General features: G+C 41.5%; 1 long non-coding RNA gene and 1 pseudogene across 1 annotated transcript; one reads left to right on the top strand and one right to left on the bottom strand.

The window, feature by feature from the left end:
- Positions 1 to 53,509: 53,509 nt before the first annotated feature.
- Positions 53,510 to 128,890, bottom strand: LOC149748479 (uncharacterized). The gene is made up of 3 exons (XR_016394447.1): positions 128,808 to 128,890; positions 122,173 to 122,263; positions 53,510 to 72,449 (listed from the first exon to the last, which is right to left on the bottom strand). It is a non-coding gene; the product is annotated as an uncharacterized LOC149748479 (long non-coding RNA).
- LOC149748480 (centrosomal protein of 78 kDa pseudogene) lies at positions 82,811 to 89,702 on the top strand (annotated as a pseudogene).
- Positions 128,891 to 144,179: the final 15,289 nt, after the last annotated feature.

The following is a 144,179-nucleotide window of genomic DNA, read 5'->3' as shown; positions in this document are numbered from 1 at the left end:
TAGAGACTACTAGTTCCTTTTTTATCCCCAGTGGGGGTGCATTTTGACAGCAGACTTATCCGTCAATAGTACAACCTGTTAGTATAACTATAAGATAACAAAATAATCTGGTATTCTTTCCTGTAAAAGAGAAGCTTTACATTGTGTCTGTGAATCGTACCAGAATCACCTGTAGGTTTATAAATATAGAGGAAATCCTGAACCCATTGAATGAGAATCTTCAGAGACAGGACTCGGGCATCTGGAATTTGGGGCTCCCATCATTTGTATATTTTATTTCATTTTATTTTTGCCTATGTACAATATTTGTCACATCCTTTTGAATCTTTAAAAGGTTCTTTCTGTTTTAAATTTTAGAATATCCCATAATCTTCACCTACTTTTCATAAGGTGTTATCTGTTATGTTTATTCGATCTTGTGCTTCTCCTGGTTAAGGCTTCTTTCTTTCCTTTTTTTTTTTTCGTGGCCCTGCCTCATGTCTTGCAGGATCTTAGTTCCCTGACCTGGGATTGGACCCCAGGGCCCCAGCAGTGAAAGCGCCATGTTCTAAACACTGGACCACCAGGGAAGTCCCAAGATTTCAGTTTTAAATGACTTTCTTCCCACTCTAATTCATTCCTGGGATCAGTTTCATGTTTGGACATTAAAGCAACCTTGCATTGCCAGAATAAAGCTACTTTGATTCTGATATATGATTGTTTTACATACCATGGATATAGGTTGTGCTTCTCTTTACACATTGTGCATGCATGTTCAAAGGAGAAACTGGCCTGTGATTCTATTCTTGTAATATTCTTTATAGATTTGTTTTAAGAGTCTATACTTTATATTTTATTTATTTATTTTTGGCTGCATTGGGTCTTCATTGCTGCATGCGAGCTTTCTCCAGTTTCGGCGAGCGGGGGTCTATTCTTCGTTGCGGCGAGTAGGCTTCTCATTGCAGCCTTCTGACCCCATGGGCTTCTGACCCCATTCGTCGGTGCTACTTCAGTTCCTTACCCCTTCCCTTCTGACCCTGGGCGGTGAAATCCTCTTTCTGCGGCTGGCCTGCGGCAGAAAGTCAATGAGGCAAGAGTAGGCTTGGAGTATCCAAGGAGCAGAAAGGATGTCAGCGTGTGGAAAACAGAGCGAGCAAATTGGAGAGGAGAAGGAAACAGTCAGAGAGGAAACAGAGGCCCAGATTTCTAGGTCTGTGGAGGCACTCTGAGGACTTTGCATTTTCTGTGAAGAAGCCACCGAAGAAATTTGAGTGACATGATCTGACTTATGTTTTAACAAGATCTCTCTGGATGCCACGTTGATTAGAGACTGTAGGAGAGCAAGGACAAGCCCCAGAAGACCAACAGCTGATTCAGAGAAGTGATTACTCAAACACGGTCCCCCTCCTCAGTGAAGACGCAGAGCAGGAATTGGCAAATAATGGCCACAAATCAAATCAGGCTCTCAGCCTGGATCTGTGGGACTGTGAGCTAATAATGGTTCTCACGTTCAGAAAGCTTGTTGAAGAAGAAAGAGGAGGAGAAGCTACAGAAACTGTATATGGCCCACAAAGCCTAAGATATTTAAAATCCAGAAGATGCTTTCCAACACCTGATGTAAAGCATGTGGCTGGTAGGAGGTCCTCAACAAAATTTGGAAGAGGAATACATGAGTCAGTTCGTTCCTGAAAACACTGTAAAGTGATAGGGGTCAAGAAACATTTACCCCTTCACCCTTAACCTTCACAAATGATGCCAGTTCCATTGAGCTATGGAAAAATACTTTCTGGCTTTCAAAAGAATAACCCAGAGGGCATTTTCTCACATAGGCAAGGTCATAAACAACTGTCAAGTGAAGTTGAAATAGCAACAAATCAAATAATAACAGAAAACATTTTTACAGATTTTTAAATCTTACAAAGCATTTTCATGTTCATTATCTAATTTAATCCTCAAATCAACGTCATGAGATAGTTAGTATTTCCCCATTAGAAATGACCACATATTAAATCCTTAGTGATTGCTCAAGAAAAGCTGAAATCTTGAGTATTACATCTATTAATGCCATGGTTGGGTGTTTTCCCATGGGAACACTGGATGCTAAAATCCACAGGGATTTTCAGCTCAAGATGGCAGACTAGGAAATATATTTACTTTCTGTTCCTCCTGAAACCATATCTAAATAAAACTGCAGAAATACCAAAATTAATCAACCAATAAAAGCCAAGATATTTTGCAAGTCATCAACCACAGAAAGATTTCAACACATTTCGAGAAGGCAAACAATGAAATGGAGGAGCCGTGAATAAAAGAATGAAGAAAAAAAGGCTGACCCTAAGTAAGGTCTGCACAAAGCCACTCAGCTTTTGCTGAGCTCTGGTTACAGTAAAGGCCACAGGAAAGAAGAGGGGCTGAAAACAAGGAGGCAAACGTCATTTAAGGAAAAACAGTTCATTTAATGAGCTCCACGGAACACTCAGCCTGCTGCCATACTAACTCATGAATTACAATGGATAGTTGGTAAGCAAGACAAGAAAACAGGGAAGAAACAAAAGAAACAAAAATCAAGACACTGTTTCTAACTGAACTCTTCTCAAATGAGATCGAGGAATTCTGGTTCAATGCCACAGCTGTAAATCATTTCTGCTCTTGGAGAGGTTACGAAGGGCTTATAATATTTCCCTTATTTTCAGACAGAATTTAGGTCTGAGCAAAAGCTTTTGTGTCCTCCAACCCCAAAATTTATTGGGGATGGAAGCCCAGATTTGCTGGGACATACCATAAAAAGAATCTCATGAGCAGAGGGTCAAACTGATTTTGGAATATATGAATTATGCCCAGTGTGAGTTTCAATCGGTATATATATATATATATATATATATATATATATACACATTTGTACTGATCTATATGATTTTGGGTTCTGAAACTTCTACATGTCACATGCGTGATACATAACAGACAATGTCAGCCCCAGGAGGGAGAAAACACTCCAATGAAGCAAGCCAAAGAAACAAGTTTTGAGCAAGGTCAAGTGATGAGTAGACCAGGATTGTTCAATTCCTACCTGTCATGCTGAAGCTTCCAGCTCCTGAATAACAACACATGCTTCCCTTGTCCTACACACCCAAGAGTACGTCTCCTCTCTTGGCCATAAGAATCTCTAGAGTTACATATGAGTAGTAAAGAGTGGACCCGGCTGGCATACTCACAATGACCAAATTGTGTTGATCCTACTTTATACCAATACATCGCTCCACGCTGAAGTTGCAATAAATGATATATTTGCTTTCTAGACATGAATGAGACGCCTTACTGGATATAATCCAGGAAGGCCAGAGAAGCTGGCTTCTAATCCATACGGAACAATTCACTGCTGAATTTCTTTCAGGATAGCCCATGATTTATCTAGAATATCATCTTTACATATCTGGATCCTTCAAACTAGGCAAAGGGAAAATACGGGCTTAAGCCTCGATTAGAAATATGGAATGGTGCCATGCTGACAACTGGTGGTCCCTGACCAGTATCTTCTGAGATTAGAACACAGTGTGGTGGATGACCAATTCATGCGTTGAACAAAAGAAGACCTCCTACAGGGCAGTGTAGCTGTTCGTTACAGGTATGGCACTTAGGGCTAAGTACCATAAGGACTACAAGGAAAAACGAAAAACAAGTAACACATGAAGCATATACGATAAGGAGGCGCCACAGTCCAGAGCACGAGCTCTGGAATCACACAGGCTTGGATCGAATCCCGGCTAAGCCACTACCGTCTATATACCCTGAAGGACAGGCCAAGGTTTGAATGTTGTTTTACCACATTTCAAAAAAGAAGTGAAGAAAGAACCTATCTGCCAGGAAGGGACATCGTGGGGTGCAGCATCCAGTCGGAACAGGGCCCTGCATCTCCTGCTCAGAAACCTTGGCCACCTGGCTCGTGGTGATGCTGGCAGCTGAGCAGCCCTGGAGAAGGCGATCCTCTCTCCAGGTCTCGCAGAGAAGCTGGGGAGGTCTCCGGACGAGGTGGCCCACACCCTGGTAAGCTCTGGCTGCCTCCTGCCCTCAGGTCTCAGCAGGCTCTGGCCTCTGGGCCCCGTGGTGGGGAAGGCCTGGCCGATACATACGCAGGGCTGAGGGGCCTGCAGAGCCAGTCCCCAGGCAGGGTGAGCTCTGGAGGAGGCTTCCACAGTCCCCAACAGTCTCCGCATGGTGGCCCATCTGGTGCCAAACACCTGCCACCCACAGCGAGAAGTCCCAGCCACTAGAAAGTCCAGAAGGGGCCCCGCCCTTTGCCTTTGGGCCGGGGTTAAGCCACCAGCTGGGCTTGCATGTGACCCCTGCCACGCCCCCTGCCCCGCCCGCCCTTTCTCTGTGACACGTACAATGGATATGTCATAAAGCCAGGCTGAGCCAGTGCTATAAATTCGGAGGAGTTAGAATCTAGGAAGAAGCTCTCCCACTTTCACTCTCTGCTCTCAGATCAGGCAGGCAGTACCTCTAATATGGAAGCTATGGACACCACACCTCCCTCCCAGGCTGTCCTCTTCCATTCTGCTCATGTTTTCCCCAGCACCCCACTGACGGCTTTGGCGGGTATCGGTGCTTCAGCAGGCAGCACGTCTCACCCCGAACCTATGGACACCACACCTCCTTCTCACGCTGCCATCTTCCATTCTGCTCCTGTTTTCCCCAGCACCCAATCTATGGCTTTGGCGGGCATTGGTGCTTCAGCAGGCAGCACCTCAGACCCCGAACCTATGGACACCACACCTCCTTCACACGCTGTCATCTTCCATTCTGCTCCTGTTTTCCCCAGCACCCCACTGACGGCTTTGGCGGGCATCGGTGCTTCAGCAGGAAGCACGTCAGACCCCGAACCTATGGACACCACACCTCCTTCACATGCTGTTATCTTCCATTCTGCTCCTGTTTTCCCCAGCACCCCATTGACGGCTTTGGCGGGCATCGGTGCTTCAGCAGGAAGCACGTCAGACCCCGAACCTATGGACACCACACCTCCTTCACACGCTGTCATCTTCCATTCTGCTCCTGTTTTCCCCAGCACCCCATTGACGGCTTTGGCGGGCATCGGTGCTTCAGCAGGAAGCACGTCAGACCCCGAACCTATGGACACCACACCTCCTTCACACGCTGTCATCTTCCATTCTGCTCCTGTTTTCCCCAGCACCCCATTGACGGCTTTGGCGGGCATCGGTGCTTCAGCAGGAAGCACGTCAGGCCCCGAACCTATGGACACCACACCTCCTTCACACGCTGTCATCTTCCATTCTGCTCCCGTTTTCCCCAACTCCAGCCTCAGAATGCGCTGAGGCCTGTAGCCTAGTTACGCCAGCTCAGAACAATGATGAGCACACCTTTTTCCAATCACCTTTCCTCATGCTCCCCATGCCTCATACTGCCCTGCTTCTTTATTCTTTATGCCACAGATACCCAAGGCCCCTTGCATTTGGGGAGGCGGATTTGAGACCTATTGTCAGGTCACGTCCTCGCTTGGCTGCCCTGTGAATAAACCTCCTCTTTGCTGCAAACCTCAGCATTTCAGTGTTTTGGCTTGCTGCGCCTCAGACAGAATGGTTGGGAGCAGTGGTACAGGTCCCTTGCCTGTGAGGGAAGCTGCTTCCTAGTGGTCACGTTGTGGATGTTTTCTCCTCTCGGGGTGGGGGCGGGGCAGACATCCTGCTCTTCAGGAAAGGGAGAAACGCAGGTGCCAAACCCTTGCCCTCAGCGTCACCGTCACCTAGGAACTTGTTAGAAGCACAGAATCCAGGCCCCACCCAGAACTACTGAATACCAGCCTGCATTTAACAAGATCCACAAGAGAGGCATACCCATATTAAAGTTGGAGAGGCACCAAGGTCTCATCGTCTTCTCCATGGCTAATGAAAACGAAGCAAAGATTCATCCCGAGCCGACTCTGCCTCAGTCACCTGGATATCACATGAGCTCATTTCATCCTCTCCAGAACCTGCAAATGAGACTGAGGGTCAGAGTGCTCTAGCACCCAAGGTTCCATAAAAGAACATGACCAAGGCTCACTGGAGCCCAGACTTCCAAAAAAGAAGGCCCCTGAGCACAGCATGGCACCACCGCAGCCCAAACCGTGGGCCTGGAGGGTAGGCCAGGCTCCCCACGCAGAGTTCACACCATTCGACAGATGCCCACAGCAGACCGCAAGGCGATATGAGAAGTAAGTTCTGATTGTGGAATCTCTGAATTTTGAGATTTAAAGAAAAGAATCTGTTTTCGGGGGATGGTTAAAACAGTTCTACCAAGGAGCAAAGAGAGGGCATCTCAAGGCCCCTTCTGGACTTAGAATTTAATGCCTACTTATTGAGAAATGCTCCGTGCATTTGCTCAGCCCTACGTCGAGATGAAGTTCTCTCTCTGTGCCGTAGAAGCTTAGGTTCTAAAAAGGCCACAGAAATGGGTGAGACCTAAAAAATGCCAGAACAATGCAACGGCCTTAATCAGACTGTCTTTGCTTTGCCTTGCTTACAAGTCACTGACTTTAAACTGAATATGGTGTCATGTCTTTATGTTTCTTGAAGCTTTTTTTACAAAAGATCATATAAAGATTTTCTTCCATGGTAAGACTTTTATATTGTATTTTTCTTAAACTGGAGTGTGGTACATTTACCCTCCATCAGATGATTGCTTATAGCTCACCTTGCTTTATTAAGGATACCGCTAGAGGCTTCTATGTCCCTACTAACAAGAATACATTTTCAGGCCCATGCAAACCAATGAAAATCCAAGATTTCAGAGCACAAGATAATGAAAATTCTCTCTATCCGCATCTTTTACTACTTTTAATCTGGTAACAGTCCCTAAGTGTGTCAGATGAAAGGTACTGTCGTGGGAATTGACGTCGTTAACAGCATTGCATACAGGTAAGTCTTGATTGTTCCAATTTCTCAAAAAGTTGGACACATTTACTGCCTCTATGACATCTCTAGGGTGTGTGGAAGAAATAAAAAAGAGGCCTGTACAATGTATTTCTCAAAATATACACACATAGAGTTTGCACATACAAACAGGGAAACCTTATAAATAATGTATGGGGAGCAAAGCATTGTCGGTAAGGGAACTAATCATTTCGAAAGCCAACACTGTCACCAAGTGTCCACGCACCAAAACTGACTGGGAATTTTCACGGGCCACCAAACCAGAGGTGGAGATTTTTAGGCACATTCTTGCCAGAAAAGAGAGCCTAGGGCATAAACCACTCAACTGGTTGGCACGAATGCCAGGGCAACCCAAGCAAGTGGATATACAAGCCTACGTAACGCTTGGAAGTAGGAAGCTTTGGGGAACTACACCTGGGCTGGTACTGGCCTCCCTCCCCAAAGGGACAAGGAGAGCAGATACCTGGATGGAGTCAAGAGAGAGAAAAAAGAAAGGCAAGGCTGGGTGTGGAGCAACGTGTGGATCCAGGAGCATGTGTCTCAGAACTGCCGGGGCTCTGCAGACCAGCTGCATCCCCATTCTCCTTGACCCTCATTGGTATAATGAACTCAGGGTGGGCGCATCCCGGCTGCCAAGTCACTTCCACCTGTCCATAGAGTTGACAGTTACTTGCTCACAGTGAACCAGCCTCTCTGGACCTAACAGCTACTGCAGGAGGCGGTAGTGGAGATCAAGCTGAAGACAACGACCAGATGCGAAGGAGGAAGGGACGTTCAGCGGACCGACTGGGTGGACTGATGGTGTGGGGTTAAGTCTGCAGAGCTAAAGGGGCCAGATGTAGAAAAGGGAAGGGGAACCATGAGGATATGGTCAAGCCCCATCGTATGGATATTTCATCCATATGTTGTATACAAATTCCATTCAATTTGCTCTGAGTGAAAAAGAGAGAACAAAATTATCCTTTCAACCATGTCAGTGACTTTATTTACCATCTCATTTGATGAGCTCATAGCCCAGGGTCAGAGGGAAATGGGAGCTGTGAGCCTGCCATCTCTCAGGAAGTCTCAGGCCTCAGAGGCCCCTCATAGCCAAACTACCTCACCTTTTGCACTTTTCAAGCAACGTTATTCCTAAGTGCGAGTCACCCTCTTCATCAGGTTCGCCAAGAAACAGCAATCTCTCCCAATGAGAGAGGAAAGATGGGCTACTTTGGCTTTCTGAGGCACAATATGTAGTTCTCCAAAATGGTACCTGCCTGGGGGATTTTTCAAGAAAATTAAGCATCAGTGGTGATCTGTTTGTCTTCACATAACCTATGACCCAGATGTGCTGAGAAATAAGAAAAGGACGAACGAATCAAGGGCAGCTGATCCAAGGAGGCAAGGGGCAACTTCCACAGCCTACGTGGAAAGCTAGAGGAAGGGAACATCTAGCTGGTGGGAGCTAAAGACAGGGGCCAGTCCTCCTTGGGCTCGGGATGCCACCCCCTCTTCCTACATCTTCACGCTCCCCTTCTCTGTTGGCCCCTCCCAGCCATATTAAAGAGTCACAAGGAAATGCTCTCCTCCACTCCATTCTCCTGTCCTCCTATCCATCCCTCCCTTCTTTCCCTTTGCCATCAATTTCTTCACTTGCGCCCCAGTTCTCCCCTCCCATCTCCACTGCGATCTGGTTTCTGCCCCACTACTCTCGGAAACTGATCTCCTCGAAGCCCCCAATGATTTCTCCGTTGACAAGTCCAGGGGACTACTTCTCAATCCTTCTCTTTGTGACCGCCAAGCCGAGTTAGATCTTAAACAACGTCTCCGTCTTGAAAATCTCTTCCCTTGACTTCTGCGCCACCTTTCCTTTTCTTTTCATGAGACTGATCACAACCAGTGCTGCAGATTCCATCGAATCAAGGAATGCTGTTGCCTACACGTGTGAATGAGCTGTGAGTAAAGTACTGAAGTAGAGGACACCAGAAGTGAAACGTCTTCATGAATGTCCACGTGGCTGAGCAGCAAGTTAACCTTTCATACGTGTGCTAGAGAAGAAGAGTTGGGTTTTATTTTATTTACTTTTCCCTGGACGGTGTTGAATGACTACCATGTACAAGTTCAGGCTACCTTTTGCTGAGGAGAGCTGAGAGAAAACTGAACAATAGAGCTGTCTTTTTCTTGACCAGTTCACCTTAGTTTCCCAAACTCTAAGTCTTTCCCTAATTCTTTCTCCTTTTTATGCTAGTAAAATGAACATAACACAAAATTCACCATTTGGATCACCTTACAATTCACTGTACCATTCAGTGGAATTTACTGCTGTCAAAATGTTGCGCAACTATCGCCACTGCCTAGCTGCAAAACATTTTCATCAACCAAGAGGAAACCTACACCCATTTTAAGGAATCATTCCCTATCTCCCTCTCTTCCAAACCCCTGGCAACCACTAATGTAGAATCTTTTCTGTGTGTATGGATTTGCCACTGCTGGACATTTCATATAAATGGAACCATACAATATGTAGCCTTTCATGCCTGACTTCTTTCACTTAGTTGCACCCATCATGTAGCATGTATCAGAAATCCACTCACTCTTATGGCTGAATCCTTCATACTGTTTGAATACAAAATTAAAAATACGTTGAGAGTGAAGCTCTGTTTTAATGGCACATCTATTAGGCCAATTCATTGAAAGAAGCTGAAGATGGAGATATTGTGAAATGATAATCGTTGAGAAGCCTCAGCCAATTGGATAATGAAAAGTTTGGGAAATGTTGCAAAAAATTATGTGCTTTATATTAAAAGCCTATTAAACAAGGATTCAGGAGATTGTCTTTTTCTTGCAGGTAACTTAAATGAGGCAGAAAGACATAACTGCCCTTTAAAACACATTTTGAAGGGATTCTATTTATCCTTAATAGACGAATGGGAGTACAGGAAGTTCACATCCAATATGGACTCCCTGTCCAAACACTGTTTATCGTTCTAGCCACCACTATCGAATTATATTTCTTGAGAGTAAGGCAGCTCAATTCCTGCATATTACTTTCTAAACTTCATCCATCAAATCCATTAATACAGTATAAACAAGAGTTGTTCATGTTTAAGTGCAGTTCAAATATCAGGTATAAAGAACCCCCAGTAAGAAAAAGAATCCTATATCTCTTGCCAGAATGTGGTCAGCTCTGGGGTGCTCTGCTAGCTGAAAGACACATTCATTATTAAGAGGATAGAGGCTGTTTAAGAGGGAGGAGAGCCAAAAAATTTTAACTACATATATGTGTTAAGAACAGTGCTAGGTTATCTCATGTTCTATATCAGTCAAGGCTCACCATTTTACATACGTGGAAAGCAAAGTTAAAAGTGTATTCGTAGGGCTTCCCTGTTGGCGCAGCGGTTAAGGATCCACCTGCCAGTGCAGGGGACACGCGTTTGAGCCCTGGTCCGGGAAGATCCCACATGCCACGGAGCAACTAAGACCATGTGCCACAACTACTGAGCCTGCGTGCTAGAGCCCGTGAACCACAACTACTGAAGCCCACGCACCTAGACCCCGTGCTCAGCAACAACGAGAAGCCACCACAATGAGAAGCCCGCGTACTGCAACAAAGAGTAGCCCCCGCTCACCGCAACTAGAGAAAGCCCGCGCACAGCAACGAAGAGCCTAGGCAGCCAAAGATAAATAAATAAATACGTCTATTTAAAAAAAAAAGTGTTTTAGTAACTTACTAAAAGGCACGCAATCAGTAAACGTGAGCAAGGATTCAATCCCAAATCTGTCACACTGAAGTTTAAGCTAATACTTGAAATTAATAAAAAGAGCACTAAATTAAAAGTTCAGAGATATTTTTTATTTCATACTTTCACTAATGCTCTTTGGAGATAAATCATTTCATTTATATGGGCCTTAGTTTTCACAACTATAAGAGTTGGAAGCTTGACTAGATGATCTGTATGTAGTCTTCCAATTCTAAAATGTTCCACTAATTTGGATTCCTACAATAATTGCCCTTGCAATACACGCATGCTGCCACCAAGTAGCAGTAGAGACTACTAGTTCCTTTTTTATCCCCAGTGGGGGTGCATTTTGACAGCAGACTTATCCGTCAATAGTACAACCTGTTAGTATAACTATAAGATAACAAAATAATCTGGTATTCTTTCCTGTAAAAGAGAAGCTTTACATTGTGTCTGTGAATCGTACCAGAATCACCTGTAGGTTTATAAATATAGAGGAAATCCTGAACCCATTGAATGAGAATCTTCAGAGACAGGACTCGGGCATCTGGAATTTGGGGCTCCCATCATTTGTATATTTTATTTCATTTTATTTTTGCCTATGTACAATATTTGTCACATCCTTTTGAATCTTTAAAAGGTTCTTTCTGTTTTAAATTTTAGAATATCCCATAATCTTCACCTACTTTTCATAAGGTGTTATCTGTTATGTTTATTCGATCTTGTGCTTCTCCTGGTTAAGGCTTCTTTCTTTCCTTTTTTTTTTTTTCGTGGCCCTGCCTCATGTCTTGCAGGATCTTAGTTCCCTGACCTGGGATTGGACCCCAGGGCCCCAGCAGTGAAAGCGCCATGTTCTAAACACTGGACCACCAGGGAAGTCCCAAGATTTCAGTTTTAAATGACTTTCTTCCCACTCTAATTCATTCCTGGGATCAGTTTCATGTTTGGACATTAAAGCAACCTTGCATTGCCAGAATAAAGCTACTTTGATTCTGATATATGATTGTTTTACATACCATGGATATAGGTTGTGCTTCTCTTTACACATTGTGCATGCATGTTCAAAGGAGAAACTGGCCTGTGATTCTATTCTTGTAATATTCTTTATAGATTTGTTTTAACAGTCTATACTTTATATTTTATTTATTTATTTTTGGCTGCATTGGGTCTTCATTGCTGCATGCGAGCTTTCTCCAGTTTCGGCGAGCGGGGGTCTATTCTTCGTTGCGGCGAGTAGGCTTCTCATTGCAGCCTTCTGACCCCATGGGCTTCTGACCCCATTCGTCGGTGCTACTTCAGTTCCTTACCCCTTCCCTTCTGACCCTGGGCGGTGAAATCCTCTTTCTGCGGCTGGCCTGCGGCAGAAAGTCAATGAGGCAAGAGTAGGCTTGGAGTATCCAAGGAGCAGAAAGGATGTCAGCGTGTGGAAAACAGAGCGAGCAAATTGGAGAGGAGAAGGAAACAGTCAGAGAGGAAACAGAGGCCCAGATTTCTAGGTCTGTGGAGGCACTCTGAGGACTTTGCATTTTCTGTGAAGAAGCCACCGAAGAAATTTGAGTGACATGATCTGACTTATGTTTTAACAAGATCTCTCTGGATGCCACGTTGATTAGAGACTGTAGGAGAGCAAGGACAAGCCCCAGAAGACCAACAGCTGATTCAGAGAAGTGATTACTCAAACACGGTCCCCCTCCTCAGTGAAGACGCAGAGCAGGAATTGGCAAATAATGGCCACAAATCAAATCAGGCTCTCAGCCTGGATCTGTGGGACTGTGAGCTAATAATGGTTCTCACGTTCAGAAAGCTTGTTGAAGAAGAAAGAGGAGGAGAAGCTACAGAAACTGTATATGGCCCACAAAGCCTAAGATATTTAAAATCCAGAAGATGCTTTCCAACACCTGATGTAAAGCATGTGGCTGGTAGGAGGTCCTCAACAAAATTTGGAAGAGGAATACATGAGTCAGTTCGTTCCTGAAAACACTGTAAAGTGATAGGGGTCAAGAAACATTTACCCCTTCACCCTTAACCTTCACAAATGATGCCAGTTCCATTGAGCTATGGAAAAATACTTTCTGGCTTTCAAAAGAATAACCCAGAGGGCATTTTCTCACATAGGCAAGGTCATAAACAACTGTCAAGTGAAGTTGAAATAGCAACAAATCAAATAATAACAGAAAACATTTTTACAGATTTTTAAATCTTACAAAGCATTTTCATGTTCATTATCTAATTTAATCCTCAAATCAACGTCATGAGATAGTTAGTATTTCCCCATTAGAAATGACCACATATTAAATCCTTAGTGATTGCTCAAGAAAAGCTGAAATCTTGAGTATTACATCTATTAATGCCATGGTTGGGTGTTTTCCCATGGGAACACTGGATGCTAAAATCCACAGGGATTTTCAGCTCAAGATGGCAGACTAGGAAATATATTTACTTTCTGTTCCTCCTGAAACCATATCTAAATAAAACTGCAGAAATACCAAAATTAATCAACCAATAAAAGCCAAGATATTTTGCAAGTCATCAACCACAGAAAGATTTCAACACATTTCGAGAAGGCAAACAATGAAATGGAGGAGCCGTGAATAAAAGAATGAAGAAAAAAAGGCTGACCCTAAGTAAGGTCTGCACAAAGCCACTCAGCTTTTGCTGAGCTCTGGTTACAGTAAAGGCCACAGGAAAGAAGAGGGGCTGAAAACAAGGAGGCAAACGTCATTTAAGGAAAAACAGTTCATTTAATGAGCTCCACGGAACACTCAGCCTGCTGCCATACTAACTCATGAATTACAATGGATAGTTGGTAAGCAAGACAAGAAAACAGGGAAGAAACAAAAGAAACAAAAATCAAGACACTGTTTCTAACTGAACTCTTCTCAAATGAGATCGAGGAATTCTGGTTCAATGCCACAGCTGTAAATCATTTCTGCTCTTGGAGAGGTTACGAAGGGCTTATAATATTTCCCTTATTTTCAGACAGAATTTAGGTCTGAGCAAAAGCTTTTGTGTCCTCCAACCCCAAAATTTATTGGGGATGGAAGCCCAGATTTGCTGGGACATACCATAAAAAGAATCTCATGAGCAGAGGGTCAAACTGATTTTGGAATATATGAATTATGCCCAGTGTGAGTTTCAATCGGTATATATATATATATATATATATATATATATATACACATTTGTACTGATCTATATGATTTTGGGTTCTGAAACTTCTACATGTCACATGCGTGATACATAACAGACAATGTCAGCCCCAGGAGGGAGAAAACACTCCAATGAAGCAAGCCAAAGAAACAAGTTTTGAGCAAGGTCAAGTGATGAGTAGACCAGGATTGTTCAATTCCTACCTGTCATGCTGAAGCTTCCAGCTCCTGAATAACAACACATGCTTCCCTTGTCCTACACACCCAAGAGTACGTCTCCTCTCTTGGCCATAAGAATCTCTAGAGTTACATATGAGTAGTAAAGAGTGGACCCGGCTGGCATACTCACAATGACCAAATTGTGTTGATCCTACTTTATACCAATACATCGCTCCACGCTGAAGTTGCAATAAATGATATATTTGCTTTCTAGACATGAATGAGACGCCTTACTGGATATAATCCAGGAAGGCCAGAGAAGCTGGCTTCTAATCCATACGGAACAATTCACTGCTGAATTTCTTTCAGGATAGCCCATGATTTATCTAGAATATCATCTTTACATATCTGGATCCTTCAAACTAGGCAAAGGGAAAATACGGGCTTAAGCCTCGATTAGAAATATGGAATGGTGCCATGCTGACAACTGGTGGTCCCTGACCAGTATCTTCTGAGATTAGAACACAGTGTGGTGGATGACCAATTCATGCGTTGAACAAAAGAAGACCTCCTACAGGGCAGTGTAGCTGTTCGTTACAGGTATGGCACTTAGGGCTAAGTACCATAAGGACTACAAGGAAAAACGAAAAACAAGTAACACATGAAGCATATACGATAAGGAGGCGCCACAGTCCAGAGCACGAGCTCTGGAATCACACAGGCTTGGATCGAATCCCGGCTAAGCCACTACCGTCTATATACCCTGAAGGACAGGCCAAGGTTTGAATGTTGTTTTACCACATTTCAAAAAAGAAGTGAAGAAAGAACCTATCTGCCAGGAAGGGACATCGTGGGGTGCAGCATCCAGTCGGAACAGGGCCCTGCATCTCCTGCTCAGAAACCTTGGCCACCTGGCTCGTGGTGATGCTGGCAGCTGAGCAGCCCTGGAGAAGGCGATCCTCTCTCCAGGTCTCGCAGAGAAGCTGGGGAGGTCTCCGGACGAGGTGGCCCACACCCTGGTAAGCTCTGGCTGCCTCCTGCCCTCAGGTCTCAGCAGGCTCTGGCCTCTGGGCCCCGTGGTGGGGAAGGCCTGGCCGATACATACGCAGGGCTGAGGGGCCTGCAGAGCCAGTCCCCAGGCAGGGTGAGCTCTGGAGGAGGCTTCCACAGTCCCCAACAGTCTCCGCATGGTGGCCCATCTGGTGCCAAACACCTGCCACCCACAGCGAGAAGTCCCAGCCACTAGAAAGTCCAGAAGGGGCCCCGCCCTTTGCCTTTGGGCCGGGGTTAAGCCACCAGCTGGGCTTGCATGTGACCCCTGCCACGCCCCCTGCCCCGCCCGCCCTTTCTCTGTGACACGTACAATGGATATGTCATAAAGCCAGGCTGAGCCAGTGCTATAAATTCGGAGGAGTTAGAATCTAGGAAGAAGCTCTCCCACTTTCACTCTCTGCTCTCAGATCAGGCAGGCAGTACCTCTAATATGGAAGCTATGGACACCACACCTCCCTCCCAGGCTGTCCTCTTCCATTCTGCTCATGTTTTCCCCAGCACCCCACTGACGGCTTTGGCGGGTATCGGTGCTTCAGCAGGCAGCACGTCTCACCCCGAACCTATGGACACCACACCTCCTTCTCACGCTGCCATCTTCCATTCTGCTCCTGTTTTCCCCAGCACCCAATCTATGGCTTTGGCGGGCATTGGTGCTTCAGCAGGCAGCACCTCAGACCCCGAACCTATGGACACCACACCTCCTTCACACGCTGTCATCTTCCATTCTGCTCCTGTTTTCCCCAGCACCCCACTGACGGCTTTGGCGGGCATCGGTGCTTCAGCAGGAAGCACGTCAGACCCCGAACCTATGGACACCACACCTCCTTCACATGCTGTTATCTTCCATTCTGCTCCTGTTTTCCCCAGCACCCCATTGACGGCTTTGGCGGGCATCGGTGCTTCAGCAGGAAGCACGTCAGACCCCGAACCTATGGACACCACACCTCCTTCACACGCTGTCATCTTCCATTCTGCTCCTGTTTTCCCCAGCACCCCATTGACGGCTTTGGCGGGCATCGGTGCTTCAGCAGGAAGCACGTCAGACCCCGAACCTATGGACACCACACCTCCTTCACACGCTGTCATCTTCCATTCTGCTCCTGTTTTCCCCAGCACCCCATTGACGGCTTTGGCGGGCATCGGTGCTTCAGCAGGAAGCACGTCAGGCCCCGAACCTATGGACACCACACCTCCTTCACACGCTGTCATCTTCCATTCTGCTCCCGTTTTCCCCAACTCCAGCCTCAGAATGCGCTGAGGCCTGTAGCCTAGTTACGCCAGCTCAGAACAATGATGAGCACACCTTTTTCCAATCACCTTTCCTCATGCTCCCCATGCCTCATACTGCCCTGCTTCTTTATTCTTTATGCCACAGATACCCAAGGCCCCTTGCATTTGGGGAGGCGGATTTGAGACCTATTGTCAGGTCACGTCCTCGCTTGGCTGCCCTGTGAATAAACCTCCTCTTTGCTGCAAACCTCAGCATTTCAGTGTTTTGGCTTGCTGCGCCTCAGACAGAATGGTTGGGAGCAGTGGTACAGGTCCCTTGCCTGTGAGGGAAGCTGCTTCCTAGTGGTCACGTTGTGGATGTTTTCTCCTCTCGGGGTGGGGGCGGGGCAGACATCCTGCTCTTCAGGAAAGGGAGAAACGCAGGTGCCAAACCCTTGCCCTCAGCGTCACCGTCACCTAGGAACTTGTTAGAAGCACAGAATCCAGGCCCCACCCAGAACTACTGAATACCAGCCTGCATTTAACAAGATCCACAAGAGAGGCATACCCATATTAAAGTTGGAGAGGCACCAAGGTCTCATCGTCTTCTCCATGGCTAATGAAAACGAAGCAAAGATTCATCCCGAGCCGACTCTGCCTCAGTCACCTGGATATCACATGAGCTCATTTCATCCTCTCCAGAACCTGCAAATGAGACTGAGGGTCAGAGTGCTCTAGCACCCAAGGTTCCATAAAAGAACATGACCAAGGCTCACTGGAGCCCAGACTTCCAAAAAAGAAGGCCCCTGAGCACAGCATGGCACCACCGCAGCCCAAACCGTGGGCCTGGAGGGTAGGCCAGGCTCCCCACGCAGAGTTCACACCATTCGACAGATGCCCACAGCAGACCGCAAGGCGATATGAGAAGTAAGTTCTGATTGTGGAATCTCTGAATTTTGAGATTTAAAGAAAAGAATCTGTTTTCGGGGGATGGTTAAAACAGTTCTACCAAGGAGCAAAGAGAGGGCATCTCAAGGCCCCTTCTGGACTTAGAATTTAATGCCTACTTATTGAGAAATGCTCCGTGCATTTGCTCAGCCCTACGTCGAGATGAAGTTCTCTCTCTGTGCCGTAGAAGCTTAGGTTCTAAAAAGGCCACAGAAATGGGTGAGACCTAAAAAATGCCAGAACAATGCAACGGCCTTAATCAGACTGTCTTTGCTTTGCCTTGCTTACAAGTCACTGACTTTAAACTGAATATGGTGTCATGTCTTTATGTTTCTTGAAGCTTTTTTTACAAAAGATCATATAAAGATTTTCTTCCATGGTAAGACTTTTATATTGTATTTTTCTTAAACTGGAGTGTGGTACATTTACCCTCCATCAGATGATTGCTTATAGCTCACCTTGCTTTATTAAGGATACCGCTAGAGGCTTCTATGTCCCTACTAACAAGAATACATTTTCAGGCCCATGCAAACCAATGAAAATCCAAGATTTCAGAGCACAAGATAATGAAAATTCTCTCTATCCGCATCTTTTACTACTTTTAATCTGGTAACAGTCCCTAAGTGTGTCAGATGAAAGGTACTGTCGTGGGAATTGACGTCGTTAACAGCATTGCATACAGGTAAGTCTTGATTGTTCCAATTTCTCAAAAAGTTGGACACATTTACTGCCTCTATGACATCTCTAGGGTGTGTGGAAGAAATAAAAAAGAGGCCTGTACAATGTATTTCTCAAAATATACACACATAGAGTTTGCACATACAAACAGGGAAACCTTATAAATAATGTATGGGGAGCAAAGCATTGTCGGTAAGGGAACTAATCATTTCGAAAGCCAACACTGTCACCAAGTGTCCACGCACCAAAACTGACTGGGAATTTTCACGGGCCACCAAACCAGAGGTGGAGATTTTTAGGCACATTCTTGCCAGAAAAGAGAGCCTAGGGCATAAACCACTCAACTGGTTGGCACGAATGCCAGGGCAACCCAAGCAAGTGGATATACAAGCCTACGTAACGCTTGGAAGTAGGAAGCTTTGGGGAACTACACCTGGGCTGGTACTGGCCTCCCTCCCCAAAGGGACAAGGAGAGCAGATACCTGGATGGAGTCAAGAGAGAGAAAAAAGAAAGGCAAGGCTGGGTGTGGAGCAACGTGTGGATCCAGGAGCATGTGTCTCAGAACTGCCGGGGCTCTGCAGACCAGCTGCATCCCCATTCTCCTTGACCCTCATTGGTATAATGAACTCAGGGTGGGCGCATCCCGGCTGCCAAGTCACTTCCACCTGTCCATAGAGTTGACAGTTACTTGCTCACAGTGAACCAGCCTCTCTGGACCTAACAGCTACTGCAGGAGGCGGTAGTGGAGATCAAGCTGAAGACAACGACCAGATGCGAAGGAGGAAGGGACGTTCAGCGGACCGACTGGGTGGACTGATGGTGTGGGGTTAAGTCTGCAGAGCTAAAGGGGCCAGATGTAGAAAAGGGAAGGGGAACCATGAGGATATGGTCAAGCCCCATCGTATGGATATTTCATCCATATGTTGTATACAAATTCCATTCAATTTGCTCTGAGTGAAAAAGAGAGAACAAAATTATCCTTTCAACCATGTCAGTGACTTTATTTACCATCTCATTTGATGAGCTCATAGCCCAGGGTCAGAGGGAAATGGGAGCTGTGAGCCTGCCATCTCTCAGGAAGTCTCAGGCCTCAGAGGCCCCTCATAGCCAAACTACCTCACCTTTTGCACTTTTCAAGCAACGTTATTCCTAAGTGCGAGTCACCCTCTTCATCAGGTTCGCCAAGAAACAGCAATCTCTCCCAATGAGAGAGGAAAGATGGGCTACTTTGGCTTTCTGAGGCACAATATGTAGTTCTCCAAAATGGTACCTGCCTGGGGGATTTTTCAAGAAAATTAAGCATCAGTGGTGATCTGTTTGTCTTCACATAACCTATGACCCAGATGTGCTGAGAAATAAGAAAAGGACAAACGAATCAAGGGCAGCTGATCCAAGGAGGCAAGGGGCAACTTCCACAGCCTACGTGGAAAGCTAGAGGAAGGGAACATCTAGCTGGTGGGAGCTAAAGACAGGGGCCAGTCCTCCTTGGGCTCGGGATGCCACCCCCTCTTCCTACATCTTCACGCTCCCCTTCTCTGTTGGCCCCTCCCAGCCATATTAAAGAGTCACAAGGAAATGCTCTCCTCCACTCCATTCTCCTGTCCTCCTATCCATCCCTCCCTTCTTTCCCTTTGCCATCAATTTCTTCACTTGCGCCCCAGTTCTCCCCTCCCATCTCCACTGCGATCTGGTTTCTGCCCCACTACTCTCGGAAACTGATCTCCTCGAAGCCCCCAATGATTTCTCCGTTGACAAGTCCAGGGGACTACTTCTCAATCCTTCTCTTTGTGACCGCCAAGCCGAGTTAGATCTTAAACAACGTCTCCGTCTTGAAAATCTCTTCCCTTGACTTCTGCGCCACCTTTCCTTTTCTTTTCATGAGACTGATCACAACCAGTGCTGCAGATTCCATCGAATCAAGGAATGCTGTTGCCTACACGTGTGAATGAGCTGTGAGTAAAGTACTGAAGTAGAGGACACCAGAAGTGAAACGTCTTCATGAATGTCCACGTGGCTGAGCAGCAAGTTAACCTTTCATACGTGTGCTAGAGAAGAAGAGTTGGGTTTTATTTTATTTACTTTTCCCTGGACGGTGTTGAATGACTACCATGTACAAGTTCAGGCTACCTTTTGCTGAGGAGAGCTGAGAGAAAACTGAACAATAGAGCTGTCTTTTTCTTGACCAGTTCACCTTAGTTTCCCAAACTCTAAGTCTTTCCCTAATTCTTTCTCCTTTTTATGCTAGTAAAATGAACATAACACAAAATTCACCATTTGGATCACCTTACAATTCACTGTACCATTCAGTGGAATTTACTGCTGTCAAAATGTTGCGCAACTATCGCCACTGCCTAGCTGCAAAACATTTTCATCAACCAAGAGGAAACCTACACCCATTTTAAGGAATCATTCCCTATCTCCCTCTCTTCCAAACCCCTGGCAACCACTAATGTAGAATCTTTTCTGTGTGTATGGATTTGCCACTGCTGGACATTTCATATAAATGGAACCATACAATATGTAGCCTTTCATGCCTGACTTCTTTCACTTAGTTGCACCCATCATGTAGCATGTATCAGAAATCCACTCACTCTTATGGCTGAATCCTTCATACTGTTTGAATACAAAATTAAAAATACGTTGAGAGTGAAGCTCTGTTTTAATGGCACATCTATTAGGCCAATTCATTGAAAGAAGCTGAAGATGGAGATATTGTGAAATGATAATCGTTGAGAAGCCTCAGCCAATTGGATAATGAAAAGTTTGGGAAATGTTGCAAAAAATTATGTGCTTTATATTAAAAGCCTATTAAACAAGGATTCAGGAGATTGTCTTTTTCTTGCAGGTAACTTAAATGAGGCAGAAAGACATAACTGCCCTTTAAAACACATTTTGAAGGGATTCTATTTATCCTTAATAGACGAATGGGAGTACAGGAAGTTCACATCCAATATGGACTCCCTGTCCAAACACTGTTTATCGTTCTAGCCACCACTATCGAATTATATTTCTTGAGAGTAAGGCAGCTCAATTCCTGCATATTACTTTCTAAACTTCATCCATCAAATCCATTAATACAGTATAAACAAGAGTTGTTCATGTTTAAGTGCAGTTCAAATATCAGGTATAAAGAACCCCCAGTAAGAAAAAGAATCCTATATCTCTTGCCAGAATGTGGTCAGCTCTGGGGTGCTCTGCTAGCTGAAAGACACATTCATTATTAAGAGGATAGAGGCTGTTTAAGAGGGAGGAGAGCCAAAAAATTTTAACTACATATATGTGTTAAGAACAGTGCTAGGTTATCTCATGTTCTATATCAGTCAAGGCTCACCATTTTACATACGTGGAAAGCAAAGTTAAAAGTGTATTCGTAGGGCTTCCCTGTTGGCGCAGCGGTTAAGGATCCACCTGCCAGTGCAGGGGACACGCGTTTGAGCCCTGGTCCGGGAAGATCCCACATGCCACGGAGCAACTAAGACCATGTGCCACAACTACTGAGCCTGCGTGCTAGAGCCCGTGAACCACAACTACTGAAGCCCACGCACCTAGACCCCGTGCTCAGCAACAACGAGAAGCCACCACAATGAGAAGCCCGCGTACTGCAACAAAGAGTAGCCCCCGCTCACCGCAACTAGAGAAAGCCCGCGCACAGCAACGAAGAGCCTAGGCAGCCAAAGATAAATAAATAAATACGTCTATTTAAAAAAAAAAGTGTTTTAGTAACTTACTAAAAGGCACGCAATCAGTAAACGTGAGCAAGGATTCAATCCCAAATCTGTCACACTGAAGTTTAAGCTAATACTTGAAATTAATAAAAAGAGCACTAAATTAAAAGTTCAGAGATATTTTTTATTTCATACTTTCACTAATGCTCTTTGGAGATAAATCATTTCATTTATATGGGCCTTAGTTTTCACAACTATAAGAGTTGGAAGCTTGACTAGATGATCTGTATGTAGTCTTCCAATTCTAAAATGTTCCACTAATTTGGATTCCTACAATAATTGCCCTTGCAATACACGCATGCTGCCACCAAGTAGCAGTAGAGACTACTAGTTCCTTTTTTATCCCCAGTGGGGGTGCATTTTGACAGCAGACTTATCCGTCAATAGTACAACCTGTTAGTATAACTATAAGATAACAAAATAATCTGGTATTCTTTCCTGTAAAAGAGAAGCTTTACATTGTGTCTGTGAATCGTACCAGAATCACCTGTAGGTTTATAAATATAGAGGAAATCCTGAACCCATTGAATGAGAATCTTCAGAGACAGGACTCGGGCATCTGGAATTTGGGGCTCCCATCATTTGTATATTTTATTTCATTTTATTTTTGCCTATGTACAATATTTGTCACATCCTTTTGAATCTTTAAAAGGTTCTTTCTGTTTTAAATTTTAGAATATCCCATAATCTTCACCTACTTTTCATAAGGTGTTATCTGTTATGTTTATTCGATCTTGTGCTTCTCCTGGTTAAGGCTTCTTTCTTTCCTTTTTTTTTTTTCGTGGCCCTGCCTCATGTCTTGCAGGATCTTAGTTCCCTGACCTGGGATTGGACCCCAGGGCCCCAGCAGTGAAAGCGCCATGTTCTAAACACTGGACCACCAGGGAAGTCCCAAGATTTCAGTTTTAAATGACTTTCTTCCCACTCTAATTCATTCCTGGGATCAGTTTCATGTTTGGACATTAAAGCAACCTTGCATTGCCAGAATAAAGCTACTTTGATTCTGATATATGATTGTTTTACATACCATGGATATAGGTTGTGCTTCTCTTTACACATTGTGCATGCATGTTCAAAGGAGAAACTGGCCTGTGATTCTATTCTTGTAATATTCTTTATAGATTTGTTTTAACAGTCTATACTTTATATTTTATTTATTTATTTTTGGCTGCATTGGGTCTTCATTGCTGCATGCGAGCTTTCTCCAGTTTCGGCGAGCGGGGGTCTATTCTTCGTTGCGGCGAGTAGGCTTCTCATTGCAGCCTTCTGACCCCATGGGCTTCTGACCCCATTCGTCGGTGCTACTTCAGTTCCTTACCCCTTCCCTTCTGACCCTGGGCGGTGAAATCCTCTTTCTGCGGCTGGCCTGCGGCAGAAAGTCAATGAGGCAAGAGTAGGCTTGGAGTATCCAAGGAGCAGAAAGGATGTCAGCGTGTGGAAAACAGAGCGAGCAAATTGGAGAGGAGAAGGAAACAGTCAGAGAGGAAACAGAGGCCCAGATTTCTAGGTCTGTGGAGGCACTCTGAGGACTTTGCATTTTCTGTGAAGAAGCCACCGAAGAAATTTGAGTGACATGATCTGACTTATGTTTTAACAAGATCTCTCTGGATGCCACGTTGATTAGAGACTGTAGGAGAGCAAGGACAAGCCCCAGAAGACCAACAGCTGATTCAGAGAAGTGATTACTCAAACACGGTCCCCCTCCTCAGTGAAGACGCAGAGCAGGAATTGGCAAATAATGGCCACAAATCAAATCAGGCTCTCAGCCTGGATCTGTGGGACTGTGAGCTAATAATGGTTCTCACGTTCAGAAAGCTTGTTGAAGAAGAAAGAGGAGGAGAAGCTACAGAAACTGTATATGGCCCACAAAGCCTAAGATATTTAAAATCCAGAAGATGCTTTCCAACACCTGATGTAAAGCATGTGGCTGGTAGGAGGTCCTCAACAAAATTTGGAAGAGGAATACATGAGTCAGTTCGTTCCTGAAAACACTGTAAAGTGATAGGGGTCAAGAAACATTTACCCCTTCACCCTTAACCTTCACAAATGATGCCAGTTCCATTGAGCTATGGAAAAATACTTTCTGGCTTTCAAAAGAATAACCCAGAGGGCATTTTCTCACATAGGCAAGGTCATAAACAACTGTCAAGTGAAGTTGAAATAGCAACAAATCAAATAATAACAGAAAACATTTTTACAGATTTTTAAATCTTACAAAGCATTTTCATGTTCATTATCTAATTTAATCCTCAAATCAACGTCATGAGATAGTTAGTATTTCCCCATTAGAAATGACCACATATTAAATCCTTAGTGATTGCTCAAGAAAAGCTGAAATCTTGAGTATTACATCTATTAATGCCATGGTTGGGTGTTTTCCCATGGGAACACTGGATGCTAAAATCCACAGGGATTTTCAGCTCAAGATGGCAGACTAGGAAATATATTTACTTTCTGTTCCTCCTGAAACCATATCTAAATAAAACTGCAGAAATACCAAAATTAATCAACCAATAAAAGCCAAGATATTTTGCAAGTCATCAACCACAGAAAGATTTCAACACATTTCGAGAAGGCAAACAATGAAATGGAGGAGCCGTGAATAAAAGAATGAAGAAAAAAAGGCTGACCCTAAGTAAGGTCTGCACAAAGCCACTCAGCTTTTGCTGAGCTCTGGTTACAGTAAAGGCCACAGGAAAGAAGAGGGGCTGAAAACAAGGAGGCAAACGTCATTTAAGGAAAAACAGTTCATTTAATGAGCTCCACGGAACACTCAGCCTGCTGCCATACTAACTCATGAATTACAATGGATAGTTGGTAAGCAAGACAAGAAAACAGGGAAGAAACAAAAGAAACAAAAATCAAGACACTGTTTCTAACTGAACTCTTCTCAAATGAGATCGAGGAATTCTGGTTCAATGCCACAGCTGTAAATCATTTCTGCTCTTGGAGAGGTTACGAAGGGCTTATAATATTTCCCTTATTTTCAGACAGAATTTAGGTCTGAGCAAAAGCTTTTGTGTCCTCCAACCCCAAAATTTATTGGGGATGGAAGCCCAGATTTGCTGGGACATACCATAAAAAGAATCTCATGAGCAGAGGGTCAAACTGATTTTGGAATATATGAATTATGCCCAGTGTGAGTTTCAATCGGTATATATATATATATATATATATATATATATATACACATTTGTACTGATCTATATGATTTTGGGTTCTGAAACTTCTACATGTCACATGCGTGATACATAACAGACAATGTCAGCCCCAGGAGGGAGAAAACACTCCAATGAAGCAAGCCAAAGAAACAAGTTTTGAGCAAGGTCAAGTGATGAGTAGACCAGGATTGTTCAATTCCTACCTGTCATGCTGAAGCTTCCAGCTCCTGAATAACAACACATGCTTCCCTTGTCCTACACACCCAAGAGTACGTCTCCTCTCTTGGCCATAAGAATCTCTAGAGTTACATATGAGTAGTAAAGAGTGGACCCGGCTGGCATACTCACAATGACCAAATTGTGTTGATCCTACTTTATACCAATACATCGCTCCACGCTGAAGTTGCAATAAATGATATATTTGCTTTCTAGACATGAATGAGACGCCTTACTGGATATAATCCAGGAAGGCCAGAGAAGCTGGCTTCTAATCCATACGGAACAATTCACTGCTGAATTTCTTTCAGGATAGCCCATGATTTATCTAGAATATCATCTTTACATATCTGGATCCTTCAAACTAGGCAAAGGGAAAATACGGGCTTAAGCCTCGATTAGAAATATGGAATGGTGCCATGCTGACAACTGGTGGTCCCTGACCAGTATCTTCTGAGATTAGAACACAGTGTGGTGGATGACCAATTCATGCGTTGAACAAAAGAAGACCTCCTACAGGGCAGTGTAGCTGTTCGTTACAGGTATGGCACTTAGGGCTAAGTACCATAAGGACTACAAGGAAAAACGAAAAACAAGTAACACATGAAGCATATACGATAAGGAGGCGCCACAGTCCAGAGCACGAGCTCTGGAATCACACAGGCTTGGATCGAATCCCGGCTAAGCCACTACCGTCTATATACCCTGAAGGACAGGCCAAGGTTTGAATGTTGTTTTACCACATTTCAAAAAAGAAGTGAAGAAAGAACCTATCTGCCAGGAAGGGACATCGTGGGGTGCAGCATCCAGTCGGAACAGGGCCCTGCATCTCCTGCTCAGAAACCTTGGCCACCTGGCTCGTGGTGATGCTGGCAGCTGAGCAGCCCTGGAGAAGGCGATCCTCTCTCCAGGTCTCGCAGAGAAGCTGGGGAGGTCTCCGGACGAGGTGGCCCACACCCTGGTAAGCTCTGGCTGCCTCCTGCCCTCAGGTCTCAGCAGGCTCTGGCCTCTGGGCCCCGTGGTGGGGAAGGCCTGGCCGATACATACGCAGGGCTGAGGGGCCTGCAGAGCCAGTCCCCAGGCAGGGTGAGCTCTGGAGGAGGCTTCCACAGTCCCCAACAGTCTCCGCATGGTGGCCCATCTGGTGCCAAACACCTGCCACCCACAGCGAGAAGTCCCAGCCACTAGAAAGTCCAGAAGGGGCCCCGCCCTTTGCCTTTGGGCCGGGGTTAAGCCACCAGCTGGGCTTGCATGTGACCCCTGCCACGCCCCCTGCCCCGCCCGCCCTTTCTCTGTGACACGTACAATGGATATGTCATAAAGCCAGGCTGAGCCAGTGCTATAAATTCGGAGGAGTTAGAATCTAGGAAGAAGCTCTCCCACTTTCACTCTCTGCTCTCAGATCAGGCAGGCAGTACCTCTAATATGGAAGCTATGGACACCACACCTCCCTCCCAGGCTGTCCTCTTCCATTCTGCTCATGTTTTCCCCAGCACCCCACTGACGGCTTTGGCGGGTATCGGTGCTTCAGCAGGCAGCACGTCTCACCCCGAACCTATGGACACCACACCTCCTTCTCACGCTGCCATCTTCCATTCTGCTCCTGTTTTCCCCAGCACCCAATCTATGGCTTTGGCGGGCATTGGTGCTTCAGCAGGCAGCACCTCAGACCCCGAACCTATGGACACCACACCTCCTTCACACGCTGTCATCTTCCATTCTGCTCCTGTTTTCCCCAGCACCCCACTGACGGCTTTGGCGGGCATCGGTGCTTCAGCAGGAAGCACGTCAGACCCCGAACCTATGGACACCACACCTCCTTCACATGCTGTTATCTTCCATTCTGCTCCTGTTTTCCCCAGCACCCCATTGACGGCTTTGGCGGGCATCGGTGCTTCAGCAGGAAGCACGTCAGACCCCGAACCTATGGACACCACACCTCCTTCACACGCTGTCATCTTCCATTCTGCTCCTGTTTTCCCCAGCACCCCATTGACGGCTTTGGCGGGCATCGGTGCTTCAGCAGGAAGCACGTCAGACCCCGAACCTATGGACACCACACCTCCTTCACACGCTGTCATCTTCCATTCTGCTCCTGTTTTCCCCAGCACCCCATTGACGGCTTTGGCGGGCATCGGTGCTTCAGCAGGAAGCACGTCAGGCCCCGAACCTATGGACACCACACCTCCTTCACACGCTGTCATCTTCCATTCTGCTCCCGTTTTCCCCAACTCCAGCCTCAGAATGCGCTGAGGCCTGTAGCCTAGTTACGCCAGCTCAGAACAATGATGAGCACACCTTTTTCCAATCACCTTTCCTCATGCTCCCCATGCCTCATACTGCCCTGCTTCTTTATTCTTTATGCCACAGATACCCAAGGCCCCTTGCATTTGGGGAGGCGGATTTGAGACCTATTGTCAGGTCACGTCCTCGCTTGGCTGCCCTGTGAATAAACCTCCTCTTTGCTGCAAACCTCAGCATTTCAGTGTTTTGGCTTGCTGCGCCTCAGACAGAATGGTTGGGAGCAGTGGTACAGGTCCCTTGCCTGTGAGGGAAGCTGCTTCCTAGTGGTCACGTTGTGGATGTTTTCTCCTCTCGGGGTGGGGGCGGGGCAGACATCCTGCTCTTCAGGAAAGGGAGAAACGCAGGTGCCAAACCCTTGCCCTCAGCGTCACCGTCACCTAGGAACTTGTTAGAAGCACAGAATCCAGGCCCCACCCAGAACTACTGAATACCAGCCTGCATTTAACAAGATCCACAAGAGAGGCATACCCATATTAAAGTTGGAGAGGCACCAAGGTCTCATCGTCTTCTCCATGGCTAATGAAAACGAAGCAAAGATTCATCCCGAGCCGACTCTGCCTCAGTCACCTGGATATCACATGAGCTCATTTCATCCTCTCCAGAACCTGCAAATGAGACTGAGGGTCAGAGTGCTCTAGCACCCAAGGTTCCATAAAAGAACATGACCAAGGCTCACTGGAGCCCAGACTTCCAAAAAAGAAGGCCCCTGAGCACAGCATGGCACCACCGCAGCCCAAACCGTGGGCCTGGAGGGTAGGCCAGGCTCCCCACGCAGAGTTCACACCATTCGACAGATGCCCACAGCAGACCGCAAGGCGATATGAGAAGTAAGTTCTGATTGTGGAATCTCTGAATTTTGAGATTTAAAGAAAAGAATCTGTTTTCGGGGGATGGTTAAAACAGTTCTACCAAGGAGCAAAGAGAGGGCATCTCAAGGCCCCTTCTGGACTTAGAATTTAATGCCTACTTATTGAGAAATGCTCCGTGCATTTGCTCAGCCCTACGTCGAGATGAAGTTCTCTCTCTGTGCCGTAGAAGCTTAGGTTCTAAAAAGGCCACAGAAATGGGTGAGACCTAAAAAATGCCAGAACAATGCAACGGCCTTAATCAGACTGTCTTTGCTTTGCCTTGCTTACAAGTCACTGACTTTAAACTGAATATGGTGTCATGTCTTTATGTTTCTTGAAGCTTTTTTTACAAAAGATCATATAAAGATTTTCTTCCATGGTAAGACTTTTATATTGTATTTTTCTTAAACTGGAGTGTGGTACATTTACCCTCCATCAGATGATTGCTTATAGCTCACCTTGCTTTATTAAGGATACCGCTAGAGGCTTCTATGTCCCTACTAACAAGAATACATTTTCAGGCCCATGCAAACCAATGAAAATCCAAGATTTCAGAGCACAAGATAATGAAAATTCTCTCTATCCGCATCTTTTACTACTTTTAATCTGGTAACAGTCCCTAAGTGTGTCAGATGAAAGGTACTGTCGTGGGAATTGACGTCGTTAACAGCATTGCATACAGGTAAGTCTTGATTGTTCCAATTTCTCAAAAAGTTGGACACATTTACTGCCTCTATGACATCTCTAGGGTGTGTGGAAGAAATAAAAAAGAGGCCTGTACAATGTATTTCTCAAAATATACACACATAGAGTTTGCACATACAAACAGGGAAACCTTATAAATAATGTATGGGGAGCAAAGCATTGTCGGTAAGGGAACTAATCATTTCGAAAGCCAACACTGTCACCAAGTGTCCACGCACCAAAACTGACTGGGAATTTTCACGGGCCACCAAACCAGAGGTGGAGATTTTTAGGCACATTCTTGCCAGAAAAGAGAGCCTAGGGCATAAACCACTCAACTGGTTGGCACGAATGCCAGGGCAACCCAAGCAAGTGGATATACAAGCCTACGTAACGCTTGGAAGTAGGAAGCTTTGGGGAACTACACCTGGGCTGGTACTGGCCTCCCTCCCCAAAGGGACAAGGAGAGCAGATACCTGGATGGAGTCAAGAGAGAGAAAAAAGAAAGGCAAGGCTGGGTGTGGAGCAACGTGTGGATCCAGGAGCATGTGTCTCAGAACTGCCGGGGCTCTGCAGACCAGCTGCATCCCCATTCTCCTTGACCCTCATTGGTATAATGAACTCAGGGTGGGCGCATCCCGGCTGCCAAGTCACTTCCACCTGTCCATAGAGTTGACAGTTACTTGCTCACAGTGAACCAGCCTCTCTGGACCTAACAGCTACTGCAGGAGGCGGTAGTGGAGATCAAGCTGAAGACAACGACCAGATGCGAAGGAGGAAGGGACGTTCAGCGGACCGACTGGGTGGACTGATGGTGTGGGGTTAAGTCTGCAGAGCTAAAGGGGCCAGATGTAGAAAAGGGAAGGGGAACCATGAGGATATGGTCAAGCCCCATCGTATGGATATTTCATCCATATGTTGTATACAAATTCCATTCAATTTGCTCTGAGTGAAAAAGAGAGAACAAAATTATCCTTTCAACCATGTCAGTGACTTTATTTACCATCTCATTTGATGAGCTCATAGCCCAGGGTCAGAGGGAAATGGGAGCTGTGAGCCTGCCATCTCTCAGGAAGTCTCAGGCCTCAGAGGCCCCTCATAGCCAAACTACCTCACCTTTTGCACTTTTCAAGCAACGTTATTCCTAAGTGCGAGTCACCCTCTTCATCAGGTTCGCCAAGAAACAGCAATCTCTCCCAATGAGAGAGGAAAGATGGGCTACTTTGGCTTTCTGAGGCACAATATGTAGTTCTCCAAAATGGTACCTGCCTGGGGGATTTTTCAAGAAAATTAAGCATCAGTGGTGATCTGTTTGTCTTCACATAACCTATGACCCAGATGTGCTGAGAAATAAGAAAAGGACAAACGAATCAAGGGCAGCTGATCCAAGGAGGCAAGGGGCAACTTCCACAGCCTACGTGGAAAGCTAGAGGAAGGGAACATCTAGCTGGTGGGAGCTAAAGACAGGGGCCAGTCCTCCTTGGGCTCGGGATGCCACCCCCTCTTCCTACATCTTCACGCTCCCCTTCTCTGTTGGCCCCTCCCAGCCATATTAAAGAGTCACAAGGAAATGCTCTCCTCCACTCCATTCTCCTGTCCTCCTATCCATCCCTCCCTTCTTTCCCTTTGCCATCAATTTCTTCACTTGCGCCCCAGTTCTCCCCTCCCATCTCCACTGCGATCTGGTTTCTGCCCCACTACTCTCGGAAACTGATCTCCTCGAAGCCCCCAATGATTTCTCCGTTGACAAGTCCAGGGGACTACTTCTCAATCCTTCTCTTTGTGACCGCCAAGCCGAGTTAGATCTTAAACAACGTCTCCGTCTTGAAAATCTCTTCCCTTGACTTCTGCGCCACCTTTCCTTTTCTTTTCATGAGACTGATCACAACCAGTGCTGCAGATTCCATCGAATCAAGGAATGCTGTTGCCTACACGTGTGAATGAGCTGTGAGTAAAGTACTGAAGTAGAGGACACCAGAAGTGAAACGTCTTCATGAATGTCCACGTGGCTGAGCAGCAAGTTAACCTTTCATACGTGTGCTAGAGAAGAAGAGTTGGGTTTTATTTTATTTACTTTTCCCTGGACGGTGTTGAATGACTACCATGTACAAGTTCAGGCTACCTTTTGCTGAGGAGAGCTGAGAGAAAACTGAACAATAGAGCTGTCTTTTTCTTGACCAGTTCACCTTAGTTTCCCAAACTCTAAGTCTTTCCCTAATTCTTTCTCCTTTTTATGCTAGTAAAATGAACATAACACAAAATTCACCATTTGGATCACCTTACAATTCACTGTACCATTCAGTGGAATTTACTGCTGTCAAAATGTTGCGCAACTATCGCCACTGCCTAGCTGCAAAACATTTTCATCAACCAAGAGGAAACCTACACCCATTTTAAGGAATCATTCCCTATCTCCCTCTCTTCCAAACCCCTGGCAACCACTAATGTAGAATCTTTTCTGTGTGTATGGATTTGCCACTGCTGGACATTTCATATAAATGGAACCATACAATATGTAGCCTTTCATGCCTGACTTCTTTCACTTAGTTGCACCCATCATGTAGCATGTATCAGAAATCCACTCACTCTTATGGCTGAATCCTTCATACTGTTTGAATACAAAATTAAAAATACGTTGAGAGTGAAGCTCTGTTTTAATGGCACATCTATTAGGCCAATTCATTGAAAGAAGCTGAAGATGGAGATATTGTGAAATGATAATCGTTGAGAAGCCTCAGCCAATTGGATAATGAAAAGTTTGGGAAATGTTGCAAAAAATTATGTGCTTTATATTAAAAGCCTATTAAACAAGGATTCAGGAGATTGTCTTTTTCTTGCAGGTAACTTAAATGAGGCAGAAAGACATAACTGCCCTTTAAAACACATTTTGAAGGGATTCTATTTATCCTTAATAGACGAATGGGAGTACAGGAAGTTCACATCCAATATGGACTCCCTGTCCAAACACTGTTTATCGTTCTAGCCACCACTATCGAATTATATTTCTTGAGAGTAAGGCAGCTCAATTCCTGCATATTACTTTCTAAACTTCATCCATCAAATCCATTAATACAGTATAAACAAGAGTTGTTCATGTTTAAGTGCAGTTCAAATATCAGGTATAAAGAACCCCCAGTAAGAAAAAGAATCCTATATCTCTTGCCAGAATGTGGTCAGCTCTGGGGTGCTCTGCTAGCTGAAAGACACATTCATTATTAAGAGGATAGAGGCTGTTTAAGAGGGAGGAGAGCCAAAAAATTTTAACTACATATATGTGTTAAGAACAGTGCTAGGTTATCTCATGTTCTATATCAGTCAAGGCTCACCATTTTACATACGTGGAAAGCAAAGTTAAAAGTGTATTCGTAGGGCTTCCCTGTTGGCGCAGCGGTTAAGGATCCACCTGCCAGTGCAGGGGACACGCGTTTGAGCCCTGGTCCGGGAAGATCCCACATGCCACGGAGCAACTAAGACCATGTGCCACAACTACTGAGCCTGCGTGCTAGAGCCCGTGAACCACAACTACTGAAGCCCACGCACCTAGACCCCGTGCTCAGCAACAACGAGAAGCCACCACAATGAGAAGCCCGCGTACTGCAACAAAGAGTAGCCCCCGCTCACCGCAACTAGAGAAAGCCCGCGCACAGCAACGAAGAGCCTAGGCAGCCAAAGATAAATAAATAAATACGTCTATTTAAAAAAAAAAGTGTTTTAGTAACTTACTAAAAGGCACGCAATCAGTAAACGTGAGCAAGGATTCAATCCCAAATCTGTCACACTGAAGTTTAAGCTAATACTTGAAATTAATAAAAAGAGCACTAAATTAAAAGTTCAGAGATATTTTTTATTTCATACTTTCACTAATGCTCTTTGGAGATAAATCATTTCATTTATATGGGCCTTAGTTTTCACAACTATAAGAGTTGGAAGCTTGACTAGATGATCTGTATGTAGTCTTCCAATTCTAAAATGTTCCACTAATTTGGATTCCTACAATAATTGCCCTTGCAATACACGCATGCTGCCACCAAGTAGCAGTAGAGACTACTAGTTCCTTTTTTATCCCCAGTGGGGGTGCATTTTGACAGCAGACTTATCCGTCAATAGTACAACCTGTTAGTATAACTATAAGATAACAAAATAATCTGGTATTCTTTCCTGTAAAAGAGAAGCTTTACATTGTGTCTGTGAATCGTACCAGAATCACCTGTAGGTTTATAAATATAGAGGAAATCCTGAACCCATTGAATGAGAATCTTCAGAGACAGGACTCGGGCATCTGGAATTTGGGGCTCCCATCATTTGTATATTTTATTTCATTTTATTTTTGCCTATGTACAATATTTGTCACATCCTTTTGAATCTTTAAAAGGTTCTTTCTGTTTTAAATTTTAGAATATCCCATAATCTTCACCTACTTTTCATAAGGTGTTATCTGTTATGTTTATTCGATCTTGTGCTTCTCCTGGTTAAGGCTTCTTTCTTTCCTTTTTTTTTTTTCGTGGCCCTGCCTCATGTCTTGCAGGATCTTAGTTCCCTGACCTGGGATTGGACCCCAGGGCCCCAGCAGTGAAAGCGCCATGTTCTAAACACTGGACCACCAGGGAAGTCCCAAGATTTCAGTTTTAAATGACTTTCTTCCCACTCTAATTCATTCCTGGGATCAGTTTCATGTTTGGACATTAAAGCAACCTTGCATTGCCAGAATAAAGCTACTTTGATTCTGATATATGATTGTTTTACATACCATGGATATAGGTTGTGCTTCTCTTTACACATTGTGCATGCATGTTCAAAGGAGAAACTGGCCTGTGATTCTATTCTTGTAATATTCTTTATAGATTTGTTTTAACAGTCTATACTTTATATTTTATTTATTTATTTTTGGCTGCATTGGGTCTTCATTGCTGCATGCGAGCTTTCTCCAGTTTCGGCGAGCGGGGGTCTATTCTTCGTTGCGGCGAGTAGGCTTCTCATTGCAGCCTTCTGACCCCATGGGCTTCTGACCCCATTCGTCGGTGCTACTTCAGTTCCTTACCCCTTCCCTTCTGACCCTGGGCGGTGAAATCCTCTTTCTGCGGCTGGCCTGCGGCAGAAAGTCAATGAGGCAAGAGTAGGCTTGGAGTATCCAAGGAGCAGAAAGGATGTCAGCGTGTGGAAAACAGAGCGAGCAAATTGGAGAGGAGAAGGAAACAGTCAGAGAGGAAACAGAGGCCCAGATTTCTAGGTCTGTGGAGGCACTCTGAGGACTTTGCATTTTCTGTGAAGAAGCCACCGAAGAAATTTGAGTGACATGATCTGACTTATGTTTTAACAAGATCTCTCTGGATGCCACGTTGATTAGAGACTGTAGGAGAGCAAGGACAAGCCCCAGAAGACCAACAGCTGATTCAGAGAAGTGATTACTCAAACACGGTCCCCCTCCTCAGTGAAGACGCAGAGCAGGAATTGGCAAATAATGGCCACAAATCAAATCAGGCTCTCAGCCTGGATCTGTGGGACTGTGAGCTAATAATGGTTCTCACGTTCAGAAAGCTTGTTGAAGAAGAAAGAGGAGGAGAAGCTACAGAAACTGTATATGGCCCACAAAGCCTAAGATATTTAAAATCCAGAAGATGCTTTCCAACACCTGATGTAAAGCATGTGGCTGGTAGGAGGTCCTCAACAAAATTTGGAAGAGGAATACATGAGTCAGTTCGTTCCTGAAAACACTGTAAAGTGATAGGGGTCAAGAAACATTTACCCCTTCACCCTTAACCTTCACAAATGATGCCAGTTCCATTGAGCTATGGAAAAATACTTTCTGGCTTTCAAAAGAATAACCCAGAGGGCATTTTCTCACATAGGCAAGGTCATAAACAACTGTCAAGTGAAGTTGAAATAGCAACAAATCAAATAATAACAGAAAACATTTTTACAGATTTTTAAATCTTACAAAGCATTTTCATGTTCATTATCTAATTTAATCCTCAAATCAACGTCATGAGATAGTTAGTATTTCCCCATTAGAAATGACCACATATTAAATCCTTAGTGATTGCTCAAGAAAAGCTGAAATCTTGAGTATTACATCTATTAATGCCATGGTTGGGTGTTTTCCCATGGGAACACTGGATGCTAAAATCCACAGGGATTTTCAGCTCAAGATGGCAGACTAGGAAATATATTTACTTTCTGTTCCTCCTGAAACCATATCTAAATAAAACTGCAGAAATACCAAAATTAATCAACCAATAAAAGCCAAGATATTTTGCAAGTCATCAACCACAGAAAGATTTCAACACATTTCGAGAAGGCAAACAATGAAATGGAGGAGCCGTGAATAAAAGAATGAAGAAAAAAAGGCTGACCCTAAGTAAGGTCTGCACAAAGCCACTCAGCTTTTGCTGAGCTCTGGTTACAGTAAAGGCCACAGGAAAGAAGAGGGGCTGAAAACAAGGAGGCAAACGTCATTTAAGGAAAAACAGTTCATTTAATGAGCTCCACGGAACACTCAGCCTGCTGCCATACTAACTCATGAATTACAATGGATAGTTGGTAAGCAAGACAAGAAAACAGGGAAGAAACAAAAGAAACAAAAATCAAGACACTGTTTCTAACTGAACTCTTCTCAAATGAGATCGAGGAATTCTGGTTCAATGCCACAGCTGTAAATCATTTCTGCTCTTGGAGAGGTTACGAAGGGCTTATAATATTTCCCTTATTTTCAGACAGAATTTAGGTCTGAGCAAAAGCTTTTGTGTCCTCCAACCCCAAAATTTATTGGGGATGGAAGCCCAGATTTGCTGGGACATACCATAAAAAGAATCTCATGAGCAGAGGGTCAAACTGATTTTGGAATATATGAATTATGCCCAGTGTGAGTTTCAATCGGTATATATATATATATATATATATATATATATACACATTTGTACTGATCTATATGATTTTGGGTTCTGAAACTTCTACATGTCACATGCGTGATACATAACAGACAATGTCAGCCCCAGGAGGGAGAAAACACTCCAATGAAGCAAGCCAAAGAAACAAGTTTTGAGCAAGGTCAAGTGATGAGTAGACCAGGATTGTTCAATTCCTACCTGTCATGCTGAAGCTTCCAGCTCCTGAATAACAACACATGCTTCCCTTGTCCTACACACCCAAGAGTACGTCTCCTCTCTTGGCCATAAGAATCTCTAGAGTTACATATGAGTAGTAAAGAGTGGACCCGGCTGGCATACTCACAATGACCAAATTGTGTTGATCCTACTTTATACCAATACATCGCTCCACGCTGAAGTTGCAATAAATGATATATTTGCTTTCTAGACATGAATGAGACGCCTTACTGGATATAATCCAGGAAGGCCAGAGAAGCTGGCTTCTAATCCATACGGAACAATTCACTGCTGAATTTCTTTCAGGATAGCCCATGATTTATCTAGAATATCATCTTTACATATCTGGATCCTTCAAACTAGGCAAAGGGAAAATACGGGCTTAAGCCTCGATTAGAAATATGGAATGGTGCCATGCTGACAACTGGTGGTCCCTGACCAGTATCTTCTGAGATTAGAACACAGTGTGGTGGATGACCAATTCATGCGTTGAACAAAAGAAGACCTCCTACAGGGCAGTGTAGCTGTTCGTTACAGGTATGGCACTTAGGGCTAAGTACCATAAGGACTACAAGGAAAAACGAAAAACAAGTAACACATGAAGCATATACGATAAGGAGGCGCCACAGTCCAGAGCACGAGCTCTGGAATCACACAGGCTTGGATCGAATCCCGGCTAAGCCACTACCGTCTATATACCCTGAAGGACAGGCCAAGGTTTGAATGTTGTTTTACCACATTTCAAAAAAGAAGTGAAGAAAGAACCTATCTGCCAGGAAGGGACATCGTGGGGTGCAGCATCCAGTCGGAACAGGGCCCTGCATCTCCTGCTCAGAAACCTTGGCCACCTGGCTCGTGGTGATGCTGGCAGCTGAGCAGCCCTGGAGAAGGCGATCCTCTCTCCAGGTCTCGCAGAGAAGCTGGGGAGGTCTCCGGACGAGGTGGCCCACACCCTGGTAAGCTCTGGCTGCCTCCTGCCCTCAGGTCTCAGCAGGCTCTGGCCTCTGGGCCCCGTGGTGGGGAAGGCCTGGCCGATACATACGCAGGGCTGAGGGGCCTGCAGAGCCAGTCCCCAGGCAGGGTGAGCTCTGGAGGAGGCTTCCACAGTCCCCAACAGTCTCCGCATGGTGGCCCATCTGGTGCCAAACACCTGCCACCCACAGCGAGAAGTCCCAGCCACTAGAAAGTCCAGAAGGGGCCCCGCCCTTTGCCTTTGGGCCGGGGTTAAGCCACCAGCTGGGCTTGCATGTGACCCCTGCCACGCCCCCTGCCCCGCCCGCCCTTTCTCTGTGACACGTACAATGGATATGTCATAAAGCCAGGCTGAGCCAGTGCTATAAATTCGGAGGAGTTAGAATCTAGGAAGAAGCTCTCCCACTTTCACTCTCTGCTCTCAGATCAGGCAGGCAGTACCTCTAATATGGAAGCTATGGACACCACACCTCCCTCCCAGGCTGTCCTCTTCCATTCTGCTCATGTTTTCCCCAGCACCCCACTGACGGCTTTGGCGGGTATCGGTGCTTCAGCAGGCAGCACGTCTCACCCCGAACCTATGGACACCACACCTCCTTCTCACGCTGCCATCTTCCATTCTGCTCCTGTTTTCCCCAGCACCCAATCTATGGCTTTGGCGGGCATTGGTGCTTCAGCAGGCAGCACCTCAGACCCCGAACCTATGGACACCACACCTCCTTCACACGCTGTCATCTTCCATTCTGCTCCTGTTTTCCCCAGCACCCCACTGACGGCTTTGGCGGGCATCGGTGCTTCAGCAGGAAGCACGTCAGACCCCGAACCTATGGACACCACACCTCCTTCACATGCTGTTATCTTCCATTCTGCTCCTGTTTTCCCCAGCACCCCATTGACGGCTTTGGCGGGCATCGGTGCTTCAGCAGGAAGCACGTCAGACCCCGAACCTATGGACACCACACCTCCTTCACACGCTGTCATCTTCCATTCTGCTCCTGTTTTCCCCAGCACCCCATTGACGGCTTTGGCGGGCATCGGTGCTTCAGCAGGAAGCACGTCAGACCCCGAACCTATGGACACCACACCTCCTTCACACGCTGTCATCTTCCATTCTGCTCCTGTTTTCCCCAGCACCCCATTGACGGCTTTGGCGGGCATCGGTGCTTCAGCAGGAAGCACGTCAGGCCCCGAACCTATGGACACCACACCTCCTTCACACGCTGTCATCTTCCATTCTGCTCCCGTTTTCCCCAACTCCAGCCTCAGAATGCGCTGAGGCCTGTAGCCTAGTTACGCCAGCTCAGAACAATGATGAGCACACCTTTTTCCAATCACCTTTCCTCATGCTCCCCATGCCTCATACTGCCCTGCTTCTTTATTCTTTATGCCACAGATACCCAAGGCCCCTTGCATTTGGGGAGGCGGATTTGAGACCTATTGTCAGGTCACGTCCTCGCTTGGCTGCCCTGTGAATAAACCTCCTCTTTGCTGCAAACCTCAGCATTTCAGTGTTTTGGCTTGCTGCGCCTCAGACAGAATGGTTGGGAGCAGTGGTACAGGTCCCTTGCCTGTGAGGGAAGCTGCTTCCTAGTGGTCACGTTGTGGATGTTTTCTCCTCTCGGGGTGGGGGCGGGGCAGACATCCTGCTCTTCAGGAAAGGGAGAAACGCAGGTGCCAAACCCTTGCCCTCAGCGTCACCGTCACCTAGGAACTTGTTAGAAGCACAGAATCCAGGCCCCACCCAGAACTACTGAATACCAGCCTGCATTTAACAAGATCCACAAGAGAGGCATACCCATATTAAAGTTGGAGAGGCACCAAGGTCTCATCGTCTTCTCCATGGCTAATGAAAACGAAGCAAAGATTCATCCCGAGCCGACTCTGCCTCAGTCACCTGGATATCACATGAGCTCATTTCATCCTCTCCAGAACCTGCAAATGAGACTGAGGGTCAGAGTGCTCTAGCACCCAAGGTTCCATAAAAGAACATGACCAAGGCTCACTGGAGCCCAGACTTCCAAAAAAGAAGGCCCCTGAGCACAGCATGGCACCACCGCAGCCCAAACCGTGGGCCTGGAGGGTAGGCCAGGCTCCCCACGCAGAGTTCACACCATTCGACAGATGCCCACAGCAGACCGCAAGGCGATATGAGAAGTAAGTTCTGATTGTGGAATCTCTGAATTTTGAGATTTAAAGAAAAGAATCTGTTTTCGGGGGATGGTTAAAACAGTTCTACCAAGGAGCAAAGAGAGGGCATCTCAAGGCCCCTTCTGGACTTAGAATTTAATGCCTACTTATTGAGAAATGCTCCGTGCATTTGCTCAGCCCTACGTCGAGATGAAGTTCTCTCTCTGTGCCGTAGAAGCTTAGGTTCTAAAAAGGCCACAGAAATGGGTGAGACCTAAAAAATGCCAGAACAATGCAACGGCCTTAATCAGACTGTCTTTGCTTTGCCTTGCTTACAAGTCACTGACTTTAAACTGAATATGGTGTCATGTCTTTATGTTTCTTGAAGCTTTTTTTACAAAAGATCATATAAAGATTTTCTTCCATGGTAAGACTTTTATATTGTATTTTTCTTAAACTGGAGTGTGGTACATTTACCCTCCATCAGATGATTGCTTATAGCTCACCTTGCTTTATTAAGGATACCGCTAGAGGCTTCTATGTCCCTACTAACAAGAATACATTTTCAGGCCCATGCAAACCAATGAAAATCCAAGATTTCAGAGCACAAGATAATGAAAATTCTCTCTATCCGCATCTTTTACTACTTTTAATCTGGTAACAGTCCCTAAGTGTGTCAGATGAAAGGTACTGTCGTGGGAATTGACGTCGTTAACAGCATTGCATACAGGTAAGTCTTGATTGTTCCAATTTCTCAAAAAGTTGGACACATTTACTGCCTCTATGACATCTCTAGGGTGTGTGGAAGAAATAAAAAAGAGGCCTGTACAATGTATTTCTCAAAATATACACACATAGAGTTTGCACATACAAACAGGGAAACCTTATAAATAATGTATGGGGAGCAAAGCATTGTCGGTAAGGGAACTAATCATTTCGAAAGCCAACACTGTCACCAAGTGTCCACGCACCAAAACTGACTGGGAATTTTCACGGGCCACCAAACCAGAGGTGGAGATTTTTAGGCACATTCTTGCCAGAAAAGAGAGCCTAGGGCATAAACCACTCAACTGGTTGGCACGAATGCCAGGGCAACCCAAGCAAGTGGATATACAAGCCTACGTAACGCTTGGAAGTAGGAAGCTTTGGGGAACTACACCTGGGCTGGTACTGGCCTCCCTCCCCAAAGGGACAAGGAGAGCAGATACCTGGATGGAGTCAAGAGAGAGAAAAAAGAAAGGCAAGGCTGGGTGTGGAGCAACGTGTGGATCCAGGAGCATGTGTCTCAGAACTGCCGGGGCTCTGCAGACCAGCTGCATCCCCATTCTCCTTGACCCTCATTGGTATAATGAACTCAGGGTGGGCGCATCCCGGCTGCCAAGTCACTTCCACCTGTCCATAGAGTTGACAGTTACTTGCTCACAGTGAACCAGCCTCTCTGGACCTAACAGCTACTGCAGGAGGCGGTAGTGGAGATCAAGCTGAAGACAACGACCAGATGCGAAGGAGGAAGGGACGTTCAGCGGACCGACTGGGTGGACTGATGGTGTGGGGTTAAGTCTGCAGAGCTAAAGGGGCCAGATGTAGAAAAGGGAAGGGGAACCATGAGGATATGGTCAAGCCCCATCGTATGGATATTTCATCCATATGTTGTATACAAATTCCATTCAATTTGCTCTGAGTGAAAAAGAGAGAACAAAATTATCCTTTCAACCATGTCAGTGACTTTATTTACCATCTCATTTGATGAGCTCATAGCCCAGGGTCAGAGGGAAATGGGAGCTGTGAGCCTGCCATCTCTCAGGAAGTCTCAGGCCTCAGAGGCCCCTCATAGCCAAACTACCTCACCTTTTGCACTTTTCAAGCAACGTTATTCCTAAGTGCGAGTCACCCTCTTCATCAGGTTCGCCAAGAAACAGCAATCTCTCCCAATGAGAGAGGAAAGATGGGCTACTTTGGCTTTCTGAGGCACAATATGTAGTTCTCCAAAATGGTACCTGCCTGGGGGATTTTTCAAGAAAATTAAGCATCAGTGGTGATCTGTTTGTCTTCACATAACCTATGACCCAGATGTGCTGAGAAATAAGAAAAGGACAAACGAATCAAGGGCAGCTGATCCAAGGAGGCAAGGGGCAACTTCCACAGCCTACGTGGAAAGCTAGAGGAAGGGAACATCTAGCTGGTGGGAGCTAAAGACAGGGGCCAGTCCTCCTTGGGCTCGGGATGCCACCCCCTCTTCCTACATCTTCACGCTCCCCTTCTCTGTTGGCCCCTCCCAGCCATATTAAAGAGTCACAAGGAAATGCTCTCCTCCACTCCATTCTCCTGTCCTCCTATCCATCCCTCCCTTCTTTCCCTTTGCCATCAATTTCTTCACTTGCGCCCCAGTTCTCCCCTCCCATCTCCACTGCGATCTGGTTTCTGCCCCACTACTCTCGGAAACTGATCTCCTCGAAGCCCCCAATGATTTCTCCGTTGACAAGTCCAGGGGACTACTTCTCAATCCTTCTCTTTGTGACCGCCAAGCCGAGTTAGATCTTAAACAACGTCTCCGTCTTGAAAATCTCTTCCCTTGACTTCTGCGCCACCTTTCCTTTTCTTTTCATGAGACTGATCACAACCAGTGCTGCAGATTCCATCGAATCAAGGAATGCTGTTGCCTACACGTGTGAATGAGCTGTGAGTAAAGTACTGAAGTAGAGGACACCAGAAGTGAAACGTCTTCATGAATGTCCACGTGGCTGAGCAGCAAGTTAACCTTTCATACGTGTGCTAGAGAAGAAGAGTTGGGTTTTATTTTATTTACTTTTCCCTGGACGGTGTTGAATGACTACCATGTACAAGTTCAGGCTACCTTTTGCTGAGGAGAGCTGAGAGAAAACTGAACAATAGAGCTGTCTTTTTCTTGACCAGTTCACCTTAGTTTCCCAAACTCTAAGTCTTTCCCTAATTCTTTCTCCTTTTTATGCTAGTAAAATGAACATAACACAAAATTCACCATTTGGATCACCTTACAATTCACTGTACCATTCAGTGGAATTTACTGCTGTCAAAATGTTGCGCAACTATCGCCACTGCCTAGCTGCAAAACATTTTCATCAACCAAGAGGAAACCTACACCCATTTTAAGGAATCATTCCCTATCTCCCTCTCTTCCAAACCCCTGGCAACCACTAATGTAGAATCTTTTCTGTGTGTATGGATTTGCCACTGCTGGACATTTCATATAAATGGAACCATACAATATGTAGCCTTTCATGCCTGACTTCTTTCACTTAGTTGCACCCATCATGTAGCATGTATCAGAAATCCACTCACTCTTATGGCTGAATCCTTCATACTGTTTGAATACAAAATTAAAAATACGTTGAGAGTGAAGCTCTGTTTTAATGGCACATCTATTAGGCCAATTCATTGAAAGAAGCTGAAGATGGAGATATTGTGAAATGATAATCGTTGAGAAGCCTCAGCCAATTGGATAATGAAAAGTTTGGGAAATGTTGCAAAAAATTATGTGCTTTATATTAAAAGCCTATTAAACAAGGATTCAGGAGATTGTCTTTTTCTTGCAGGTAACTTAAATGAGGCAGAAAGACATAACTGCCCTTTAAAACACATTTTGAAGGGATTCTATTTATCCTTAATAGACGAATGGGAGTACAGGAAGTTCACATCCAATATGGACTCCCTGTCCAAACACTGTTTATCGTTCTAGCCACCACTATCGAATTATATTTCTTGAGAGTAAGGCAGCTCAATTCCTGCATATTACTTTCTAAACTTCATCCATCAAATCCATTAATACAGTATAAACAAGAGTTGTTCATGTTTAAGTGCAGTTCAAATATCAGGTATAAAGAACCCCCAGTAAGAAAAAGAATCCTATATCTCTTGCCAGAATGTGGTCAGCTCTGGGGTGCTCTGCTAGCTGAAAGACACATTCATTATTAAGAGGATAGAGGCTGTTTAAGAGGGAGGAGAGCCAAAAAATTTTAACTACATATATGTGTTAAGAACAGTGCTAGGTTATCTCATGTTCTATATCAGTCAAGGCTCACCATTTTACATACGTGGAAAGCAAAGTTAAAAGTGTATTCGTAGGGCTTCCCTGTTGGCGCAGCGGTTAAGGATCCACCTGCCAGTGCAGGGGACACGCGTTTGAGCCCTGGTCCGGGAAGATCCCACATGCCACGGAGCAACTAAGACCATGTGCCACAACTACTGAGCCTGCGTGCTAGAGCCCGTGAACCACAACTACTGAAGCCCACGCACCTAGACCCCGTGCTCAGCAACAACGAGAAGCCACCACAATGAGAAGCCCGCGTACTGCAACAAAGAGTAGCCCCCGCTCACCGCAACTAGAGAAAGCCCGCGCACAGCAACGAAGAGCCTAGGCAGCCAAAGATAAATAAATAAATACGTCTATTTAAAAAAAAAAGTGTTTTAGTAACTTACTAAAAGGCACGCAATCAGTAAACGTGAGCAAGGATTCAATCCCAAATCTGTCACACTGAAGTTTAAGCTAATACTTGAAATTAATAAAAAGAGCACTAAATTAAAAGTTCAGAGATATTTTTTATTTCATACTTTCACTAATGCTCTTTGGAGATAAATCATTTCATTTATATGGGCCTTAGTTTTCACAACTATAAGAGTTGGAAGCTTGACTAGATGATCTGTATGTAGTCTTCCAATTCTAAAATGTTCCACTAATTTGGATTCCTACAATAATTGCCCTTGCAATACACGCATGCTGCCACCAAGTAGCAGTAGAGACTACTAGTTCCTTTTTTATCCCCAGTGGGGGTGCATTTTGACAGCAGACTTATCCGTCAATAGTACAACCTGTTAGTATAACTATAAGATAACAAAATAATCTGGTATTCTTTCCTGTAAAAGAGAAGCTTTACATTGTGTCTGTGAATCGTACCAGAATCACCTGTAGGTTTATAAATATAGAGGAAATCCTGAACCCATTGAATGAGAATCTTCAGAGACAGGACTCGGGCATCTGGAATTTGGGGCTCCCATCATTTGTATATTTTATTTCATTTTATTTTTGCCTATGTACAATATTTGTCACATCCTTTTGAATCTTTAAAAGGTTCTTTCTGTTTTAAATTTTAGAATATCCCATAATCTTCACCTACTTTTCATAAGGTGTTATCTGTTATGTTTATTCGATCTTGTGCTTCTCCTGGTTAAGGCTTCTTTCTTTCCTTTTTTTTTTTCGTGGCCCTGCCTCATGTCTTGCAGGATCTTAGTTCCCTGACCTGGGATTGGACCCCAGGGCCCCAGCAGTGAAAGCGCCATGTTCTAAACACTGGACCACCAGGGAAGTCCCAAGATTTCAGTTTTAAATGACTTTCTTCCCACTCTAATTCATTCCTGGGATCAGTTTCATGTTTGGACATTAAAGCAACCTTGCATTGCCAGAATAAAGCTACTTTGATTCTGATATATGATTGTTTTACATACCATGGATATAGGTTGTGCTTCTCTTTACACATTGTGCATGCATGTTCAAAGGAGAAACTGGCCTGTGATTCTATTCTTGTAATATTCTTTATAGATTTGTTTTAACAGTCTATACTTTATATTTTATTTATTTATTTTTGGCTGCATTGGGTCTTCATTGCTGCATGCGAGCTTTCTCCAGTTTCGGCGAGCGGGGGTCTATTCTTCGTTGCGGCGAGTAGGCTTCTCATTGCAGCCTTCTGACCCCATGGGCTTCTGACCCCATTCGTCGGTGCTACTTCAGTTCCTTACCCCTTCCCTTCTGACCCTGGGCGGTGAAATCCTCTTTCTGCGGCTGGCCTGCGGCAGAAAGTCAATGAGGCAAGAGTAGGCTTGGAGTATCCAAGGAGCAGAAAGGATGTCAGCGTGTGGAAAACAGAGCGAGCAAATTGGAGAGGAGAAGGAAACAGTCAGAGAGGAAACAGAGGCCCAGATTTCTAGGTCTGTGGAGGCACTCTGAGGACTTTGCATTTTCTGTGAAGAAGCCACCGAAGAAATTTGAGTGACATGATCTGACTTATGTTTTAACAAGATCTCTCTGGATGCCACGTTGATTAGAGACTGTAGGAGAGCAAGGACAAGCCCCAGAAGACCAACAGTTGATTCAAAGAAGTGATTACTCAAACACGGTCCCCCTCCTCAGTGAAGACGCAGAGCAGGAATTGGCAAATAATGGCCACAAATCAAATCAGGCTCTCAGCCTGGATCTGTGGGACTGTGAGCTAATAATGGTTCTCACGTTCAGAAAGCTTGTTGAAGAAGAAAGAGGAGGAGAAGCTACAGAAACTGTATATGGCCCACAAAGCCTAAGATATTTAAAATCCAGAAGATGCTTTCCAACACCTGATGTAAAGCATGTGGCTGGTAGGAGGTCCTCAACAAAATTTGGAAGAGGAATACATGAGTCAGTTCGTTCCTGAAAACACTGTAAAGTGATAGGGGTCAAGAAACATTTACCCCTTCACCCTTAACCTTCACAAATGATGCCAGTTCCATTGAGCTATGGAAAAATACTTTCTGGCTTTCAAAAGAATAACCCAGAGGGCATTTTCTCACATAGGCAAGGTCATAAACAACTGTCAAGTGAAGTTGAAATAGCAACAAATCAAATAATAACAGAAAACATTTTTACAGATTTTTAAATCTTACAAAGCATTTTCATGTTCATTATCTAATTTAATCCTCAAATCAACGTCATGAGATAGTTAGTATTTCCCCATTAGAAATGACCACATATTAAATCCTTAGTGATTGCTCAAGAAAAGCTGAAATCTTGAGTATTACATCTATTAATGCCATGGTTGGGTGTTTTCCCATGGGAACACTGGATGCTAAAATCCACAGGGATTTTCAGCTCAAGATGGCAGACTAGGAAATATATTTACTTTCTGTTCCTCCTGAAACCATATCTAAATAAAACTGCAGAAATACCAAAATTAATCAACCAATAAAAGCCAAGATATTTTGCAAGTCATCAACCACAGAAAGATTTCAACACATTTCGAGAAGGCAAACAATGAAATGGAGGAGCCGTGAATAAAAGAATGAAGAAAAAAAGGCTGACCCTAAGTAAGGTCTGCACAAAGCCACTCAGCTTTTGCTGAGCTCTGGTTACAGTAAAGGCCACAGGAAAGAAGAGGGGCTGAAAACAAGGAGGCAAACGTCATTTAAGGAAAAACAGTTCATTTAATGAGCTCCACGGAACACTCAGCCTGCTGCCATACTAACTCATGAATTACAATGGATAGTTGGTAAGCAAGACAAGAAAACAGGGAAGAAACAAAAGAAACAAAAATCAAGACACTGTTTCTAACTGAACTCTTCTCAAATGAGATCGAGGAATTCTGGTTCAATGCCACAGCTGTAAATCATTTCTGCTCTTGGAGAGGTTACGAAGGGCTTATAATATTTCCCTTATTTTCAGACAGAATTTAGGTCTGAGCAAAAGCTTTTGTGTCCTCCAACCCCAAAATTTATTGGGGATGGAAGCCCAGATTTGCTGGGACATACCATAAAAAGAATCTCATGAGCAGAGGGTCAAACTGATTTTGGAATATATGAATTATGCCCAGTGTGAGTTTCAATCGGTATATATATATATATAATATATATATATATATATACACATTTGTACTGATCTATATGATTTTGGGTTCTGAAACTCCTACATGTCACATGCGTGATACATAACAGACAATGTCAGCCCCAGGAGGGAGAAAACACTCCAATGAAGCAAGCCAAAGAAACAAGTTTTGAGCAAGGTCAAGTGATGAGTAGACCAGGATTGTTCAATTCCTACCTGTCATGCTGAAGCTTCCAGCTCCTGAATAACAACACATGCTTCCCTTGTCCTACACACCCAAGAGTACGTCTCCTCTCTTGGCCATAAGAATCTCTAGAGTTACATATGTGTAGTAAAGAGTGGACCCGGCTGGCATACTCACAATGACCAAATTGTGTTGATCCTACTTTATACCAATACATCGCTCCACGCTGAAGTTGCAATAAATGATATATTTGCTTTCTAGACATGAATGAGACGCCTTACTGGATATAATCCAGGAAGGCCAGAGAAGCTGGCTTCTAATCCATACGGAACAATTCACTGCTGAATTTCTTTCAGGATAGCCCATGATTTATCTAGAATATCATCTTTACATATCTGGATCCTTCAAACTAGACAAAGGGAAAATACGGGCTTAAGCCTCGATTAGAAATATGGAATGGTGCCATGCTGACAACTGGTGGCCCCTGACCAGTATCTTCTGAGATTAGAACACAGTGTGGTGGATGACCAATTCATGCGTTGAACAAAAGAAGACCTCCTACAGGGCAGTGTAGCTGTTCGTTACAGGTATGGCACTTAGGGCTAAGTACCATAAGGACTACAAGGAAAAACGAAAAACAAGTAACACATGAAGCATATACGATAAGGAGGCGCCACAGTCCAGAGCACGAGCTCTGGAATCACACAGGCTTGGATCGAATCCCGGCTAAGCCACTACCGTCTATATACCCTGAAGGACAGGCCAAGGTTTAAATGTTGTTTTACCACATTTCAAAAAAGAAGTGAAGAAAGAACCTATATGCCAGGAAGGGACATCGTGGGGTGCAGCATCCAGTCGGATCAGGGCCCTGCATCTCCTGCTCAGAAACCTTGGCCACCTGGCTCGTGGTGATGCTGGCAGCTGAGCAGCCCTGGAGAAGGCGATCCTGTCTCCAGGTCTCGCAGAGAAGCTGGGGAGGTCTCCGGACGAGGTGGCCCACACCCTGGTAAGCTCTGGCTGCCTCCTGCCCTCAGGTCTCAGCAGGCTCTGGCCTCTGGGCCCCGTGGTGGGGAAGGCCTGGCCGATACATACGCAGGGCTGAGGGGCCTGCAGAGCCAGTCCCCAGGCAGGGTGAGCTCTGGAGGAGGCTTCCACAGTCCCCAACAGTCTCCGCATGGTGGCCCATCTGGTGCCAAACACCTGCCACCCACAGCGAGAAGTCCCAGCCACTAGAAAGTCCAGAAGGGGCCCCGCCCTTTGCCTTTGGGCCGGGGTTAAGCCACCAGCTGGGCTTGCATGTGACCCCTGCCACGCCCCCTGCCCCGCCCGCCCTTTCTCTGTGACACGTACAATGGATATGTCATAAAGCCAGGCTGAGCCAGTGCTATAAATTCGGAGGAGTTAGAATCTAGGAAGAAGCTCTCCCACTTTCACTCTCTGCTCTCAGATCAGGCAGGCAGTACCTCTAATATGGAAGCTATGGACACCACACCTCCCTCCCAGGCTGTCCTCTTCCATTCTGCTCATGTTTTCCCCAGCACCCCACTGACGGCTTTGGCGGGTATCGGTGCTTCAGCAGGCAGCACGTCTCACCCCGAACCTATGGACACCACACCTCCTTCTCACGCTGCCATCTTCCATTCTGCTCCTGTTTTCCCCAGCACCCAATCTATGGCTTTGGCGGGCATTGGTGCTTCAGCAGGCAGCACCTCAGACCCCGAACCTATGGACACCACACCTCCTTCACACGCTGTCATCTTCCATTCTGCTCCTGTTTTCCCCAGCACCCCACTGACGGCTTTGGCGGGCATCGGTGCTTCAGCAGGAAGCACGTCAGACCCCGAACCTATGGACACCACACCTCCTTCACACGCTGTTATCTTCCATTCTGCTCCTGTTTTCCCCAGCACCCCATTGACGGCTTTGGCGGGCATCGGTGCTTCAGCAGGAAGCACGTCAGACCCCGAACCTATGGACACCACACCTCCTTCACACGCTGTCATCTTCCATTCTGCTCCTGTTTTCCCCAGCACCCCATTGACGGCTTTGGCGGGCATCGGTGCTTCAGCAGGAAGCACGTCAGACCCCGAACCTATGGACACCACACCTCCTTCACACGCTGTCATCTTCCATTCTGCTCCTGTTTTCCCCAGCACCCCATTGACGGCTTTGGCGGGCATCGGTGCTTCAGCAGGAAGCACGTCAGGCCCCGAACCTATGGACACCACACCTCCTTCACACGCTGTCATCTTCCATTCTGCTCCTGTTTTCCCCAGCACCCCACTGACGGCTTTGGCGGGCATCGGTGCTTCAGCAGGAAGCACGTCAGACCCCGAACCTATGGACACCACACCTCCTTCACACGCTGTTATCTTCCATTCTGCTCCTGTTTTCCCCAGCACCCCATTGACGGCTTTGGCGGGCATCGGTGCTTCAGCAGGAAGCACGTCAGACCCCGAACCTATGGACACCACACCTCCTTCACACGCTGTCATCTTCCATTCTGCTCCTGTTTTCCCCAGCACCCCATTGACGGCTTTGGCGGGCATCGGTGCTTCAGCAGGAAGCACGTCAGACCCCGAACCTATGGACACCACACCTCCTTCACACGCTGTCATCTTCCATTCTGCTCCTGTTTTCCCCAGCACCCCATTGACGGCTTTGGCGGGCATCGGTGCTTCAGCAGGAAGCACGTCAGGCCCCGAACCTATGGACACCACACCTCCTTCACACGCTGTCATCTTCCATTCTGCTCCCGTTTTCCCCAACTCCAGCCTCAGAATGCGCTGAGGCCTGTAGCCTAGTTACGCCAGCTCAGAACAATGATGAGCACACCTTTTTCCAATCACCTTTCCTCATGCTCCCCATGCCTCATACTGCCCTGCTTCTTTATTCTTTATGCCACAGATACCCAAAGCCCCTTGCATTTGGGGAGGCGGATTTGAGACCTATTGTCAGGTCACGTCCTCGCTTGGCTGCCCTGTGAATAAACCTCCTCTTTGCTGCAAACCTCAGCATTTCAGTGTTTTGGCTTGCTGCGCCTCAGACAGAATGGTTGGGAGCAGTGGTACAGGTCCCTTGCCTGTGAGGGAAGCTGCTTCCTAGTGGTCACGTTGTGGATGTTTTCTCCTCTCGGGGTGGGGGCCGGGCAGACATCCTGCTCTTCAGGAAAGGGAGAAACGCAGGTGCCAAACCCTTGCCCTCAGCATCACCGTCACCTAGGAACTTGTTAGAAGCACAGAATCCAGGCCCCACCCAGAACTACTGAATACCAGCCTGCATTTAACAAGATCCACAAGAGAGGCATACCCATATTAAAGTTGGAGAGGCACCAAGCTGTCATCGTCTTCTCCACGGCTAATGAAAACGAAGCAAAGGTTCATCCCGAGCCGACTCTGCCTCAGTCACCTGGATATCACATGAGCTCATTTCATCCTCTCCAGAACCTGCAAATGACACTGAGGGTCAGAGTGGTCTAGCACCCAAGGATCCATAAAAGAACATGACCAATGCTCACTGGAGCCCAGACTTCCAAAAAAGAAGGCCCCTGAGCACAGCATGGCACCACTGCAGCCCAAACCGTGGGCCTGGAGGGTAGGCCAGGCTCCCCACGCAGAGTTCACACCATCCAACAGATGCCCACAGCAGACCGCAAGGCGATATGAGAAGTAAGTTCTGATTGTGGAATCTCTGAATTTTGAGATTTGAAGAAAAAAATCTGTTTTCGGGGGATGGTTAAAACAGTTCTACCAAGGAGTAAAGAGAGGGCATCTCAAGGCCCCTTCTGGACTTAGAATTTAATGCCTACTTATTGAGAAATGCTCCGTGCATTTGCTCAGCCCTACGTCGAGATGAAGTTCTCTCTCTGTGCCGTAGAAGCTTAGGTTCTAAAAAGGCCACAGAAATGGGTGAGACCTAAAAAATGCCAGAACAATGCAACGGCCTTAATCAGACTGTCTTTGCTTTGCCTTGCTTACAAGTCACTGACTTTAAACTGAATATGGTGTCATGTCTTTATGTTTCTTGAAGCTTTTTTTACAAAAGATCATATAAAGATATTCTTCCATGGTAAGACTTTTATAATGTATTTTTTTCTTAAACTGGAGTGTGGTACATTTACCCTCCATCGGATGATTGATTATAGCTCACCTTGCTTTATTAAGGATACCACTAGAGGCTTCTATGTCCCTACTAAAAAAAATACATTTTCAGGCCCATTCAAACCAATGAAAATCCAAGATTTCAGAGCACAAGATAATGAAAATTCTCTCTATCCGCGTCTTTTACTACTTTTAACCTGTTAACAGTCCCTACGTGTGTCAGATGAAAGGTACTGTCGCAGGAATTGACATCGTTAACAGCATTCCATACAGGTAAGTCTTGCTTGCTCCAATTTCTCAAAAAGTTGGACACATTTACTGCCTCTATGACATCTCTAGGGTGTGTGGAAGAAATAAAAAAGAGGCCTGTGCAATGTATTTCTCAAAATATACACACAAAGAATTTGCACATACAAACAGGGAAACCTTATAAATAATGTATGGGGAGCAACGTAATGTCAGTAACGGAACTACTCATTTCGAAAGACAACACGGTCACCAAGTGTCCCCTCACCAAAACTGACTGGGAATTTTTAGGGGTCGCCAAACCAGAGGTGGAGATTTATAGGAACCTGAGATGTTTGAAAAATGGTTTTGGACGTCCTCCTCGAGGAAGGCAACAAGCGCCATCCCAAATTGCAAAAATGGCTCCAGGTTGACTCCTTGTGTCCTCACTCTTTGTAGTGTAACATTCCAACTTCTCCCATCAAGAGGCAGAGTTGATTTCCCCACTCTTGAAGTTAGGTGACTTGCCACGGCCAATAGAAGGCAGCAGAAACGATGGTGTGCCAGCTCAGAGCTAGGTCCCACAATGCTTCTACTCTCCCTCTCGGAGCCCTGCCACCCCCATGAGCACAAGCCCCAGTTACTAGCTGGGGCATAAGAGGCATGTGGCCCAGTCAGTCCCCCGGCCCGGCTACAGCCAGCCCACAGCTGACCCCACAGGGGTAGCAGCAATTCCAGCCATGATAAGCAGGGTTGTGAGGAAGAATTAAGAGCATAAGCGTATGCTATTATTTATAAACCACTTGGTCAACCTATGACATTATTTTTCAAAAGCATTTTTGTTATTTTGAATCCCTGCGTGGACATATTGAAAACAGCACTCCAATGATTGCTGGAGAGCAAAGGATGCAACCTGAAATTGAGAGTAAAATATATTAGTTTATCCAGATTCACATATTTGTATAAATTACTAGAAAATCATCTGAAGAAAAACAGACCCGAATGAAAAAAATGTCCAGGGTCAGCTGGGGAGTGGCTGTGTTTGGGAAAGTGGTCACACCAGGGACTCTTCAACAGGAATGGTAATGTTTCACTTCACACAGTAGCTGGAAGACACAGGAGTGTCTGCGATGTTATAATGTGAGCACGTTGCATGTAAAAGCCATTGCTGACCTCATCTAGGGGATCTGATGCGCGGGAGCTGGTAGTGGGTGGAGGCATCCAGAAGGTGGTGGTAGAAGAGGAACGTTGTACACGTAACGCCTAAGGCCTGACCAGAGGACGACCACTGTTCTAGAAACTGGACACAAATCCAACTTCTACGGCCAATCTTAGAAGACAAACTGAGGCATATTTAAAGTTTTAACACTTTATGTGAGCAAAAATAGATTCAATTCAGGCACCACAAAGCAGAAGAGGTGAGGAGCACTCCAGCCACAGGAGCTGCAGAGATGTTTATTTTAAAAGGGCAGAAGCAAAGCAAGGAAATGACTGATTTACTATGGCTTTAACGCCTAGTTGGTCGTTTGTGACTGGTTGTCCTCAGCGGTTTTCGTCACCCTGAGGCGTTGACAGGCTTAGATTTTGGTTGGTTTACGTAGGCAGCCGCATCACTAGAGCCACTGCAGTCTAACGGCCTCCTTGCAGGGTTAATTTACTGACACCAATCGTCTGAGTCCTTCCTCTCACTCAGTCACTTCACTTCCTACGCCTCAGTTTCTCCTCTGTAAAGTGGATATTCAGTAGTAAATTCTCGGAGTTGTCAGTACAAATAAATAAAGAAAGTGATTATTAGTAACCACAATCATGTCCTGAATGCACGGAACACGTCACCGTTTGCCAACCACCGTGTCAAGTCAGCAGAAACTACAGAAATTCTCTCCGCAGAAATGAAGGGCTCTCCGCAGAAATTCACACACCCGCGCACCAGGTAACGGACCACAGGCAAACGTTCGCTCAGCCTCTCCTGTGTCCCTCGCGAAGTGCACACTCCTGGGCGGCGCGAGCACAGACACTTAGCGGGAGTTTACTTTTAAAATGCGCTGATACCATCATGTCTCACTTTTGTTTGGATCAGTCAGCAAACGCATTTTCGAAACCCCAAATTCTCCACATCTCCTACCTTTCGCGCCGTCCTAGTCTCGAAGCTTCCACCACTGCTCCTCAAGCCGGGTCCCCGTGGGAGGCGGGGCTGCGTGCTGGCGCACAGGGCGTGCACTGACGTCCTCGAGCCCCGCCCCCACGGCCCCGCCCGGAAGTTTAAACCGCCGCCCCGCGTCTCGCGGGGCTTTCAGGCCGGCGCCAACAGCCGGCGATGCGGGGGCGCGGGGTCGTGGCATGGAGGGGGCCGGCGTAGCTGGGGCCCGTGGCCCTGCGTCTTCCGCCTGCTACGCGGGTCCTGCCCATGCTGCGGCGCCGCAGCCGCCGGGCGGTGGGCGCCCGAGGGGCCGGGAGGCGAGCAGGGACCGCCAGGCGGCTGTGGGCATCGTGTCCGCAGCCAGCGTCCCCGAGGCCACGCTCTGGTCATGATCACTCGGTGAAGCTGCGCCGCGACAGCGTGGCCGACTTCTGGCGCTGTGAGGACCTGTGTGCGCTGCAGGACTCACTGCCTCTGCCCGCCGTTCGCGCTTCCCTGCGGGAGGGCTGCTGACTTCAACACCGACCGCCTCGTGGGATAGACTGGACGCCGCTCTTGAGCACCCTCTGCCCGTGATCTGTATCCAGAGTTTCTTCCAGCCACGGCTTGGCGAGACAGGTTTGTAGTTCCCGCTTCCAGGGGCCCTCATGTGGGCGCTGAGAAGCGAGGTTTTAGATGGTGCAAGGTGGAGGGTGGGCACTAGAACCGGTGCCCAGTGCCCGGGTGTGCGTGCACTAGACGGGGCGTGCGGCTTAGGACCCCTGCCAGCTCGGTGACCCCGGCCGAGTGCTTTAAGGCTTCAAGGTCTCAGTGTTCTCATCTGAAGCATGGGCTTAACAGGACCCACTCTCTGTGGGGGTTACAAGGGTGCACTCTGTTAATGCTTGTAGACTCTACAATGTAGAACACTTAGCACAGTTTGGAGCGTCGTTAATAGTTGCACAGATGTTACCTGGTGTGTTGAATGACTTTGCCTGGTACAGACCAAAGCGATTAGGAAATTGATATATCCCAGCTTCATTTCCTTTCCATTCAAACAGGGCTCAGGAAAAAGAAATTTTTTTTCAATAGTATCCTATAGTGGAAAGAGCACCAGTGTGAAGGCAGCTTAGGGTTCGAATTCCAGGCCTTATGCTCACTGTGGCCTGGGCAGGTTTCTTTTCGCTACAATCCCCACACTTGTAAAATGACATTAAAAACCACTCTTTCTGTGGGTTCTTAGAATTAATTAAGCAGGTTATGTGTGTAAAGTATCCTGGCACTTGAATGAGTTGTCAGAACCAAGGGCTGCTGGAGATGACGCTTCTGCCCTAGGTAAGCTCCCCTTCTACTGGGTGGCAAGTAAACACAAGCACAGTAGTCAGTGTTCTGGAAGAAGTGAGTTCTGGTGCTACAGAACATAGAATCTCTTTTTTCTTTAATTTAATTTTTATTTTATATTGGAGTATAGTTGATTTACAATATTGTGTTAGTTTCAGGTGTACAGCAAAGTGATTCAGTTATACATATATCCATTCCTTTTCAGATTCTTTTCCCGTACAGTTTGTTACAGGATACGGAGTAGAATTCCCTGTGCTATGCAGTAGGTCCCTGTTGACTATATATTTTATATATAGTCGTGTGTACATGTTAATCCCAAACTCCTAATGTATCCCTCCCCACCATCTTTCCCCTTTGCAGAGCACAGAATCTTGGAAGGGAAAGTTCAGGGTAGGCTCCTTGGAGGAGGTGCCATCCTTTCTAAGGATATGTAGAAGCTCCTGGGGTGGCAGGAGGGAGCAGTGTGTGTCAAAGTTTGAGAAATATAAAAAAATATGGCAAAACTCAGGCACAGGACTGGAACTCAGGGTTTGGGAAAGCAATGAGAGTTGATACTGGAAACCTAGTGGGGCCCCACAGAAAGGGGCCTTGTTTGTCATGTCAGAAGTTTGGATGTTTATCCTGAAGGCTGTGGGAAACACCAAAGAACAGTGAAATGGAATTCTGGTTTAGAGGCTCCCTGGGACTTCCATGTGGAAGGCAGTTGATTGGGTGCAGCGTGAATTGTAATCAAAGGGTCCCACTTAAGTTATAAAAGGTGGGACTGGATTTTGCAGATCTGAGAGAGAATGGGTGAGGCCTGGTGACCAGTTAGAAAAGGGAGGGCAGCAAGTGTGGGTGACAGTTTACAGCTGCATCTTTTTGTGAGATACAGAGCACAGTAGAGGGGGATTGGGGGTGGCGAGAGGACCTTACTTGATCTTCAGTGCTTTAGAGGGACCTGGTAGAGGGGCCAGGTCTGGGCCCAAGATACAGATCTGGGCTTTCTGGAAGAACAGGTGTTTGAAGGCATGGGAGAGACTTAGGTTATCCACAAGAATATCCAAAGAATTATAGGTCTGAGAGTTTTTTAAGTGGGTATATTTGAGGATGTTTATAAGCTGAGAGAAAGTAGCCAGCAGAGGAAGGGTGTGAAGATCTAGGAAAGGAAATGATTGTTCGTTTGTTTTCGAAAAGCTGAATACTTATCGTGTGCCTGGCCCTTTACTAGGATCTGGGGTTCACACCATCTGTTATCTCTCCTGCAAGGACAGTTCAATTCATCCCCTGGTGAACAGAAGTCAGATTATTCTTTGCATCCCATTCAGGTGTAAGAACTGTTCTGTACCTCTGAAGGGACTTTACTTAAGCAGAGTAATAAGTTAGAAATCAAAAGAAATTAGAGCTGGAAGGGACCTTAAAGGCCACTGTACTTAATTTTGCCACATATTTTACATTGAATGTAACAAAAATTTATTGTTGAGCCCATTCTCTTCAGAGTTCCTTCACTGAACTTCCTTTATGTCTTGCATCCAGTGGGGCTAGCTTGTAGATTTTGGCCTCCTCTTAAATTTGCTTCTTCATCCATATTACATTTTGCCCAGACTATGGCAGAAACTCCTGGGTGGTTTTGCAGCTCCTGGGCTCAGCTCCTCTAAGTTCATCTGCCTACTCGGGTTGAGTGATCTTGTAACATAAAAAGCTATGCTTAAAATAATGCTGCTAATGGCTTGCCCACACAGAGTTAGTGCATACTAGCCACCCAGCATTTGCCCTGCCTAGAGGCGTGTAGTCTGAACTGTGCTGGGCCAAGCCTCATGGGGCTCTTTTTTTTTTTTTTTTTTTTTGCGGTACACGGGCCTCTCACTGTTGTGGCCTCTCCCGTTGCAGAGCATAGGCTCCGCACGCGCAGGCTCAGCAGCCATGGCTCACGGACCTAGCCGCTCCGTGGCATGTGGGATCTTCCCGGACCGGGGCATGAACCCGTGTCCCCTGCATCGGCAGGCGGACTCTCAACCACTGCGCCACCAGGGAAGCCCCGTCATGGGGCTCTTTGGCCCTGAGGAAGGGGAACTTTTGGGGATCACTCCCTTTATCTAATTGGTCCTTCAGCAGCGGGGCACCCTTTTCTAATCAGCGGAGGCACCCTTACTCAGCCAGTGGTAGTCCCAGGCCTCATCACCTGTGGGATAAAAGCCATGCTCGCTCCCAGGCTTGCTTCTGCCAGCATCTCTATTTTCCTTTGTGTCTCTTCTCACACTTGGACCCCTGGCCTTTAGTCGTCCCCACCTGAAGTATTTACAGTGCCCAGCAGGAGTCAGGCTTGAGTGTCTTTTCACAGATGTTCCCTCTGCAGTTAATGCACCTCCTACTCCAACTCTGCATAGCCTCATCTTTCTAGATTCTACTTCAGGGTTCTCATGAAGCTGTCACTTAGATATAACTTTTTGCCTCCATAGGCACCTCTATGCATAAAGGTTATGTTTATTTATCTCATGTGATTGAAATTTTGAGTTTATACATCTTCCTCCTTAACGAAGGCTTTAAGGGCAGGAGTCGTTTCTAATCCTTAGCACAGAGCAGATGCTTTTTTTCTTTTTATTTAGGTGCTTTTTAATGATGATAAAATGTATGGTTTAAACCACTCATTTTACAATATTTTTGCTTTAGGTTGTGACAGAAATGAAGTTTACATAAGTCGTGTTCCTGAGATAAGAAATAAAGATGTGACCTTCCAGTTGTGTAAAGCTCATGAAGGCTGTAAGTGCATCGGGTGCGCTAAGGAACCTGGAGCTAAGTGGGCTAGTTCTGAGAGAGAGAAACTTAACTATGTTAACAAAGGTAAGCCTTCATTGTGTCCTGCCAACCTTTGATAGTTGCTTTTGGGGCAAACTAAAGCAATAAAATTTTAAACTGTTCCTCCCTATTAAAGGGATTGAATATTTGGCCACTTTGTTGCACCTGTGTCTTGCGAATTGTCCAGTTGGAGACGGAGGTTTCGAAAGTGAGTTTCAGTCTTGTTTAAGTCTCTTCCCATCGGACTGGTCTCGTGATTTCCTACACACCATGTCTGTCTACCTTTTCCTGTCTACCTTTTCTTGGTGTTGTGCATGCGTGGATTGTCTCCTGTACCTGCTCAAACCTTGGTCCATTTTCATTTGTATCATGGAAGTTTGTCATGCTGGATACTGTCAGAATTAATCTTACTTAAGTTTGTGTTAAGCCACAAACCACACGTTTTGTATATTTCCTGTTTTTTGTGTTTGTCTATATTTTTATGGTTTCTCTTCAAGAAATATTATGGGAAGGGAAATAGCAAGATGTAAAGAGCAAAAAAGTCATCATTCTCTTTAAATTGTTAGAACATCTATCTGCAATCATAATTGTAATGCACTGTGGTATGTGTTCAAATAGGAAATATATGTAACGTCCCGTAGGAGCAGCAAACTCAGTGGTGTTGGTGAGGGTGTATGATGGACCTAATCACAAAGCAGGTGATTCTTGATTGGGGTCCTGAAACATTAGTGTACATTCCCTGTGTCCATTAGTGGTCTGAAGGGGTAAGGAAGCCTGCCTTTCAATTTGAGGGAACAGAGGGTTTGAGGTCCTCCCTCTTCTATTGCTCTAGCAGCTAATAAAATACTGGGTTTATAGTTGACATTTAAATCGCTGATTGATCATCAAGATTGGCATGTATCATTGGAACTGAAAATCGGAAGAGTCTTAGGCTCTTTAGGTTTTTCTTTTTTTTTCCTTTGTCTCAAAAGTATGTAGTACTTTACTGAGTGGTTGGGAAGAAAGTTTGCAGTATCCAGTGTATTCAGTTTTAGTACTAAATAGAATTAAACTGTTGCTGTAAACTGGAATAACTTTGTTACTGACAAGCTTTAGAATGCATCAGTTCATCAGTTACCTGTTTGGGAAGATTGTAGTTAATGATTTTAAGAATGTGGCTGTAAACCTCCAATTGACTCAAGAAAAGCAAATAAGTCAAGATTGACAAATGTATAGGCTCTTCATCTTACTGTGTGTGTGGGTTTTTTTTTTTTTCCTTTTAGTTATTTGGCAAGGTGTAAAGAACTCTATCACTCTTAAGACAGTAAACTTCACGGGGTATAATCTGACATGGCAGGGAGCAGATTACATGGCCAAGATCTTAAAGGTGATTTTATGTTTAAACTTTCATGAAAACATATGTGATTGAAGCACATTAATACATTGACACAGATGGCAGTTAATTTTTGTCTTTTGATACCTGTGAGTGCATCTTTCATTTTGTTGAAAGAATAAGACCAGTTTTCAGTTTGGGATTCTACCATTTAGTAAAGATAGTCCACTTAATTTTAGAAATAGGAGATTTAATATATAATACATAATAATACTTCTATGTATTTTTAGTTACTGAAAACATTGATTTTGATGCTGTGAAGAAACTATGCCATTATAGTCTTCAAGATTTTAATGAATCAAGTGTCTATTAGCTGCTGTAGTTTATAAACTAATAAACATCACTACATCGGCAACTTGTAAATACAGTTTTTAAACTAATGCCTTAACAACTTTACAGTGGTTATAATTACTGTATTTAGACCTAAATTATTTAATAATTTGACATGAAGTCTTTTTAATAGTTTGATGGTGCAGATCAGGGATAGGTAAACTATGGCTGGTGGGCCAGATCCAGCCCGTCGCCTGATTTTGTAAAGAAAGTTTTTTGGAACATAGTGGAACCCATTGTTTACATGGTAGCTATGGCTACTTTCAGCCTACGCCAGGGGGGTTGAGTAGTTGCAACAGAAACTGTATAGCCCACAAAGCTGGAAATGTTTAAATTTAGATTTTAGAAATTGAAAAATTCTTTGAGCCTATACAGGGCAAGTCCATTGACCCCTCGGGTAGAGAACAGTCAAGAACCTGGGTGCCGAAGCCAAATGGCCTAGGTTCAAATTCCCTTTCTCCCTTTTCATAGCTAGTGACCATGGACAAATCACTTAACGTCTATGCCTCATTGTGAGGTTTAAATGAACTCATTTGTATAAATAGTGCTTGGCACATACTAAGCACTGTGTAAGTGATTGCTGTTATTTCTGCTTGGAGCTTTTATAAGCCATTGTTAATAGGAAAATGACACTAATGATTTTGCTTTTAGAGTGTCAAAGGCACTTTGAGTCTTTTATGTTTTCAAGAATGTAACAAGACTTTTTTGATTTAAAGTCAGTGTTCCCTGTTACCAAAATTGATTTTATGAATATAAAGAATTGAATGTCTTTAAGACAAGACTTGTGGTTAAATGTCAAACCATTATCTTCCCAAGGCACATCAAACTGCTGTGCATAGTCCAGGCCTCTGAAGTTTGTGTCCACATGCTAGGTAGCATGTAAGATCCATTTTGTAAATATAGTTTTAAAAATAATGCCTGGGACTTCCCTAGCGGTCCAGCAGTTAACACTCTGCGCTCCCAATGCAGGGGGCCTGTGTTCGATCCCTGCTCAAGGAACTAGATCCCACATGCAATAAGTAAAAGATCTGGCAGGCTGCAACTAAAGACCCGGCACAGCCAAACAAAGAAACAAATAAATAAATAAATACTTTTTAAAAATAAATAAAATTCAATAATGCCTTAGGAGTTAGGAAAAGAAAATATTAGAACCTATTTAGCTTTGTATCATTTAAAAAATATCTGTGTAGTTTATAATGTACCTAAATTATATGTATAGAACTTTGTGTATATAATTTGTTAAAAAATAAGATGCATATTAAAAAGTTTTCTTATGGGTTGCCCAGTCAGGTGTTTGGAGACCATTGGAGGACAGAATGATGAAATTTAGAGCCTCAGCAATGATAGAATTTAGAATCAATTCCCTGACTTAGATGATAAGGAAAATAATTCTTAGACTGTAATTGAGTTATACAACTTTACATAACTGTTCAAAAACAGGTCATCCAGTGGCTGGAATCTAATCACTGACCGACTAGAATGTGGGTCACTGGACTCGTAAAGCAGAACTGTTTAATTTCTCAGCTTGATTCTTCTGGCATATATGCGTGATATGTGTGTGTGTAAATCTCTGACATAATAAGCCATACTCAGTAGGCACATCCTGTTTCCTTATTGAAACATCTTAATTTTGTCCCATTAAATCTTTGAAGTGTCAGACTATCAGAAGGCATGAAGAAACCTGGGCTGAGAGTCTTCGTTACAGGAGACCTGATCTTGACTGTATGCCTGGTTTGAGGCGCATCGCTCTGAACTGCAACAAGCTCATTGGTGACCTGGGTGCTCGTGCTTTTGCAGAATCTCTTAGTGAGGATTTATGGCTTGGAGGTAAATTCTTAAATTGAAAATACTGAATTTTTAATATAATATATGCTTAGCTTTTGGCATGATACTGTTGTGATAGGACTTTTTTTAAGGCCTCATTTTTCTGATAGCTTTTATGTTGCTTTTAAACTTTCTCTAAGAGTTACATATATTCTTTACAGAAAATACAGAGTAACAAGAGAACAATTACCTATAAATTTAATACCCAGACATAATCACTGTTCATTTTGGTGTATATATTCTCAGTCTTTTTATTGTTTTCTATAAATATATTTGTACACTTAGGGATTACAAAAATAGAATTGTAGTATACTTGCTATTTCATATTCCTGCTTTTTTCACTTAATGAGGTATCATGTAGTGTTCCATCATATTGATGTCCCATAGTTTAATCAATTCTTTGCAATTAGATTGAGACAGTTTGCTTTTCCCTGTCAGAAACAACGTGAATACGTTGTATATACATCTCTGTGTCCATCGGGCTTACTTCTGTAGAATAAGGTACTACAAGTGGAATGACTAAGTGTGACATATTTTTAAGACTTTTCATACACATTGCCAAATTACCACCCAGAAAGGCTATGCCAATTTGTAGTCCACCCCAAGAGTGGATGTGAATGAAGCCTGCCTCTCACAAACACTGGCTGGTAGCACTTTTAAAAAACCGTAAGACTACAAAAATGAGTACCTCTCCCTTTTTTATGCAAGTGGGATTACTCCAAATTTTATAACTTTTTTCAGTTAATTCAGTATGACCATCTTAGCAAGTCAGTAAATTTGCATCTTTTTTTTTTTTTTTTTTTTTTGCGGTACGCGAGCCTCTCACTGTTGTGGCCTCTCCCGTTGCGGAGCACAGGCTCAGCGGGAATGGCTCACGGGCCCAGCCGCTCCGCAGCATGTGGGATCTTCCTGGACCAGGGCATGAACCCGTGTCCCCTGCATCGGCAGGCGGACTCTCAACCAGTGCGCCACCAGGGAAGCCTTACTGCATCATTTTTTTTGTGACCCTTCAGTGTTCCATTATATGAATATGCCACAGTGCACATAGCTTATCCGATCTTGTATAAAAGGTATGTCCAGTTTTTCAGTTACAGATAGTACTCTGATATATATCCTTACCTATATCTCTGACTATTTCTTTTGGATCAAAAGGGTATAGACATTTTAAAGACTTCTCTTACAGAATCTTGGCTTAATCTGATAGAATAACCACATTTTGTTTTATTTTGTATTCATTTGATTTACTGGTGAGGTTTACTGGCTGTTTGTATTCATTTGGCTAGTTGGTTAGTTACACCAGGTGTCCATTCTTCTGTAGTGAGAGTTTGTAAGGGTTGTATCATATGCTGTTAGTTCCATATGTCTGACTTGCTATTTCTGTATGTCATGGAGTGTTGAAAGACTCCAGTTATTTTAATGTGATGGTCCACTCAACACTTAAATGACTCATGATAGTTTCCTTTCATGTAATATTTTTTAATACCTGTGCTTTTGCGATGATCCCTTTTGATTAAATGAGTAGGTTGTTCAGCCCCAGAACTACTAGAATTCATGATCATTTGTTCTGGTTTTTGTCTGACCTTTTACCGTGACAGTTCTTGACCATCATACTTTCATGATAGGTTTTTAGTGTGTATTCTCTATACACACATTGTTTGAATTTGTTAATTGTTTGTATCCTAGAAAACAGTACTTTTCTAATGTTTTACTTCCCTTATGGTTTGAGCAGATAATTTACTGATTAAAGTGATTTATACTTGTAAATTGTTCTTATCTCTACTCTGAATAGAGGTGAACCTAGATACTAAGCCTGCTTCCACCAAGAGCATTATTTGCTTCTTGTGCAACCTCTGAATTCTTGCAAGGAGTACTTTATTCATTTGTCAGTTTCACAAGTAATTTTTTTAATACCTTCTGTGTGCCAGATACGGGTTTAGGCACTACGGATAAAGCAGTGAACCAGACAGACAAAAGTCTTGCCCTCATGGAGCTTACATTCTAGTGAAGGAGTTCAGATAGAAATTAGTAAAGCGATAAGTAATATCATTTTAGAGAGTAGGAAGTGCAAAAATATGTTAATGTAAGAAGAGTGAGGGGGGGGCAGGTAGGACTCCATTGGACAGGTTTGTTAGGGGCCAGCTTCACTGGAGAAGTGGCATTTGAACGGAGACCTGAATGAAGAGAGGAGCAAGCCATGGAAGATCTGGGGTAAGCACATTCCAGGACAAGGGGGCAATGAATATGCAGGCATGTAGGTGGGTGGCGTATTTAAGGAAAAGCAAGAAGGCCAATCTGGGCAGAGTACTGAGTGAAGAAGAATGTGGTATGACATGAGGTCAAGGAGCTAGCCAGGGGTCTGCTCTTGTAAAGTCTTGAAGGCCAGAGTAAAGATGTGGATTATTCTAAATGAGTAGAGGGTTTCAAACTGGAAGAAGGCATGATCCAAATAGTATCTGAATAAGGTGACCTGGTATAGAGAATGGACTTGGGAGGATAAAGAAGAGAAACAGGGAGACCAGTTAGGAGACTATCACAGTGGTCCAAATAAGAGATGTTTATGGCCTAGGTTAGGTTGGAAGTTTGCAGCAAGTGAAAAGTGGTTGAATTCAGGTTGTGTTTTCAGGGTGTAGCTAACAAGACCTGCAGATAGATTAGTTGTGAGGTATGAAGGGAATAGTAACAAGGAGACAAGTCGTTGATGATTATGTGTGCAACTGGGTGGTATTACTTAGAAAAAGGGGGCTGATGGGAGGAGCAGCTTTTGAGGGAATATCAGGACTTTGATTTGTTATCTTAGATGCCCTTTAGGTATCTAAGTGTCTGGACAGTGCTCAGACTGTACTTTCTATCCAAAGGTATCCAAAGCCACTTTAGATGCAAAATGTTTGAAGTTGACCTTTGCTGCTGCCAAAATAGTAGCCACTGGGGGCAGTCTGCAAGATGGCATCTTAGGTTTCTGAGGAAGAAATTAGAATACACAAAGGGGTATTAAGTATATAATTACATAATGTAGATTTCATATTTAAATTTATGGGAAAAGCAATAATTAGTTGGCTTTTGGTTTTAAATGGAAATAGACACTCATTGGGAAATAATTACTCTAACTTCAGTTCATTTTACTTTAGATCATTCTGTGATGAAAGCAATTATCAAAAAAGTTCTCCAGATGGAAGGAGTGCCAAGTCAGACATACATAACATGTTTCAGTTCGCTCAGAAGAATTTCTCTTTAATGGCTTGTTTTTCTTTCTTTCTTAAAAGAATATTATCAAGGTACTTTCTGCCATCTTAAAACTAAGTTTTTAGTCAAATCAAATGGCTTTTCTGTTTTTGAAAATGTTGTGTGATGCTTTAATTTAGGTTCCCAGAAATGCAGATTGAAAACCTTTTAACTTTTTATTTTCTGGAACATATTATCGTTAGTCACAAATAGTCTTTTCTTTTTTTGGTGATAAGAATGAACAGCAGGAGCAGCATTTGTGAAACCAAATCTAATATGAAACTGACTCTTTCTTGTGAGTAAATTTGAATTTTGAAACAGCAAAACAATAAGGTTTGATATAAAGCAAAATAAATATTTTATGTTTATGATCTGCCAATTTCCCAGAAAGAGTTTTGTGGTGACTTTAGTTATATACCAGATACATTAAAATCACCAATGGACAACACATCTTTTATTCAGGTTCCCTCTGAAAGTTTTAAAAATGTGTTGACTTAATATCACTGAACGGTTCGCTTTAAAATGGTTAAAATGATAAACTTTCTGTTTTGTGTAGTTTACCACAATTTTTTTAAAATGTGTTGTTTGAAGATTTTTGGGTTTTATAAAGGTATTGTATTAGCATAAAAATGAAAAATTTAAAAGACCACCTCTAATTGCGTTATCCTATCTAGCAATATTTACTTTTTTATTTTGTCTTCCTGCTGTCTATAAACATAATTCCACATAACTTCAATATAATTTGCCATCCTTATCTTTTCATACTAAATTTAAATTCTGTGATTCATAGTTATACTTTTTAACATTGTATTCACAAGGTTTCATTGAGTTGGTCAGTTTTTTAAATTGGTGAACAATTGGAAATAACCTAAAATAAACTATTGGAAACATCTTCATAAATACAGCTTTTTTTTTTTTCTACTTAAAGATGTATGTTTTTGATTCTCTGTTAATCAACTTGCTTGGACAATAGTGTATTAAATAAGTTGTTAAGAGTGTTTATGAAGTCAAAAAAAAGCTTATGATTGTCTGCCAATTGTTATTTCAAGAGAGTGATATTTTAATAATCAAATAGTACATACAAAGAAGTTAAGATTTGTGGTATCACACTAATTAGATATTATTATTAAAAATTTATATCATGTGTACAGTATTCTTAAAATAGCTAAGTTGACTTTCGCTATGATATTAGAAATGGAAATATATATATTAATAAAGCATGTATATTAGGAATTCTGTAAAATTAGTACCTGGTGGTATATAATAGGGCATCATGGAATGAGAAGAAAACAGTTAAACGTTTTTTTTTTATTTAGCATGATGAAACAAAGTGGAAATATAACTGAAATATACAAACTCTTTGAGCTATTTTAAGAGTAATTTTATTTCTTGGGCTTTTTTTTTCTATTTGCCTCAGTTATTTGGAGACATAGAGGTAAGCCAGTCAGTATCTGGGTATATACCTAGATCCTGGTGAGTATAGGGTGAAATAATGGTGTGAATTGTGTCACATTTATATTGTCATTTTGTATGCCTAAAAAAAGATGGGAACTTTTATTAGAAATTTTTTTATCTCCTAACAAGAAAAGTATAATTTAAAAAACTTTTAATACAAATGTATTTGCATTCGTTTCTGAAAGTAAAGGAAGGGTATACACATACAAACCACATGCATACAAACATTTTTTTGACTGTAATTAAGTTAAAAAACACAATAAAATAGCACAAAATGAACTGAGCTCCTATATATTTTTAAGAGGCATGTAAATCACACAGGATCGTGTGGTGATTATCAATAAGCTACACTCTATGAAATATTTGTCCTATATTACCACATACACTCCATTTTACCCTGCATCCTAATGTTGCTAAACTATAGTAGAAAGCAACAGCATAGCACAGGGAGATCAGCTCGGTGCTTTGCGATGACCTAGAGGGGTGGGATAGGGAGGGTGGGAGGGAGGCTCAAGAGGGAGGGGATATGGGGACATGTGTATGCATATGGCTGATTCGCTTTGTTGTGTAACAGAAACTAACACAGAATTGTGAAGCAATTATACTCCAATAAAGATCTATTAAAATAAATAAATAAAATAACACAAAATATAGTAGCTTTGAAGGATAAATATAACCATTTTAACCTATGATGTTTGTTTTCAGTAAATTCAAATTAAATATTTAAATGTGAATTTTAATATGTGGCTTGTTGTAAATAAAATATTAACACGTAGGTCTAGTTTTTGCAACCAAATATTTCATATAAAGATACTTGCCTCTTTACTACTGAAATATAGGATAAGTCTCCACATTTCACTCTTTTATCCAGTGGGTTTCATTTGTGTTTTTGTGTGTTTTCTGTATGAAATCAAAGGAGCAGTGAAGGTTGACAGGCTTATAGGAGAGTAACATTGACTCACCTACCACCCAGCAACTTGCAGCCTTATAACTTTTATTGTTTTCACATAGAAAAATTCATCTTAAATTGAAATTTTGGTCTAATTCTGAAGATTCTGTTTGGCAGAAGTCATGGGTGTATCTGTGTTTCTGTGTCCTTGAGATTCAGAAATGCCAAAGGTGTTCTAAGATTCAGTAAACTTGAGTGTTTCTGCATAATACATAAAATGTATCATACTTCGGGAGTATTTTAAAAATTTATTTTTGCATTTCTGCACATCTCAATACTTTTGTTTTAGTTAAAATAACTTGTTACTGTAGAGAACTTATATTTTTTAAAAATGCTGGCTTATGTAAAACCTTTGTACAAAACAATCCTCTTTTTAATGGCCTTGGCATCATTGTCAAGTCCCTGTTTGATTCCTTTCAAAGTGTACACATGTGACAGTTGCTCTGTAGACCTTTGGTGCATCTTGATTCCTTCGTTTCATGCTTTGTCAAACATAGGCTTGGCCGCAAAGCAACCTGTAAGTAATGGAAGGAAACACTCTGCTGGTAAAGAATGTTATGGTCCTGAACCTCTACCACCTGGTGTGTCTGGTTTCTGGCCGTGGCGTACTGCAGAACGTGCAAAAAGCAACAGGTAACGTGTTTGCATTCCCTGTCTTTTTCAATCATTCAGAGTCCTTTATTTTGGAACTTCTGTTATGTGAGCGGTCTCTGGTGCTTTCTATAGAGGAAAAAAGATAACTCACACATGGCTTCTGCCTAATGAGCCCTCTAAGGAAGAAAAACAAAAAGTAATTGGGAGTTTCAAGTTGTTTCTCAAGTGTCACAACAGAGCTAACCCCGTGGGAGTCTTGAGGAGACTAAAATTATCACCAATTGTGCATGTGAGAAAAGTTTCATTAAAGGCAGGTGTAGTTGCGTGAAGCCCTACAGCACAGAAGTAGGAATTTGGATATGTACGAATGGGCAAAAAGACATTTTAGACATGGGAAATAGTTTAATACAGAATGGATGAAAATTATGCATTAGACCTTTTCTAAAACAACTGGCTTATTAACTCAGTAAATCAGATTTAGTGAGTCAAACTAGCTTTACCTGATTCCTTATCCAGGGGATAGCTGTTGAGAGTAATTTTTGTCACAGAACAGTAAATAAAATGGTTGAACTATAGCTTTAGGCTTGCTAAGTGAAATAGATTGCTCTAGATGATTTTCAAGTGACTGACTTGGTAGTATTCACGAAATTGGGGATTAACAATTGCTTAAGAAAACAAAGAGAATTGATTTTAAATAGTACTTGAAGTAGTTACTGTGTAAAATATCTGTTCAGTTGCTCATGTTAAATGGATGTTTATAATCCCCATTCGACAACCGACTACTTTTTTGCAAATGGTAATGTGAATTGCTGTGGCATAAACTATAGTGTTGAATCCCCAGTCTTTGCACTTGAGTTTAACAACTTTGTGGTTTCCTATCTTCTTCCTGAGACACTTAATCTCAGGTCCATCCTCCTCACACAGGGTGGTAAATTAGAGAATGATTAATATCACCATTTAAAGAAGTGAGACTGAAATCTCAAGCATCCTGAACATAGGAACTGAAGGGGTCTCTCAGCAGTTCAGAGAGTTATTACCGAGCCAGTCAGCTGAATTCTGGTCAGTTTTCTCCATAGCAGAGCCCTCCAGGTCCTTGTTTTGAGCTTATTTATTTTTATACACAATTCTGTGTGGATACTGTACATAATAATAAATAGTTGTATTAACTGGGTTTAACTGGTGATGTATTTACATGAAGATCTAACTTCGTTTTGTTGATATCTTTTTAGGGGCTTTCCATTCATCAAAGCTCGTGATGTATGTAATCCGTTGCTGGTGTTTAGCTATCATATTTATGATATATAGGGCTTGAATTGGGAAAGGTGGATGGTCATTCTCCTTGCTTTTTAAACTGACAGAGCCTTACAAGAAGCATTTCCCTCTCTGAAATAAATCCATGTAAAACATGTTTGGTCACTCTCCCAATGCAACTGTGTAGTTGTGTGGATTTGGCACACAACTGGCAGCCTTGTGGTTATGCCTGTAAACAAGGAAGCCTGTTTTCCAGTCCGCAAATCAGCTGTTACCCAGTGAAACGAACTTGAGTGCCATTTCTGACCCCTCACATGGAGCTCTCATACTGAAGAATGTTCACATGTTTTCAAGAAACGTTGTTTGCGGGCTATATGTACAAATTCCTGATCTGAAAGCCAATATAAAGCAACATCTCCCAAACCTCTGCTCTCTCACCAAGGCCACACACATTCCCTCGCTTATGGCCTCATGGCAAGCTAATACTGTCAGTATCAGATTCTCCTTCCCAGTGGTTCTGGGAGACTGCATAGTTGCTCTGTGAAAGGCACCACTGCTGAGGTTGAGAGAAGAGCATCTTGGGTGTCAGTCCTGCCCTTGCATGCCCAGAGAGAGAGGTGTGCACCTCGTTCTCCTGTTACGGTTTTCCTGTGCTGCAGGGTTTGCTGCTTGTTGTCAAAATGATGTCCTAGCGACTTGTCTTCTGCGTGGTTATATAATCCCAGCACACTTCTTTATGATCTGTAGACTTTTATGGGGTTGTGGCCAGGTCAGGTTTTAAATGTTTGGAACTGTCCTATTAAACAACATTGCAGTGGCAGTGAGTCTTGATGGGAGAATTGTATTACTGTTACCCTAGTTTTGGCTTAAGTGTGGTGAGAAGATGAAATTTTTGATGGGTTAGTTTTAGTTGTGTATGTGTATGTGATTTCTTTTTTAAAGTTCTAATGTCTGTTATTCCCAGCTTAGATATGTTGACTTTCTGATTATTCATCAGTCCCTTTACTGATGTATTTTCCTCTGAAAAACTACATTTTCTTCCAGACTGTTTGTGTCTGATGGTGAAGAATAAATTTTTCATTTGCAGTATAAAGTTGATCTGAGAAAAAATGTTTACCTTGGCTCTTCACTTGGCTTCTGTGAAAGAAACTTAATAAAATAATATGGGCAGTTCCCATTACTAATCCTAACCATGTACAACAGAGGTCTGTACAGTAACATAGCAAAAATAAGTTCCTGTAATTTTACTTAGTCATTGCCTGTTTTAGACTAAGGAGCAGTGAGAGACATTTATAAATAATGATACCTCAGATCACTTTTGTTAAATGTCCTCTAATATTTGGATATTTGGATCTGGCTTGTGTTATCTTTTTTTACAATCTTGTCTTCTTTCTTTGCACTTCAGTGTAACAACTCTGTGATTTCCTGTCTTCTTCTTCAGACACTCAGGTCCATCAGAATTTCCTGTGACTGTGACAGTAGAGAGTCCTTCCTCCTCAGAAGTCGAAGAGGCCGATGATTCCTCAGAAAGTGTTCAGGAAGAGCCAGAGAAAATCCGTTTGAAACAAGAAGCACTGCAGGTACAAAGTTATCACTTTAAAGCTATAGAGAAGATTATTTTTCAAATGGAAGCCTGATTGCAACACGGCACAGCTTGTGTGAGGGTTCTGTTTTCCCCTCCCATCTGCATTGTATCCCCTTGAATGGTTCCTTAAGCTTAGACCAAGGTGAATGGTGGACATTTGAACTCTAAGAAATAAAAATCAAAACATGTCGTTAGTAATATACTTTCCTTTCCTCAGAACCTTAGTATATTAGATTTAGGTGATGTATGTAATCAGTTGCTGGTGTTTAGCTGTCGTATTTATGATACAAATGATAGCTAAACACCTATCACTAAGGTGATAGTGACCATACGATAAAGAAATTGAGTTCTGAATGAATATAGTCAGCTGATTCAGTGTTCTTGTTTTACAGATGAGAAAATTGACAGTTCTAGTTGAACTCTGTTTTTATAAGAGGAAAATATGGCCTCATTTTAAATAAAAGTAAAAAAAAAGTTTTGATGTTGATATCCTCCTTTCCTAAAATAAAAAATATCAAGAAGCTACATTCTATTACCAACTAAACCTGACCTCTAATGTCATTCCATACTTTTGTTTGTATGGACAGAAAAGAAAAATTGATTTTCATAAGAAATTTTTGTACCTCAAAAATAATATGTTTCTTTTTTTTTCAACTTTAATGCAGAGCTGAACATTTCTAGTAAATAAAGGAACAACATTTTGGGGGACCTTGTCTTTGTGCTACAAAGTTCATGTTTAATTTTTTTAAATTATTTAATGTGATTTTCTTTTCATATGAAACATGAAACTTGACAGGTTTCAGAACTAATTATCCCATTATTGTAGGACTATGGGAATTACTCTTTGGTTTTCAAAAGAGAGTTAGATTTTTATTTTTTTAATTAAAATTAATGATAATATAGAGAAATTTTAAGAAAAGAACTTAGAAAATTATGAAATGTTAGAGTAGGAGAAATCTATAGTTCGTGTAGGGTTACCCCCTTTCGTTTTATAAATGAGCACCTACAATTTGTAGCACGTAGTGGTTTATTAGTAAATGGCAGAGTACGACAAGACCCTAGAGCATCTAACCCGCCTTCCTTGTCATTTTAGATGTGATGTATTCATTTCCTTCACGAATAGACCAGGAGATTGTATTTCTAAAAGCAATGATAGACAATGGGGAAGACCAAGAAGTTTAAACACTGGACCACAGAATAGCAGATTCAGAAGGCACTGAGAACCCTTTTAGCTCTTCTCCGTTTTCACAAGACACTACAATGATGGTATCAAAGTGTTTAAGTATATAAGCCCACAAGAATCAAGAGATTTCAACATAGTTTTGAAAGACGGAAGACAAGTGGAAGAGTGTGAAACTGAAGCAGTAGAACAGAGGAAAAGCATCACCTAGAATATGCACAGTGAACACCTGCAACTGAGGAGGATTCTGACCCCACCTGCAGAAGTAGGCCCATGCTCAGATGCGCGTGTAGGAGAGAGGGTGGAGTTAGTTAAAAGTGTGACTGAAATAGGGGAGCTCATTGAAGGGTTGTGTTTGGAGGAGTGGACTCCCAGCCCCGCCCTCACACTCCTGAAATGAGATGATTTCATTTTGAAACCAGTGAAACTGGCGAGAACTAGGGCAGCTAGTGTGAGTTTTTACACCCTAGAAAATTGTGTTTGGGAGAGATCCTATTACAGTTACTCCCCGCTTTTTCCTGCATAAGAAACCAATCAATCGTTGACTTCAGGGAGCTTCCTGCACTCATTCTTAAATAGAAAAGTAACTGTCATTTGCCTGATAGTTGAGTAAAGCTTCCAACATGAGAGGGGGAAAAAGAGTGAAAACGTATCCTAGTAGGACCAGGGACAATTTAGGGAACAAAATAATTTAAGAAAAAACCCTAATTAGTATCCTGAGAGAGGTTTAAAAAGAGCTAGCAACTATAAAATAAGATTAGGGTGTTAATTAAAAAGAGAATGGTCAGAAAGCAAGAGAGGTCTCTTGGAAATGAAAATATGGTTGCTGAAATAAATTCAGTAGGAATTTAAAACATTTCTCAGTATATAAAAAAGAAAGACATAATGGAAAATGTGATAGAAATATGTTAGAGAGGCTGCATCTGGGAGATCCAACATGTTACTATTAGATACTCCAGACCCAGAAAAAAAATGGAAGGAAGCTGTCAAAGGGCAACAAAATTCCCCACAGCTGAAAGTAGACATCAGGCCTCAGACTGAAAATAGTTACACAAAATGAGCAAGAATAGACTCATACCTAGGCACCCTTCATTGTGAAACATTAAAATACTGAAAAAATAAATTAAAATAGAATAAAATACTGAGAGGATACATCCATTCCCGAGAGAAAAATACCGCCCACCTAAAAAAAAGAGTTAAGGGCTTCCCTGGTGGCGCAGTGGTTGAGAGTCCGCCTGCCGGTGCAGGGGACACGGGTTCGTGCCCCGGTCGGGGAAGATCCCACATGCTGCGGAGAAGCTAGGCCTGTGAGCCATGGCCGCTGAGCCTGCACGTCCGCAGCCTGTGCTCCGCAGCGGGAGAGGCCACAACAGTGAGAGGCCCGCGTACTGCAAAAAAAAAAAAAAAAAAAAAAGAGTTAAAATCTGACCTTATCATACTTGTCATCAGCACCATGGATCCTGGAAGGCATTAGAAAGATACCTCCAACGTTTTTCAGGCACATAATTTTCACCCTAGGGGTTTGTATCCAGCCAAACTATCAGTCATAAGTGGAGGCTGAAGAAGATATTTTGTACACAAAGAAATTTGAAAAATTGACCTCCTGTGCTACACCTTAAGCTATTTATAGAAATAATCCAGCACAATGAGGCAATAAACCAAGAAGGAAGGTAATAGGGGATTCGGTGCAGATTGCAGCTAGCCTAGAGTGGAGAGGCTTCTATTGATTGTGTGATTGAGAGCTTAGAAACACCTTGAGGCATATTGTACTTACTTGGTATTAGGCACTGTTGGAAGGGAGGAGGGAGAGGAAGAGGAGAAGGAACTTGAACTCCAGAGGAGAAAAGGCTATATGGGCATAAACATGAAGCAAACTAAACCATCATTGATTTTTAACGTACTATTGGTGAGGAAGACAAGAATCCACTTAAACTTGACACTATAGATGTCCCCCTTTTCAGTGACACACAGGGGTAATGACCACCTATCTAATTTGTTGTCCAAACCAGAACTTGTCCAAACTCCTTACACTTCAATAGTGTAAGGAGGCGCTCTAATGCTGTAACATCAGGACAACAGGTATAAACTGGAACAGCCCGAGGCGGCTTGGGGTATGTGGTCACCCTGCACAAGGGCAGTGACACTGGCACAGTATGGAACAAGGTGTAGTCTGTACACAGAGACACAGTACATCTGCAGTGGGCAATATTAATTTAATTGTAATAATGGCAATACTGTCTTGGTTTGCAGCTTTTATCGTCAACTTGCATGTAATCACTAATAACTAAAGTAAACTATACTTAGTATGTATTAGTATTAAGTTGGTATGTACTGAAATGTATTGTGTACTAGTATGTACTTAGTATATATTGGGCTCTAAGTGTTTTTGCATATATTAACTCATTTAATCCTCTGAATAGCCTTATGAGGTTGGTGCTAATATCATTCCCACTTTTTTTTTTTTTTTGCGGTACACGGGCCTCTCACTGTTATGGCTTCTCCCATTGTGGAGCACAGGCTCTGGACGCGCAGGCCCAGCGGCCATGGCTCACGGGCTCAGCCGCTCCACGGCATGTGGGATCCTCCCAGACCGGGGCACGAACCCGTGTCCCCTGCATCGGCAGGCAGACTCCGAACCACTGTGCCACCAGGGATGCCCCATTCCCACTTTTGAGAACAGGTAACTAAGACAGGGAAGGAACTTGCCCAGGCTGTACCTATTTTAAGGTTGGATCGAGGCTTTGAGTTTAGGCTCTCTGCCTGTTCTCTTAAACCTTACTCCTTACTGACTCTCGAATAACAGAAGACTTAACTGCACATAGAACAGAATATAAATTTCAACTTTGACAACGTAAAAGCTAGGTTTGGAAGGTAGACAGGAGGTAGAAAAAAGGGAAGATGGTATGAATGTCCTCATTTTACAAAGCGTGACGTTGAGAGAGTTTATAGTTGATCAACAATGTAGGTTTTTAAGTATATCACTACAAGTCAAAGAGATCATGAGCAGTGGAATAACTCATGATGACATAACTTTACAGAGCAGTGTGGACATAGGAAAGAGTGTAAAGGAACTAAACCCTTATTAGTAAGTTAGAAAGTGAACAGATAATGCCTCCAGTTTAGTGAGAAAATAGTCATGTAAGAGTATTACTTGGAAATGGAGAAGAATTCAAAATAACAATAGTTGGACCTCCCTGGTGGCGCAGTGGTTAAGAATCTGCCTGCCAAGGCAGGGGACACGGGTTCGAGCCCTGGTCCGGGAAGATCCCACATGCTGCGGAGCAGCGAAGCCCGTGCACCACAACTACGGAGCCTACGCTCTAGAGCCTGCGAACCACAACTACTGAGCCCACGTGTCACAACTACTGAAGCCCGCGTGCCTAGATCCTGTGCTCCATAACAAGAGAAGCCACCGCAATGAAGAGTAGCCCCCGCTCACCGCAACTAGAGAAAGACTGCACGCAGCAACGAAGACCCAACACAGCCAAAAATAAATAGTAATAAAAAAATAAATAAAAAATAACAATATTGACGTAAACCTCATGAAAAAGGAAATCCAGACAGCCAGTAAACACAGAAAAGTGTATGACTTCATTAAGTAATAAGAGAAAAGTGAGTCAAAACCAAGGAAACTACATGGCAATCAGATTGACAAATACATAAATAAAGTCTGGTAGTATCAGGTATTGTAGACCTGAAGTACTATGAGAATCTTCTACCCTGTTTATACTGAAGTATAAATCAACACAACTACTTTGGAAAGCATTTAGCACTCTCCGTCAACTGAAGGTATATAAATAGCCTGTGAGCCAGCAGCCCTCACCCCCGCCCTGTGTAAATACACCAGAATAACCGGTACAGCAGGATTCCTGTCCATGATTTGCATTAGCACAAACTGAAAACAAACCAAATGTCCATTAAGAGTCAAAAATTAAATAAATTTTGTGTATTCGTACAGTGGGAAAACTATCCAGCAATAAAATTGAATGAACTAGAGCTACAGGCAGCAATGTGGATGAATTTTTTAAAGCAACGTTGAGAGAAAGAAATAAGATAGAAAAGACTTCATATACTATGATCCTCTACATAAAGTTAGATGTTGACAAAGCTAAACTCTTTTGTTAGGGATGCATGCAGGTTAAAGGAAATGATTGTCAAGAAGTGAGGATGGTGTTTAACCTGGAAGAGGGAAGGAGCTTGTGATGAGAAAAGGATATGGGGCGGGGTTTGAGATGCTGACAAGTATCAATACTTTCAGATTCGAGTAGTGTTTATGTAAGTATTCTCTTTTTATTTGTCACATTGACAGTTTTGTTCTGTGCACTTCTCAGTACACATATCGTATTTTACAATTAAAAACCTGCGTAAAGAATCGGTCACTTCTTGAGTGCTGGATGTGGGAGTGGGATGAGACCATTTCATTTTAAGCCCTTCACTACTGTTTGCATTCGCATGTTCATTCATTCAGCATTAATTGAACATATTCTATGTACCAAGCACTCTTCTAATTTTATATGTGTTTTAACTCATGTAATCCTCACAAGAGCTCTGTGATATGGGAGCTTATCTCCATTTTATAGATGAGGAAGTTGAGGCCTAGAGTTATAGAACTTGTCCAAGGTTATATAGCTAATGGGTAGTGCCAGGCCCATTTGCCTCAGAGAATCTGAATTTTTACAATATAACCTAAAAGAGAAATTTAATTACTAATTATAAGCAAAAATATTGCACATTAAAGAAGATGACAAGTTTTCATCTATCCAGTTAGAGAAAAACACAGTCTGTCTTTCACACACATACATCTTGTATTGGCAGGGATTTTCCTTATTAAGCAGTTATTTATTGACCGTCTACGTTGTGCTAGGCACAGGTGCTGGGGATAAACACTTAATAAAATACACCCCCTATCTTCAAATAACTTGCACTCTAAGTGAGGAAGTAAGCCAACAGTTATAGTAGAGGTTATATACCAAGTGATACATCACTGATGGCAGTGTAAAATCTCAGAAATCTTTTGGAAAGAAGTTTGGAGACAGGTACCTCAGAGCCTTAAAAATGTTCATTTGCTTTGATCTCAAACTCATTTTTATGGATTTATTGTAAGAACGTTATTCTCAATATGGAAAAAAGCTTTCATGCATAAAAACGGTTATTGTCTGATAATATTGAAAAGTTGGAAAGAATTTAAATGTGTAAAATTGTTAACCAGTAAACCCACTCAGTGGAATATTTTGTAGCCCACAAAAAAAAATCAAGGTTATGAATCCCCTGATTATATGAGAAATGATTGATTTCAATGTTAAATGGAGAAAAGTTGAACATAAAATTTGATATCCAATATGATGGAAGCTTTGTCCCAGAAAAATCACCCTAGCCGGTGTACAGAAGGGAGGAAGGAGAGCAGATGACAGGAAGGAAAATTATTCCAAAGCCTTATCAATAGTCTTACTTAAGTAATAGAATATCAAGCAAATTTACTTTCTAACTTTTTTGGTTCCATATTTCCATGTAAGGGACATGAATTATGAATACTTTGTTGGAGGAGGATACACTTTTTCACAAAAATTTAACACTTCTAACACAATTAGAAGATTGATTAAACCATCATATTAAAAGTAGAGGAATTTTGCATTTTTTTTCCTTTTTCCCCATTGAAAACTTGACTGGCTTTAGTAATGAAACATTAAAGAATTTGAAGTTCTTAGACTCTCAATTTTTTAAACATGTTCTGAATATAAAAATATATGTTCATTGAGCAAATGTTTGTAAACAATGAACAGCTTCTTGAAGGAAATAGAAGCCACCTCTGCGTGTACACACACCTAATCTGCTCTTCTGTCTTAAAAAAGTATCAAAAATATCTTGCCATGTCACTAAATACTCTTCTACATCAGAGAATTTGATTAAGCTTATGCATCATCTCCCAGGAAAAACGCACAGATATATTATGAATGTAGAACTCCTGAAGCCCATTCATTAACTCTGGTTGAGACCTCTTGTCATTCTTTTCTTAGTGGCTTCATAGCGCATTCCTTCAGACGGTGAGCTGTTTTTCTTTAAACCAGTCCCCATTTGGAGGCTCTTAGCTTTCTTCTAGGGTTTGGTTGTAAACAGTCTTATGACATCATGTTGGTAGATAAATCTTTGCCCACATCTTTGATTTCCTTAGGGTAAACTCCTGATGTAGGATTATTGTTAGGTACCAAGAGTTACTCTCCAGAAAGTGATACCAGTTCCTCTCCCAATGATGGCATATAATAGAGTTCCTCATTCTTTAAGTGATTGTTCAAAGCAGTTAAAAGGTATAAATATACCGTACTGTTTTCATAAGTATAGGAATTCTGATTGTTTATCGCTGCATAAGAAACCACCCCGAAACAGTGGCCTAAAACAATGACAGTCATTTATTTTGTTCACGAACCTGGAGGTTGAGTAGGATATTGATTCTTTTACTACACTCTCACTGACTGAAAACAATACCTATTTGACTAGCTCACAGTTCTGCAGGTCAGAAGTCCAGGCACAGCGTGACTGGGTTTCCTGCTCAGATACACACGGGAACATGTGAGTTCCCTCCTGAGAGTGTTGAAGCACGTGAAATTTAAGTGTAAGACATTGAGCCCCAAACGCTGGATGTTCACCATAGTTTGTGTGGGTCACAGAGCTGAAATCAAGATGTCAGTCTGGCTGTGTTAGCATCCAGAGGCTCTGGGAAAGAATGGCTCCAAGATTCTTCGGCTTGTTGGCATAATTCACATTCTGCAGTTGCAGGACAGAGGTCCCCATTTCCTTGCTGGCTGTCATTCGGGGGACAGTCTCAGCTCCTAGAGGCCTCTCACTTGCCTTCCCTGCAACAGCATTGGACTTATTCAGAGCCAGCAATGGAGAGTCTCCCTCTTGTCCCTTTTGTACTTCCATTCAGGAAGAGTTCAGGTCCTTTTCATGGGGTGCCTGAGTAGGTCACATCCACCTAGAATAATCTCCCTATCTTAAAAAAATCAACTGATTTTGAACCTTAATTCCGTCTGCAAAATCCCTTCACTGCAGCACCTAGATTTAGAGTTTGATTGGATAAGTGGAAGGTTTGTGTACTTCAGTAAGTAGGAGTCTTAGGGGCTCTGTTAGAATTCTGCCTATTGCAAGCAGTGTCCCCACTTCACGGACCGAAGTGTCTTATTTCCTGAAACTCCTAAGGGAGTTTATCAGTGTTCATTTTATTTCAGTGACCTTGGTGAATGGGAAGACTACCACCTCCGTGAGCAGGAATGGCACCCAGCTTCCTGAGTCCACAGTGTGGCTCTGCTACTTAGTGGTGTGACCTTGGCTGTGCTGCTCTACTTACTCTACTTCTCTGCCTCTGTTTCCCTCATCTGTAAAATAACATGGAGTTAGTGATTGTTCTTTCCTCGTACGGTTTGTTTTTTAAATAAATTTATTTTATTTATCTGTTTTTGGCTGCGCTGGGTGTTTGATACTGCTCTCGGACTTTCTCTACTTGTGTCGAGCGGGGGCTACTCTTCGTAGTGGTGTGCGGGCTTCTCATTGCGGTGGTTTCTCTTGTTGCGGAGCATGGGCTCTAGGCGCGCAGGCTTCAGTAGTTGTGGCACGCGGGCTCAGTAGTTGTGACTCGGGGGCTCTAGAGCGTAGGTTCAGTAGTCGCGGCGCACGGGCTTAGTTGCTCCGAGGCGCGTGGGTTCTCTCCAGACCAGGGCTCGAACCCGTGTCCCCTGCACTGGCAGGCAGATTCTTAACCACTGCGCCATCAGGGAAGCCCCCTCTTAGGGTTTTGATGATTAGATTTAATGCCCAGGGAACTCCAGGAACAGTGCTTGACTGTAAATTGCTTTAAAAGTGATTACTTTTGGAGCTTCCCTCCCTGGTGGTGCAGTGGTTGAGAGTCCGCCTGCCTGCCGATGCAGGGGACACGGGTTCGTGCCCGATCCGGGGAAGATCTCACTTGCCGCGGAGTGGCTGGGCCCGTCAGCCATGGCCGCTGAGCCTGCGCGTCTGGAGCCTGTGCTCCGCAATGGGAGAGGCCACAACAGTGAGAGGCCCGTGTACCGCAATAAAAAAAAATAAAGTGATTACTTTAAAAAAAAATGCTTTTGAATCTGCAGTTATGCAATTCAGGTGTGTTAAGCATGTTCATTAATAGGAGTTCCTACTATAAAGAGACCCACAAATAAAAATAGAACTTTTCTTTCTTGTTCTTAACTATTTATTTCTGACTTGCTATGTTATACGCATATGCCTTTTATGGTGGGCTGCCACAAATTTATGTTGGAAAAAGTGGAATTTAAATAAATCTTTACTATGCTAATTTGATAGATTTTGATAATTCATTTCACTAGCATGGTATGATATTACCAGTAGCAGACTAAAATCTGAGTTCACTTCTGGCTCTGCCCCTAAATCCTGATGAGTCCTATAGCTGGAAAGGCTTTTGGATATTATACTACGAATTAGTTATAACATTTACTCTGTTTGTTTAGGAAAAACTGGAGGAGTGCCTAAAGCAGTTAAAGGAGGAAAGAGTAATAAGACTTAAGGCTGATAAATGAGTCAATGAAGTAAACAATTTCTTATACTTTTGGGAGTGTTTTGGTTTTATTTCGATTTGATTTTAATCCATATACACATAGTTTGTAAACTTTAAAACTGTAATATGTTGCAAATTGGTTGTATCATACGGACTTTTGCATTTACTGGTATTTAGTGATCATATGATCTATATTCCAGAAAGCATGTTTTTAAAAATATGAAAATCTCGTTGTGTGTGTGTGTGTGTGTGTGTGTGTGTGCGCGCACGCGTGCACGTGCTTTATGACATTAGCTTATGATCTGTTCATGATTCTTTGATTCAAGAAAGCACTTTTTGTGCATATACTATATATACAGTAGCATAAAAGACATGATGAGACTCTCCTGGCAATGAATTAGGAAAGTGAATCATTTAAATAAATTTAAGATATTGGAAAACTTCTAAGAATGCAATGAAAGATAAAAATATATACTATAAGAATTACATTAGGTAATGTGCATGAAAGCAGGGCATAATCTAAAAAGTTCTAAATATACTTTATCAGAGGTTGAGCATAGGGAGGAATTTTTCAAAGTGCATATCCACTGGATTGGCGGACACTCATTCAACAAATGGTGAGCACCTGCTTATATAAGGCAAAAGGGGCATCATGAACATAACAGCCTTTCTGAGAAATACTGGAGTTGAGCTTATAGGGGGTTTTAAGTGCATAGGTGATGAGCGGAAGGGGAAGAGTGCACGGGAGTGAATATTTTGAAGGAGCCAAAGAAAACATTGGTGATCGTACATTTAAGGGTTGGGTATGATTTAGGACTTTTAAACGTAAGCATTAGATATTTTGTTCACTAAAGTTAATTCTTAACATTCAGCAGAGTTGTAATGTTTTGTTCAGATCAGATTCTATAATTCACTAATTTAAGGGAAACTTAAAGCAGGTAATTTTCTGATGTGGAATGAGGCTCCATTATGAATTGAACCAGTTAGAAATGTGATCTTTTGTGAAAGATCATTAATAAAACGATAACTTTGGTTTATTTATATACCACCTAAGCGTTATATAGGAAACTTTGTTGGGTGCCTGGGGGTTTTGGTTATTATGTGATAATGGTCTCTGTCTTTACTGGTGGAGAGTTAGGTTAATTACAGATTAATTACATTTTGAGTGTTTCAGTTTTGTTCCTTGAAACTAGGCAAGACTACTTTTGATGACAATGAGAAAAAAATCATGTCAGACATTTTCCGTCTTCTTTTATAGCTGGAACATGAAAATGCCCAGTTAAGAAATGTAAATTTCTCTTTGTCTGAAGCCCTTCATGTCCACAAGCATGATCCTGGATGATGAAGGTGTTTTGGGCAGCATTGAGAATTCTTTTCAGAAGTTCCATGCTTTCTTGGATCTCCTTAAAGATGCTGGGTTAGTTCATTTCTCTTCATGGCGTTCTTCTCTTTGCGACTATAATGGTAGTTTGCTGAGGAACTGGAGCAATTTTCATCACTTACGTGGCCGTATTTAGCCAAATTTAGTGTAATTATAGGTAATATAGTTGACGTTTTAAAAGGAGGAATTAAATTTTTTAAGAAATGCAAATAGGGGAGCCTGCTTTGGTAGAGTGGGGAGCCCATTATAAAAGAGTAACCTGTAGACAGAGTAATTAGTAGGTACAGTTTTTTGTAAAGACTAAATTGAAAGCAGTTTTCATTGAAAATATTCGGGAATGGATAAGAATTTTCCTATCTTCCATTTACTTTGCTTGTTTGATAAGTTTGAATTAAAGTTATTTTTGTCTTAGACATAAAAATTATTATTAATCTGCAGGGAAGATATAGGTCAGTGGTTCTCAACCGTGAGCAATTTTGCTGAAAGAGGGAAGTGGAGATTGATAGTTGATGGAGTGGTGTTTTGTCAGTGAATGAGTTGGTGTTGGGAAGGAAGGAACAAACACATTCTTGGAAACTGGAGGAAAGGTGGTAAAGAAGTGTGGGAATGGAGGTGTGACTGGCAGTGGACGGGGTGCATGGTACATGTTGAAGCTGCTAGTGAGACAGTGGGATGTCTCCTAGAGGATGAATCTGGAAAGGGCTGAGAATTTGGGGGAGAGAGAGGCTTGTAGTATGGAGTAGGATGTTGGCTTTTAAGATTTTAGAAGTATTTCATGATTGTAGGTCTGGGGAAATCTAAACTGCTCTTCTGTGATTGTAATAACCTTTGTCTTTTCTCCTTTCCTCCTCTGGTCCAGGCTTGGGCAGCTGGCCACAATGGCTGGTATAGATCAGTCAGATTTTCATTGACTAGGTCGTCCCCAGATGAATTCTACTGTTAGTAGTCCACCTAAAGAAGAAAAGAAGGCACTTGAAGAAGAAAAATCAGAATCAAAGCAGAGTGCCCCAGGACCAACGCAAAATCTCCAAGTAAGTGGAGAGGACAGCACTTAAGGATTCTAAGAGTGATTAGCAAAAAGGAAATGACCAAGTCAGAGAGAAAATAATAATGGTCAGTCTCTAATAGTTCACATGCTCGGGAGCTAGAAGACTCTGGAGTCCTCTCCAAATCTGAGATTAGTGAATGTGGGCCTGTTTCATGATACTGTATTGTTGTACATAAGAAAACTGGAAGTTCTTTAGAAAATGTATGAGTTAAAGCAAACTCTCCTTAATGAAGAAAGAAAACATTACAGAAAATATTCCAAATTTAAAATTGTATAAATGTCTGTTCTATTCATATTTTATCTAGGTTTCTATTTGTATGCAGTCAGCTTAACAATGAAGGAACACTAATGGAGGTACACGTACTGATATAATTTTTAAAATAAGTAATCTTGACATAGCTGATACGTAAGATATTACAGTGACTCACCTGGTCATGGGAACGGGAGGGGAAACCTGTCAGCTTTTCCTCCAGCCTCACTTGGAGCCCCCTTCGCCCAGCTCAGCCAATCTCAGACTGGTCTTGGGAACTGACTGGTCTTGGGAACTGGTCTTGGGAACTGACAGTCTGGTCACAAACTATATTATATACTGTTTACATGTGCCTGGAGGATAGCAAAGAAATTAATTTTGTAGCAGACATAGCCTTGGATATAGCTAGGTTAAGCTGAGAATCACTTGGCAGGATATAATTAGAGAAAAACTGGCTCTGAAATCTTCTGAATAATCAATTGACTGTGTTAACAATAAGATCACAGAGTAACACTGAAGTTTTGAACTCTACTTTTGAATGGTTGGCTTTGTTCATCACTGAATTTTTGTCTTGTCTTTTGTCTTTCCCTCCAGTTTCAGAAAATTACAGGTGATGCTGGGATTCCTTTGCCTGTCGACACCTTCCATGTCCCAGTCTCTACTCAGGAGGCCTTAGAGACTTCCAAAGACAACCTGGGGGTCGCAGTCACAGAGCAGCGGCAGGAGTCTTTTGAAGATTTCATTGCTAGAACATGTTCTCCTTCAGCAGACGTCATTTCTGGAACTGGAAGTCAAAGAAAAGAAGAGGAATTACCTAGAAATACCAGGTCTTCCTCAGAGAAAATGACCAGAGCATAATATACCAAAAACTACTCTGCTAAGAAACAACCTGGGAAGGACCTGCATTCCTGCTCTGACTCACCTGTAAAGCAGAAAAGCAAAGGAATTGGGCAAAATAATTCTTTGCTTAATGAACCAATTAGAAGTGAGTCTTCGAAAAAACACATTTCTGTTAAGAAAGAGAGTACAATAGTGACTGTTTCTTCAAAGACAAATAAAAGTAAACTCAGTCTACTAGAACATTCTGAAAGTGATACTCTTGGATCTGATTGTGAATTTCCAGAAAGCATCCATATTCCATCACGCCTAACATAGGTCTAAATCTTTTAAAATCTCTTAAAATTATGTTTTTGCCTTCAAATTTTAATAAATTACTTACGTTTTTATTATAGCATATGGTGTTTTAAAATACTTGACTGGAAGCCATTAGAGAAAGATTTGTCTATACTTTTTTATTTATAATGAAAGTTTTGGTGTATTTTTCCTTGTGACAGTTTGCACCATTCATTCAGCTAGTGTTTACTGAGGGCTTCATATGTACAGTACTTTTCTGGGTGCTATTGCTTTCAGCAGTGAACAAAATAAAGCTTTTACTCTCCTGGAACTGACACTCTGTGGTGGGAGAAAACATAAACAACAAAACAGGGTAAGGGGTAAAAAGAGATGGGAATAATAAATGGAATAGTTTTACCATTTGGTTAACTGTCAAACTATTATAAATCGTATGGCCAGAAGCCATTGACATATTTTAATTCACAATAACCAAAGAGCATCAAACAATTTACCAAGGCACTTAACCGTGTTTATGGATTACAGCAACACTATGAGGTAGGGAACTATTACCATCCCCATTTATAGATGAGGAGTCTGAGGAGACATTATGTGAGTTGCCCAGAATTACACAGCTGTAAGTAAGTGGGAAGCTGGGATGTGACCAGAACCCATGCTCTTTTTTTTTAATGTATGGACTTTATTATGTTTCATTTCTTTCTGATTTATGTGATTTTTTTAAAGATTTTTTTGATGTCAACTATTTTTAAAGTCTTTATGGAATTTGTTACAGTATTGCTTCTGTTTTATGTTTTGGTTTTTTGGTCGCAAGGCACGTGGGATCTTAGCTCCCCAACCAGGGATCGAACCCTCACCCGCTCCATTGGAAGGCGAAGTCTTAACCACCGGACCACTAGGGAAGTCCCCTTCTGTGGTGATTTTTATGGCAGTTTTTTTAAATTTTATTTTTTATTGACATATAGTAGAATTACAGTGTTGTGTTAATTACTGCTGCACAGAAAAGTGACTCATTTATACATTTATATACATTCTTTTTCATATTCTTTTCCATTACGGTTTATCACAGGATATTGAATATAGTTCCCTGTGCTATACAGTAGGACCTTTTGGGGTTTTTTTAAATACATCCACTTTTTAAAAAATAAATGTATTTATTTTATTTTTGGCTGTGTTGGGTCTTCATTGCTACACACGGGCTTTCTGTAGTTACGGTGAGTGGGGGCTACTCTTCTATGCGGTGTGCAGGCTTCTCATTTTGGTGGCTTCTCTTGTTGCAAAGCATGGGCTCTAGGTGCATGGAGTTCAGTAGTTGTGGCACACAGGCTTCAGTAGTTGGGACTCGCAGGCTCTAGAGCGCAGGCTCAGTAGTTGTGGCAAAATAGTCAATAATTTAATAATGAATGGAGAATTAAGGACTCTAGAGCTAACCTTTGGAGAAAAGTAAGAACAGAAAAGATAAGATTTGGAACACTCATTATCCCTGTTTTCATATAACAGGGTTTCTTGTCATCCAACTATTCGTTATCTACATCCTAATTTTAAGGTGTCTATAGATTCCAGCCCTTCTAAGTCAGCAAACTGATCATCCTGTTTCAGCAAATTACTCACTGATGGATTCATAACATAAACATAATACCGTATAATAGAAATAAAATTCAACTTTAAAGTGAAATTCTGAATTTTAAAGATATACTATCATGAAGCCATTGTAAATAATACCAGAGATCTGCTGGGTTAAACATACAAAGCCATTGATAAATGAGGATGTGTAGTTAACAATTTAAAAAAGAGATACAATAGAATAGAAGTAAAAGAAAAAACAATTGAGTATCAAATAACTAAGAGAAGGCCTTGGAAAACTGTTGAATTTTTACCAGAATTAGCCTGTTTGAGCTGCTAACATTGAACATGCAGTGAAGGACAGTTTACTGTCCCATAAACCAGTTTTGCTGAAATAATCACTCAAAACAAAATGTAATTCTTTTTTTTTAATTGTGGCACTTGTGCTTAATTAAAATTTAACCTAAATTTTACTGGCTATAAGAGAAAATATACTGGATTCGTTTATATAATATTTTGACATAAGTTTCAAATGAAAATTATTTTCAAATGTATTTTCAATTACTCTTCAGTCACTACAGATGATTTTAAGTATATGGATTTTTTTTTTCATGTACAAATCATCCTTGAAAAATAAGGATTCTTTTACTTGAGTAGGACTTATCTTAATCCAGAGATCAGATCTAGGTCCAATAGACAAAATTTTAAAACTTAAAATTTTCTAATAGTAAAAGGCACTTAAAAGGTTAAAACCTCCTAACAGACCAGCATTCTGACTATAGAATCAGCTGATTTATGGGTAATGAGCATTTTGTTATCAAAATACTCATCCACAGCTGAGTGAGCCTATAGCATGGATACATGGCAGATTTCTGTACCAGAAATTGGATGAGCTTGTGTGTGGATCTCCTTCCAAATGCTAAGATTTCAAGGGCTTAACTGAGACCAGAACAGCATTTTCCAAAGTTGCTAGAAACAGAGTCCTTTAAAATGTTCCACTGACAAAGGGTTGTAGAGCCAAATAAAGTTTAAAAACACTTCAGACCAAACTCTACTTAACAGTGAAATTCACAGAGCACATTATAGCTCATTCCACATCTCAAAAGTCCTGCAGTCACGACACATGTTTAAATTTACTGAACCCAGGATTTCTCAAGTTTATTTTACTACAAAATCCTTTTTCTTACTTTTTTTCCCTTTTTTGTTGACTTCATTCACTAATGTCCCATGGGAGCATAGGTGATATTCAAAATATTTAACAAACTTCAAGTGAAGGCGCTAAACAATCAGGAAGCTGTCTGACTAATTAGACTGACCCTAAAACTAGTGTTCTTTGGATCACTATTTAGAGGAAAAATCTGGTTTAAAACTGAGATCTTAATTGATAATCTAATGCCATCAATCTGCAAAGTTGCCTTAATTAGTAGGGTTTTTTCTTTCTTTTTTTTTGGTTACAGTTGCTGGACTTAAAGTGTAGCTGATATAATGTAAATCATTTCAAAAAGGTCAAATGTATGATGTCACATGTTCTCTAGCATCAAATCCATTTCACTAAGTCTAAAATAATCTCTTTGAAGAGACGCAATATTTTTTTAACCCTGGAAGGTTCGGTTCTAACCTTAAAATAACTTAAAGACACTTTTCAAAACTAAACTAAAAATTGGAAAAATAAATAATAAGTAGAAAAGGGCAAGAGCTAAAGTAAGAGACATTTTCACTGGCCATTAAAAAAATTCTCTTCTTAAATCTGATTTTTAAAAATTAATAGAAAAGACTGGCAATTAACTTATTTTCCCTGGTGACTACTGCCTGTTTGGGGTGATACAAACATTTACCTAGATAACTGTGCTTTAGGAGTAATAAGAATTATATTTTTGGTCTCTGTCCCAGTTTCTGCCACAGTTTCTAAAACCCTTGGGATTTCCTAAGTGATGAGATGATAATGGTGTCTTTTGTTATGTTAACAAGGTGATCTTTGGAAAGCACCTAAGGATGGGAGCGGGCAGCCTGTGGAGCCAACCTTGTGATTAGAGGTTGGAACTTTCAGTCCCACCCCCTTGCCCTCAGGGCAGGGAAGAGCCACTCAAGACTGAGCTCAATCGCCCATGGCCAATGAGTTATTCAGTCACGCCTGTGTCCTGAAGCCTCCATAAACCCCCAAGGACAGGGTTCAGGGAGCTTCCCAGGTGGTGAGCACATGGAGATTTGGGGAGAGTGGGCTCCATGCTTTCTCCTCATACCTCGTCCTATACAAGTTTTCTATCTGGCTGTTGCTGAGTTTTATCATTTTATAATACACCGGTTAATCTAGTTAATAGAATATTTCTGTGAGTTCTATGAGTCACTTGGGCAAATTAATTAAAGCTAAGAAGGGGGTCGTTGGAACCTCTGATCTGTGGTACAAGGGTCAGAAGCACAGGTGACAACATATACTTGGTGACTGGCACCTGAAGTGTGTGTGTGCATTCCTGCTGGACTGAGCCCTTAACACGTGAGATCTGATGCTGTCTACAGGTAGATAGTGCCAGAATTGAGTTGAATTATAGGACACCCAGCCGTTTGAGCACTGCTACGCTCTCTCATTGGAAATGGGGTGCTCAGGACCACTTAATGCTTTCCAGGCTCTGGCTTCTGTGAATTCATGACAACAGTAACCTCTGAAACATACACATGTACCTTTGCCACAAAAAACTTCTGATAGACACATAAGAAATTAATAAAAGTTGCTAAGAAAGGGGGTAAGGGACCTAACATTGGTTGGACGAGGGGGAAAAATATTCCAGAAGGAATTACTACTACTATCTATCTTTTGATAGTATGTGATGTTTAAATATGTGATCTCATTAGATTTTCCAAATACAAATAAACAATTATCATTTTTTTTAAAAAAAGGCTGAAGAAAATGTAGTTTTATATACTTCAGGAAAAAGAAAATTGAGGGAGGATTTAATTATAGTGTTCAGTAGGCCAAGAAATGTGAATAAAGAAAGAATTACTATAAAGGGGCCATAAAAATGATTTAGGAGACAAGACTTTAGGAGACACTTTCTGATAAGCAGAGCAGTAACTCTTGCCCATTTCCTTTGTTTTTGGCCACGAATGGTTAAAGGCTCCTCTGAGAGGGCTACAAGGGGACTAGTGTCCACATCAAGTGGATAGCTTAGATCCTGATACCAACTACTGGAAATTATCCAGGGCCCAGGAAAGAAGTGCTGGTAAGCTGCAGTTGCCAGCACAGTGCTTGGTAGATGTAAATATTTGTGTCTGCTAAATTAATGGTAAGACTATAATTCATAATATCTTGCACACAAACTAGATTGGTAAGTTTTCAGTGGATGACTTTATTACCATTCAGAACTCAGTTAGATGGAACAGTACTCCTCAATGACTGAGAAATCAATCTTCCTCAATCTTCATGTATCACCATCTGCAAACATTGCTCTCTGTCACAGATTACCTGCCTTCAGCTATGGATGAGACAGTGAGACGCATTTCATTCTCCTCTTCCTGGACACACAGAACAATGACCTTTTCTAACCTCCCTTGAAGCCAGGCAGAGGTCAAGTTTTTGCATTCTTGTTGAAAGGGTATGTCAGGCCTGGCCAGGAGGTATTATGCATGATTGCCCATGTTCCCTTCTGCTGTAGTTTAGGTAGTCATGCATTTAAGACAACACCTCAAGGTGGAGGGGGCATGGGTTCCTGATTCACTACTTGAAAGCAATCTGCTAAGAATGAACCACCTAATTCACACGGGTCTCTGACAAGAGAAATAAACATTTATTAAGTTAAGACACTTGGCTTTCAGGAGTGTTTGTCATACTACCTAGCATCAATTACCTTGAGTAATTCATTGCTAAACCTGTACACTGGTAATAACCACGGACTAGTGATGAGTCTACTTAATTCCAACCCTCTCCGTTTCTCATTGCTGATTTACTCTATACTCACCAGAAATTATTTTTCACAGGACTTCTTGATGACCATGTCAGTCTAGAATTATCCATAGTACCTCTATGTCTATCTCTTCCTCCAATTCAACTTCCCAGTAGGGGACTGGCATTACCCCTCTGCGTAGATACAACCATGGAGGATCAGGTCCTAACGAGATCATATCTAGAAGGGCCCTGTTCTGCAAGGTTAATGGTTTATTTTGCTATACCTTGGATTCATATGTTGATTTAAAATAAAAAGTGACATGATGTTTGAAGGTTGAAGCTGAGTGGCTGAACCAAATTTCTATAATCAAGTTAACACATATTTTCCCCCTGACTCTGTACTAGGTCATTCCTTAAAAATTATTTTTTCTATCCTATGAATCTATATGTTTACATGAGCATTAGTTATTATTCCCAACGTCTATGTTATGGACGGAAAATAGGATTCTTCTCGTGTCCCAACTCAAATCAAACAGTAAAGCATTGTTTACATTATACAAGGTTTACATTGCACAGGACTGTTTATATTCTACAAGGATCCTGAGGTCATGTCTAGACCCAATGGGGAAAAATGTCATAATAGATTAGTAAGGACTGTAATGAAGATGGAAGGGGAAAGTGGTGGCATATGTGCTAGGCATTTATTTCCCCAACTGAGGTCATTTCCTTGTCATGTATCACAATGCTAATGTAGTTGCTCATGTACTGCAATCCACTGCCCACCCATCCACTCATCTAACATTTTTGAGGACTTAATCTGTGCCAAGGACCCTACTCTGTGCCTGAAAGGCAAGTGAAAAGTAAAACCCAGGTCTTTCCTGAAGGAGCACATAAAGGAAGACTGATCTCTGAATAGTAAGTGACACAAGATAATGGCTGAATGGGTGGTTGCTTTTATCATGTACTTGCAGGATAGAAAGCAGAGAGAAAAATAGCTCCAAAGAGTTGGACAGTTACATTATCATTGATTTTCGAGTGACCACCAATTAAAGGGCATGCTTAGCAGCTAGAAATGAGGACCTCATTAGATGACTACAAGAGCCAGACACTTTCAAAACTTTCCCCTAAACTCTCAGTTCCATTTTCATTTCATGAAGAGACAGCTTGGGAAGTCAGAGGTCACACTCTTGTATGTCCACAACAGGGATGATTTAAGGCACTGGTAAGCTCCTGCTGAGCTGCCACCTAAGGTCATACGACTGTGAATCATGGCAGGATATAATGACTTGGGCAACATTCTTTCCTGCAAATACGTACAAGATGGATGATGAATAGTATTGAAGTATAATATATGGCGCCGATCATGAATTTAAATTCCCTCAGAAATGGAGGAGAAACAATTAGCAAAGGGCATTCTTGACTTCGTTGAGCAGCAATGCCTCTCTGACTCCTGAGACACTCATTTTCAGCAGTCAGGCCACAAGATGTGTCTTCAATTTCTGCAAAATCTAGTTCTAGCTAGATTTTGGGAACTAATGGGAACATGATCTTAATGGATGTCTCATGTTTCTCATGCAGTGTGGCTGTGGAATTTTACGGGATGGAGTCAACAAAAAAGACAGGTCCTTTTTTACAGCATTCTTTATATCTGTTCAATCTTGTCACTACCATAGTGTCCTACTAAAAGGACGTTTCAGGGACTGTGTGAGGCCTGGTACAGTGCGTTTTTATAGTCAGAGTGGGTCAGCGGATGGAGAATCACATGAGAGAAAACAAGAGGATGAGGTGCTATTCCTGGCTCCAGCTTCACCTCAGAGAATGAACTTGGCAGAAGCACTTAACCTCACTTTGAATCTTTGAACCTCAGTTTTCTCATCTGTGAAATGAGGAAAGAACATCTGCCCCTTTGCTCCCTCTCAGGATTGTTGGAGGATTAAACAGATCAGGGCTATAACCTGAAGTACAGTGAACTCATGAGGAAAAAAATTAGACATCACTTAACTGTATAATATTCTTTTTAATCATTACTAATTTCCAAAGGTGAAGAAAACCTTGTTTAAAAAAAATATGTAAGCTGATTGTTTTTCTGGAAACAAAATAAAGGCTCAACTAGCAACCCTGCATTATAAAAGAGAACCTGAAATGCACATTCCAAATCTACTTCGAGACAGAAAGACCCCCAAATTCCTTCCAGTTTCCTAAGATTTTTCCACTATAATTTTTTTTCGTTATTGTCTTCTTCATAAAATGTTAGTTATATTTTGGGGTTTTGCTATTGCATAGTTTAGCATATATAAGGAAATCGTCTTTCCAATTCACTAATAAAAAGGGAGTACAGGAGAGAAGGAAGAGAGGGAAGAAGGAAGGAATAAATAGAGAACAAACCCACGTGGCTAGAAGAAACTGACCTGAGAAGACAAAACAATTCATAATTTAAAATACTATATAATACAAATGAAGTTAAAGATGTGTTTGCCCAGAAGAGGACTGACTTGAAGTAAACTGATACGATTTTCTGGATAACACCCTGTATTTCCCTGCTTTAGTGAAACAGTCACTCATAGAAGAGCTCTATCTACAGGGAAATTATGAAAGAAATAATCTTCATTTCTCCATGATTCTTTAAAACCAAATTGGACTTTATTCCTTCTTATTTCTCTCTCAAACTCCACTCTTTGACATAGAAAATAGCATTCTGGAATGACTTAGAATTAGAGATCAGTCAATATTTCATGATTTTAAGGTTCTTCACTATGAACAATGTGAATTTGGACCCAATAATCCTAATCCTAGCTTTTTCTTTAGCTCTATAGTTCTATTAGGCCATGTTGTTAGAGCACTGTTTACACTTATTGCCAATAGTCTCTGGATTGGAGGTCAAACTGTTACTTACCTTCTTCAGCATACCCTTCAATGATTAAATGCCCCCAAGGACTTTTGAGAATCATTTTCATCTTGTAAATATTTTTAAATTGACATCTTAACTTTATAGTTGCTTCCCCTGTGAGGGAAAGAGACTAGGGTGATGGAGGGTTTTTGCTTCTTACTTTGTATTTTTTCAAGTACTTATTACTTTTTAAATTAAAATCAAGGAACCAGCACAAGAATGCTAGTAAGGTGTGAGTGAGATGTAATGCTTGGTGTGCATAAGGGTTCAATAGTCCACTGTGAGAGTGCAGCCTTTTGAACAACCTCAGTGATAAGTGGGAACCACTTGTCCAAGACTATTTTATTTAAGATGCAATACTCATTTCTATCCCCTTCAATACATTTTAAGTACCCCAAGCTAGAATAATGGGGCTAGAGGTGCAAGAAGAATATTATACCAAACAGGGGCAATATAAAAAAACATTACAATCAAATTTTCCTTATTAAAAATATGTCAAAAACCTAAATACACTATTATTCCACGGAGTTTTAAGATATATTAAAAACATTGTGATAGGATGTTTCAAAAATTATGGTACAATCCCCTTCTGACACCCTCATTCCTGAGTCACCACTTCAGCAGGACTGCGCTTTGGCATACGCAGCCCACATGATGAGACAATAGCAAAAGAGCTTGATGGTTCAGTTGCCGAGGACTAGCCCACTAGGTTCTGAAGACAAGTGGACCAGGTGCTCCCACTGTCCATGCCAACCACCAAACCTGTGAGTGAGGCTGTCTCAGACCAGCTCTCACTCAGCTGATCCATCAGTTGACTAAAACTGCATGAAGGAGCCCAGATAAAACCAAAAGTAAACACTACCCAGATGAATCCAGTCCCAAATTGCCAAGTAACTGCTATTTTAAGCCACTAAGTTTTTTGTTGTTGTTGTTTTGTTTTTTATATCTTTACTGGAGTATAATTTCTTTACAACGGTGTGTTAGTTTCTGCTTTATAACAAAGTGAATCAGTTATACATATACATATGTTCCCATATCTCTTCCCTCTTGTGTCTCCCTCCCTCCCACCCTCCCTATCCCACCCCTCTAGGTGGTCACAAAGCACCGAGCTGATCTCCCTAAGCCACTAAGTTGTGAGGTGGTTTGTAATACAGCAAAAGCTAATCTATACTCTAATACGATTTGGTCAAGTGGGTTTATCCTTGAGAATGCAAGGTTGGTTCAGTATTGGCCAATCAATTCATGTGATTCACTGTATTCGTTAAAAAAAAGGAGAAAATCATATCATTCTTTTTAGATAGAGGAGATAAAAAGCATCCCATGAGGTTCAAAATCTATTGGGTAGGGTAAATTTTATAAAACTAGATCCAAATAATAACTATCTTTCCTTGATAAAGGCTATACACCAAAAATACATGGCACATGTCTATACTAACAAAAATTATTATACTACTAATTTTTTTAAAAACTTAGCATTTCCTTTAAGGAGAGAATTGAGATAAAGATTTCTAACATTACTGGTCTATTGGAACTGACCTTTTTGGAGCTGTGTATTGAGAGAAATAGAAAGAGAGAGAAGGTTTAGAAGAATATAGATAAAAATGTCATATTTATAGATTGTTTTGATTATGTATTTCATTGGAAACAAAGGGAAACCAATAAGCTATTAAATCTAAGAAAAGAGCTCAACATAGGGGCTGGAAAAAAATTAATACACCAAAATCAATTGTGTTCCTCCATAGCATCAATATCTAGATACAACACAAGATGAATTTACCATAGTAACAAAATCTATAGAGAGTATGGGGTTTCACCTAATAAATTATGCAGAAAATCTTCATAATGAAAACTTTATTAGAGGACACATGAGTAAAAGAAATATATATCACAGGTATGGATGAGATGACTTGCTATAAAAATATAAATGTCCTTATATTAATCTATAAAATTAAATGCAACTGTAATAAAAGGCCAAGCTTTTTTTTTTTTTTTTTTTGAGGGACAGCATAAAAAAGTGATTCTAAAACGTATCCGGGGGACTTCCCTGGTGGCGCAGTGGTTGAGAATCTGCCTGCCAATGGAGGGAACATGGGTTCAATCCCTGGTCCAGGAAGATCCCACATGCCACGGAGCAACTAAGCTGGTGCACCACAACTGCTGAGCCTGCACTCTAGAGCCCACGAACCACAACTACTGAAGCCCACGAGCCTGAAGCCTGTGCTCCGCAACAAGGGAAGCCACTGCAATGAGAAGCCTGTGCACCACAACAAAGAGTAGCCTCCTGCCCCATCCCTCGCTGCAACTAGACAAAGCTCACACGCAGCAATGAAGACCTAATGCAGCCAAAAGAAAAAAAAAGAGCAGATTGCTCTATCTCCTATACAAAATTAAAATAAAATAAAATAAAATAAAATGTATCTGGAAGAATAAAGTTCTCCATATAGCTAAGGTAGTTTTGAAAAATAAGCTCAAAATGGAGAATGTGCCCTATACATTAAGATGTATTGGGAAGTCATGATGGATAAGAACTGTGTGATGCCCTTGGAAGAAATGGCAAACAAGAAAACAAATCAAACAGGTGGCCTAGAAATAGAGCTATATACAGATAGGAAGTTGGCACATGAAAGAGATGGAATCATAGTCCAATGGAGGAAGCTGAATTACAGCTTTTGGGGAAACAGTCTCATTTTGAAAAGAGATATGAGACTGGATCTTAACCTAGTGATATCACTTATGTTGTACCCAGTCCTATATAGCTCACCTAATCTTCACAAAAAAATCCACAAGGCATAAACTATTATCCTCATTTTACAGGTGGAAAAACCGAGGTATGAGAGATAAAATGACTAGCCTAAGAAGTACATGGTGGAGCTGGAACTTAAACCCCACAGAAATCATTCTATTAACCATTATGTTATATAATTCCACCTAATGTACAAAACTAAAATACAATAGTTTTAATATCTAAATGTGAAAAATAAAATCTAGAGAGAATAAAAGAAATTGCTAGGTAGTATATTTGTGATTTCAGGGTAAGAGATGAAATAGATCTTTGAAAAATAAAGAAGCATACATTGTATGAAGCAAAAGTGATGAATTTAACTATATTAAAATTATAAATTTATTAATATAAAAAATCTGATTTAAAAAAATGGGCAGAAGAGCTGAATAGACATTTTTCCAAAGAAAACATACAGATGGCCAACAGGCACATGAAAAGATGCTCAACATCACTAGCCATCAGGGAAATGCAAATCAAAACCACAATGAGAGATCACCTCACACATGTCAGAATGGCTATCATAAAAAAGAACAAAACTAACAAGCCTTGGCGAGGATGTGGAGAAAAGGGAACCCTGGTACACTGTTGGTGGGAATGTTAACTGATGTAGCCACTAGAGGGGTGGGATAGGGAGGGTGGTTACACAAGAGGAAGAAGATATGGGGACATATGTATATGTATAGCTGACTCACTTTGTTATAAAGCAGAAACTAACACACCATTGTAAAGCAACTATACTCCAATAAAGATGTTAATAAAAACAAAAACAAAACAGAACAACCATATAATCCAGTAATTCCACTCCTGGGTATATATCTGAAGAAAACAGAAACACTGATTTGAAAAGATGCATGCACCCACATCCAGTGTTTATAACAGCGTTGTTTACAATAGCCAAGATATGGAAGCAACCTAAGTGTCCATCAACAGATGAATGAATAAAGAATACGTGCCATATATACACAATGGAACACTGCTCAGCCATAAAAAATGATTAAATTGTGCCATTTGCAACAACATAGATGGACCTGGAGGGTATTATGCTTAGTGAAATAAGTCAGACAAAGACAAATACTGTAATGATATCACTTATAAGTAGAATCTAAAAAATAAGACAAATGAATGAATACAACAAAACAAACAGATTCACAGATATAGAAAACAATCTAGTGGTTACCAGTGGGGAGAGGGAAGCGAGAGGGGCAAGATACAGACTGGGAATTAGGAAGTGCAGACAACTATGTATAAAATAAATGAGATAAAAGGATATATTGTAGGGCATGGGGAATATAGCCAATATTTTATAATAACTTTCAATGGAGCATAATCTATAAAAATATTGAAACACCATGTTGTACACCTGAAATTAACATAATACTGTAAATCAATTATACTTTAATAAAAAATTAGAATTTTATGTACAATAAAGGATACCAAAGTCAGACTGAAAAACAGTTGATGGGTAGAAGACATATACATTATCTAAAACCCAATAAAGGACTCAAAATCTGAATACAAAAACTTTTACATCTCGAAAGACACAGAATACTCAATAGAAAAATGAGTGAAGGTCATGATAGGCAATTCATAGAATGGAAAACATGAATAGCAAGAAAGTATATGAAGACCTAACTTTTCTAGAATCAGAGCAATGCAGAATTAAAACATCTTACTTCATATGAATCCATACATGCCAAATTTCCAGAAGTTAAAATGCAAATTATGCTGTGGAGCAACTACGCCTGCGCACCACAACTACTGAGCCTGCGCTCTAGAGCCTGGGAGCCACAACTACTGAGCCCACGCGCCTAGAGCCTGTGCTCTGCAACAAGAGAAGCTACTGCAATGAGAAGCCTGCGCACCGCAACGAAGAGTAGACCCCTCTCGCTGCAACTAGAGAGAGCCTGAGTGTAGCAACGAAGACCCAATGCAGCCAAAAATAAATAAATTGATTACTTTTAAAAAATGCAGATTAACAGCATGTGGTGACAAAGGATATGGCAAGAGAGAAATTCCAAGTATTGCTGGTGAGGGGAAAATGGTACAGCTATTCTGGGGAGGAATCTGTGAAATAAGGCATGTATATGACTTCTACCTCAGCCATTCCACGGCTGCACTGTTACTCTGCACTGTTACTCAAGGGGACATGTGGAAAGAGTGTATTAATGCTTTATGGTGGACATAAAGTGTTGAAAATAGCCTAAGTATGTATCACCAGGGTAATGGATAAGCAGAACATGGTATTAACATATGGTGGAATATTAGACAGTGGCCAGAAGCAATCATTTCTATGAAGCAACATAGACAAATTTTAAAACAATAATTTTGTGTAGAAAAAATAAAAGAATAGGATGTGATTTTTAGTCGATACTAGTTTTGCAAAAATTAGAAAATACAAGACAATTCGGTATTTCAAATATATACATATGTTTAAAATAACTATGAAAGGTGAGTTGGGAAATTACATATTAAATGGCCCAAATGGTGCTATATAGGGGAAAATAAAGGAAATAAATCTGGCGGAGGAACCTCAGGGCCAAAACCAATCTTAAAAGTATTAGAAAATTGAGTGACCATACACACTGATGATAGAGTGACATGAACTGAGGCATATGGTCCCTTTTGAGTAAATGCCTTAAATACAAACTAAAAAAATAATGTCATAAGATTTACAAGCACTATAAAAATATTTAGCATTATTGCAGTAGATAGTAGAAATATATAACCTTTCAACTTAAATAAAAACAAGACTGATGAAATATCATCTTTGTTCCCATGTCATCCATGCTAAGGAAGAAATAATAAATCAGCTTTTAAGATAGAATTTTTTACAATGAGAGATTAAAAAAACAAAGAAAAAGAAACCCTGTTTATCCCATGAAGGGAGAAAAAAACAATTTGAAAAGTCAGAGTAGAACTCTCTGAGGACAATATTTAACATCAATTTTTGTAAAACAGAATTTTAAGAAGCTGGTTTTGAATTGTTTATAAAGTTTCTAATTAGCATGCTGAGGAAATACAGGGTCCATCTTAATCCAGAAGCAAATAAAAAGTTCTGACTCTTAAAATTCTAGGCTCTAGAGTAGGTGCGTGCTGGTGTGCTGTTGTGTATGTATGTGTGTGTGCACATTTGCTGTGTGTTTTCAATAAACTCAAGAGTACATAACGGTGTATGTTATTACATTGTAACAATTCTTGAGCAAGTCTAACTGAAGGTCAGTAGCAAACAAGTAGATGCCGCTTAGGTGGCCCCCCAAACTCTCAGGTAATGCGCAGATCTGGCTTGGCAATCATGTTCTGCTTTTAGACATAATGCATTTTCATGTTCTTGTTAGCACTGAAAGACTAACTTGAATATTCTGCAACTGATGAAATGGACAACAGAGCAGTAACCTAGAGTTTACAAGTATTTGGGGCAGTAAAACTTTAGTTCTAGATTTAACTTGGATTTTAGTCCTAATTTAACTTGGATTTTCTACAACGCATTTTTTTTTCTATAAACTGGAGGTATATACCACCATAATCCTAAAAAACCTGTGACTTTGGGCTTCAGGGCTCTAAGCCTTCTCTCTAAGTGACTGAAAGGTACAACTGGATATTAGACCCGTCTAAAAATTGTCCTTTTCTGTCCTCACATACAAGGGTTCAGCTTGATTTCTGGATAGCTGTCATTAAAAAAAAAAAATGTGCAAAGAGCTAATGCCTTTTGCTACAAGACAAAACAATTTCTCCTGGACATGCAGTAATAGGAGGCAATGCCATGTGTTGGAAGCATGCACATATTTTATGATAGATATTAATCTGGAGGTTAACAGCTAGGTGCTCTGGTTGAAGTAGTTTATTTCAAACATACATATAATGTTAACCCACTTTGTAACAAAGCCTTCAACATTTCATATGCAAATTCGTTTTTCTTTCTAGTTTAAGCCCAAGGAAATCCCTATAAATCTTGTCTCCAAAGAGAAAATATAAAGAATTCATAAGATTAAAGAGTTCTTATCAATTGTATAAAAAACTAGAAATGTACTAACTAGACAAAAATGTAGACGTCTAAGAGAACGTCCAACAAATAGAAAAGTAGAGCACTGCACTGAGATTGCAATCCTGAGAAAAATACATTATTTCTAAATGAAGAAGTAAAAGGAGATAGTATAAATTGAAGCCAGAAGAAAAATTTAAAACCTACAAAAATACGAGTCAATACAAAGTTAAAAACCCATTAATTTTACTATATACCCAAAGGTTTCACAAAAGATCTCATGAATATCACAAATCAAAATAAAACAAACAAAAGCCAGAAATCTTGTTTTCCCCAAATTGTACTACTACCTGCTTACTGCTTCAGTGGTAAGAAGAAAAATTACCTTCAAACAGTTAAATTGTATACCTACTTATATTTTAACTCTTAGGTGGATTTGTTATATAATATATATGATCTTTAAAGAAAACTTGTTGATTGTTTATTTTGGCATCTGTTAGGAAATTCCTATTTAATTAGATAAATCTCCTTAGATAACTCTTAAATAAAAATAGATGCAAATATAGTATGTTTCATATCATTCATTTTAGACCTCTAAGAGTTGGAAAAGCTCAACCTGGAGAAGAAACTAGTTTTATTGAGGGAAGAAACTACTTTCCAGTTTAGAAGAGGAGGGATTATCCCATTTCTGTAGAGGAAGCAATCAGAAAGATACAAAAAGAATGATCCTTGCCTACTGCTAAGGCCAGAACTACTGTGAATATTGTACCAGATCTTGTAAAAACAGCCACTGTGCTGGCACTCACAGGCCTGGGTCATGGTGTGTTCAACAATAAAACTTTCTTCCAAAGGATGGAACTCCTTTGGGCCAAAAAGCTTTCACCTGCATTATTCCATTAACCTCACTGTTTTGTTATGGGAAATGTGTTTATTTTTTGAAATGACATTGAAATATATCCTTAAAAGAACACTTTAGGTCTCAACAAGATTCTCTTCTCTTTCAGCCAACACATTACCTTTTAGAAATCAACAGTCTACTTCTTTCTTTAAATCATCACATTTCAAAGCTGTAGCAGCTAATAAATGTTAATGTGATTTTTCCAAAACTGCAATCTCCCTAAATTTCTATGCTGTCTTCTTTATCCTGTCTTTTCAAGGTAAAGGTATCTTTCCAGTTTTCTTAGCATTATCAGGATTATGGATTTTGTTCATTGTTAAAGTTCGTTATTTATGGACATAAGTTAATGTAAATGCAAAAATATCTCGTATTATTCACAAGCTGGCTGACTTAAATCACTCTCTCTTAAAACAACTTTACTGCTCTCCAATCTGTTCAAATGCACGGAAATATAAATTCAGGATGATGTGGCTTTTCTGCAATGCTTTCTTTTCAGGCTGCAGTCTACATGACAGCGTTATATCTTATCCTTGCTGCTGTTGTTGTTCAATCTATAAAATCTCTCTTGAAGACCCCCAAAACAGCTTGTAATTTAAACTTTTACAAGTTTGGTGACTTTTACTTTGGTGACTCACTGTTTTACTTTTACTTTTACTTTGGTGACTCACTGTTTTCAAATTGCCATCTCTGACCATATCCCCCTTCCAGCGGAATTTATGCAGACTCTTAACCCATAATTGCTTTACTCTTTACCTCTATTTCTGGGTTCTTAAATTAACTGTTACATCAGTGTGCTTCATTACTCAAATTATTTTTTCTTAGGAACTTTTCCTGGAAGTAAGTTCATGCTATTTTTGACAAGCAAACATTTGACTTCTGAAAGAATTCTTATGGAAATGGGTTTATATCCCAAATGCACCACCAAAAATCTTTGTGACCTTGCATAAACGTCCCTTACCATTTCAGGTGCTATCTTTACTTGACTCCAAAGTGAACTGATTAAAACTATGAGCATCTAGCTGTTATGCACTTTTGTCTCAGTTTGGTCAGTGAAACTCTCAAAAATCCATCAGATTTTCATTATTTTTATCATTAGCCTGTTTGTATAAAATAAGTTACCATTTATGGAGCCAGTGTTCTCCTTTATTCCGGCATCCAATCATTGTAAATATTTCTCATGGACACATTGTTAGAAGGCCTATGAATAACCTGGCCTCTTACTGATTCTCCCTTTTGGAGTCTTACTAGCCAGACTTCCCCAATAACTTTCAGAGAGAGTTTTCCCCCTTTCCGGGTCTTCTTTTTGACTTCTATACGCCATAGAACTTTCAAAAGTCATCACACCAATACTAATATTACCACATACCCTCCAAAAAGCTCCAAGCTGTTTATGCCTATTCATTAAGTTAATACTTTATCAAAACTTGTCCAATTAAGTAGTTTTAGCACAGATATTTTACACATTTTAGCACAGACATGCTCTGTTTAAGGCTGACAGATCCATTAGGAATTAACTTTCTGGTACATTTTCCCTCTGACATTTTCCTCACAACTGGGTTTCCTCATAACCGAGCCATCAGTTATCTCTTGCCTATAGAAAGGCACATAAGAGAAAAGAAAGCTAAGTGAGAAAAGATATGTAAATAGACTAGCACAATATTGGACACATAATAAGTATTCAATAAATGATAGCAAGTATTCTTACCCTTATCCTCACATTAGTTTATATGTATTAAAAACTGATTACTGGACTCAACTCTTACTTCCATTGCTCATTAGATCCTCACAGAAACCTTGGAGGAAGCAAGGTTTTATCCCCATTTTACAGGTTGGGAGACTGCAGCCTAGAGGGCTTAAGTACCTTAACTGAAGTCATATAGTCAAGAAATAAACCTATATTTGTCACAATCAGTTGCCCATGCTTTGACGTGACACCATCACCCATCATTTACCCAGCTTCACCAAGGTACTACTAAATTTTTTACTCTTATTCTCTTCTCTTTGCTTCATACTGCCATTGTCACCAGCCCACTCAAATTCACTTTTAATTTTCCAATGTTAATGAAGGGAGTAGAAGGTGGAAATTGAGGTTAAAGGAGGAAACTTTAATGTTATTCAAGGATGACTTCATCTTAACTTTCAGCCTTCGTCTACCCATTCTCTGCTCCAGTCACACGCAGAGTATTTGCTATCTCTTCCATAAGTCTTGACTTTTCTTGTCTTTATGCCACTTTTCTTTTCTCCATTTGCAATGAATCTCCCTTTCCCTTGGTTCTTCACAATTTCTTATTCCATACTCTCCATTAAAATTCAAATCTACCTTTAAAGCCCAACTCATATACCAGTTCTGTCCTACAGTCTCCTGGATCTGCCAAGTCAGAACTAACCACTTACTCCTCCATGCTCCTGCAATGGCAATGATGTTAGAAGGGCGAGTGATTTTACAGCTCGCTCACCACCTGTGGGAAATATGTCCTATTTGCCCTTCCACATCCTTTCTCCACCCAACTCTATATGGATGGCTTGCATGGCCTATCTTAGTAAGTGTCCTTGCTCTGGCTTCTGTTTGGCTCACCAATGAAGAGTACCAATAGAAGATTGTAGGGAATGAAGGAGGGGAGTGAAGTTAGGGTATTAATTCTTGCCAAATTGCTGGGAGTTGGCCACATCCCCCAACTAACGTATAGTGCTTCTCTGTGGGGCGTCACAGCATCTTTGGGGAGGACTCTCTCTCCAGCAAGGCTTCCTTTCTCTTTCATCTCCTATAAAGTAGCCACACTTTTACTGAACCCAGGGCACTACACTATCTCTTGATTCTCTACATTGGGCTCAATTTATCCTTATTGATGTACCCCTGATTTCCTGCTGAGACCCTGTCTGATGAACTTCATAATATGCTCTTCTAAGCTGTTAATTTTACAAACCACATTATTACACTTATTAGAAGAATGTCTTCAGGACATGTCAGTAAGCTCTGATTGATGATAATGGTAAACAGCTAGAACTTATGGAACATAAAGTATGCTTTGGTTACTCTCTTGAGTACACCGTGTGCATTATTCTAATTAATTAAAATCACTATTAGCTAAGCAAGGCACACAGATGCTAAGAGGTTCCCAGAAGTAACTTGCTCGTGGTCACTCCAGTGTCTCAGTAGTGTTTAGGACTCAGATCTGTCCAAAGCCTAAACCTTAAGTTCTAGGTCTAAGCAGTGGGTCTCCAACTTGAGTATGCATCAGCATCACCAAGAGAGCTTGCTGAAACAGGTAGTGGGCCCCAACCCCAGAGGGTCCAAGTCTGTAGGCCTGGAGCAGGGCCCAAGACTTTCATTTCTAAAAATTCCTACGTGCAGCTGATGTGCTGCTCTGGGTACCAGACTTTGAGAACCACTAGTCCAGGCATTTTAGGTCCAGAATTTCAGGTGTTAGAATAATTTTCTGGTGATAAATGTCCAAAAAAAAAAAAAAAGCACTGCATTTTTCTGTTTGTAAGGAGGTAATACATTCAATCTTAAAGAGTCAATAATGGGGCTAAGTATTTAAGAAAGAAGAGTTATTCTCCGGGAAGATGGGAGGAGATGGACATTCTAAGGACAGGAATGCCCTTTCAGGAAACTTGCAAAGGGAACAGAAAAATAACATAGTAAGATTCTGCTATCCAGTGTTCACAGAACATGAGTGGGATACTCTTGACTGTAAAATGGGAAGCCAACTTTTGCTCACCATATACATACCTTATTCAGTACAAATGTTTATTAAGAATCTCCAAAAGCTAGACACTAGGCATCAGGGCTACACTGATAGAGCAGATAAAGTGCCTGGCCTCAGGGAGCTTGTGCTTCAGATGATGTACATCAGCTAGACAGACTGAATGATGGATACTATATTGGGTTCACACTTCGTCTCAAGAAAAAAGTATATCCATAGACGTGATCCAGGAGTCAAATGGCAAAAGACCTAGCCTCAAAGTGTTAATTTCATTAAATGGTAGGTAAAAATTATTTTATATGCCGAGATAGGCTCTGCTTAAAAGACACACTATTCCTCCAAACATATTATACAAGCCAGTTTATGAACCTGTGACTTTTTCTAGGAGAAATGTTGCCTTCTTTCCCAAGAAGGGAGCGGTAGGGGTCGGGGTGGAAATAGTTTCATCATCAGAGGCACAGTCTCACTACTACTGCTCAGCTCCAATTCGCAACCTTCTGAATGGTTTCCAGACTAAGTCATTTAGCAAAGTGATGAAGAAAAAATGGCCCATTAATCTTATGATGCGTGTTATAACTTAACTCTGGGTTTAGCATAGGAAAAATATTATTTGCATTGATTAGAAATATGCTTTATGGCTGCATATATCATTCACTCTGAACATTCTAAAATTATTAGCTGGGTTGACATGATGAACTGCACAGGAGTACTTCTAGATGGCATCTCAATGTCATCTGTTACTCACATCATATAGGTCTAGGAATCAATATGTATTTTACTCAATATGAGATCTTATTCCAAACACCAAAAATATGCCTGTTTTTATTCGATGGTTATCATCATGAAACTACCAGCTAAACATCATTTAGAAAATTCAAAGCAAGTAAATTACTGTATTAACTGTCCAACTATGATTATGACTTTCCTCCACTTATAGCTGAACCTAATATAATGATCTGGTCAGTCTGACTAGGAGGATTTATTCATTAATTTACTCAAATGTTCTGAGGTATATTTTGAAGGACTTAAATTATGGTCTGGTTTGTGGGATCCAACAGTAAGGGTGCAGGTTTATCTCCTACAAGCTCTGTGACCTTGCCCAAGTGACTTAGCATCTCTGAGCCTCACTTTCCTAATCTGTAAAATGGAAACAATAATAGAACCCAAGTTGTAAAGCTGAAGGAAAAAAAGTAATATGGTAATGTATTTTGGCACGAAAGAGCAGTTACGCTGATGGTCATTATTTGTGAATACTGTTGCTAAGATTACTGAAAACCTGTTGTGTGTTAGGTGCTGTTCAAGGACTAGAATTTTAAGACTGTTCTTCACCTTTATCCCAGTTTTACCTGCAAAGTTCTGCCATGCACTGGAAAAACATACTGGTATTTCTAGGGAAGGGGACCACTCAGGTGACATTTTTGTTTCACCAGGTATATAAAGTATACAAAGGTTATAGTGTACCTTTTAAGTCCTTTGGACGTCTAGTTACCTTTCACTAGAATGATTCTAGTAGATCCTGATAGATACCTGAGACAAGGTCAGGTCAGTGATGTTGGTACCTTTTCTGGCTTAAGAGCATAGGGCAGAAACACAGGAAGAGAGGTCTTCCTTTTCCACTCCTGTTACTAAGAACCCTCTCGAATAATGACAATCTGAAACAGATCACTACATTGTTGCATGTTGTAGAATCAAAGCAGTGTACAAAGCAAAGAGCACTGGCCTCCATTATACTTGCATTTCACTTGAGATTCACTTTTCTAGACCGTGGAGAAAGCAGATGTTTCAACACTTTCCAGGTACTGGAATATTACAATCTGGCAATCTCCACCACTGCATGTTTGATCACACTATTCCCTGCAAATGGAATGCTGTTCCATCAAGGTCAGATTGACCAGTGCAAATACCTGATTTTATCATACGGTCAGAACCAAATTAACTTACTGAAATTCTGCCCAGCTCAGGGTCTACCTTCTCTGTGAAACCTCCTGTGAGATCCCAAGTTACAAACAACTCTATCTTCTTCAGAAGACACTGTATACTATGTAAATAGTAATTTACATATAAATATATGTATATGTGTGTGTATTTCTTTGTTACATTAAGTTATAACTCCTGTGGTTTCTCTTCTTAACTAAACTGGACCCCCTTATCATCACAGTGGCCATGTACATCATTGTATCCTCCAAAACATCCAGATAATAATATCATGGATTCAGTATATAGTTGTTTAATAGAAAACAACTAACCACTGCAGAATACTAGTGTCTCTCAAGGTGTGTTCAGTGGATCATAAATCCTATGAGACAGTCCACGAAGGAAAAGATTTCAAGTAAATTTGGGATCTGTTATCCACTACATCTCCTTATCAGAGACTCATAATTCACAAGACTCGTAAAAAGCTCTGTAGCCAAAGAAACTGTTGACTTAGTTTGACCCAGTATTTCTCTTACAAGAGTGTCAGTTCTGGAGGTCAAGGACATTTTCCACCTCTAATACAACATCTCTACTGCCTAGTAGAGTGCCTGGCACTTAGTAGACACCTAATAAATATTTGAATAAGTTTCAACATACATTCCCCTTTTAAGCTATAGAAGAAAAACATAGTACATAGTAGATTTTGATTGGGGAGAATAATAATATGAATAAATCTACACAAATCATTTTAAAGTATATATATTTGATAATACTTTTTTCCATAAATCTACACAATTGCACATTTAGTGGTGATAGTAAACGAACTACATTTGCTTCTGAAAACTTGCTAAGAAGCATGGCTACTAAAAACTACAACTTGAACCCCAAACAATTGATTTAGTTCATTGGTCCCCACTCCTTAGAAGTTTTAATATAGAAGAAAATAGACGCATATAGTTCTTTTCTGCCATAATATGACATCATATAAGGAATGCTATTTTATTAGCGAGAAATAAGATTTGCTTTTGTTATTTTAGTACATTTGATCACATAAGAATAATTCTAGATTTTTTCCCCTCCTGTGACTCTCATAGCATCCCCATCTAAAATAGACTTTGGAGATTTAGATCAAATGTCATATCAATTGTCCTAGACTGCTTACTGAGTGCTTTCACTATAGATTTTAATGTCAATAGAGAAAGGAGAAGGAAAAGTCAGAAGGAAATGAAACAGGTGTATGCAACACCTCTCTCTACTACAGACATTTCTCAGAATTCTGGGGGAAGTTGCATCTATAAGTGGAAAGTTTTTCACCATGGAACTCACGGTGGTTGAACTTCTCATGAAGAATTTTTTTTTCACTACTGAAGAAAAATATGTTTGATTTTACCATAACTGAAAAGTTCTCCTGTTTCTACTTCTGAGGTTTGCCCTCAAGACTACTGTTTACCTAATGGAAGTGACTCCTATGCATGGAGGAAAAAGTGCACCATTTGAAGGAAAAGCTAAAGGAGTGATATTCAGGTAGCTCCTCATTCCACCAATGAAAACATACACATAGATTTTCCACTTTACACCTCATTTTCCACCTTATTTTCATGATTTTGAAATGAATATGTAGGGTCTGATGAGTTTGTCGATAGTCTATAATTATTAGTGTTATTAAAATAGAATACAAATGATAAGCCATATGTAAAAATGCTGTGTGAATAAACTGCTATACCCCAAATAATACAAATGAGTGAATGGCAGTAAATGCTAAGAGGGATTAACAACATAAAGGATATTAAAAAAATGATGACCGTATTTCATATTTATGTGTCTTTTTCTCTCTCACTCTTTTTTTTTTTTCTTTTTTTGCGGTACGCGGGCCTCTCACTGTTGTGGCCTCTCCCGTTGTGGAGCACAGGCTCCGAACGCGCAGGCTCAGCGGCCATGGCTCACGGGCCCAGCCGCTCCGCGGCATGTGGGATCTTCCCAGACCGGGACACGAACCCGCGTCCCCTGCATCGGCACGCAGAACACTCAACCACTGCGCCACCAGGGAAGCCCTTCTCTCTCACTCTTACTCAACTCCTAAATAACTAAGAGAATATGCTCACAAATGGTAAGCACGTTTTGGATGTTCGATGTGTGTTTGTGGGAAAGAACAAAAAAAAAAACTGCCTCAATTAGGTCAAATATCATACAAGAGATGAATGAGATTAGAGATGGGATTGGGATTTGTGTTAGTTACTCAATAGCTAACCAATCACAGATATGACAGTGTAGTGCAATATGCAAATATACTTTTAAACAACTTCTCTTAAGTTATCTACTGTCTGTAAAGACAATCACACTCAACTGCTCTGCACTTAACCCCAGAGCTTCTGAGTTAGAATCTGTTAGAAATAGGTACACGTTTCATTGCTTTGGCAACATTTACATGGCTCTGCATCAGGCGATACAACTGCTAAGATCACACTCTGGGAATTCAGGAAAGGCTAGTGTCCAGTTCTGGTCGTTCTACCACCCAACTCTGATCTAGGATAAATTCCTGATTTAAAAAAAAAAAAAACAAAGAAAAACCCTGAAGATGCTGAAACAGTATTTCGTACTTCACAGGGTCGTCATGGGGATAAAAGGTCATTAGGATAAAGTGCCTCTCACCCAGGAAACACTGATAAATGCTACTGATGCTACCATCATCATCATCGTGACCGATCAAGAACATATTGCCACATGGAAATTCAACATTCCCTGGGCCATTCACAACTTTCCTTTAAAGGACTCATATTCTATGTGGGGTCTTAACACCTTCAAATAACAGAAAATACAAGTCTTTAGCCTTTTTTTCTGTAGCTAATTTTGGCATCTTTCACCTCTGTCCACTTAAGTGTTGGTTTAGCATATTCTTGTCACACAAAGAAGCTACTTCCCAAAGAGAGGAACAATGTGTCAAGTGACAAAGACATTGAGTGAAGTCTTTCACATCCTAGATTGTCCACGGTACAGCTCAGCTGGTCTCTGGGTTGGAAGGCCTGGGTCTACTTTGCTCGTCTGTTACAGGGGAAGGGACATGGTCCTTAGCATGTGGTCTGTGAAACAGAGGCAGCTGCGGGTAGAATTATAACACAAGCAGAACTGGCTTCAATTCTTCCTTCTTAGGTCTTTTCCTTCTTGTTCAGCTGTTCAAGGAGCTTGCCTGCCCTCTGTCCCTGCCAGGACGATGTTACATCTGCCTGGATAAGTAGGTCACCATTGTATATCAGGAAAGGTCTTATTTGTAATCATCAGGAACCATATACGGCTAATTTGAGCAGAAAAGGAAACTTTTGGTAGTTTATGGTTAGGTCTCAGTAACTAGAAGCAGACTAAACAACTGAAAGCCAAGGCTATGCTATTGCAATTATAGGATCAGGCCAAAGTGATGTTATAAGTCCTAGCTGGCCTTGCTACCAAGCAGGAACAGGAAACAGGAGGTTGACCCAGTGCTGCTGGCCTTGCTTCTTTACATCATTTATTCGTAATTCAAAATCCAAGAGAGGAGTGCAGTTGGCCAACCCGAGGTCGCCCGACTGTTTTCCATCTGTAAGGGGGACTGAGCATGTGAGTAAACAGTGTATCTGACATGTTCAGCTTGTATAACGAGAGGAAGGCTCTGTTTCTCATCAAGACCCACAAAGTGGAAAATTTCCCAAAGAGAAAGGAATTTCAGATCAGATGCTTGAAAAGTTAAAAACAACAACAAACAAATGCAGATGTGGAATTAAAGACATGGAGTAATTAAGAACCTATATGTGGAGTGATTCAGACCTGAGTTCATACCTGGAGCAAGCTACTCAATCTTGCTGAGCTTCAATTTTCTTTAAAGGAAACAACGTGAAAGATGATATCCACATGTAACTTGTGGTATACATGAAGGAGGGTAGTACAGTATATGATGCCTGGCACATCCTATGCATTTTCTAAAACTACTAGTAGTACTATTATTATTGTTACTTATTATACAATTTATTGTAGAAATTAACAGGGAGAGTATTAATAAATGTTAATACAGTGCTAAGTGTCACCTTTATGATCTCAACTAATTATTTGTTGATTCAACAAACATTCCACATATCAGAAAATAACCTGTTAGTGTGTGTGTGTATATATATATATATATATATATATATATATATATATATTTTTTTTTACAGAAGAAAAGAAACCCTGAGGCTTAGAAAGTGTAAACAATGTACCAAAAGTCACTCATTTAAGAGGTAATGGAATATTATTCAGCCTTAAAAAAATGAAGGAGATCCTTTCATTTGTGACAATATAGATGAAACAGGAGTGCATTATGCTGATGAAATAAGCCAGACAAGATAAATACGAATGATATCATTTATATATGGAATCTAAAAAGAAAAAAGCCACACTCATAGAAAGAGAGAGTAGAAAACTGGTTGCCAGGGGCTGGGGTGTGGGTGGGGAAAAGAGGGGAAGATTGGTAAAAGGGTACAAACTTTCAGCTGCAGGATGAATAAGGTCTGAGGATCCACTGTATAACATAGTTACTACAGTCAATAATACTGTATTGTATAACTAACATTTTCTGAGAGAATAGAACTTAAGTGTTCTCACCACAAAAAGGAAAAAAGGAAAAAGGTGTCATGAGCTGTTAGATGTATTAATTAACGTGATGGGAAGGATCCTTTTGCAACGCATATGTATATCAAATCATCATGATCTACTCTTTGACTATCTTACAATTTTGTCAATTATACCTCAATAAAACAAAAAAAAGAGGTAATAAAGACGAGATTCCAATCCAGGATTATCTAGCTCAAAAAACTACACTCTTAACCATTACAATATAGTATCCATCCATATGTTGTAACTGTAAAATGCTTAACACAAAGGAAACGTTAAATAAATGGTATTTATTCTAACTCTAATGCTTACTAGATATTAGTTATGTGGTATGCTTTACTTCTAATTACAAGGGTATAAGGTGCAAATTCTTGCTACAGAACATAAAAGCCCCTGTGGTACCCTGTAGGATAAACACAGTACCTGTAAATCTCTCAACCCAGAGTCTCCTCAAGTTGGAGGTCTTTACCCCCTTTATAATGTGGGAATAATGCCTTTCCCACATTTGCACTGGGCCTGAAAATCCATACTTCCAGTTGTATACTGAACCTCCACTTAGCTCCTCGTCACCTTAGAATCACCAGACCAAAGATCATTTATTCCATTAATATAAATGATCTAGGGATAGAAGTACAGAATATACAGAGAGTGTGGGAGGAATCCAAACAACAAGTCCTCCACTCTCAAAACAAATTTTAGAGTTCCAAAAGTAAAGAGCAATGTTTGGAAATAAAACTATAAATGAAACTAACATCTACAATTAGCCAAGTATTTATTATGGGCCAGGCTACTTACTAGGCACTTGATAAACATTACAGCTCATCTTCCTGCAGTCCTTCAAAGCATATAATATTGTTTCTATTTCATAGAGAAGAAAATTGTATCTAAGCAGGTTAGTGATTAGCCCCAGACCACAGGGCTAGGCTGTAAGAAAAGAAGGCCAAGTTTCAGTGGTCAAGATGGTGATGGATGTTATAACTAGAAGATTATGGCTAATCAAATAAAAATATTCAAAACGGTCCTAATGTATTATTAGGATTTCTTTAGAATAACTTGGGTGCCTTAGTGAATACAGTAGTGGTAGGCACTATAGTCTCTTTAATTTGCTAATCATACAAATCTACTTTAATATTCTTGGTGACAAGGAGCTAACTACTGATAAGACAGCTTCTTCAGTTTTGGGGCTACTCCAGGGTGAAATGCCGGAACGTCTTACTGTCTGCAATGTTATCTAGTTCTACCAGGGGGAATAAAGCAGAACAAGTAGCCACTGTTCTTGACAAATGGATACAGTTTCAGTTTTTCAAAATATGAGTGTCACATTCATTCACTGTATCAGATAGATCTGTCAAATGGCTTTGCCCATTTACTAATGGATGGCACACTGCAGACACACGTTGGGTCAAAGGACTCAACGTCACCTCATTGATACTGTCATCAATATAATTTGTATTGGCATTTTGTCTCACCCTGACTTTAAGGACTATGTGAGGAGGTCCAAGTCTCCAGACCATGGACTGATCACCTCTGCTTGACACAGTATTCTCTGCTCATTTCCAGAGGGGACCAAGGATGAGCTCTTGTACTTCTGAGTCTATTCACCCTACCTGGCAACACATACTAGCTGGGCTGATTGGATCAAGCAGGAGCCCCAGAGTTTAAATTTCCAGCTGCATTGAAGGAAACACAGGCTATGCCCCAATCCCATAACCCCTCACTTCTTACTGCTAGCCTATCCTAGGCTGTTCTTGCTGATAGGAGTATTTCATGCTAAAAATTAATTTTGCTTACCTGATGGCAGTCACACAACCTTAAATGCCATTTTTATAAATAAGGCAACCACCAATGGAGTGTGATTTAGGGTTTTTTCTTCTGTAGACCCTGCCTACCCTATAAAATCTGCCATTACTGCATCATGGAGGCTATAATCCCTTTCCGAGGGAATAGATTCTTTCCAACCATAAGATGAAATAAGAACTTACATTTCCATACTGCCCAAAAGGAAATAAATTGATTACAAAATGCAGGAGAATGACTGATTTTCCACATTTGTTGTGTTCATTAAAGGGTTTTTGAATAGATTTGACAGTATTAAAGAAGTTCAACACACACAAAATAAAAATTAATAAATGAAGAGAAAAAATTGCATTTACAACAAACAAAATAAACACATTGATATATAAAAGGTTGTTATACATCGATGAAAAATGGATGTCATAAAGTCACAAACTAAAAAGTATTAACAGCCAATAAAGATATGAAAATATGTTCAACCTTGCTATTATTAATCAAAGAAATACAAATAAAATAATTCAGGTGTCATATTTTACTGACTAGAATGACAAAGTTTTAAAAAACTTGATAATACTGGTATTGATATTGATAATACTGGTACTGATGAGTGTGTGTAAGAAACCACACTGGATGTTAAATTCTTGGTGGAAATAAAAAGCACGGTAACCTTTCTGGAAGACAATATGTCAGTATGTACCAGAAGTGACAACCAGCCATTCAAGTTCTAGAAGTCCATTCTAAGGAAATAAACAAATGCTCAAAGACATATGAACAAGGATGCTTGTCTCATTGTTTAGCAAAGCAAAACAGGAATAATCTAAATGTTGAACAGTAGGGACTGGTTAAATAAATAATAGAATGCTGTTCAACCATTAAAAATGATGCTGCAGATTTTTATTAGGTGATGAGTAATCATACTTATATTACTAAATAAAAAACTTATAGAACTGTTTTGTAGTTTGATATAATAATTAAAGGTATTTTATACTTGCATTGTATTTATATGCACCCCGTCACAAAAAAGTTTCAAAAGATACCCTCAAAAATGTTACAGAGATGATTTATCAGAAATGGGATTTTGAGTTATTTTTCCTTTTTTCTTTAAATCCTTTCAATTTTGGAGTTTCTGCAATGAGCCTGTATTATTTTTACAATTAAAAATATTTAAATTTACAACAAAAGGATCTAAATTCCTCCAATTTTCTATTTATTTTCCACCCTGGCTCAGGGTATTTGTGTAAAAAAAAAAAATCAGCTTATTTTCTCTTTTGTATCAATCTAAATTTACTTTTCATAAGTTAACTATTTTAGTCTGGCAAAAGTTTCACACAGGAAAATTGTTAAGGTCTGAGTATTCTATTACCTTTAAAAGCACTGGAAACTTTGAAATTATTTCTTTCAGAATTTTCATATAATACTGAAAGGCGGGGGGGAGGTAGCAAAATGAAGGGAAATAGATAGTAGTAGTCAACTTCAATTAAGAAAAAGCAACAAGAGGCATTTTGTACTCTTTTGATACGGCAGAAGCCCCATGTGTCAACTCTTGCTAAAAAATGTATATATACACACACATAGGTTTGTGTGTATTATATGTATATGTGACACACACACATAATTAATCCACAGTCTTAGGCTAATCACTCATTGTGGCAGAAACAACGAGCTGTTGACTACACTTTAACTAGCTCCTCCAGCCTGTAGAGGCATCACTAGGACCAAGATAGGAACAACATTCTCCATCTCCGCTTGCATCTGGGTATGGTTCTATTCCAAAGAATGTGACCAGAGGTGACCTGAAGAGTTTATGTCTGAAGGATAACGAGTTGATAATTGTAGCTTGCAGCTTCCTCTCTCCTTTCCTTTTTAGGACAAACGTAGAGCCACTTGATGAAGGTGGTGGGTCCCTGAATAACTGAGCAGAAAACTGACCCTCAGACCACCAAAGTCCATACTACACTCCTGAGTGAGTGAGAAATGAACCGTCCATGTGTTGCTCCACTGAGGTTTAAGGTTTATTATTTAGTGTTTAACTAACGCATTTTTTCTTTAAACCTCAGTTGCCTTCTCTGTAAAATAACGTATTTGAAAAGGATCAACTGTAAGTTTTTTCCATTGCTTACGTTTTTATCTTAGTTTTTAATTCTCAGAAACACTGCGCGCATTTTAAGTTAGTAAGTCTACTTTTTTTCCCACAAAGACGGGTTCTTCAAGTTATGGAGAAGTCATAGCAGACTGTTGCTTCAGTTTAAGATACACATTCACATATGAGATGAGAAGGGTGAGGACCCAGAGAAACGCCTTTGACAGAGGGGAGTGAGAGCATACTGAAGAATGTTTAGTAATAAAGAATTCAGATGGGAGAAACGGATGGGTTACATCTAACAGATTTGCTCAAAGGAATTCTGGAAAGGCAAATATGTGAAAATGTATAGCAAAGACATGAAATGCCTTTTGGTCCCTAAATGGATTTCATTTCAAAGACGTGCATATTGCAAATACATGTACCATAACACTTCTCTGTCCACTTCTAGAATTTTCTAAAGCCTGACAGAACATCTGCAGAGAGGGGATGTCATTCCAAGATAATCGACTGCAAGTTACTAAATTAAGATAAAAATGTCCTTAACCTTGAACAGTTTTTAAAGAGATTTTAGAAGAAAGGAGCCCTCCAGGGCGTTGTATAACTATATAATTGTACCCTTTCTAAAAGGCTATTTACAGATACATAATGTTTCCCCTCCATTCTTTAAAGTAAAATATAGGATAAAAAAATAGTTTAGGGATAATATTTGTTTGGGACAGCAGGCACTGCTAATCAGTACCACTCTCCCCTTATTCCTTACTATCAGAGCCCTGGTTTAGGAGACCCCATTATCCTTAAGGCTAAGGTGGCCAGTTTAAAATCTGAGCTGATGAGATCTAAGTGCAAGTCTGCTGACCATCTGTGGTAAAAAATTTGCTCTCTGATTTACACACTGCCTTTTTTTTCTTACTTAATTTCTTTTTTTTTTTTTCCTTTTCTTTCTTCCTGCCCAAATTGCTGGAACACTATTGGAGATTCTGGGGTCACTTTGAAGCTATGTGGACGTGCTAGAGATGTGGAAGCTGGAAGAGCTAAGCAACCCAGTCCCCTGGTGATGCCCTTCAGCTGCTGGACTAACGCTAGAGGGACTAACTCCAAACTTCCTGCTACCCGTGGAAAGTAAGGTAAATCACTCATTCACTTTCTGTTACCTACTAGCTGATCCAGAACTCTAACCTAAGGGTTCTAGAACCCTTCTCAGTATCCCATAGTCATATTCATGTTCCGGACTCCTGATCATCAGACTTGCTTATAGCAGATGTATGGGGAGGGTGGGCTCTTCTGGAAGCCCTGATACTTCCTCCCCTACCCCCACCACACACAAATAATGATCTTTATGTCCACTCATCCTTCTATCTACACTCAGAGGCCAGGGCCCCCAGGAAGGCTTCACTGACAACCCTTTACTCCTCTCTACATGCAGAAAGGGTAGAGGTGTGGGCTCTGGAATCAGACTTCCTAGACTTGAATTCTTAATCTGTTACTTACCAGTTTAGGACATGGGCAAAGTAGTTACCTTCTCTGGACACCACTGTAAAAGAGGAACACTATGTAGCACCTATGTACCTTACTGAAAGGATTAAATGAGCAAATGCAGGTAAAGTTCTTATACTTTTTTCTTGGGTCAATCAATTCAAGCTGCTATTGTTACCTTTGGCTAATTTAGGGCAGAGTCCCTTTGCCCTCCTTTGGTTCTCTGGGCCCGTCTCATTCACAACACACACAATCGCATACTGCAGAGTTTTGAAAGGTGGTTCTCAAAATGTGGTCCCTGGGCCAGCAATATCAGCCACACCTGGGAACTGGTTAGAACTCTGGCACTGGAGCCCAGCAATCTGTGTTTCAACAATATTCTCAGGCAAATCTGATGCACACTAAAGGTTGACGACAACTGAGAACATCTGTCTCAGACTCTCCTGGAGGCATTCACCAAAAATAGAGTTACAGGACCTTACACCTGACCAGCTGGAGAAGGGGTCTAGTAATTGCCCTGGTTATCATGCTTGTCATGATTTTTCAGCACATAAATGTTTGAGAATCACTGACATTTTGAATGTGTGTTTCACTTGTCTGTTTTTCCAGTGGACTTTACTTCCTTGCAGGGAAGGTTTGTGAAGATTTGTTGTTGTTGTTTGCATTATTAGTTTTATTATGCTAATTCTAGAATCTCTGGTGCATAGTGCAATCTCAGGCAGGAAGTAGTGGCTCATTAAAACAGGTATCCCAAACGTCTTAGTAGAACTTCAAGATTAATTCCTTCAGGAAGAGGTAAAATTGTCATTATATGCAGATGATATGATACTATATATAGAAAACCCTAAAGACTCTACATGAAAACTACTACAACTGATAAACGAATTCAGCAAGGTAGCAGAATACAAGATTAACATACAGAAATTGGTTGCATTTCTTTATACCAACAATGAAATATCGGAAAGGGAATGTAAAAAAACAATGCCTTTTGAAATCACAACCCCAAAAATAAAATGCTTAGGAATAAACCTCACCAAGAAGGCAAAAGACTTATATGCTGAGAACTGTAAAACATTAATAAAAGAAAGTGAAGATGATTCAAAGAAATGGAAAGACATCTCATGTTCTTGGGTTGGAGGAATTAATATTGTTAAAATGCTCATACTACCCAAAGCAATCTACAGATTTAATGCGATCCCTATCAAATTACCCATGACATTTTTCAAACAATTAGAACAAATAATCCTAAAATTCATACAGAACCATAAAAGACCCAGAATTGCCAAAGCAATCCTGAAGAAAAAGAACAACGTTGGAGGCATAGCCACCCCAGCCTCAGACAGTACTCCAAAGTCACAGTAATCAAAACAGCGTGGTATTGGCACAAAAACAGACATATGGATCAATGGAACAGAATACAGAGCCCAGAAATAAACCCACACACCTCAGTTAATCTTTGACAATTAATCTTTGGCAAAGGAGGCAATAATATATAATGGGAAAGAGACAGTCTCTTCCGCAAGTGGTGTTGGTAAAGTTGGACAGCCTTATATAAACCAGTGAAGTTAGAACACATCCTTTCACCATACACGAAAATAAACTCAAAATGTCTTAAAGACTTAAACATAAGACATGACACCATAAAACTTCTAGAAGAGAACACAGGCAAAATATTCTCTGACATAAATCATACCAATGTTTTCTTAGGTCAGTCTCCCAAGACAATAGAAATAAAAATGAAAATAAACAAAGGCGACCGAATCAAACTTACAAGCTTTTACACAGCAAAGGAAACCATAAACAAAATGAAAAGACAACCTACAGAATGGGAGAAAATATTTGCAAATGATGCAACCAGCAAGGGCTTAATTTCCAAAATATACAAACAGCTCATACAACTTGATGACAATAAAAGCAAACAACCCAATCAAAAAAATAGGCAGAAGACTTAAAGAGACATTTCTCCAAAGAAGAAATACACATGGCCAATAGGCACATGAAAAGATGCTCAACACTGCCAATTATTAAAGAAATGCAAATCAAAACTACCATGAGGTACCACCTCACACCAGTCAGAATGGCCATCATTAAAAAGTCTACAAATAACATATGCTGGAGAGGGTGTGGAGAAAAGGGAACCCTCCTACAACACTGTTGGTGGGAATGTACGTTGGTGCAGCCACTGTGGAAAACAGTATGGAGGTTCCTCAGAAAACTAAAAATAGACCTACCATATGATCCAGCAATCCCACTCCTGGGCGTATATCCAGACCAAACTATAATTCAAAAAGACACATTCACCCTGATCTTCACAGCAGCAATATTCACAATAGCCAAGACATGGAAACAACCTAAATGTCCATCAACAGATGAATGGATAAAGATGATGTGGTACATATATACAATGAAATACTACTCAGCCATAAAAAAAAGAATGAAATAATGCCATTTGCAGCAGCAACATGGATACAACTAGAGATTATCATACTAAGCAAAGTAAGTCAGAAAGAGAAAGACAAATACCATGATACCACTTATATGTGGAATCTAAAATATGACACAAGTGAACCTATCTATGAAACAGAAACAGAATCAGAGACATAGAGAATAGACTGGTGGCTGCCAAGGGGGAAGCAGGTGGGAGAGGGATGAACTGGGAGTTTGGGATTAGCAGATGCAAACTGGTATATATAGATTGGCTAAACAACAAGGTCCTACTATATAGCACAGGGAACTATATTCAATATCCTGTGATAAACCATAATGGAAAAGAATATGAAAAAGAATGTATATACCTATGTATAACAGAGTCACTGTGCTGTACAGCAGTAATTAACACAACGCTGTAAACCAAGTATACGTCAATAAAAAATAAGTTAATTAAATTTTAAAAAAGATTAATTCCTTCAGAAGAACAAGTACTACACATTCACAAAAAAAGCACCCTTTGAAAGTTTAAATTTTTGAATTTCTTTGCCACTTCCTTAGTTTTGATCATCTTGGACAATATATTTTTAATATTGACTTTTAAAAAGAATTGTGTTTCAGTGTTTGCTATCCTTAGAGAGACAGAAACAGATAAGTACAACTAAATACTTACTTTTGAAAAGTCTCAAAAGTATAAGGGAAATGAAAGTAATTATATCTTCAAATGATTTTGGGGTATGTTTCTAATTTCATACCTCTGATGCGATTCAAGATTAAAACTGTATTAAGACATTTGAGACATGCTGCATTGGTATTAAATGAATTTAATTTTGTGAAAAGTGGTAGAAATATTTTCTTCAGCAAACATACCTGCAGATATAAAATCACAACCATAAATCTACAAAAAAGCAAGCTATTGAATGAAATCTGATTGGTTATTTCCCTGCAGTATGGATCTGCTAATAATTTACTACTTGCTAACAGAAGCCAAAATTTAAATATACATATATATATGTGTGTGTATATTTATATATATTTATATACATATGTGTGTATATTTATATATATTTATATACAAATGTATGTACATATATATATATCTTCAATTTTAAATCATTCATATATATGAACAAATATACATACACATATATAACAATTGTTCATATATATATATATATATATATATATATATATATAAGCAATTTAAATTAAAGAAAGTACATCTGGTGGCCTATTTTTTCCCCCCGATTTCTAAAGAACACCATATTCTATTCTAGGCAGTGGAATGTCAATCCACCTTAAGGGTTGTTCAATGAGCATATCTGAGAAACCACTGGTTTAGCCAATGATGCACTTATTGAGGAAGGCCCTAGTGCCACTGTCAAGAGCTTATCCACAGGAGAGGTAAGAAGGTACTTGTTTGGTTTGTGAAAAGGAGTAGTGAGGAATGGCAGGTAGCTGCAGTCTGGTGACACGTGATGTCCATATATATGTAGAACCAACATGCCCATAATTGCACCCATTTTCCATACCCAAATCCAAAGCCTTTATATCATTAATCCCAGGCAAAAATGGTAAGATTCATGTGTGTTACTATCCCACGGCTTCAAGATGCCTATAAACTAATATGAGTATGTCTTAGTTTTATCAGTGGAGGACAAACCAGGCTTCTATCACCAAGCCCCATTCCATAACAGGCAAACCAGTCCAAGACTTCTCTGAGTGCTGCAGGAGAGTCTATGGAAGGGGCACTCACTCCACTGTGATGCCTAAAATGCCTTTGCACAGAGCAAACATTCAATACATGCTGAGTGAATGAATGAGTGAACTGGTGTCATAAAACAGGCTTATTTCAGGGAAATTCCATTCAACAGGCTGGCATTCCTTCCTACCCATCTTAATTGTTAAGCTTGCAATCAGACAAAAATTTAATTATAAAACGTTAGAGCTAAGGAAATTTTAGAAACTATCTACTCTCCAGAGGTATACAACTTTAATTTAGTGGTAAAAATCACTAGGAGTGATTTAGTTGTCTATCAGACCTGAGTCCAAATTCCACATCTACCATATTTTCATGAGCAAATAACTACTTCTGAGGCTCTGTTCCATGTATGCATTATGGGATATCATAATAATACATACATTAATTGTATGACTATCAGGGGACGAAATGACACAATCCATTTGCCATGGTCGGCTAAGTAATTTGCACCAAGTAAGCACTCAAGACATTAGCCAATATTAATAGCGGAGAGATGAAAAAAAACTCTGGGACTGATGCCTACCCTAGTGGCGCCAGTGGTCATAATGACTTTCTTCCATTCAGCCTGCTCTGTTCTCACTAAGACTAAGGAAGAGAAGATGAACAAATTAGGAATAACAATTTGAAAATGGTTTTATACTCCCTGAATGAATGGAATTATAATAAAATGATTCATGAGTTCTGCAGAAATATGATAAGACTTTAGATCTTTATGTAAGTTCTCTACAAAACCAATTTATGGCCCTAAGATGTACCTTCCCACCCAGCCCCATCCTTACCAGGATCAGATATCATTGTAAATGGAAAAGTCAACAACACATAATCAACAAGCTAAGTTACAAGCCAGTGAAGTCTCGGAGCTTTGATAGAGAAAATTCAGATTTATCATTATATGTAAAAATAAGATGATATGAAGAACTCAATCTAAAAAATATTACCTGGAGATCTATAATCTCTATAATAGTGCTATAAAAAGTAAACAGCTAGAAATCTATTTAGATGGTTTTCCTTATAAGAAAGCACTTTCTGTATAACTTTTAATGTACTATTGACGAGAACAATTCAACAAAATTCAAATAAATATCTGCAGCTGTCCTACGAGAAGAAAAGAACAGAGTTAGATGCGACAGGGGATAACTGGACTTCAGGATGAGTAAGACCCTATACTTGGCCTCAATAAACATGAAATACAGTGGATGAGTCATGTACAGAATGTCAGAATTCTAAAACGCCAAGCTAAGTACCAAAAGGAACATGTGGGGACTCTTAAGAAGGAAGTAAAATATTGGTTAGTTGATTACGAAAAGGCAGAAGGGAGTAGGTTCCCTTTGGCTGCTCTTTGAAGAGATCACTTCCTTTCCCCCCTAGTCCTGAGGCTAGGATGGCATGGGCAATAGAGGAATGTGGCGATTGAGAATCATTTCTACTCTCACCAGAGTGGCTGGAAGCAGATTTTCTTACCAGGATGTAGTAGTAGGCTAATATTTAAGGGTTCTTGAGGTCAGAGAGAAGGGTTTGAATACTCCGGCTCCATCTCTTGCTGTGGGTCAAGTTTCTTACCTTTCCAACACCTCAGTGTCTTTATCCGAAAATTGGGGATGATGATAATGTCTCCCACCTGAGTGTGAGAACTACATGATATAGTGCATACGCAGGGCTAAATTTGGTGCCTGGCACACAGAAAGTGCTCAGTACGGCAGGCGAGTGTAGTGACAATAAAGGCAAAGGACGGGGGTAGTGCTGGTGTTGCTTCTGCCCCCAGAACAGGCTCTGACTGGGAGAGAGTTAAAGCACCTTTGGGTTCATGGGGGTTTATATATAAGCAACGGTTGATCAATGTGAGCTGGTTGTCCAAACGATTATGTGCAATCTAAGAACAAAATGGGCCTCAGATTTGCTCAGCTACTTAATAATATTAGCAGCGGTAGTAGTCAAAGAAGCTAAATTTTATTAAGTGTTTATATGCCAAACAACGTGCTGAACGCTTTAAAAGGATTTACTCACTTATTACAACGAGGCTATATGCTAGGTCCTGATAATGTTATTCGTCTCTTTCAGATGTTGACTGAGCCTCAGAGGGGTTACAAAAGCACCTAAGATCCCGTTGTCAGTACATGACAGAAACGAGTTCAAATCCAGCCTGTCTGACTTGTTCTTAATCACTAAGGTATGAAATTGAGCATGTTGCCCTTTGCCTGATTCTCCTTCTAAGGCCTGAATATTTCACTTAGCTCTCTGAGTGCAGAAGACAGAAAATTCTCTCTCCTTGACTGAACTTGGCATCAATATCCAACTCCCCTTCTCAAAATGGGTTGCTTCAACGAGCAGCAATGAATGCCGGGTCGTGGACCAGTCACCTTGATGACTAAGAGTCAGACACTAGGGAAAGAAAATGCTCTGTGACAAACCTACCCTTGTACAGAAACAAGACAGAAATGGGGGGACAGGGCAGAAGATAATGGAATAAGGCATAGGAAAAATAGCACCTGGTATCGTGATAGTAATAATAATAATAGTAGTAGTAGTAGTAATAGTAATAATAATAGACTTTACTATGCTCTAGGCATTGTATTAAGTGCTTGGTGTAAGTGACTTCATTTTAACATTGAAAACAAGTCTATGAGGATGAAATATTATTAACATCATTTTATAGGCAGGAGTATTGAGGTTCAGGTAATCAGGTAAATTGCCCAAGCTCATATGGTTAGCAAGTGGAAAGCAGAGATTTGAACCAGCACCTACACTCCTAACCATTATGCTATAACCATTACGCTGAAGACATAAGAATTCCAATGGTCTTTCCCCATAACCCACTCCTGCACTACAGACTTAAATAGTCCAAGATCAAGAGAGAGCAAGCTTGGAGTTGCCACTCTTCAGTGAGTTTCAATCATTTCAAAACAGTGTATTTGCTAACAAGATGCAGTTCCTGTGATAATCTTCTCAACCAGGTATCAAGAAACAGGAAGCAAAGATTCAAGTAACAGTATGCTCCTACTTACGAGGAAGGTGGGACAGCATAGTTGACACTGGGCTTAACTGTTCTGGAAAACGTGGTCCCAGTAGGCATACACGCTGGTACATTTTCCCCACCTACCAAATATAAAAGCAGTATTTCATTTCCATGTTGCTCTTCAAAGTTCCACCTCATTCGTGCCTGTCATTCATTCTCTGGCCTCTTCCTGTCTCCATTTCTGTACAGAAAGGTGCTGAGTCTCTGCTCTCGGATACGAAAAGGGTGTGTTAGGAGAGGGAGCCATGGTACCTCAATGTTTTTTTTTTTCATCTTAATTCTATTACGCCAACTCCACTGAACTTAATTAGAGTGAATACAGAATTACACAATTACCCTCTGTTCTATTCTTCAGATGTTGTATTTTGATAAAATTTACTACATGCTGCTCTCCCCTTGAACACCAGATGAACACTAGAAATGGATGTGTGTTGACATAAAATCTGTTATAATTACAATTAAAGTATAGCTTACATAGTGTTAACATAAAATTACAGATGTGTAGAGACAACGTGGTCATGCATTTTTTAGTATAAGTACATGCTTAGACCAATATCTGTTAGCGGAATGAAGATGGAAGAGAATTTTGGTTAAGCCACAAAGGCTGTTTAAGGACTTGCAGATGGCTAAGGGGAACTCAAAGACCAGTAAGATAATATTTCCCCTGCCATGTTTTCAATTGCAAAGTGAAGGGAAGATGTGAAAGTAAGTACCCCTATGGAAATTACAAGACAAGTACATTTTTTTCCTTGAATACCTGGGTAAATGCTTAAATTCTAATGTATATCAGTGATGCAAATTTTCAACTGAGTTTGATAAATCATAAAATAATAATTATACATATATGTATATAAAACTGCATGGAACTAGACAGTTCAGAATTACTTCTAATTAAAGAGGTACCCTATGACAACTAACTTAAACCTTACAAAATATGGTTCCAAGTACCCTATCAGAGTGAAAAGTAGGAGACTGAAAGGTTTATTGTAAATGTTTGTAGTCACGGTGTCTTAACTAAAACTACTGTGTCACAAATACTATTAAAATAATTGTGACATTTTATTCACTTTTACTGCAAACAACAAAACAAACTATAGGTATTTTTTCATTTCAGGTAATTATTTTAGCTAACAGTTATTAAATGTTTTGAGAAAGCAGAGTGCTAACTGCATGACTTCATTTTATCTTTAAAATAGCGCTTCCATGTCATTATTCTTAATATCTCCATTGTATTAAAGTGTATCTCTAGTTTAGACCTTTCTTCAGAACTGCAGACTTGTGTATCCAACTGTGTACTCAGCATCTCTGCTTGGACGTCACGAAAACATCTCAAATCTTACACCTCCAAAACTGGTCTTTAATCCCCCAAACATGCTCTACCCCAAACTTTTTCCATCTTCGGTGACAGTAACCACACCTTTCCAGTTCCCCAGGCCCTAAATCTCGAATTCACCCTTGACCCCCTCTTCCTTTCCATTCTTTCATTCAATCTACCACGAAATGCTGTCACAACCTTCCCAATGTGCCACTTCTGAGAATTACCAGCCGCTAGCAGCCTGGTGCAGGCCACCAACATAGACCTCGAGGATCCTGTAGTCACCTCCCAAGATTCTCCCTGACTCCACTCTCTCCCCACATCCTCAAGACCACAGATAGAGTTATGCTTTTCAAACAAGAGACAGTTCATGCCACACCTCGGCTAAAATCCTGCCCCTGGCTGCCTACATTTACAGTAAAAGACACAATGCATGTGATGGCCTCCCAGGACTTACCCAATCCATCCCATCACATATCTGACCTACAGCCCTCCTGCTGTCTCTTCCTCCCCACTGACTAAGTCAGCCAGGGTGGCCTCCTTGATATTCCTCCAAGCTGCCCGGCATATTTCTGCCTTAGAGTTTGGGGACTGGTTATTCTTGCTCCCAGGGAGTGGTCTCCCCCTCATACATTCTGACAACTCCCTCACTTCAAGTCTTTGCTCAAATGTCAACTTATAAAATCCACCCTGACTACCCTATTTAAAATCAGAACCTACCTGTACACTCCTCCAGCACTCCCAACCCAAGCCTTTTCAGTGAGCTTCACATCCTTTTCCTTATCCCGTAGCGCCCATCAACTTGTGACAAAGCACAGAATTTATTTATAACATCCGTTTCCACACGAGAGTGTAAGGAGGGAGAAAGCATGCAAGAAGGAGCACGCAGGCAAAGGTTCTTGTCTAATTTATTCATTGATACGTCCAAGCATAGAGAACAGGAAGATGCTTGATAAATAGTCCTGAAAAAGATACAGATGAGGAAACTAGTAGTAAAGCTCAGAAAGTTTAAGTAACTTCCTCAAGGTTCTAGAGCTAGAAGAGGGTCACAGTAGAATTCACACTTGGGGATGTCTAACTTCAAACCTCTTAGCCTCTCTGCTATCTTTTTTTTTTTTTTTCTTTGCGGTACGTGGGCCTCTCACTGTTGCAGCCTCTCCCGTAGCGGAGCACAGCCTCCAGACACGCAGGCTCAGCAGCCATGGCTCACAGGCCCAGCCGCTCCGTAGCATGTGGGATCTTCCCGGATCGGGTCATGAACCCGTGTCCTCTGCATCGGCAGGCGGACTCTCAACCACTGCGCCACCAGGGAAGCCCCTCTCTGCTATCTTAAGTCCATGCAATTCAGGATTTGTTTTAATCAGTGCCATGGAAATTCTCACTCCACTGAATAGGATCACTAAAGTGTTCTCTGTCTAGATTTATATATATATTTTCCACTTAAACAAAGGAAACAGAAGAGGGGAATTCATCATGGGTTATTGCGGTAATTTTACAGCAATTTTAGCAATAGTGACATTTAAGTAATAGTGATATTTAATGATAGCATAATAATAATAAAATAATAGCTCTTTAATGTATTGAAGACGAATCGCATGCTAAACTCGGTGCTAAAATATTTCCATGTGTATTTTGTGCAAAATCCTTATGAATATTCTATCAGATGAGCTTTATGTGTAACTCCACCAGGCATACTTCTCTTATTCCGCTTTCAAAGATAAGGAAATTGATGAGAAGTGTGGTAACCGTTTGATCAAGATGAGACTGGTAATAAGTTGTGAGTATGAATTTAAATTCAGGTCTAACTCCAGATTTTGATTCTCAATCCATACATGAAAATTCTGATAATTCCTTTGATAAGAGTATGTTTTCTCCTGGAAAACATCCCCCATTATGTCTGCCTGTGCTCATACCTTCAGAACACAGTCAAGTTTAAAACATGATAAAAATGTTTAAACAGTGTGCTTTAATAAATGGAAATATCTTCATCTAAACAATAACACAAAAAGGCAGGCTGAGCCTGGTTTTTTTGCTATCTTCCATCCAGAACAAGAGAAGGAATCAACAGCTGCAGAGTAAAGAAAGCATGAAACCCAGAGATGGAGGATTCTGTAAATGACCAATTACAAGACTATTAAGCCGCACTTTCATAGCAAGAGGCAAAAGATTCCATTAAACTGAAAATTCTTCTATCCCTCACTCCAAGGCCCACACAAACATTAATGTTGCATTTATTAGGATGTATTTCCTGTGCTCTATCAACTTGACTTTCAGCAACTGTATTAATACAGTCCTTTCGCTTTGCACATATATCTGAATGATGGATTCCATTACTGGAGTTTTGTAGAAAGAGTGGAGTGAATGAAGTAAAGTTTGGGAAGAGCCGTCATAATCCATAATGATGGGCACTGAATCAGGACAAGAAGAAACCTCTCTTCTCATTTATTTGAATGAAAATTCTACTATATATTTATTGCCTCTGTACAGGGCCATCTGTTGAATAATGGAAAACAAGCATCTTTCATTTGGAGGTAGGATTTGTGTGCTCAAGTTTCTATGGGCCTGCAGAATTAATCTTGTTTTAGCAATGAAATAAAATGTAATTTCTTACTGTAAGTAGATGTGGTTAAGCAACTGACAACTTTGATGTCTTTAAATCACTGCAGTTTCAGGGTAGGCAAATCTATAATTATTTCAAGCACTTCTTTATTGGTGCAACAATTGAGCAGTGTACATAGTGGTCAACAACCTGGGCATTGTCAGACGACTCTAAGTTTGAATCTAGACTTTGCCACTCACCAGCTATGTGACTTTCAGCTATGAGAATCACTTTCTTCAGCTTTACAGTGTGGATTATTATATGCCCTTTGCAGAACTACTGTAAGAACTAAATGCATATGGGCACAGTGGCTCATAGTAAGGGCTCAAATTAGTACTGTGGTCACTACTAGTAGTATTGAAAAGAAATTAGAACTTCTAGTCTCACAAAGTGGGATATGTGTCCCTTTATCATTGTAATTTCATATCATTTTACTTTTGACCTTATAATTTAATAGCTTGATCCAAGAAACATTTAGCAGTAAATATAATTGAAAGAAGATTACTTGTCAAACATGAAATACTGTAGTATCAAGTGTGCTGGCACAATACTCTTCTCAGATAATTAACCTGTAAAAATATGTTATTGTTTTCTTTTTAATTAAGCACATTGAACATATATATTTACTGTGCCAATTGGCAAAAGGTCCATTAATTAATCTAACTATATGTTGCATAAACGTCTTCTAAACATAATCGTATATGTATTTTATTTGTTGGGAAAATGTGTTTGAGATTGTTCTTTTCTGTCTATTTAAAGTAAAAGAGGGTGAGAAGTAGAGTTAGGCTTAATGTACTTTGTACTCCATTATGCCATGAGAATGCTTCTGTGCCCTGGAGACAACAACAAAAGATTTGCTTTAATGACAAGAATCAAGTATGTTCTAAAGCTTCCAGGTAGGAGGCGTACAGGTTGCAGTTTATATCAGAAGTATTTGCTCTTTCTCTCAACTGCGTCTAGATGGGAAAGATGTGGTCACAAATGCTTCAAGGTGATATAGTAAATGTTGGAAAGAGGGGGGTAAGAGGCAGAGTTTTGAATATCTCAAACCTGAGCTAGAAGGATTTTATTTAAAGAAAATAGCGGGTATTATTTTTCACTTAAGGAATGCCAGTCAGCAAACCTGACATTAATGTAGGAAATTAGCTCTTTTAGCTATGAAGCTTTCAAATGCACATGGCTGAAAACAAATTCAAAATAGTCAAAGGAAATTTAAAAACAAAAACCAAACAACAACAACAACCTCAACAAACAAGTACTAGAAATTCAGGGATGCAGCCATATTCAGATACAGTTGGATCTGGAAGTTCCAGAGTAGCAGCAGGGTTCCAGCTCTCTCTCCATCGCTCAGCCCTGCTTACCTCTGCAAGACTTTATTTTACAGAAAGTCTCTTCTTGTGCTGGATGGTCACTGGGAGTCCCAGAGTCATATCTCCCCAGCTTAGAAATTCCAGAGAGAAAAGACAATTCTTCCATTTTTCTCTGAGAGAAAAGTCCTGGGGAGGAGTCTGATAGACTTAGTCGAGGTCAGGTGCCTACCCATGAGCCAATCACCTGCTTTACTGGAGTTCAGTCCCTGGGCAACTCATCCCCGGGGCCAGTGAGGAGGCAGGATGGCATTATCTGGCAGTTCTCCAAGAAAAGCTTGCTGTTTTTGTAAGATGAAAGGGGAGAGGACATGGATAATGAAACCTGTATCTGCTTCTGTAAAATCCACAGAATCTTACTCCCTGCCCTGTGTCGATGACCATGCAGTAAGCTGACACAGGAGGTCATTTTTCCCACAACAGTCTTTATATATATGACTAAGGAACACACTGGTAAAAGAATATGGGAGAAAGTCTCAGTATGACAAGTCAGCTAGACTGATATTAACTAAAAAAGCTGTGTGAAAATATCCTTAAAAAGTTGCCCCCAACTCACTCAAACTCCAAAGTTGGAGCTGGAAATACAATGTCATGGAGTTTGGATAAGAACAGGTTTTCTCCAAGCTGAACTATGACACAGAGATTAGAGACTTCTAGAAACTATACTTTTTCAAAGAAAAAACATCACATGAGAAAAATGAGGCCTAGAAAAATTAAATGACTTAAGCTAATTAATGGCAGGACTGAGACTAGAGTATACTTTGTGTAATTGACTATGGTCTTTTTTTTTTTGTTATCACTTCAGAACGAGACAAACTTAAAGAAAGGAAACACAACCAAAACTCAGTGGTTGGAAAAGAGATGGATGTGAACGCCCACTTGTTTCTTACGTATAAAGTTACCCCTCGCAGTGTTTTGGAGGAGAAAACGCTGGCTCTTCCCAACGTTGTTTACATACACAAAGATTCCAAAGACAAGACAAGTGCTTTGCAAACAAAGTAACTAGAACCAGCTCAGGCTTCCCCGCGCCGGGTCCTACGTTCCACGGTCAGAACCACCAACTGTATCCCCCCGGGTAACAAGGTGATTCAGAAAACCTGGCGCCTTCAGAGAAGGGAGAAAACTTAGCCGGGAAGAGAGTCAGGAGGAAACTTGCTCAGCTTCTTGCTGGGGTCTGAAACGATCCCAGTAGAGTCCTTAAACCCCTCAGGTTTCCACAATCAAGCACCCTCGCCTCCAACCTGGGCCACCCCAGATCTGACTATCAGACGACAGAAGTCTGCGGACGCACGGAGAGCTGACCACCCCACGAGAGGGACCTACGCGCGGCCGCGCCCACTCACCCGCCGCTCCCCGGGAGACGGGAGACCAGCCCGGGGTCAAGTCCTGGGCGTGGCCGACTCGCCCCTCTCCGGGCCCGGCTCCAGCTCACCTCGGCGCGGCCCACCTGGGCGCCGCCATCTTGACCACAAAGGGGGCCTCGCGCCGGAGGCCCCTGAGCGGGCGCCCGGAGCGGAGCCGGAGCGCCGGGGAGCCTCAGGTCGGCGCCCTACGTCCCCAGCGCGCTCGCGCCCCGTCCACGCGCGACGAGAGTCCCGCACGCAGCGCCCGACCCAGGCTTCCGCGGAACCGGCGCCCCGCGCAGCCCGCACCGCGGCTCAGGCGGCGCCGAGGGCGGCCCGGGCGGAAGAGCGGGCGCGGGGCACGCGCTCGGTAACCTGGCAACGCGGAGCAACCCGGCGTCTCCGGCGAACCCCAGCCCTCCACCGCGAGGAAGCACGGACCCCCGCACCCGCCGCCCAGCCCGCGCTCCCCCTCGGTCGCTCCGCCCGCCGCTGCCCGCTGGCTATGGTCTTTTAAGTCCATGATACAACGTCTATATGTAACAAATCTGTTAAACCCTAAATGTTTACGATATTCAAGTAATCCATTATCTGAATTATTCTTGAAGATAAAACATCCAAAGACTTCTTAATTGTATGGGTATACATACATAAAATACACGTGGAGGTAACTTCAAATATAGACTGTGCCTGTCTCTATTCCTTCCCTCTCCGCTCTTTTAAAAAATGCCGCTTTAAAAATTGCCCACTCACCATCTGTTAGGCAAATTTGCTGAAACACAGTAAATGTGAAGACAGAAATTGTTATAGAGACTATTCCAAATGGCACTGACACCTGTATTTATGAAATTTTTAAAAGAGTAAGTTAGAGTTGTTTTTTTTAAAAAAAAAAATCCCACTATAGTAACACCACATCATCCTAGGTGCCCAGTTCTATCCAATTACATAAGATGGAGAAAGAGAGAGAGAGAGAGAGAAACAGAGAGAGAGAGAGAGGAGAAAGAAGAAAGGAAGAAAACCAAGTACTTATGTATAAAATGTTGCTCCCAAAGTTTGAGATTATACTCAAGCATCAGTGAACAGAAGGAAAACACTTACAAATTTACAAATGTATTTCATTTATGGTACGAGGGACACAGGTTTAGATTTGCAACACGCTCCCACAAGGGTCAAATTGACCACTTTTTTCTATCTAGTTGCTCTTGAGAGAACAAAACAATTGAAACAGATGCCATTCAATTCCAAGTCTATAGCTTAGACCATGTCACTGCACATGAAATATTGTTCATTCAGAGTCAGCACATAGCAAGAGTAATTTATACTCTCAGAGTGTTTGCTCTCAAGTCAATAGCAGAGAAGCCTTGAATAAAAACGTTCCCATTACTTTCCATTGTAATATATCTTACTTATAGCCCATGAAACAGTAGTCAGAGGAGATTTATTCTTTGGACACCATATTATATAATCTCTCCACTTTAAGCCATCCCCCACTCGGCGATTATTTTTTAAATATGTTACTCGTAGTCAATATTAATTTACATTTAATCTTTCTTAGCATTAGGAGAGTATTATTTTGTACAGGCTCAGAAACAAATCTCCCGAAATTCCTCCCTGATGCTCCCTTCAGGCTGAAAATGCATTGCAGGGTGGCTGCAGTGACTTAATTCTAGTTGGCAGAGCCCTGGCCACACACTAATTTCATTAGCCTCAAACTCCTGGATTTGAAAGATCCACTGAATATGATTCCTGTCCTCTGACATGTCACTTACTAACCAATTCAGTGTGCATACAGAGGAGAGAAAGGACTTGCTCAGCTCTGGCCCACCGGCAGGCAGATGAGAATTCCCAGTCAGAGACACTGTTTACATCTGAGTGGTCATTCTTGCCTGGGTCCTCATTTTCAGGAAGGAACTTCATTCAATCCAGGCTTTGCTGGCTGCTGCAGCATTTGTTACATCCATTACTAACTCCTTGTTCCTTCCTGCCCCCCAGTGCTTAGCATCCCCCATTTCAGTCACTAAGTCTTCCTTCCCCCAGCCTAGAAGCTTACCTCACCATAAATTTTTATCTCAAATGATAGGTTTGGCACATTCCCCACAGCAACCCACAGGGACTGGGGAAAAGAAAACTCAAATCTCTGGAGAGCTAAGAATTCAACCATTTAGAGGAGTTTCTTTTATACAGGACAGTCTTCATTGAGCTGAACCCTGCAATCCCAGAGAAGATTCACCTACACGTTCTTTTCCTCTTTCCCTAAAGCGACTGTGTCTTTGAACAATGGGTCTGTGTTCCACTATTCTCTCTATTCATTTTGCAGGTTTACAGAGGCTGGGAAACTGGGGACTGGACTTACATGCCAGGAGCTTCTAAGATCACATGCAAAAATAAGTCTACTGGAAGAGATTGTTGGAATCTATCTCTGTATATTTGAACATGGGCAGTGGTTAACCAGGATGCTCACACCAAGCTTATATCCAGCTTGCAGCACAAGCTACAAGTTGGTGCATCCCTCCTACTACCAGCCTCTTCTCAATAAATGCATGTGAAAACTGGGGGCTCTTTTCCCTCAGCTGTTCAATCCAACATGAATAGCTGCAATTTGCAAATTAGAGGAAAATGACAGTGTTTTGTCTGAATGGTTTTGGTCCCAACGCACACTGCTAATGCTGGCATTCAGTTCCTTTCCTTCCCAGCCCAGGGAACGGGGAACTAAGCATAAGGCAAGCGTTCTCTTTTCTTGCAAGTGCCTCAGATCCACACACCAGAGAAGGAATCAGCTCCCCCTGGAATCTTTTTCAGCAAACAATCCTTCAGCCTAGTCTGCAAGCTCTCTCTTGACTTTAAGATTTCACTCTTTTTTCAACAGGCAGGCCCATCTGCAGTACTGCCCAAGCTCCAAGTAAAGGCACCAAAATAATTTTTAAAATGTCAAATAGCAAATGTGCCTTCAACCCCCAGAGCTCCAGTAAAAATACTGTGAGTTGCCCCTGTGGTTCTCAGGTGACCTCTGTCCTCATCCTCCCTGCAGCGCTGCCTCCTCAGGCTCTCTAGTTTAAGCTCAGAGGTAAAGGAAGTGCTTCTGGGTTTTGCTTACAACAACCCAGGCTCTTCCTGAAAGCATTACCTCAAAGTGAAGGCTGCCCAGAAGCACTTTTGGCCTTGCAAACATCTAGAGGTGGCATACTCAACAGGTGCTAGGGATGCTCAGAGGCTCAGAGGGGCCATACCAGGCTGCAGCTTTAGACGGGCACCCCTCCTTCTGGCACAAACACAAACTTCATACCCCTGGGTGCTGATGTAGTGACAGCTTGAATCTCACAAGGAGTCCCCTCCAGAAACCCAACATGCTTCAGGAAAGGCACTTGAGAGGGAGCCAACTTTTTAGCTACGGGGAGCATAAGGGTCAGCCAGAACATCTGGAGAAGGGACTAACTGAGCTTGGGTCCTACCAGGCAGGGAGAGAGCTGTGCATTAGGAAAGGATCACTTCAAGACAGAGATGAACAAAAAACTTGGAGATAGGGGTAGAGAAGGAAAAGAGAGGCAGAAATTGAAAGGGAGAACATAAAAACAGAGAGACAAAAAAAAAAAAAAGCAGGGAGAAAGAGACACAAGGTGAGAGACACCCAGGAAGAAAGACAGAGAAACAAGAGAACCCATAGTCACGCAGACCCTGAAACTCAATTTCTTCATCCAGAAGCCATCCATCTATACCCAGGGCGGCACAGGAGCCGTGGGGCGGAGGCTGTGGGAGCAGGCGGTGAGAGAGCACTGCAGCACCGCCCACCGCTCAGCGGGCCCGATCCGCCGTCCTCGCATCTTCCGCCGTTGCCCGCCTGCACCCGGAGCTAGAGGACCGCCCGGCCTTGCTCAGCACACCCTACTGCCTCCCTCCAGGCGCCTTCTTGTCTGGCTCTGAGAATCGTCCTCAAAACCCAGGACTGGGGTTGGGGGCTGCGTTAGGGAGGTCGTGGGAAAGGATGGACACCGGGTGGGTGCAGAAAAAGCGACTGTGTTTCGCAGTTAGCATGAGCTCACCTCCGGGCTCGGGCTCTGAGCTGGCAGGAGTAGAAAGCAGATCGCCCGGCTCCTGCCAGTGGCCGGTCGCAAAGGCAGTTTAGACGGTGCAAACAACTGCCCAGAGCAAATCACCTGGGGGCACGTCTGCGGGTGGCTTCTCCCCGCTTGAGGACAGTCCCCACGCCTTCCGCCCCATGCCCTCGCAGAGACAGGTTACAGGTCGGGAAATCCAACCCGAGCGAAATGGGCAATTCACGTCCAAATGTAGGTGAAGACCTAGCCTTCGGTTTAAGAACTGCCTCCCTAAGCTCTTCTCGAAATTTTCCAAGGGAGTTGCAGCTTGTCGGGCGGCTTGGGGCAGGGAAGCTGGGGAGTTGAGAAATGCCTAGTTTCTAGGCGTCTTCTCATCTTTCATATTCCTTACGCCTAAGTGGCTCTCACAGGAGCCCGGCACTTTTACAAGCTTGTTTTGGAACCATATTTCACTCTAATGCAAACCCATTTAAATCATCGTCTTGTTTTTCGGAGACTGTTTCTTGTCAATGGGGCCATAAATCCAGAATGTCAAGCCGGATGGAGTGGAGCGCGGACAGGGGAGAGATGGAAGGGAAATGAATCAAGCACGGAAAGTACCTCCTCGGGTGAGGTGGGAGGGATTCGGCAGGATCTCCAGGGTGGAAATGAGCGAAGGCTGACCAGACCCCGCACCCCTGGAGTCCAAGCCAGCCTTCAGGATAAAGAGCGCGGGGAGCTACGGCGCGCTCTGCTCCGGAGGGAGCGCCCCCCTACCTGGAAAAGCCTCAGGATGTTGGCTACCATGATGGAGACCGAACTCCCCGAAGCCCCAATCACTCCAACTACTTCCTCGGGCTTGACGAAAACCGGAGGCTCGCCGTTGGTGCAGCGCACTTCGGAGGTGTCCTTCTGGATGAGCGCCCGGACGAAAGTGAGCGACTGTTCGAGCGCATAAGTGTCCCTGGAACAAGTGTCCAGGATCCGCGCTCCCAGCGTCACGTTGGGCAGCAGGTTGGGATCGCTGTTGATCTGGTCCAGGGCGTAGAGCATCGCTTCCAGCCTGTGGATCCCGTTCTCCCTCTTGATGTCGCCGCAGGGCACTCCGCTGGGACCCTTCGTGTGCACCGGGAACAGCGCCCCGAGGGTGACGTCCCCCTCGATCCTAATGGAGTGCGGGGCGTACATCTCCTGGCCGCGCGCCGCCGCCGCCAGCGTGCACAGAAGCACCTCCAGCACGCAGCAGGGAAACTTCATCAAAGTCAGGGCGCGGAACAGCTTCCCCAGCTGGATCATGCTGCTCCCGCGGCTGCGGTGGTGGCGACGGCACTCGAGGGGACGGTGGCGGGCTCGCCGGAGTCCTGGCCCCTTGGGGTGAGCTCCTCCGGGGAAGCCCAGGGTCTCCTGCGGGCGAGGAGGGTAGGGGCGCCCGGGGAAGGGCAGCCGGCGAGGGCGGGGGTTCCCGCGGCGCCTGCCAGCTTGGGGCGCCGTGCGCTCTCGGGTTCCCCGGCCAGCGCGCCGCGCTCGAGCTCGCGCTCGGTGGCTAGCAGCTCGAGCTCTCCAACAGCACAGCACTGGGGAGAGAGTGAGGATGGCTATCGCTTTAAATGCGCGTTCGGCTCCCTCTCCTCCTCCTCCCACTCCCTCCCACCCTCGCTCACTCTCAGGCTCTTCCCACCCTTCCCAGCGCCCACCCTCCCCACGGTTTTGTATCATCACGCAGGGAGGGGCTGCGTGCTGAGGTAAGCGGGGAGGGAATCAGTGGGCGGCTGTGGGGGGGGGGGGGATTACCTCCGATTGGGAGTTTCGAGGTCCCCAGGGAATCTGGGGATTGCAGGTCGCAGGCGAAGGCTGAGCTCCTGCTTCGGTCTCACTGTAGAAGCCGCTCGCTCGCCCGCCTGCACCCACATGCACATTCTAGGCACAGGGTGGCATCAGCCCCGGACAGGGCGGTTCTAGCTGGGGCTGACTGCTTCCAACCCTGAGGTCCGGAGCCGGGGCTGTCAGCGCCCGGAGAATACGAGGTAGTCGAAGGTGATGCCGCCAAGCATGAAGGGTAGTAGGGAGACCCCAGTCTCTACTGCTAATTCGTCTGTGCCGGTTTTCCCTAAGAAAAACACACATACACACAGGAGCCTGATTTATGACCTAAAGAACCTTTACGCAGAGACTTCTCCGGGGCCAGGCACTGGGCTAGCCTGTAGGGAAAGACGCCAACAAGAAATGCTGGAAATGGAAATGCATCTTTGGTCTTCAGGGGTTACTGTGGCCGGAGCCGGATGAAGTAACCCTGGTCTCCAGTAAATCTGTGGCGGATTCGCTCCTTTTCTTCCTCTCATCGCGAGAGATGGAACAACTGAGAACTCTGCAGAGCGCACTTTCTTCTCTGGCGCTGACAGACTCCCTCCTACCCATTTCCAGAGATGCTTTTGGGCTGATGTCAGGTTTCCTCGGGCAGGAAATAGCAAGAAAGAGGTGACAGTAGGAGGAGCAGACAGAAATCTCCCCATCGATCCAGTGATCCAGTGATCCATTCTTTTTTTTTTTTTTTTCTGGCTGAAGATTTGGGGGGGTTGGGGAGTGGAATCAGGATGTCAGAGCAGGTTGTAGTGCAGTTAGGAAGCTGTTTTTCAAAGGTGTCCCCTCCTGCAGGTCCAGCCCAAACTTGGCCCATTAAAGCGACAAGTGGCCCTAGTTCCTACACAAGGAAGGGCAATGTATCTGCCCTTGGTGCCCACGTGTACTGCTTATGGTGGTCTCTACTCTTGCTGAGCCTTTCTGTTGGAGTGCAGCGAAACTGTCTTATACAGAATTGAGGGCGCAGAGAAAACCAAAACAAGACTATACTTTCTGTTGTAATGTTAGTGTACTAAAGAAAAATGTCCTTGTGCATAAACAAAACAACACACACACACACCTAAAAAGTCAGAAGTTGGGAAGTTGGTTGTCTCTTCCACCAACCACCTGTATGCCCTTGGCACTTCTGTTCCTGTGCCTGAGTTTTACTTTGCCCATCTGTAAAATGATGAAATTGAATTGAATGTTTTACAGGTTAACTTTTAACTTTCAAATCCTCTGTTGAAATAGGCCACGCACCTTTGGCCATGGTGTTCTTTTTAGACCAATATCCTTTGTTGCTTTATGTGTAGGGCACCCGTTTTTTGATACCCAAACAACACTTCAAACATTTCCTGGTACAGAGGATTTTTTTTTTCTTTTTGACCACCCATTTATCTTCCTTCTAGGGAGAGTCCAGTCCATCATTTTCTTTTCAGACATGCCCCTCCTCCAGGTTTCAATACTTAAGGTTTGAGGAGGAAAAAAACCTTCTGGCTACAGTGTTCAAGGAAGGGAAGAGAGGCTAACAAGAGTTATGCAGGGCTAATCCCTGGACTTCTGCTGGAGTAACGAGGTTGATGACATAGGGTTACCACTGTCCAATAGACAATCCGTGCCGGAGTTAAAAGAAAAAGGAGCCTCCTTCCTCTAAATGCTTTATGTATATCTTTTGGACAATGTTACACTATTTGATTTTGTAAAAACATACCATTTTACTGCCATCTTCAAGAAAAGTGATGTAAAAACTATGCGAAGCTATCCCTGTATACAATGTGATCATCAATCACTCATAGATGTGATGCCCTGCTATATAAGTGCACACCTTGTGCAACCTTATGCTGTGATGCGCCCGCCCCTTCCAGCCAGCCCTGGACCTGCGAGCGCATAAGCCCGCAGCTGTGCCAAAGCTCCCACATAAACAGGGAAATATTTGAATCCCATAATGAGAGATACCAGAGAGGAGAAAAGGCAGAGAGAAGAAGGGGTGGGGAAGAGAGAAAGGGACCTGGTTAAAACATGTGAACTCCTGGATCCAAATGTGCCTGAAAGATTGTCTCCTTTTTTTCAATTATAAAGTATTTTATTTCTGTTGTTTGAAGTCAAAATATCCTCTTGTAACTCACCTATTCTGCTATTCAATACATTGGATCAAAAAGGCTGGAACAAGTGAAATAGATATCCTGTTAAGGCAGCATTAGCTAATTTGGAAAGGGGGAAAGAAGCAAAGCAATAGAAAGGCATCCTTGGGAACACAAATACTGTGATCCTAGTATTTAGGCATCAGTACCTCAGGCTATATTTGATAGAGACTGTATCCTTATTTAGTTTTTAATTTAAGACTATTTAGTAGGCACTTGGTGCCAAAAAATATATTTGAAGAGCTGTGTTACAAGTAATAACACTTGATTTTTCACCTGCCCATGTGAAGATCTATGTTCTCCTCTTCCATTTCCAGGTCACAGCTTGCAATTGCTCAACAAATAGTTCTTGGCTGACTGTTGAATGTTGCCTTATTCTGTGTTCTCTCTTTGCTCTACTCATTCTCCCCAAACATCTGGCAGCAATCATTATCTTCTTTTTGTTGCAGTCATCTGTGTGCATGTTTTATTTCCCTTGCTAAGCTGGAAGATCCTTGAGGGTAAGGGGCTAGGTATTATAAGGGGCTAGGTATTATTTATCTTTTTACCTCGGACAATGTTCAGAATGGTGTTTTGTACCTAAGAAGCACTCATGTGTTGAATGAATCAGAATTGGTTTGCCATTCCCCACTGCCTTTATCTCACAATAACAGAAACTTAAAGTGGGCAGAGCAGAAACGACAGCAAATAAATTGTCCTCTTAGTCACAGAATGCAGTTTCTAGAACTTAAAGAATAATTAGTAGATTTTGAAATAATTTTGTTTTACAAAAATTTCATAAGATTGAAATACTCTAACCTTAAAGCTCTTGATCAACTCTAAAGGAGGGCTTTAATTGGCTCTTCCTGAGTCAAGTGTTTATTCCTGGGCCGATAACTGGGGCCATTGTCATAATAGAAAGTGTGATTTGTTACCAGAGAAAGAGGAAAGTGACGCTGGGCTTGCAAGATATTTATATCTTCAGCCAGAGTGCATAGGATCTGGAACTTAATTGATGACGCAGTATTTGTTTGAGATTATATGAATGAAAAATCTTTGTGTAAGAGTGATTAATCTAAAACTTGGTCAGTCATTGTCCTAGTGTCATATTAAATTGCAGGAGAATCTAGTTTTAGGCACAAAGATTATAAATATAAAATGTGTTCCCAGGCTTGGTTCTGTGTAGTCAGTAATCTACACTCACCCAGTCATTAATGAAAATGAAAGTTAAGGACTCAGTCCTAACTTATATGCTTAGCATTGTATTTTGTTAACAATCTCAGTTTTATTTTCTTTGTTCTCCCCTGTCCATCATCTTCTGCAGAATATAATGTCTCCACTTTCAATTCCCTGTCTATTTAAATCCAATTTGTAATTTATCAAGTTTTCCTCCTTAAGGGCTGTTCCTTCTGCCAGAATAATGTACTCGGGCCATTATTATACTCTTCCATCTTTCATGTAGGTCTCCATCCATAGGTTTTGTTTTCATAGCTTTTTTTTTTTTTGGTGGTACACAGGCCTCTCACTGTTGTGGCCTCTCCCGACGCAGAGCACAGGCTCTGGATGCACAGGCTCAGCGGCCATGGCTCACAGGCTCAGTCGCTCCGCGGCATGTGGCATCTTCCTGGACCGGGGCACGAACCCGTTTCCCCTGCATCGGCAGGCGGACTCTCAACCACTGTGCCACCAGGGAAGCCTGAAGAAATCAAAATCTTTACAGACAAGCAAAAGCTACAAGAATTCAGCACCAGCAAACCAGCTTTATAACAAATGCTAAAGGAACTTCTCTAAGTGAGAGACACAAGAGAAGAAAAACACCCACAAAAACAAACCCAAATTAATTAAGAAAATCGTAATAGTAACATACATATCAATAACCACCTTGAATGTAAATGGATTAAATGCCACAAACAAAAGACACACACTGGCTGAATGGATACAAAAACAAGATACTTATATATGCTATCTACAAGAAACCCATATCGGACGTAGGGACACATACAGACTGAAAGTGAGGGGATGGAAAAGGATATTCCATGCAAATGAAAATCACAAGAAAGATGGAATAGCAATACTCATATCAGAAAAAACAGACTTTGAAATAAAGACTGTTACAAGACATAAGGAAGGACACTATATAATGATGACGGGACCAATCCAAAAAGAAAACATAACAATTATAAATACTTATGTACCCAACATAGGAGCACCTCAATACATAAGACAAATGCTGACAGCCAAAAAATGGGGAAAATACAGTAACACAATAATAGTGGGGGACTTTAACACCCCACTTACACCAACAGACAGATCATACAGACAGAAAATAAATAAGGAAACACAAGCTTTTAAATAACACAATAGACCAGAGAGACTTAACTGATATTTTTAGGACATTCCACCTGAAAGTAGAAGAATATACTTTCTTCTTGATTGCACATGGACTGTTCTCCAGAATAGATCACACCTTGGGTCACAAGTCAAGTCTTGGAAAATTCAGGAAAACTGAAATCATATCAAGCATATTTTCCAATCACAACGCTATGAGATTAGAAATCAATTACAGGAAAAAAAAACAACAGTAAAAAACACAAATATATGGAAGCTAAACAGTGCGCTGCTAAATAACGAACAGATCACTAAAGAAATCAAAGAGCAATTTAAAAAAATACCTTAAAACAAATGACAATGAAAACACGATGGTCCAAAACCTATAGGACAGAAAAAGCAGCTCTAAGAGGGATATTCATAGCAATTCAAGCTCACCTCAAGAAACAAGAAAAATCTCAAATAAACAATCTAACCTTGAACCTAAAGCAACTAGAAAAAGAAGAACAAAGAAAACCCAAAGTTAGTAGAAGGAAAGAAATCATAAAGATGAGAGCAGAGATAAATGAAATACAAATGACAAAAACAATAGCAAAGATAAATAAAATTAAAAGTTGTTTTTTTGAGGAGATAAAAAAAAATTGATAATCCTTTAGCCAGACTCATCAAGAAAAAAAGGGAGAGGACTCAAATCAATAAAACTAGAAATGAAAAAGGAGAGATAACAACTGACACCGCAGAAATACAAAAGATCAAAAGAGACTACTACAAGCAACTATATGCCTATAAAATGGACAACCTGGAAGAAATGGACAAATTCTTGAAAAATTACAACCTTCCAAGATTGAACCGGGAAAAATTAGAAAATATAAACAGACCAATCATAGGTAATGAAATTGAAACTATAATTAAAAACCTTCCAACAAACAAAAGTCCAGGACCAGACGGCTTCACAGGCAAATTCTAACAAACATTTAGAGAAGAGTTAAAACCTATCCTTCTCAAACTCTTCCAAAAAATTGTGGATGGAGGAATAATACCAAACTCATTCCACAAGACCAGCATTACCCTGATACCAAAACCAGATAAAGATATCACACAAAAAAGGAAATTATAGATCAATATGACCAATGAAAATAGATGCAAAAATCCTCAACAAAAAATTCTAGCAAACAGAATCCAAAAACACATTAAAAGGCTCATACACCATGATCAAGTGGGACTTATCCCAGGGATGCAAGGATTCTTCAATATATGCAAAAGAATCAATGTGATACACCATATCAACAAATTAAAGAATAAAAACCATATGATCATCTCAAAAGATGCAGAAAAAATCTTCTGACAAAATTCAACACCTATTCATGATAAAAGTGCTCCAGAAAGTGGGCATAGAAGGAACCTACCTCAACATAACAAAAGCCATATATGACAAACCCACAGCAAACATCTTTCTCAGTGGTGAGAAACTGAAAGCATTTCCTCTAAGATCAGGAAGAAGACAAGGATGTCCTCTGTCGCCACTATTATTCAACATAGTATTGGAAGTCCTAGGCACAGCAATCAGAGAAGAGAAAGAAATAAAAGTAATACAAATTGGAAAGGGGAAGTAAAACTGTCACTGTTTGCTGATGACATGATACTATACATAGTATCATGCAGATGATGGAGCAAGGTAAAAACACAGCAGATGATGCAGCAAGGTAAAAACCCACCAGACCTAACAAATGAAGAGGAAACAGGCAGTCTACCTGAAAAAGAATTCAGAGTAATGATAGTAAAGATGAGCCAAAATCTTGGAAATAGAATGGAGAAAATACAAGAAACATTTAACAAGGACCTAGAAGAACTAAAGAGCAAACAAACAATGATGAACAACACAGTAAATGAAAATAAAATACTCTAGAAGGAATCAGTAGCAGAATAACTGAGGAAGAAGAACAGATAATTGACCTGGAAGATAAAATGGTGGAAATAACTATTGGAGAGCAAAATAAAGAAAAAAACAAATGAAAAGAACTGAGCACAGTCTCAGAGACCTCTGGGACAACATGAAAACACCAACATTTGAATTATAGCAGTCCCAGAAGAAGAAGAGAAAAAGAAAGGGACAGAGAAAATATTCGAAGATATTATAGTTGAAAACTTCCCTAATATGGGAAAGGAAATAGTTAATCAAGTCCAGGAAGCACAGAAAGCCCCATACAGGATAAATCCAAGGAGAAACATGCCAAGACACATATTAATCAAACTATCAAAAATTAAATACAAGGAAAAAATATTAAAAGCTGCAAGGGATAAACAACAAATAACACAGAAGGGAATCCCCATAAGGTTAACAGATGATCTTTCAGAAGAAACTCTGTAAGCCAGAAGGGAGTGGCAGGACATATTTAAAGTGATGAAGGAGAAAAACCTACAACCAAGATTACTCTACCCAGCAAGGATCTCATTCAGATTTGACAGAGAAATTAAAACCTTTACAGACAAGCAAAAGCTAAGAGAATTTAGCACCACCAAACCAGCTTTACAACAAAATATAAAGGAACTTCTCTAGGCAGGAAACACAAGAGAAGGAAAAGACCTACAATCATAAACCCAAAACAATTAAGAAAATGGGAATAGGAACATACATATCAATAATTACCATAAAGGTAAATGGATTAAATGCTCCAACCAAAAGACACAGACTGGCTGAATGGATACAAAAACAAGACCCATATTTATGCTGTCTACAAGAGATCCACTTCAGACCTAGGGACACATACAGACTGAAAGTGAGGGAATGGAAAAAGATATTCCATGCAAATGGAAATCAAAAGAAAGCTGGAGTAGCAATTCTCATATCAGACAAAAGAGACTTTAAAACAAAGACAAGAGACAAAGAAGGACACTACATAATGATCAAGGGATCAACCCAAGTAAAATATATAACAATTGTAAATATTTATGCACCCAACAAAGGAGCACCTCAATACATAAAGCAAATACTAACAGCCATAAAAGGGGAAATCGACAGTAACACAATCATAGTAGGGGACTTTAACACTCCACTTTCACCAATGGACAGATCATCCAAAATGAAAATAAATACAGAAACACAAGCTTTAAATGATACATTAAACAAGATGGACTTAATTGATATTTATAGGACATTCCATTCAAAAACAAGAGAATAAACATTATTCTCAAGTGCTCATGGAACATTCTCCAGGATAGATCATATCTTGGGTCACAAATCGAGCCTTGGTAAATTTAAGAACATTCAAATTGTATCAAGTATCTTTTCCAACCACAACGCTATGAGACTAAATATCAATTGCAGGAAAAAGTGTGCAAAAAATACAGACACATGGACGCTAAACAGTACACTGCTAAATAACCAAGATATCACTGAAGAAATCAAAGAGGAAATTTAAAAATACCTAGAAACAAATGACAATGAAAACATGATGACACAAAAACCTATGGGATGCAGCAAAATCAGTTCTAAGAGGGAAGTTTCTGTCAATACAATCCTACCTTAAGAAAGAAGAAACATCTCAAATAAACAACCTACATGTAAATGAATGAAATTAGAACACTCCCTAAAACCATATACAAAAATAAACTCAAAATGGATTAAAGACCTAAATGTAAGGCCAGACACCATCAAACTCTTAGAGGAAAACATAGGCAGAATACTCTATGACATAAATCACAGCAAGATCCCTTTTGACCCACCTCCTAGAGAAATGGAAATAAAAACAAAAATAAACCAATGGGACCTAATGAAACTTCAAAGCTTTTGCACAGCAAAGGAAAACATAAACAAGACGAAAAGACAACCCTCAGAATGGGAGAAAATATTTGCAAATGAAGCAACTGACAAAGGATTAATCTCCAAAACATACAAAAAACTCAAGCAGCTCAATATCAAAAAAACAACAACCCAATCCAAAAATAGGCAGAAGACCTAAATAGACATTTCTCTAAAGAAGATATACAGATTGCCAACAAACACATGAAAGGATGCTCAACACCACTAATCATTAGAGAAATGCAAATCAAAGCTACATTGAGGTATCACCTCACACTGGCCAGAATGGCCATCATCAAAAGATCTACAAACAATAAATGCTGGAGAGGGTGTGCAGAAAAGGGAATCCTCTTGTACTGTTGGTGGGAATGTAAATTGATATAACCACTACGGAGAACAGTATGGAGGTTCCTTAAAAACCTAAAAATAGAACTACCATATGACCCAGCAATCCCACTACTGGGTATATACCCTGAGAAAACCATAATTCAAAAAGAGTCATGTACCAAAATGTTCATTGCAGCTCTATTTACAATAGTGAGGATATGGAAGCAGCCTAAGTGTCCATCAACAGACGAATGGATAAAGAAGATGTGGCGCATATATGTATACATGGAATATTACTCCACCATAAAAAGGAACGAAATTGAGTTATTTGTAGTGAGGTAGATGGACCTAGAATCCATCATGCAGAGTGAAGCAAGTCAGAAAGAGAAAAACAAATACCGTACGCTAACACATATATATGGAATTTTAAAAAGCCATACTGATGAACCTTGTGGAAGGGCAGGAATAAAGACGTAGACATAGAAAATGGATTTGAGGGCACAGGGGAGGGGGCAGGTGATGCTGGGATGAAGTGAAAGAGTAGCACTGACATATATACACTACCAAATGTAAAATGGATGGCTAGTAGGAAGCTGCTGCATAGCACAAGGAGGTCAGCTTGGTGCTTTGTGATGGCCTAGAGGGGTGGGATAGGGAGGGTGGGAGGGAGGCTCAAGAAAGAGGGGATATGGGGATATATGTATACATATAGCTGATTCACTTTGTTGTACAGCAGAAACTAACACAACATTGTAAAGCATTTATACTGCAATAAACATGTGAAAAAAAATATGGGGCAATCTAAATAAATTATGTAAATTACAGGTTGCACAGGGATCTGGAGAAAACAATGGCAGTGGTACACAATCCCTGTCATTCAGACAATTCTGCTCTTGGTATTGGTAGGCAGGAGAGTTAGGTATGTGAAAAC

Source organism: Delphinapterus leucas, chromosome 9 (genome assembly GCF_059928025.1).
Source record: "Delphinapterus leucas isolate spDelLeu-1000000601 "Yukka" chromosome 9, BTC_Dleu_Yukka2, whole genome shotgun sequence".
In the NCBI taxonomy this organism is placed as follows: domain Eukaryota; kingdom Metazoa; phylum Chordata; class Mammalia; order Artiodactyla; family Monodontidae; genus Delphinapterus; species Delphinapterus leucas.
This window is presented reverse-complemented; position numbering and strand designations above follow the sequence as displayed.